Here is a 121,896-nt window from a genome sequence, read left to right on the forward strand (position 1 = left end):
TACCGTTCTCCTGGCAACCGCCAAACCCAGACTCGTCCATCAGATTGCCAGATGGAGAAGCGCGATTCGTCACTCCAGAGAACGCGTCTCCACTGCTCTAGAGTCCAGTGGCGGCGTGCTTTACACCACTGCATCCGACGCTTTGCATTGCACTTGGTGATGTATGGCTTGGATGCAGCTGCTCGGCCATGGAAACCCATTCCATGAAGCTCTCTGCGCACTGTTCTTGAGCTAATCTGAAGGCCACATGAAGTTTGGAGGTCTGTAGCGATTGACTCTGCAGAAAGTTGGCGACCTCTTCGCACTATGCGCCTCAGCATCCGCTGACCCCGCTCCGTCAGTTTACGTGGCCTACCACTTCGTGGCTGAGTTGCTGTCGTTCCCAAACACTTCCACGTTCTTATAATACAGCTGACAGTTGACTGTGGAATATTTAGGAGCGAGGAAATTTCACGACTGGATTTGTTGCACAGGTGGCATCCTATCACAGTTCCACGCTGGAATTCACTGAGCTCCTGAGAGCGACCCATTCTTTCACAAATGTTTGTAAAAACAGTCTGCATGCCTAGGTGCTTGATTTTATACACCTGTGGCCATGGAAGTGATTGGAACACCTGATTCTGATTATTTGGATGGGTGAGCGAATACTTTTGGCAATATAGTGTATTACTTCCACCTTTTACCAACAATCTACCTAATTTAACTCGTATACCTGAATTAAACATAACCTTATACAACAGAGATGTGAATTAATGATTTTAATTTCCTAAAAAAAATTTTTTAATGCCATCTGCAAAAAATAAAAATGTAATTAATTCCACAGGCATTGTATTTATATTAGAACAAATATAATAAACCAAACAGAAACTGATGGTGTCCATACTGATTTACCCTGCATGTAACCTAGGGGGACAAATCAGCTGTCCTTTTCTTCTCAAGTTTCTAAGCTGACCCGCTCATATCCATTTCCGCTTCACAATATCAGATGAATTCATCCATTTCTAACCACACAGGACACTCAGGTGCTTGTTTAGTCCCTTTTCATTTCAAGACCTGACTACTGCAACTCTGCAGTCTGCTTCTGAGCACCATTCAGCTCTACAACTGATCCAGAATACAGCGGGTTTTTAAGTTCACCAACACCACCCCATTGCTACACTCCCTCCACTGACTTCCTGTAGCTGACCACATCAAATTAAAAAATACTGAAGCTTGCCTACAAAGCCAAAAATGGAGCAGCACCCACCTACCTTCAAGCACTGATTACACTTCACTTCACTGTGTACTGCATCAGCTATATATGGTTGAAGTGACAATAAAGCTTCTTTGACTTTGACTTGACTTTGACACCCTGCACTGCACCATGCTCTCTCTCCAATCCTCCAGCACATGGATATATGATTTGAATAGTCTGGTAAATTCTTTATCAACAACATATCTCATTTCTAAATGTTTTTGTAAGGTCATAGAATTTGTTTTCGATGTCAGTTTTCAACATTGCTACTACAGAGTCCTAAGATGTCGTATGCATCTGGAAGTTAAACACCTCTCTTTATTGAACTTTAAAACAAAAAGGATTTACAGTAGTACAGTGATAATATTCTAATTACAACTGCTATAACTTGTCACAGTACAACTATTTTATGCCAAGCAGCCTTTGCAAACAGCACTATTGGCTACTTCTTACCAAGTTGCATAGAACACTACAGCAACCATAGATGAGCATACGTTTTATGATGGTAGCTCATGGTGCTAACACTGTGAAGTGCACACTGAGAGCTGAGTTGACATTCTTCTTGAGGCTTTTTGTTTGGGAGAAGGAACCAGGTTTATGACAAGATGGTGAAGAAGAAGATGTGAACAACAAGAACATAATAATAATAATAATAATAATCATCATCATCATCATCATCATAATATTTTTTTTTTTTAAAGAAAATGACCTCTGTGTTTCGGGGAGTTTAATTATCCACAGACACAGCAGTTACTTTGGTGGAATAAACAAACACAGAGCAGGCAATACAAGAGTTAGTAAATAATACATGATGTGGAAAAACTGAAGTCTACTGTATTTTCAATGATATGTGTCAACTTTAATTAATGTTAATATTCATAATATCCACAGGCAAACATGATTGCAGTGGCAGATAAAGATGTTCAGTCTAAGAGTTAAACGACAGGGATGCCAGTACTAGTTTCTGTTGTATATATTATGTACTTTCTTGACCTAGATTTACAGGTAGATTTATAGCTGGATCTAATATACACTATGTTGCCAGAAGTTTTGGGACACCCCTCCAAATCATTGAATTCAGGTGTTTCAATCACTTCCATGGCCACAGGTATATAACATCAAGCACCTAGTCATGCAGACTGCTTCTACAAACATTTGGGAAAGAATGGGTCGCTCTCAGGAGCTCAGTGAATTCAAGTATCACCTGCCTTTTACACAATCATTCTTGTGATTTGAGTTCAAGTCTTTACTGTACATCATTTGTATTCTGAAAGCACGAATCCAGCACCTCACATCCACCAAGCCATGTCCACCTTCCTGGACAGGAAGATAGAGTGCTGCTACACGAATCCAGTGCTCTCCACTCCAAAAGAAGTTCAGGATTGTCCTTCATCCTGGTTCTATGCCACAGGGTAGAAGCAGCAGAACTCACCCTCTGTATGACAAATGCGGTAATAGCCATTTCCACTTAGACGATCGGGCAGACATTTTTTCCAGCATTCCCTCACAGTTTTTTCTGAAACTCTTTGTCCCCTAAAAAAATACCTAAAACTGACCCTTTTGGGGGTCCTGTTCTCTTCATCTGACCAATAATAAACCCTTCCCCTTTTTTCCCAGTGCACATTTGCTGATGATGCCTTCTCATACTGTTCAAAAGCTTTTGTTAAGGCTGTTACATCGTTTTGTCCTGTTATAAAGGTTGTGATGTCATCTGCATAGGCTGCTAAAAACACTGTAATCCTAGTATCTATGCCTGAAATAAGAGTTCCAATAAGGTCCCTCCTTACCCTACACAGCAGTGGGTCAATAGCAAGACTGTATAATTGCCTAGAGAGTGGACAACCTTGTCTTAACACAGGCATTGGTGCACTTAATCCACCACCAGCTTTAACAATCACAAAAACTTTACAGTACAGCAATTGAATGTAAGAAACAAAGTGGTCACCAAACCCAAACTTCTTTAAAACATTAAAAAGATAAATGCGATCAAATGCTTTCTCTTGGTCCAATAAAAGAATACCAAGATTGGAATTATTTATTTGATTAAGATCAGTTACATCCCTTATTAAAAAGAGATTTCATAATGAAATAATTTTTGACAATACCACACTCGACTCATCATTCCTGTCTACTGTAAAATTAGTGATGCAGTTCCAGATCATCAAATTTCTAAATAGAATGTTTCAGCTTCATAAAGATTTCTACCCTCAGACCCACTGTTTGGTTCATAAACAATGGCAAGTACAAAATCAATTCCTCCAAATTCTATTTTAGTTAATAATATTCTTCCTTTCACAATTTCCTCTGTTAGTAAGATGTTCACATTCTTGTTTCAGAGAATAAAATGGCTACACCTGCACTAGTATTTGTCCCATGGCTTAGAACAGATTCCTTCCCACCCTGTACCCCATTCAGTTTCATTATCACTACTAGTGTGTGTCTCTTGCAGAAAAACTATGTTAAGCCTTACTATTAATTCTAAATAGCTCTGACACCATTGCCATCTTATTTCTGTTCCTACCCCCTACATTTAAGTACACTAACAATTAAACGCTCCATAAAACGATAGAAATGTAAAGAGGAAAGAAACTGTAAAAGACAAGGTAAAGAAGACACCCTGTCTGGTTTAACCATTTGATTTTTGTAAAACATTTACTTTGTCCCTTCTTAACATCGTTAACATTTTCTTCAACTAAAACCTTTTCTTTTTACTTAGAACTTCATAACCAACTGTTTTTTGTAACACCAGGACAGAAGCTATGAATTTCTGTGTGTCTGGAAAAAAGCCCTTCACTTCTACAGTTTTACCGATGATTACATCTAAGAATTAATTTTTTTCTTGTAGTGTGGATACGTCCTCTATCATTTGTGATACAAGCACAGAGATGTCAGAGAGTGTATCAGTCTCTCATCTCTGTATCAGTACTCATTTCAGCACAATGTGACTCTCCGGGATGTTCCACACTGTCCACTTCTACATTAGCCCTTTTATTCATTTTATCATCATCATCATCAGTGGGCACTGGTGGCTCAGTGGTAGGTTTCTTGCCTATCATGCGGAAGGCCTGGGTTTGATCCCCAGCCACTAGATGTAGTGCTGGTCCCAAACCCAGATAAAATGGGAGGGTTGTGCCAAGAAGGGTGTCTGGTGTAAAACCTGTGCCAAGTTGATGTGTGGACCGGTTGGTCTTCTGTGGCGACCCCTCACACATGTAGGGAGTGGCTGAAAGATCAACTAATGTCATCACATTGTTTACCTTAATTTCTGTAACATTATTATTAACTGTTTCTTCCTCATCTTTGTTCTGAACACCATATGCTGAACACCATAGTTCAGCACTATGAGTGCCATTCTCTCCTGTGACCTGAAGTTCCTCAAAATTGACCTCAACAACAGCAGTAGAGCTAGGTCCGGCAGTATCAAGTATCAACAGGTCCAGCAGAAGAACTAGGTCCTGCATCACCAACAGCTTCGGCAGTCTCCTCTCTAACCTGGGCTGTATGTGGACACGCTAGCCTCTTATGTCCGAAGTCCCCTCACTTAATGCACTTGATACTAAAGGTGTTCTGAAGAATTCAGTTCCCCTATTTCCGCTTTAGCTCACATACGACAAATCATGACGTTTTTCTAGCGGCTAGTGCAATCATATCGCATACTTTGTACTTTTGATCAAAATAAGGTTAATTTGGGTTCTTTATTTGAGAGTTTGCAATTAAATCCATACCTTAAAGTCTCTAAAGACTTTAATGTCTTTAATGTGTTTTAATCTGTGTAACATCTAGAATTAAGGCATCAAATATAATTAACTAATATTTTCTTCAGAAATATTCTCCTGTTTGGACTTTTTTTTGTCAGATAATCTGAAGTTTTTTTTGCAGTCACAAATAAACTATATTTCACAGCACAAAATATATCTGTGTTGTTATTTTAGGTTACTCATCTTAGTTAAGCACTAGACTTTACTGTGGAGAAGTTCTATAACATTGGTATGAATCAGCATGTTTCACCTATACTTTCTTTAGTTCTTCTGAACTAAAGTTTCTTTTATGTGCTTTTATAAAGAAAAAAAAATTAAATAAAGATACACAGATATGATAACAGATTTATAATGCACTGAAGTGATGCTGGTTATGTTTATAAGTGACATTCATTATGTATAAAGAACAGTCTCTATAGAAGAACTATGGAACAGTCTCTAAATCTGAAATCACAGAGGGAACAGTTTTTCCTGGAAGTCTGTGAAAAGTGTTCTCTATCTTTATATTACAGTGTGAGGATTTATAATGCACTACAGCCATGCTGGTGATGTGTTTACGTGACATTCATGCTGTATCATGAGTTTCATTTATAACAGGCTTTTACACTGACAACTTCACAAAAGTGTGTTTGCAGTCTCTTACTTGGACTGCTACTTATCGGTTAACTTGCACTTGCAAAAAGAATAAAATATATTGTAGCTTTGGCATCTGAATGCTGAGGTACGTTTTGCTATTGTTTTTTTTAGAGTTTTATGTAAATAAATTATATGATCTAATCATGTCATAATTAATTGCGCTTTACTGATAAAATATTACAGTAACATGTGATATTGATTGTGTCTAAATCATAGGCTACACACCGGCAACTTCTCTGATTGTATTGTTAACTGTTAAATCGTTATACATTACATGTCTAAACCTACGGTGACCGAGAAAAAAAACAAAAAAACAAAGGACAATTTAGACAAACCGGGTTATGCTTGGACTTGGTAACTCATACAGAATGACTAATGTGTGCCTGTGTCCTGGGAATCAGTTTTAAACAAATGATAAGCGAGAATCTAAGCAAATTGACTTTAACAGAAACTTGCTGCTCTACAGGTTCAGAGGGAAAAGGTTCAAATTCAGTCAGTATTGTATATATATATTAAAGAAAATTGCCATTGTGATTTTCACAGGACGTGCTCACCTCTATGTTTTCACAAATATGATGTTGAATTCTTGTAAGATGAAATGGTATGTTACTGAGACAGAGCAGGTATCTGAATATGAATTCTTCTGTTCTACAACTTAAAACAAATCCTGCAGGTCAGACCACGGACCATGAGTGGTCAGGTGGCGGGACGGGGTCAGGGTTTTCTTCCATTGTAGGCTACAGTATTTCAGGCTGTGACACTGCAGTGTTAATGCTCTACTGAAACGTTTGTACTCGCTGCATTTAATGAAACCAAATAGATACCTAGGTGCAAAAAGTATGCATGCGCTGTAGCTCGGTTTGCTGTGCTGTGATTGGCCAACTGCTTTTCTTTTTCTTCTTTCTTTTTTTTTTTTTAAATATAAATACAAGGCTCCTGGTTAAACACTTGACTTTATAGCATATAATTATTAAAATGAAATTATTACAATCACATTTAAGGGAGCAGAAATAAAAACAAAAATGTTCATTTCTATTCATTTAAATTCATATAAAGCTGCTTTGCGACAATGTCCACTGTTAAAAGCACTACATAAATGAAAAATTGAACTGAATTAATACTCCTGTGTCTTTTCAGTGGACAATGGAAAGGAGGATAGAAGGAATAAACCTACAGTTTTCAGGGGGAACCGTTAGAAGAAAGATGTAGAGTTTTTGTGAATACGTTTTATCGTAAAATACGACTGTATAAATTCTGTGTCTCAAACATGAAATAGAGGAGAATAAACCAGATAGAGACTTTCTGGTGCTGTTAATTTATAGTTTCTCAGATGTTTTATCATAGAAGAGTTACAAACCAGAACCTGAGAACCACTATGAGCAGGATGAACTATGTTTAGGATAGTTAGAGGTGTTGTGTTTTTTGTTTATTTATTTATTTGAAAGAGCATGAAATATCTGTTTCAGTCTATAATTTGAAAGTCAAGTTATTATTACGGATCTGTTCTTCAGTACATGAGTGAAAAAGATTAAAAACTTCCAGATGAATTTCTTTCTATCTGAGGGTTGAGAAGGGAGTGAAAATGTTGAGGCCAGTGATTTTGTACATTGGTCAGATGTCTTTACAAATCCAGACTGGAAACCAAAAAAATGCTGAAATGAGTGTAGAACAGATTATTAATACACTACTACACTACTGAAATGTCTACTTAGTAAACTCTTGCTTGTGGAGGCAGGCCATAGAGTAGAATTAAAAGAAAAAGAAGGTTGTGCAGTGGACTGTGTAATGGATTGCGTAGCAGAACGGATTTCAGAACGTTCTGATGACGTTGACAGTTGTTATAGCTACGGATAGCAGCGGATCACTTCATAGCGCAATAAAACACCGACGAGGATCGCAGCAAAAAAGGACGGCGAGAGAAAAGTGCAGCATTTCTGCTTTTTTAAAGACAAAACGACGGAAAGACTCACGGATCATCTTTATACCACCTTAATGACAACCACTGAAATGACGAGCAGCCAGAAAATGAGTAAGTAAATGAACAAAAAAGTGAAAAAGACAAAAATGTTCTTAATGTTAAAACGGCAGCTGAAGAAGCTCAACACAGACTTGTAAAACTTCCTAATGCTCCATATATATTACTCATTTACTGCTTTTTAACACGTTAAGGTTGAAAAAGTCCAATTCTAGACTTATTTGAATATGAAATGTGTTTATTTCAGGTGAAAACACCGGATACAGCATGACGGAGAAGGCTGAAGCTGATGCTAAGACACCGATGGAAAGTTTCGTCACGTCTCTCGACGGATTTCTGAGTGAGTAAAAAAGCTTGTAGTAACTCGTAGCAAAAAGTAACCAACTTTGCTTCAAGTCTTTTAGCCTAGTGACACCTAGTGGTCATTCCATATTATCAGCAGTAATCACAGAGTGACACCTAGTGGTCATTCCATATTATCAGCAGTAATCACACAGTGACACCTAGTGGTCATGCCATATTATCAGCAGTAATCACACAGTGACACCTAGTGGTCATTCCATATTATCAGCAGTAATCACACAGTGACACCTAGTGGTCATTCCAGGAAGCATTTTCCATTGCGATAATGATGTTTAGTTCAGGATACCACAAAACTGACATGGACAATGTTAATGAGATAAATGCTTGAAGGTACTGCAGACAGAAGATGAAAAATAAAATAAAATAAATTGTGTATCATGTAACTTTCCAGAAGAAGTTTGTAAAAGCGATCACTCACACTGATACAGCTCTTTAACTCTCAACTAAACTGCACACAATCCCTCCAAACATCAACTACTCAAAGAAATAAGTAACTAAACAAACGAGCATAAAAAATAAATACAAAAAAACCCCTAAATTCATCCTTTATTGATAAAAAAAAGTATTATTAATAATCAAAAATGTCAATAATGGTATTGTTTAAGACGTTTGTATATTATTTCCTAATTATGTAATAAATATCAATAATAATGAAGATTATCTGTGTCAATTAATGTAGTCAAAACTTTATATCAGATTTTAATTGTGAATCATGATTTCTTTTCTGAAGTAGATGAGGAAACCGAGACTCAGGCTGTTGCTGAGGAAAGCAGCGTCAAAGAAAAGGAGAGGAAGAAGAAGACCAGGAGAGGGAGACGAGCAGGAAGAAGAAGAAAGAATAAAAACCAGGTCAACAAAGCAGGTATGAATATTAATATCAGGTCATGATGTCAGTAATGTACCTGGAGATCTGCTGATATTAAATTAATGAGGAATTGATATGAAACATTTTAACTTTATCAATGAACACAATCTAAACATTACACCACATTTTAAATGCTAATTATTTTTTCAGAAGTAGATGAGGCTGGAAACTTGGTCCAGGCTGAAGCTGTTGAATCAGCGAACATCACATCTGCTGTGGAAAACGCCAGTGGTGAAAAGGAAAAGAAAAGGCGGATGAGAGGGTCACGAGGCGGAGTAAAAAAGAGGCTTCGGGCCAAGAAAGCAGGTATGAATATTAATCTCATGTCACGATGTCAGTAATGTACCTGGAGATCTGCTGATATTAAATTAATGAGGAATTGAAGTAAAACAGTTTGTCTGTGTCAATTAATACAATCTAAACATTACCTCATATTGAAAAAGAGAATAATGTTTTTTTTTTCTTTAAAGGTGATAAGGCAGAGGTTGAGGCTGAAGCTGAAGCTGTTGTTGAAGCTGAAGCTGAAGTGGAAGCCGAGACTGAAGCAGTCGATGCTGAGGCTGAGGTCGAGGGCGAGAAGGAAGCTGAGACTGAAACTGGTGCTGAGGCTGAAGTGACGGTTGAGGCTGTAGCTGAGGCTGAAGCTCAGACTCAAGTTGAGTTTGATGCTGATGCTGATGCTGAGGCCGACACTTTCGAAAGCAAGTCAGGAGATGCTGAAACAGAAAACATCACATCAGCTGAGGAAAGCACCAGCAGTAAAAAGCAGAAGAAGAAACGGACCAAAAAGGCAGGAGACGAGGCAGAAGAAAAAAGAAAGTCCGGGTCAACAAAGCAGGTATGAATATTAATATCATGTCATGATGTCAGTAATGTACCTGGAGATCTGCTGATATTAAATTAATGAGGAATTGAAGTGCAACATTTTATCTGTGTCAATTAATACAATCTAAACATTACATCATATTGAAAAAGCTAATAAAGATTGTTTTTTTGTTTTTTTTTAGAAATGGATGAGGATGAAAACATGGTTTAGGAAGAAGCTGGGGCTGAAGCTGTAAATAGCAAGCCAGGAGATGCTCAATAAGAGAGCAGAAAATAAAGATTATAGATTTAGATTTTATAGATAATAGATTTTACATTTTTAGGTAATAGATTTTACATTTTTAGGTAATAGATTTTACATTTTTAGATAATAGATTTTACATTTTTAGGTAATAGATTTTACATTTTTAGGTAATAGATTTTACATTTTTAGATAATAGATTTTACATTTTTAGATAATATATTTTACATTTTTAGATAATATATTTTACATTTTTAGGTAATAGATTTTACATTTTTAGATAATATATTTTACATTTTTAGGTAATAGATTTTACATTTTTAGATAATAGATTTTACATTTTTAGATAATATATTTTACATTTTTAGATAATAGATTTTACATTTTTAGGTAATAGATTTTACATTTTTAGATAATAGATTTTACATTTTTAGATAATATATTTTACATTTTTTCATAATAGATTTTATATTAAACATTGTATAAAAGATAAATTGTTAAAATGATTCTTTAATAACATAGAAAAATACTTTTGTTGTTGTTGTTGTTGTTGTTGTTGTTGTGACTGATAAATAAAAAACTGTTAAATTTCAATCGGCTCAATAATGGCTTTCCTTCCCACTGGAGTTACTGCACAGCTCTCCATATCTACTGCTCATAGATCACTTCTTAAGCAGTGAATTCCTAAAGATTAATAAGTAAAAACTGTCATTTTAATAAGAACAGCTTAACTAAAAAATGTGAAAATTGTGGTATTCACAGTGAATCTCCTTTATCTTAATCCATCCGACTTTCTCACACAATCATCTCATCAACCTCAGGATCAGAAATTACTGTCTTAGTACCATGGTCTGTGTTGAATTCTGTGAAAGAACACACACACACACACACACACACACACACACACACACACACACACACACTATAATAATTATTAAAAACTCTATTCAATAAACTTTCCATGAGGAGTGATTATTTCTCCACATGCACTGAGTAACATTAAATAACAGGAAGGTGGTCAGTTTTAAAGATTTTAAGGCAGCAGGACCAGACCCTAACCCTAGGCGTCTTGGCTCGGCTCCTTACGGCTCCTCCTGTACTCGGCAGTGGCACTGGTGTTCAGGAGGATATTCGACCACTACCTGGAACGGTCACTAATTTCCATGTGGATAAAAAACACTGCACTACTCTTCCTGTCCTGAAGAAGCTCGACAGTGTCTTTAACACCATAGACCATCCACAGACTTTCAACAGAACTGAAAATGACAAATGTATATAGCTCATGTACGTTGGAGCAAAATGTGGTTTCTTCCTTCAGGATCATGGTGTAACACATGACAGTACAAGATGTGACCTTTGTTTGTTTGTTTTTCTTTGATTGCAGTTGACATGAAAAATAGTAGTACAGCATTGCTTCATCCAGGCTGTGCCACATGAAAGAGCAACTTTTACTTCTAAACTTTAGGCTTTTCTTGAATTCTCTTTTTAGGAAGCACTTTCTCTTTAAGTAAATTTGAATTTCTTGAGACGATAGCTCCTCGAGGTGTAGCATCTTTTCAAGGTTGTCCTAAACACAAGTGGGCTACGAAATGATAAAACTTATACAAAGGAAGCATCAATGAATAGCAAATACACAAAGAACAAATACACAAAAACAAACAAACAGGCCACAGCCATCAGGGAATAGCGTTTCCATAAAAGGGTGTACATGGTCTGCACCAGTGCTTAGGTAGGTGGTACATGTCAAAGTAAAATCCACATGGATGGCAGGTGCCAAGGTTTCAAGTTCATATGATGTAAGGAATAACAGAATGGCCCAGAACATGACAGCATCAAACAAAAAATGACAATAAAGTATATGAGGAAATAATCCCTGTTCAAAAAGTTGCATACCTTTAGTTCTTAATATCGTGTATTGACCCCTTTAGCATCAATGATGACATGCAGTCTTTAACTGTATATTACCAGATAGGGTGAGTTTAAAGTGGAATTATTAAAAACATTCACAGTAAAATTGGTTCATCGTTATTAGGACCATAGACTAGATCATCCTGAAATGATCTGGAATGATTTGATCAACTAACAATTGTGATTGTCTATTTTATAATAGATTTTTAAAATAGCTATAATGGATATCGTTGGATTATAATGGATAGTGGGGTATTCATTAATGACATGCATGTGTAAGTTTCGCAGATATCATTACCATTCACAAGAGTAGTTGTTTACAGAGTTCCACCTTTTATTTCCCATTAACTGACAGAATGGGAATTGTGCAGGGAGCTAGTGGATTTAGGATGGTGACCCTGGTGTGTAAAGATGCACGGATAAAACGTTATCTCACTTAAGGGGCAAATCTTTATGTTTTTAGACTCTCCGAAACAGTCTCTTGAAGTATGCTTTACGTTTAAGTATGACGGAGGATATTACACTGTGTATGCTAGCTCAGGGAGCATGAAATGTTTTGAATGCCCGAATGTGGGACACAAGTGTTTTACTTGTCCGCATAGGGAACAAACTGAACATGCAGAGAGTACCATGATGGACAAGGGACCATTTCAGCATCTATCAGCAAGTCTCCTCCTCAGGGAGAATAAATGCACAGTGCTGTCAGTGAAATGAACAGAGATGTTGAACAAGTTGAGAGTTCTGTGGAGCAGTCAGCTATAGTTGACAAAGCAGTTGAAATTCCAAAAGAGGAGGAAGATACAGGAAATGAAACCGACATAAGTGAAGCCATGGGTGATGCTGAGCCTAATGGGCAGGAGGTCTCTTTGACAAGTAAAGAGAAAGACGTGAATACGCTTAGTGATAGAAACCTGGCAGTAAGTGATGCTGAAGACATGGAACAGGACGAGTCTGATGAAGACAGTTTAGATGGATCCAATAGGTTGAGAGCCCTGTACTCAGTATGTCAAAGTAGAGGTTTACTTCGCTGATACTGAAAAAATCATCAGGTCGGTAACAATTTTGCAAAAGATGGTCAGTTGTGAGTTGTTAGATGAAAGGAAACAATCCAGATTAAGGAAGCATGTTACTGCATTAAGAAAGGCCTCTAAGTTAAACAAATGGAAATGCAAAAAAAATCTTCGTAAAGTAGATGATGTCTGTCCTGACTTTGCCACACTTGCTGTTTCGTTTGCTTCTTTACTTATCTGTTTTTCTCCATTATCTTATAGTCAGTTTGAGGGTAGGCTATGTAAACATAAAAGGTGGGAGGGATAGACAAAAGAGATTTCTTTCTTTTTTTTTTTTTTTTACAAGAAACACTTAGTACTATTAATGATGAAGCTGACTGGGGTCTAGCATGGAGTGGTCAACTATTTTTAAATCATGGAAGTAATGTAAGTGGAGCGGTAGCTATACTTTTCTCCAGTAACTTAAAAGTAAAGATTTTAAAAGGTCGAGGAGCAATGGTTAACATAAATATAGAGGGCTCAGTTTATTGTTTTTATTAATGTTTATGCTCCTAATGTTGGGGCTGAAAGAATCATCTTTTTTAATTGCATTAAGACAGCTCTTGAATCAGATGACAGTGACTACATTATTGTAAAAGGGGATTGGAACTACACTGTTGATTTTAACCATGAAAGACTTAGTGAAGAACCACACTTAGCAAACACCTAAAGAGTCTTTTAATTCAGTTTGATTTAATAGATACATGGAGAATTATACACTCAAATGTAAATCAATATACATGGATAAAATTCTTGGAATGAAGAATAAGTGCAGCAAGAATCGATAGATTGTTGGTTTAGATCAAAGTTAGTTGACAGTGTTATTAGACCAGTTGGTTTTTCTGATCATCATCTTATTACTGTTACTTTTTTCTTGAAGCAGGGAGTGAACAGGTCTTACTGACATTTTAACAATAAATTGCTCCAAGATGAGGCTTTCTGTGGAAATTTTAAACATTTTTTGGGATAAGTGGAAAGAGAAGAAGGAATAGTTTGAGTCATTAAGTCAGTGGTGAGAAGTTGGGAAAGCTTAACTCTTAACTTTTTGCCAACAGTACATCTCTTACTCTTCGGTTATGTTAAAACGGGCCATAAAGCAAGACATAATACACCTAGAGAATAGCTTTTCAGAGGAGAAAAAAGGAGATCTGACCCAACTTAAGAACTGGAGACCTGTTTCTCTCTCATGTGCGGACTACAATGTGTTCTGTCCAACAGACTGAAACCTCATATAGGTTTACTTGTGCATATGGACCAGACTTATTGTATTTCAGATCAGACTATAATGGACAATCTATTTATAATAAGAGATGTTTTAGACATCTGCAAAGTGTACACTCAAAATGTTAGATTCTTATCCCTAGACCAAGAAAAGGCTTTCAGTAGAATAGTCCACAATTTTTGTTTTCTATTTTTAAAGCTTTTGGTTTTGGAGAGAGGTGAGAGAGGTATATAGCTTGGGTGAACCTTCTTTAAAGCAAAGCTTCATGCATGGTCAAACTGGGTGGTGGACTCAGTCGACTGATTCCAGTAGAGAGAGGTATAAGGAAGGGATGTCCCACTGTGGACATTTGTAGACCTCAGCGCTGGAGCATTTTCTATGTTTTTACAGAAAGCATGACTGTTTTCAGTTTACTTGGCTGCATAACTGACTCCCCTTTACTGGTCTGCACATATAAAGATGATGTTAACATATTCATTAAAAATATTGTGGACATATCCATAATAGTTAAGGCTCTGGAATATTATGAGAAGGCTTCTTATTCTAAAGTTAACTGGAATAATGTGAGGCTTTACAGGTGGGAAAGTAGACACAACAAAATTAAGAAAAGAATTGGGAGGGCTTAATGAAGAAAGTGTGAGCAAAAACATCAAAATGAAAATGGTCGTTACCCCAAATGTCATATAGAGGGCGTGTTTTAGTAATTAATAACCTGGTCGCCTCTATGCTTTGGCACAATTTTTTAGTTGTAAATCCACCAAATGAATTAATTGTAAGCCCACAAATTGTAATTACGGATTTCTTCTGGTCAGGTCATCACTGGATCAAAGCTGCAACACTCTCCCACTACATGAGGAAGAGCAGGGTCTTATTGATTTATCTTCCTGCAAAATGGCTTTTAGACTCAAAACTGCACACAGATTTTATATGGAACTGGCCTGAGATGGGATGAAACTGCTAAGGTGCTTCTTCAACAAGTAGAGAAGCTGTGCTACAGCAAACAGTCTTTTTGTTAAAACCAGGAGAAGTAGAAATCACAGGCTTAATATCCTTTTACAGGCATGGCAGAGACTAAACTTGTTACAGGCGTGGCAGAGACTAAACTTGTTACAGGCGTGGCAGAGACTAAAGTTGTTACAGGCGTGGCAGAGACTAAAGTTGTTATAGGCGTGGCAGACACTAAAGTTGTTACAGGCGTGGCAGACACTAAAGTTGTTACAGGCGTGGCAGAGACTAAAGTTGTTACAGGCGTGGCAGAGACTAAAGTTGTTACAGGCGTGGCAGAGACTAAAGTTGTTACAGGCGTGGCAGACACTAAAGTTGTTACAGGCGTGGCAGAGACTAAAGTTGTTACAGGCGTGGCAGAGACTAAAGTTGTTACAGGCGTGGCAGAGACTAAAGTTGTTACAGGCGTGGCAGACACTAAAGTTGTTACAGGCGTGGCAGAGACTAAAGTTGTTACAGGCGTGGCAGAGACTAAAGTTGTTACAGGCGTGGCAGACACTAAAGTTGTTACAGGCGTGGCAGACACTAAAGTTGTTACAGGCGTGGCAGACACTAAAGTTGTTACAGGCGTGGCAGAGACTAAAGTTGTTACAGGCGTGGCAGAGACTAAAGTTGTTACAGGCGTGGCAGAGACTAAAGTTGTTACAGGCGTGGCAGACACTAAAGTTGTTACAGGCGTGGCAGAGACTAAAGTTGTTACAGGCGTGGCAGAGACTAAAGTTGTTACAGGCGTGGCAGAGACTAAAGTTGTTACAGGCGTGGCAGACACTAAAGTTGTTACAGGCGTGGCAGAGACTAAAGTTGTTACAGGCGTGGCAGAGACTAAAGTTGTTACAGGCGTGGCAGAGACTAAAGTTGTTACAGGCGTGGCAGAGACTAAAGTTGTTACAGGCGTGGCAGAGACTAAAGTTGTTACAGGCGTGGCAGACACTAAAGTTGTTACAGGCATGGCAGAGACTAAACTTGTTACAGGCGTGGCAGAGACTAAAGTTGTTACAGGCGTGGCAGACACTAAAGTTGTTACAGGCGTGGCAGACACTAAAGTTGTTACAGGCGTGGCAGAGACTAAAGTTGTTACAGGCGTGGCAGAGACTAAAGTTGTTACAGGCGTGGCAGAGACTAAAGTTGTTACAGGCGTGGCAGAGACTAAAGTTGTTACAGGCGTGGCAGAGACTAAAGTTGTTACAGGCGTGGCAGAGACTAAAGTTGTTACAGGCGTGGCAGACACTAAAGTTGTTACAGGCGTGGCAGAGACTAAAGTTGTTACAGGCGTGGCAGACACTAAAGTTGTTACAGGCGTGGCAGACACTAAAGTTGTTACAGGCGTGGCAGAGACTAAAGTTGTTACAGGCATGGCAGAGACTAAAGTTGTTACAGGCGTGGCAGAGACTAAAGTTGTTACAGGCGTGGCAGAGACTAAAGTTGTTACAGGCGTGGCAGAGACTAAAGTTGTTACAGGCGTGGCAGACACTAAAGTTGTTACAGGCGTGGCAGAGACTAAAGTTGTTACAGGCGTGGCAGAGACTAAAGTTGTTACAGGCGTGGCAGAGACTAAAGTTGTTACAGGCGTGGCAGAGACTAAAGTTGTTACAGGCGTGGCAGAGACTAAAGTTGTTACAGGCGTGGCAGAGACTAAAGTTGTTACAGGCGTGGCAGAGACTAAAGTTGTTACAGGCGTGGCAGAGACTAAAGTTGTTACAGGCGTGGCAGACACTAAAGTTGTTACAGGCGTGGCAGAGACTAAAGTTGTTACAGGCGTGGCAGACACTAAAGTTGTTACAGGCATGGCAGAGACTAAAGTTGTTACAGGCATGGCAGAGACTAAAGTTGTTACAGGCATGGCAGAGACTAAAGTTGTTACAGGCGTGGCAGAGACTAAAGTTGTTACAGGCGTGGCAGAGACTAAAGTTGTTACAGGCGTGGCAGAGACTAAAGTTGTTACAGGCGTGGCAGACACTAAAGTTGTTACAGGCATGGCAGACACTAAAGTTGTTACAGGCATGGCAGAGACTAAAGTTATTACAGGCGTGGCAGACACTAAAGTTGTTACAGGCATGGCAGAGACTAAAGTTGTTACAGGCGTGGCAGACACTAAAGTTGTTACAGGCGTGGCAGACACTAAAGTTGTTACAGGCGTGGCAGACACTAAAGTTGTTACAGGCGTGGCAGAGACTAAAGTTGTTACAGGCGTGGCAGACACTAAAGTTGTTACAGGCATGGCAGAGACTAAAGTTGTTACAGGCGTGGCAGACACTAAAGTTGTTACAGGCATGGCAGAGACTAAAGTTGTTACAGGTATGGCAGACACTAAAGTTGTTACAGGCATGGCAGAGACTAAAGTTGTTACAGGCGTGGCAGAGACTAAAGTTGTTACAGGCATGGCAGAGACTAAAGTTGTTACAGGCGTGGCAGAGACTAAAGTTGTTACAGGCGTGGCAGAGACTAAAGTTGTTACAGGCATGGCAGAGACTAAAGTTGTTACAGGCGTGGCAGACACTAAAGTTGTTACAGGCGTGGCAGACACTAAAGTTGTTACAGGCGTGGCAGAGACTAAAGTTGTTACAGGCGTGGCAGACACTAAAGTTGTTACAGGCGTGGCAGAGACTAAAGTTGTTACAGGCGTGGCAGACACTAAAGTTGTTACAGGCGTGGCAGAGACTAAAGTTGTTACAGGCGTGGCAGACACTAAAGTTGTTACAGGCGCGGCAGAGACTAAAGTTGTTACAGGCGCGGCAGACACTAAAGTTGTTACAGGCGTGACAGAGACTAAAGTTGTTACAGGCGTGGCAGAGACTAAAGTTGTTACAGGCGTGGCAGAGACTAAAGTTGTTACAGGCGTGGCAGACACTAAAGTTGTTACAGGCGCGGCAGAGACTAAAGTTGTTACAGGCGTGGCAGAGACTAAAGTTGTTACAGGTATGGCAGACACTAAAGTTGTTACAGGCGTGGCAGAGACTAAAGTTGTTACAGGCGTGGCAGAGACTAAAGTTGTTACAGGCATGGCAGAGACTAAAGTTGTTACAGGCATGGCAGACACTAACGTTGTTACAGGCATGGCAGAGACTAAAGGTTTCCAGGGCCTCCAGTGCCCTACCTAGCATGTGTCTCTTTGAGGAACCACTTCTTAACAATGACTTTTTGAGTTTGAAGTCTTTAAACCCTGCCAGTCTGCGCTCAGTATTGAGAGAGGCAGGATGCACAAAATTAGGCCACCCTTTAAAAGCCAAACATGCTCTTCTAACTGAATTATGACAACAAGCAAACAAAGTCTGAAAGGCTAATGAAAAGAATAGCAAAAGAGATCTGTGAATCTACACCACAGTCATTAATAGAGTTTGCTGGAAACTCTGATGTGGTCAGTCAGTAGGTTGATGTGTGCTGGGATAAGCTCCAGCAGATCCCCATGACCCTAATTAGGAATAAAGTGGGTATAGAAAATGGATGGATGGATAGATGTATTGTATTGCATTGTTAATATTTATTTATTACATTTTTAAGATTATTTTTATGATATTTAATTTATACAAATGTAGTGTACTTCTATCCCTGAACCGCCGACCCTCCTCTCAACCCCTTCTAAACCCCCTAAACACCCCCAGGTTGTTAATCCATTTATACCACAGTGAATTGCCAATAATAGCCATGTTTCATTTATTAAACATTAATGTGAAATAAGCATTTCATATATATATATATATATATATATATATATATATATATATATATATATATATATATATATATATATATATAAATCACATCTACCTTTTTATGAATCAATTTTACAGTAACAATCACTTTTTAAGTGTGTTCATACTTTTGCTATGTTCATATTTTTATTATAGAAACAATAAATATTAATCTTAATGTACCATACATGCTACTAAAATAATACTAAAGTAATACTAAAATGTATTTAAAATGATTTAAAAAGTACTAAAATGGTTTAAAATGATGCACACCTTATTCCAGTTATATCCGAGCATTCATGTGTCTCAAGTGTCTCTTTCTTGCAACACATCATAAGCATTTCTGGTTTTTTTTTTTTTTTTTTTGTCCATATAATGACATAGAAATTCACCTTCAGCTGAAACCTTGGTGTTCAGAAGTAATTACACCTTTTTTGTGTCAGGAAAGGGCATCCGGCATAAAACCTGTGCCAAATCGAAACATGCATACCAAATGATCCACTGTGGCGACCCCAAACAGGGAGCAGCTGAGAGAACAACAACAACTGTAAATAGTATCAGTGTGAATTTTACTATGTTTTGAAAAAACAGCCGATGTAGCCTCTGGTGAGATTAGCACACTGAGCAACACCTGATGCACATAGAAATCTGGATTCTGGGTTATGGTATTATGGGGGTTGTGTTTAAGGCTTTGGGCTACTCTTTGAAAGGTGCTGCAGTTTCTGCTGTTTCATCCTTGAGGAAGACCCTTCATGCTCAGTTGTACAGTTGTACCCTATCCAGAGCTGTTTTGGGTAAAAAAAAAACCCCAAAACATCAGCTAAATGAACATAATGTAAATGACTTTATTTGTGTAATAAACTGCTGGGCAGGATTGTTAAAGGTGATTTGATATCCAAATAAGTACAAAGAAAAAGACACTGAAACACTGCTGTAGATAGAACTATAAAACACCTGCTTATTGACTGGAATGAACTAGATGTTGTTACATGAGGTATCAGAGACATTTTCTGTTTGTTGGATAACATTATGACCACCTACTTAATATTGTGTTGGTCCCCCTTTTGCTGCCAAAACAGCCCTGACCATTCGAGGCATAGGTATCTGGCAACAAGATGTTAGCAGCAGATCCTTAAGTCCTGTAAGTTGCATGGTTGTGCCTCCATGGATCGGATTGTTTGTCCTGCACATCCCACATATGTTTGATTGGATTGAGATCTGGGGAATTTGGAAGTCAAGTCAACACTTCAAACTTGTTGTTGTGCTCATCAAACCAATCCTGAACCATTTTTGCTTTGTGGCACGGTGCATTATCCTGCTGAAAGAGGCCACAGACATCAAGGAATACCGTTTCTATGAAAGGGGGTACATGGTCTGCAACAATGGTTAAGTAGGTGGTATGTGTCAAAATAACATCCACATGGATGGCAGGACCCAAGGTTTCCCAGCAGAACATTGCCCAAAGCATGATGGTGCCATGTGTTCCCCAGGTAAGCGAGCCTTCACTCCACATGTGCATCAGTGAGCCTTGGCTGCCCATGACCCTGTCGCTGGTTCACCACTGTTCCTTCCTTGGACCACTTTTGATAGACCCTGACCACTGCAGACCAGGAACACTCCACAAGAGCTGCAGTTTTGGAAATGCTCTGATCCAGTCGTCTAGCCATCACAATTTGGCCCTTGTCAAACTCGCTCAAGTCCTTACACATGCCCATTTTTCCTCCTTCTAACACATCAACTTTGAGGACAAAATGTTGACTTGCTGCCTAATATATCCCACCCACTAACAGGTGCCATGATGAAATAAATAACACTGATTATCTCCTCATCTGTCAGTGATCATAATATTATGGCTGATCTGTGTAAATATAGATACAGTATTTTACTTTAGTCAACAAGCTTGAATATTTAAAACAGGTAGTGGGTTTTATTTAATTCATTTTTTTTTACTTTTGCCTATTTTTTTTTTTCAAAAAAGTGCAGGATATATCTTCTCTCTTTGCATTTAACATTTGAGTCAAACAGTCAATACATTAAATAGATATTTTCAAATGAACAAACATCTGAAAATGACCATGTTTTAATATCAGACTTACCAGAGGGTCCAAAGAAAAATAATTTACAAGGTCCACATCAGCTTTATAAATATTTTTTGTGTTCAGAGCTGCTGTAGATACAAAGAAACTGTGCAAAGTCTGATGTTTACAGATGCAGAAATGTTCTTAGGTACACACACACAACAAAAAACTGGTCCAACAGTGAAGATGTTGATGAAGTTACAAACTCTAGTGATCAAGTGTCAAAGAAGCAAGGTTGATCAATCACAGTAATATAGATGATGGTGATTTCCATGATTAATAAACTAGCTGTTTTATTAAAATCAATGTCACTGTCTCCACAAGTGATTACAATGTTTATAGCTGCGCTATTAAAGCTGAGCCAGTAAATTAGACTTTAAATGAAAATCAATTTTGCATTTTGGTTTGAAAAGCTAGTAAAACATAGATACATACCACAACACAGAAATGTACATAAAGACTAAAAATAAATCAAAGCACAGCCCTTGGATGCTACTTTATTATGAGCCTGAAATACAATTAAATGTCATTCCAATGAACTTGGCATCTTTATATAATAATTAGCTTGTTCAGACTTGCTGCCCGGTGGAAAAAAGTATCATCTGCCAATTCCCAATCACTGGCAAGTTCTTGCTATGACACAACAGCTACAAAATGGGGAGGATGTAGGCTACCATGCATTTTTTCTGAGACATATGAAGCCAGATAAAAGCTAGCTTTTCCAGCTGCTGTGTCACAGGGCAGCGTAACACTCATTGGAAAGCACTATCTGCCCCCTTACGCATACACTGGATCACAGATGCCAATGAATGATAAGCATGGGAGAGAGAGAGGGAGAGAACATCCTTCCCACCGAGAACACATGGTCAATTTTGATCCCTTGCCTTCTGGCCACTGGTGGCTGAGGCATTGTCAGGATGCAAATGTACAGTGTCTTAAAGACAGGGCCAGGTTTTTTTCCTGCTGTGCTAGTTGGGACCCTAGAAAAAGTGAATTTCATCCAGACAACAGGAAATAGAAATATACAAGACATCAGTTTTGCCAGAGTCGTGTGTACCTTTTCCAAATGAAATCAAGCGTTGGAGAAAGTCTGCTCCCTTTCAGTGTGCAGTGTCTGATCTGGCTTTCTTCCAGAAACATGGAGTGCACTGTTGTCTATTCCCCAATGCATTCTGGGAAACCTTCCCTCAGTCTCAGGCAGTTTGGACTCAAATACTAGAGATTTGTATACAGGTAACATGGTCTAGTAATAAGAGTAAAGCATTCAACACTTCAAGAAGTTTCAGTTCAACAGAAGTGATTCGTTCAGTGCAAATTCTGTTTAGATGTAATGCAATCGCTGGGGTTATAAACCATTGCTATAATCATTGTAAAAGTAATTAGTTACAATAGATGAAGAAAGTAGAGAAAGGTCATTGTTTCAATTTTAGGAAATACTGACCTGATACACTGAGACCAGACTGAATATCATCAGATCTTTCACATCTCCATTGCTCTACACTGTTACACCACAGCATACAAGACAGAGTGAGCAACACAAATGATTTAGAATAAGATTTTGTAATGTGGGTGAGACAGATTTACATTTTTGTCATTTTTTCCCCCTCCTTATTTTCAGTATGCATGGACTCATACAGCAACCGATTACACGAACGTAGTCGCAAACAAAATAACATCTAGAACAGCCACTCAGGATGATCAATATATCTCTGCCCAGTTATTGCAAATCATCAGTCAAATGGGAATACATCTTTATCAGGATCACAGGTTCTTTTTATTGTAATATTCCAATAATACAATTTGTTTCTGTGTAAACAAGGCAAACATTTCCACTATTCCAATTCCCTTTATGGAGATCATCTGCAGAGTGTTGAAATCCGATTTTCAACAGTATAACGGGTAACTTCAGTGCACTCACACGTGGAATGTGAGAGCTAGAAGACAGCTAGTGTTGCAATTCAATTTAATTTCACAGCAGGGCCTGAAGCAAGCGTATGGGCTGACAAAGCCAGAGCACCACCAGCCGAGCATCCTATAAAGCTAAGGCCGGGACTTAGCGCTGGGGTCCTTACTGCAGTGCGACAGCATCATTACTTTCCAACCCACTCCCCATAGACCAAGGTAACGCTCTGCATTTACTATTCTATTTTTATATATATATATATATATATATATTTTCACACTCACGCACACAGACATACATTAGACTTCACACTCTGATCTTGTCACCTAAGATAGAAAACAAACCCCACATCATTTAAAACAATAGTCCTGTAGAATATAACACAATCAAATGCATGAATGTGTGATCTGGAAAGTTGTGTTTGAGAATACTGCCTCTTAACAAATGATCAAGTAACAAATGCTTATTTTGTAAACCTTGTTTAAAGCTTCAACAAACATCTTTTTAGTTGTGGATTTTAGAACAAGTGGAGGGAGGTCATTATTAAGTAACAGGAATTAAATCGCCTTAATTAATCAGGAGTATGAGATGAGATTGCAGCCATCATGCGTATGGTACATCGTGACTAAGTCTGCCGCCATGACAGTGCTGATCAATTCACACCAGCCCTACACTTTAAACACAACTGGTCCCCTCTGTAGTGGAGCCTCTTTACAAAGCCAGTGGCAGCAATAAGCTCTGTTCTCTGGCAAAGGGCCAAAGGTCTCAATCAGTGCAAATCTGAATAGAAAGGATAACAATAATGACCAATTAGAGCAAGCCACACGACACTCGTGTGCATCACTTGTGTTTATATGTTGCTCGGCTGTCTGACTCTGCAGGTGGTTAGGTGTGTCCTCTCCCCCTCGACTCACTCATGTTGGCAGCCATGATCTCACATCATTTTAATCAGTCATTTTGGCTCATCCACTTGCAATGATACACCTACAAGATTATAGCACACTTTATATATAAATTATTGGCATTTTTAAATGAAACTATGTCAGTACTAATATGCAAGGATACAAAAAAAAATAAATCAGAAAAACAGGAACAAACGCTGCATGAACAGCAAAAATGAATTTACTGGTCCATAACGTCCATTCCTATCATCATGGCATGAAGGGAAAAAGAAACCAGACACAATTAAAATGTAACACAGGTTTCCTTGAACTTGCCAAAACAGAGCATGGGTGATCATTAATGCAGGGTTCTGCATTGCATGGAGAAGTGGCAAACTTCACAAAGAACTAAATATGTGATGCGCGGGTGTCCTTCACTTGTCCCGAGAAAGTGATGGCTCTGTCTGTCCAGCCTGCCTCAGTGTACGCTCTGTCCTAGCTTAGGGAGTGCAGGCAGAGAATGTGCACAATATGCATGTGTAGAGCAATACTTCGGTTAGCCCCTCCCCTTCCCTCTCCACCCACCCAAATAAAGAAGAAAAAAAAGCAGGCATTTTATATTTCCATCTGTAAAACTATTAGGCTGCTGTCTGTTTTTCTTCCTATTTTCCTCAGATAAATAATCAGGTCCTCTGAAGTCTAAAAATCCTTAACAGAAATGTGAACTTGGTGCCATCGGAAAGCTGCTTTCCACCGGACAAGTTTGCATTTGTAGAGATGCCGTGTCTCTTCAACAGGGCTCATGTGAATAACAGGACTGTGGGACCTGCTTACTTGGATGACCTTGCAGCTTTACGATCCAGTCCGTCTCGCTGCTGCGTGTGATTAGGTGTGAATAAATCCAGATGAGGATGTGTGAGAATACAGGTGAGTGTAGGTGTGTGGAATGAAGACCACAAGGTCCTGTAGTTTAACCCATACAGGAACGTCCAACAACATGGCTGTTTGACAGCAGGAAGGACTGCACTACTTCGTCTGTGGCCTGTGGGCTGGTGTTGACGTCCTCTAGGGCATCGGCCACTGCGAACTGCCTGTCCCTCAAACGGTTCCAGTTGGAGAGGATGTTGTGGTACTCAAACACTTTCTCGTAATTCCCCACAGAGTTATAAAGCTTGATCAAGCCTCTGTAATCATACTCCAGTCCACTGTAGCCCTCTCCAAATAGCTTTTTACCTACAGAAATACACAGGACACATGCAGGAATTACAACAAATCAAAAGGTTTAAAACAAAAACAACAACAGCAAAACCCCCAGCATCTCTCAATACTGTATTTCTGAACATACACTGTAACAGATATCAGCTTTACACTAATTATGCAATGCATGTCATAGCACTAATCATGATTATATGGCCTGCTGATGACACGACAGTGTAGATATAGATCCCACTTTCACAGTCTCAACCAACATACCCTTATCAACCAGTGTATCCTATTTTCATAACCAACTCTGGGTCAATATTGAACTAGCAGGTGCATGGTTGCTAAGCATTAAAACCCCTTCGTGTAACTGGCTTGTTCTTCAAATACACTCCAGAGTAAAATGATTTAAATGGGGAGAGTCTATGAGTAGAGAGTAGCTTAGTAGATGTAAAATGGTTGACACTGCTCTTCTTCTAAGTTTCCCTCCATTTTCTCCCTAATTTGGACAATTGCCAATTTCCACCCACTACCCAGCTTCTCTCATACCATATGACAGATGAGGCTGAGATTACTCAGACACACAAAGCCAACCAACCAAATCTTTGCAAACTGCTGCTTGTACAGCGTCCTGTTTTGCATACTTGAGCTCACACACCCCCACAATTGGATAGTGTTGCTCTGATAAACAGGGAAGAAAGAGTCCACATGATCCCTTCCACCCAGACAGCACAGCCTCTCTTTATGGTTGTTGAACTGGGACTTAAGCTGGCTACACACTAGATGACTATGTCTGATTTTCGGCCTGATTTACCTCAAGTGATCTTGGGGGAATGGCCCGATTCGAGGCTTATCGCCAATTATTATTTGTCTAAATAATCCTCAAGTGTGTGGTGTCAATGATTATTTTACTGCTCCTGATCAAGTTGGAGCCTGTTGAGCTCACCGATGGCGATGGAGCGAAGGTAGAGCCTTTCAGCGTCATCGTACTGGTTCATGTCGTAGTTGTAAAGGGAAGCCAAGTGTCCCACAGACAGAGCCACTTCATAGTCCTCCTGTCCCAGTAATTGCTCTTTGATCTGGATGGCCTTGATGTGCATCTCCTCAGCCTCCTGCAATACAAACCATTCTTGAAGTCTGTACACACTATACCACTAAAAACAAAACCAACTGGGAGCTTTAGTCATTGATGTGCTTTGATCATTCTAGGTGATCATACTAAATACATGTCATGTGGCATCCTTTTTTAATTTATTAATTTGGATTAGCCGAATACATTGAAAGAAAAAAAAAATGTAACCTTGAATTTGCGCATAGACTGGTAGAGACGACCCAGGTTGCCATAATGTTTCGCCGTCTGGACATTAAACTCTCCAAAGGCTTTTTTGGCCAGCTGGAGGGAGGAGAGGTGCAGGTCATGAGCCTCCTGCAGAAGGCGCTCTTCTGTTTCTTTATTATGGCAGTCTATGGCAATTTCCTCCAGGATCAATGCTAGGGAGAGACAATCAACACACATGACCAATATGAATGAAACTGCTGAAGCCAAGTGCTCTATTCCAAAAGAACCACAAAAACAAAGCCAAGGACAAGGCTTCTTTTAGCTTTTCTCGTCTCATCCCACTTTTGAAGAGTGAGAACAGTTCACTATGGTGCTCACCTTTCACCCTCTTGGAGGAGGCCAGTAGTAGATGATCCTCAGGGAGAATGTGAGTTATGATGTCTATGGCCCGTTCGGCATGAAATCTAAACACAGCACAAGTCTTGAGTAAGACCTCTGAGAAACATTACTCATCAAATGGGCACTTTATCATATTGAATAAATGTTTCTGTAAATAAAAAATAAAGCGTTTCCCTTTCTGACAGAACAATTTAACCATGTTAAAGGGGAGAACAGCAAACAGAGGTCTGTCTTCACGTGGCTCTAAAACAACCCACTCCAAGCGCCATTGAACAATCCCAAAGGAATGGTATTGTTTATGACTAAAATTTGTGATTTCATTGCAAGTAGCGTGTGAACAGCTGTACTTGGAAACAAATTGGTGTTCCTTTCAAAGTAAAAATGAAATGTGCCTGCATGCCTTCTCTTTGTGCTGGGACATTCTTGTTCTTTTGCCTCTGACCTAACAAATATGTAAACACTTTCCTAGGAACAGAAAATATGAGAAACGTAGTAATAACCCTGACAATTTCCAAAGAAATCAGATTTATCAGTCAGTATCTGGTACCTCTGTCTAGCCAAATAACCAATTAGAAGTCCAGGAATAGAACGGTGTACTCACAGTGCATTGTCAAATTTTCCAGAGCTGTACTGGTGCACATAAGAGGAGTATGCTAGGTCCTCGTGCGCCGTGGCCACATGGATATTTTTGCCTCCAAACACAGACTGCCGAATATCCAGTGCAGTCTAACACCAACACACACACAAAGAAAGGTGATAAACAATAAAAAGGAGCTTTATCCGAATGTGTGACGATTCTCAAGAAAATGACACTGGACCCACCTGATATATGGCGACAGACTGGCAAATGTTATCCACATTTAGAAGATAAAATCCATAATCTAGCAGCGTATCAGAGTACTTTGGGTGCTTGTGTCCAAAATGTTCCCTGAAAAATGCATTCATACATCAGTAAAAGAATGAGGCCTGTGAGATTATAGTTGTGGAAATAAAAAAAAAGGTTAAAGCAGGAATTGGGAACATATGGGATGGAAAAGGGGCAAACTGCAGCGCTAGTGCTTACGAATGACAAGTAAAAATTTGTTTTGTATACTATTTGTTAAAAAGCACAAAAACACCAAGTGTAAAAGTATTTTATTTATTAAGGGCTGCGTACATGGTGTTAATAATGTCCATTCTGCACTGAATTTCTAATGTGCTTTCTGGAAAGCAAAAAAGCTATATCTTCAGAAGGGGAAGTATGGGTTTGATTCAATTTAAATGTTCATTACACCTCACATAATATTAATAGTATTTTATCACAAATGGTTTGCTTTACTGTGCAGCCTTTCGACTGTTGATAAGGATTGCCCCACTGAGAGCTGGTTATTCAAGATATTGATCGCTACAGAACTCTAATAAGGGACTTGGAGTCATCAGATAGGGCAGAGCATTTATTTGTGCAGGATTGCACCATATACACATAAATGTGTCTGAGGTGCCAGGAATAAACATGTGTGATTCATTGCAGCAATCTGTATTGTTAATCACATGAAGTCATGATACAAACTTGCTTTGTTGCAAACTTTCCTACACAAATGAATGCTGTGTGGGAAAGAAAACAGACACAGTGCCTGCTCCACTTACGTAACATACACACATATATACAACTCTAACACCATGCATGCTCTGAAACAGCAGTGTATGTTTGTTAGGCATCATAACTGAAAACACAGACATCATTAAAAAAACCTTAAAAGGTATTTTCTCGATACACAAATGTACTGGACCCAGAGAACACACTGTATTGTATCACCCCTTTTGTTTATGAGTACATGTATGAATGAGCAAGAAATTGTGTGTGTTGCTTGCTGATCTAGCTGGATGGAAATGTTTGTTGTGAAGAAAGTGTTGCAGAGAATACTAGTGTAGTTAGTATCATTGTAGCTATTAGTATAGAAAAGTCTAAAATAATGCTAAAAAATATAATGCTTTACCTGCCTAATAAATATATGTAAAATAATAACACATCATGGGACATAGAGGATGTCAACCCATTATTCAGAGATTGCTTACCGTGCTAGAAATACTGCATGTTTTATCAGTTGCTCAGCTTTCCTGAACTCCCTTTTAACAACACATGCCTGCAGGAGAAACATATGGAACAAACATGAGCAACTGCACAAGTTTAATAAGTTCATCTCAAGTCTGCTTGGGGATATTGCTGATCTAGTCTATATAGACTTCATTTATAAACCAAATGTCAGTTGATTGAAGAGAGCCTTTACCACTCCACTAAAGAAATTACCTTAGAGGCTTGTCTCAGGACATCAACCACCACTTTCACAGGCAGGCCTACAGTGATCTCCTTCATGGCCTCTATACACCAGCGGTATGCCTGAATCACCAAGGAAATGTATATTCATCATGTAGTATGGTGTAGGTTTTTTTTGTCTAAAAGATCAGACCTGGGGTGTTCAGCTCCTTACCTCATCATAGTGGCTTTTGGCAAAGAGCAGAGCACACAGTTCTCCATAAAGGGCAGCCTTGTTGGCATGGTGACTGTGTTTGGCTAGCTTGTCCATGTACGACTGGGCAAGTTTGAATGTCTCTTCTCCCAGGTGATATTTGCAGTTGCCATTACGCACGTGAAGCAACCTTACAATCCAAACAGGAAGAACCATTAAAAAAACAATGTGTGACGTGGCTTGGCAAGTTATGGAGGTATCACTGAGTAAAATCAGTCATTTAATATGAAGTTCCATGTTAAAATCGGACCTCCAGGAGAGCAGGAAGTGATAGACACCTTGAGCTATTACTACACAATAGTTCTGGCTCAAAATCACACGTAGATGGTTATATTTTCCCTACAGCAGATAGATTATTTCTTCTCACCTCACACAGCACTCCAGTGCACGATACCAGTGCAGAATCTCATCATGTAACATACACAACTGGAGACATGAGAGAAAAACCTTCTCTGCATCCCCATACCAACCAGCATCTGAGAGAAAGCCACCTGGCAGGAAAACAGAGACATTACTAACACTTTCAGTCAGCCATCAACATTTAAAAAACCATAGCACAGCTGCTGACCTAAAACAAAGCCGAACTGGATGGCTTTCTCTTTAACGTGAGCGTCTGACTCGGCAATGTAAGAGCATCGGCGGCTGAAGGAGTTGGCCAGGATTGATGCCACTTTCACGCCATGGTCCATTAGTGCTTGGAAACAGTGGTGTAGGAGGTGCCTGAGAAGACAGGTAAAGAAACCTCAGAGGCAATACAAGGCAAAAAAAAAAACCACAGGACGAAGAAAACCCCATGTTCTTAAAAGAACCTCAATTTTCATTTATCTACTAAAATAACCAAAAATCAATTCTGAATTAAATTAAATCTCAACTAGTATCTATAAGAAAAAAGTAAATAAAACACGAAAATTTCTACTTAATAAAATGTAACAACATACATTTAGTTTGGATAAGTAACAATGAAGCATCCAAATATCATAGTGTTGTCGTCATCATCATCATCATCATCATCATCATCATGTTCACACACTGAAATAAACCCCATTTCATTCCTACCCTACACTGCCAAACAAAAGAGATCTCTGTCCTACTGTCCAATACCTTTTGTCAGAAGCTCGGAGGACTTTAGCAAAGACCTCAAGCTCACAGAACTCCCCTCCCAGCTGGCAAAGCCGGCCTTGCTGGTAAAGCTGGAAAATACAGAGAAATGAGATTGACTAACATTTATTGTCAACATGGCACAATGCAGACAAGTGACCCTTTCCCTTGGGAAAGTAAGAGCGCTGGAAAATGGATGCAAAGAAACAAAAAAGGACATTCAGTAACAGATACGATCAGAACACACAGGTTTGCGCAACATCGGTTCTCCAACAAATCCTCTCTGAAAACTTACATGGTCTTGGTTTAAACTGTAAAGACAGTGACACACTGCAATGTAAAACGCAATACATAATACAGAACGTTCATACTTTCAACAAAAAAAAAACAGATTATAAAATTAACAACAGATTATAGAAAAGCACACACAACTAACAACAATCAGTACTCTGTTTTGAACTGAATCAGGATGTTAAAATTTTGTGATATCTCAGTAAGTTTAATTAAAGGCATTTCCAACACAGACACTGAGGGAAACTCCCACACTTCACAATATTTACCACACACACGGCAGGTCCTTGCCATAAGTGATGTAAATGAATCAATATGTGCATAACAGTGCGTAAAAGAGTGGTGATATTATGTATTGTGTTTATTAATACTTGTTTATAACAGCATAACAGCGTTATATATATATATGATCATTTTGCAGTGATCTCTTTTTCGAGAACTATCTAATATATATATATATATATATATATATATATATATGTATATTAGATAGTTCTCGAAAAAGAGATCACTGCAAAATACTCAGTTTCTTATGTTTTTTTTTTCTTACAGGTACATGTATTCGTGAGTTGAATAGTTTTGTTTCATTTTTTTGTGAACTGATGACAATATTTCTCCTAAATTCAAAATATAACTATTGTTATTTAGAGTGTATATTTAAAGCAAATGACAACACATCAAAATAACCCAAGATCATGCAGTATTTGCAGAGCTTTAATAACTTAAATAAAACAAAATGCAAATAATTTATAAACAAATTGTGTTAATGCTTTGGCTAAATAACATTAAGAAATCAGTATTTGGTGGAATAGCCCCGATTTGCATGTGTTTTGGCTCCATGATCTCAACCAGTTTCTCACATTGCTGTTGGGGAACTTTATACCACTCTTTCTTAAACTCATTCTTTATGCAAAAAAGCAAACAGCTCAGCTTTACTTGATGGTTTGTGATCATCCATCTTCCTCTTGATGACATTCCAGAGGTTTTCAATAGGGTTCAAATCTGGAGATTGGTCAGTGCGCTCTTTTTTTTTTTTCCAGACCTGTACATATATCCAGCATATACTATAACCACCCCCCACACACACATACACCAAGAGAAGTCATTACTTTAAATAATAACTTCTATAATAATCTGCTAATGAAACTGGCCATCTGCCGATGCAGGAATATAATAAAAAATATCATTTTCCCTGTTATTCAGAGTGGACACTGTTCACACTGAATATGTGTACACTGCTCACACTGACATGAACACTGAAGCAGGTCTTAGTGAAGTGTACTGTGAGAAACACGAACACTCCCAGAAATACAACTCGTCCACGTCAACATCATAAGACAGTTGAAAAGTTGATAACTTATCTTTATAAAATATACGAAGAGTGGTGTTGTATCAGATCTGCATAATAATCGATTAATCCGTCGAGGATTGAGGCACTGGCACGAGCCAGCTCAGTTCTCTCATCCAGCTCGCTCGCTAGCCTCCGCTCCTGAGATCTGCACTCCCTCTGTTCTATAACGTTCACACTTCCTCGGTGAAACTGTACTACAGAGCTCGTTTAATGAACTGACAGTCTTTCACTCGAAGCTATTCGTTGCCTATTTAATTAGCCACGCTAGCTTTTTCAAGCAAAGACCTATACAACTGCTTAAAACTTCCAGACTTGCTCGTTTGATGTTCGCTAATCTCTGGAGTCAACTAAACGAAAACAAGCTCCCACGCTAACCAACTCGCTAGTTAAAAGTCCTTGTGTGTGCAACTCGTTAAGGACTCTCGTTTACCTTGTAGTAGACATCAAATTGAATATTTTCAGGAAGTAAGCGTATGTCCCGTCGCGACCGACTGTAATTATCCACTACGGCTGATATAGCAGTGTTGTACAGGGTCTCGGGGATCCACTCCAGCTCCACAGCGGCCATGTTGTTTTCCTTCTCCAAATATCCAGCAACAGCCCCCTTTCTACTTTCCCTTCCCCCGCTACCTTATCAAGGTAAAACGCAGTTCTCCGTCACTCCACATACAACCCAGTCCACTGAAAAACCCAAAGCGATCGAAACGGACCGCTGTCGTCTGGGTTATAAACGAGACCCGGTCATAATCTCATATTTTAAATCTGGTCCTCCAGCCCCCTCTCTCTCTTTACAGACGCCGTTTAGCGAACGCGACGTAATGACGCAATGGCGTGCAAGCCGTCGACGTGAGGACGCGCACAGGTCACGCCCAACAAACAAACTGGCACGGTCTAATAAAACTGGCTAACCGATCATGGGACCATCACTAATTCTCTCTAATCCTAATGCAGCAGGCTGTAAATGTGCTAAATATTATGGGTGATATTTATTAGTGATATACAAGCTGCCTTTTCTCCCAGGTTCCTCTACTGGAGCTTATAAACTGTATTCCCATATTCCCACTGGATGCCTCTGATGCAGCAGCAGCAGCAGCACAATCACAGGATGCAGCACACAAACAGGACCAGCTGTTTTGTTTATGCCAAGGAAAATGACTGGTGCATGTTTCCATATTTTTATGCATGTTTAGAATATTTTAGACTGTAACTGAAATCTACACTGATCAGGCATAACATTATGACCACCTGCCTAATATTGTGTTGGTCCTCCTGTTGCTGCCAAAACAGCCCTGACCCACCGTGCACTGTGTATTCTGACACCTTTCTATCAGAACCAGCATTAACTTCTTCAGCAATTTGAGCAACAGTAGCTCGTCTGTTGGATCAGAACACACGGGCCAGCCTTCACTCCCCATGTGCATCAATGAGCCTTGGCCGCCCATGAACCTGTCTCCAGTACACCACTGTTCCTTCCTTGGACCACTTTTGATAGACCCTGACCACTGCAGACCGGGAATACCCCACAAGAGCTGCAGTTTTGGAGATGCTCTGATCCAGTCGTCTAGCCATCACAATTTGGCCCTTGTCAAACTCTCTCAAATCCTTACTCTTGCCCATTTTTCCTGCTTCTAACACATCAACTTTGAGGACAAAATGTTGACTTGCTGCCTAATATATCCCACCCACTAACAGTGCCATGATGAGGAGATAATCAGTGTTATTCACTTCACCTCTCAGTGCTCATAATGTTATGGCTGATCTGTGTAGGTGCTGAATAAATGGTAATCATGACTGATGGATGCTGAAAGGAAATGTGTAGTGCATCTTTGAAAGAGAGACTTGCAAAGAGAATGTTAAGTGAAAAGTCTGATATACGAGACCAACAGCAGTTTTTGAGCTGGTCTTTTTTCCTTTGGTTATTTTATTTATGCTGCCTTCCAGTATGTCTTCCTAAAGGAACATGTCAGTAAATGACAATTTTATTCAGCATTGCTATAGGTGATTATAAAGGCAATAAACAACAACAACAACAACAAATAACAACAAAGTTTGTATTAGGGGTGTACATAAATTAAATATGTAATAATAAATTTTATTAGGTCTTTTTACTTTATATTGGTGATATTTACTTGTATTATTTTATTTAACAAATAAAATAGTAACTAAACAATCTTTTTTTTCCTCCATTGTTATGGCTTTGTTGTAGTCACCACACTGACCTGTTATAGTAATAGCATGAACAAACAACAAACTTTATTTATCACTTAAATATGTATAGTACCAACCTTTATCTCATCACAATGCTAATTATTTATTTTATTATTATATTTCTGCCCACATTTCGGATTATTTGTATATATTTTATTTTAAGTATTTATTTTATTTGATGATGTATTTTAGTGAAATATTTACTATTATATATAGCATTCTAGTTACACTATATTGCCAAAAGTTTTGGGACATCTGCCTTTACATGCACAAGAATTTAATATAGAGTTGGCCCACCCTTTGCAGCTATAACAGCTTTAAATCTTCTGGCAAGGCTTTCCACAAGGTTTAGTATTTATTGTATTTATGGGAATTTTTGACCATTCCTCTAGAATCACATTTAGGGCATTGGTGGCTCAAAGGTAGGTTTCTCCCCGACCATGTGGAAGGCCCGGGTTCAATTCCCAGCCAATGCCCAAACCCCAGCCACTGGATGCAGTGCCGGTCCCAAACCCGGATAAAATGGGAGGGTTGCGTCAGGAAATGCATCCAGTGTAAAACCTGTGCCAAGTTGTTGTGCGGACCAGTTTGTCTGCTGAGGGAGCAGCTGAAAGATCAACAACAACCTCTAGAAGTGCATTTGTGAGGTCAGGCACTGATGTTTGATGAGCAGGTCTGGCTCGCAGTCTCCGCTCTAAAACACCACCATTGATGTTCTATCAGGTTGAGGTCAGGACTCTGTGAAGTTCCTTCACACCAAACCCACTCATCCATGTCTTTATGGACCTTGCTTTGTGCAGTCATGTTGGAACAGGAAGGGGTCATCCCCAAACTGTTCCCACAACGTTAGTCCAAAATGTCTTGGTATGCTGAAGCATTAAGGGGGGCAAGCCCTGAATTCAATGATTTGGAGGGGTATCCCAAAACGTTTGCCACCATAGTGTATTTCACAATGAAGTAGAACGTGCTCTTGTTGTAGTTTTATGATTTGACCAGCAGATGTCGCCACACCGATGTGTTATTGTAAGGAGCACTAACGGAGCCTCCGCCTTCATCTCATCACACATATCCAACAACAGCCGCCGTTTTCCAATGCAGTGCTGCGCCCTTCTGCGGATACACTCACTCACTCACTCACTCACACACACACACGCTCACACTCACACTCACACACACTCCTGCTCTCCGCGCACCTCGGATAACGGTGAGTCCTGCGCTCTTTCATTCGTTTTCTATGTAGTTTGGGTTCTAGCTCATGGGGATAAATAACGTGTGTTTATTACCAATGCCAGGAGTAGTGGTGTGTGTTTTAGGACACAACAGCTGGATATTGTTGTGGCAAAGAAAGGAGCCGCTGTTAGCCTGCTAGCTAACTCCAAAGGGAGATTAAATACAGGATTTTCCCCCCTACATAATTACTGCATATCAGTTCTGCACACATTACATAATACAGTGTAGGAAAATTCTCGACGCTGAGTTTTCACTCCACGGCTCTTGCTAGCCGAGTAACATGACTTAGCCTTAATTGTCAACTTCATTCTCCCAGTCCAAGACCATTCATATCCCCCCGAGCGCATCTACCAGCCAGCTCAATATCTATTCATTTATATGGCTTTCATTGGATAGAATTCGCTACTAAAACATTTATTCAGGCTAACAGAGTCGTGTTCAACAGTAAACCTGTGTGAGGAATAAAGCTGGAGTGTTAATTGGAGAGTGCTGTGTTGGTCAGGCCTGTGAAGACGTGTGTGTGTGTGTGTGATCTAGCAAGACCAGGCATGCTGTCAGTGAGGATGCTAAACTATCTGCTAATCATATATTTTACAGATATTCTAAGGATTACATGAGCTTTTTTTTCTGTAGCAAAATTAGACGCAGTTACAGTAACAATACCTGGCTGAAAAATACAGCTGAACAGGGTTGCCAGATCTGCGTGTAATTAATCAGCTCGGGGTTCGAAAAGAGCCCCTAAATGACCCTATCAAAACTCAATCTTAATGTACTGATTATCCGCTGTATTGTAAAAATCTAACGTTAAGCACAAAATAATATCTGAATGACTTCTTTACAATTAACTTGGTTTAACTGGGTGTGTCTATCAGCTCCCTAGGTCACAAATCAGCATATAGTGTACACTGATCAGGCATAACATTATGACCACCTGCCTAATATTGTGTTGGCCCCCCTTTTTGCTGCCAAGACACAACAAAATGTGATGCACTGTGTATTCTAACACTTTTCTATCAGAACCAGCATTAACTTCTTCAGCAATTTGAGCAATAGTAGCTCATCGGATCACACGGACCAGCCTTCGCTCCCCGTGTGCATCAGTGAGCCTTGGCTGCCCATGACCCTGTCGCCGGTTCACCACTGTTCCTTCCTTGGACCACTTTTGATAGATACTGACCACTGCAGACCGGGAACACCCCACAAGAGCTGCAGTTTTGGAGATGCTCTGATCCAGTCATCTAGCCATCACAATTTGGCCCTTGTCATACTCGCTCAAATCCTTACACTTGTCCATTTTACCTGCTTCAACTTTGAGGACAAAGTGTTCACTTGCTGCCTAATATATCCCACCCATTAACAGGTGCCATGATGAGGAAATAATCGGTGTTATTCACTTCACCTGTCAGTGTTCATAATGTTATGGCTGATCGGTGTGTATGAGTGACAAGGTACACACATTATAAAATGTCACAACTAGGGTGTTTAAAGTACAGTATGATACTGAATTAAAAGAAATCATTAAACAACCTGTATGTAGAACGTTAAATAAACAGGAAAATCTATTGTAAGTAATCATTCGAGATCTACAGCAATTAAAAAAACAATACATTTTATTACAGAACTGGCTGCAAGCTGAGAGGCTTCAGAAAATATGACAACAGTTCAGTAAGGGAAGAAGGTATCATTGGTGCTCCTTGTTTTCTTTTGGTGCATCGTGGGATTTTATTTTCAAGTGCACTAGAAGGATTTTGCGGTTGAGACAGCTCTTAAACTGGCTGACTTCCTGATCAGTGCCCTGACTACTGATTAGGATGCACATGTTTCCTCAATTACCCACAATGCTGTTGGAGTGCCTGCTGATAGTGGTGCCAGTGGGATTCAGTCCTTGCTTCATCTCTGCTTAAAGAGAGTGCTGCAGCAGAGCTTTACTCCTTTAGTCAGCCCTGCTGTCTCCCGTCCTCATCTACTCAAAAAGATAAAGTTCAAAAGATTCATCACACTTGTCATCCTTGTAAAGCTCCTAGTCTCTGCTCTAAATCAGAGCAACTGCCTTGCATTGCTATTGAATTCTTGAACAACTGTCTCCACTACTTGTGGACTACACTGGATGTCTTATTAATATGATTAATATGAAAGTGAGAAACGAAACTCTTGTTATTTAGTTTTTTAAGGAGCTAACAGCCAAACCTCACTCTTATCGCTTATTATATTTCTTATTAAAAACACCACAACTGCACAAGCAACATCCTCCTGTGATACCAGCACAGCAGACAATAGTGACACAGTGACAGTAACATCTGTATACCTTAATGTGGTGTTAATTAAAATACCATATTTCTATATTACACGCTAAATCTTCATTGTTTTATAAATCTAATGTATACAATATGTAAGCAAATAAAATGAATGTACAATAGAAATGTATAGGTAGGATGGGTAAATCTGGCAACTCTGTTATCTACTGAGTTACATCTCTATGGGTTCGAAATATAAGCTTGTGTGTATAATGGAGTGAACGTAATTAACACACCTGATTATAGTAATAACGTAAAGCATGCTACATCGGACACATGCTTCTTTGTGCCCCTGGTCTGAGTTTCAGTACTGGTCAGTGTTTAGTAGCTCCAGAACTAGCACACGAGCTAAAGCAGAAACGCCTATAGTGTTGTTCCTGGTTTAATAGGATTATCATTTTTAGGTGCTGTAAATGAGGGGATTTTGTTGAAGTTAGTTGCACAGGAACACCGCTTCATATTAAAAAATGGCCTCATTTTCCGTTTGCATTTGGACAGGAATGACTTCCTGTCTGTGGAGGAGGAATTTTTCCCCTCTTGTTTAATGGGCCTTGTTTGGACATTGGGGTCTCCTGCTGGTGGGAAACCGAGAATGTTAAAGCTGTTTTTTCGAGCCCTGTGGATTTCATAAGTCCCCCTTAAGCCGTTAGACGTGAACTCCCGATGTTATTATTAGCCTGTTAATCTTGTTGTTATAGATGTAGCATGTTTATTACATTAAGCTCGTGGAGTGAAGTTCTCAGTCACTGTGATAGATTTCTGTCATATTTGGAGGTCATTATTGAGACATTTGCACCGTTTGTGGGTTTAGAGTTAAATATTTTCAAGTAATTTGTGGAACATTCACAGCTGCAGTTCCAAACACATCTCTGGGTAGGGTCAATGAAAGTTCAAATGTTTTTAACGTTTGTGTGCCATTCTAAAAACAAATGTGTCCACTAGGAGAACAGGAGCTGTGTGTGTGTGTTTGCGAGTTTGTATGTTATCATAAGCTAAATCCCACTGTACAGTTTTAGTGTTGCGTAGAACCCAAGCTGCTATTTGATCTGCTCGGGGTGTCTGATCTGATTGACTCCCACGGAGCTTGGGTTATAAGGACAGCGATGAGAAAATGTCATATAGGTAGTTGTGTCGTTGCCATACTTTTCCATGAGAAAATACACTCTTTGTTCTAGGCTGTTGATGGTGGTGCTGTTGTTGACGCAGACACGTGACTTTCATTGAAAACTTCCCTCTGCATCACAGCTCATTGTAGTACAGCTAACCAGTATTTCTGACATGAAGCATTCTAAGGATGACTGTAACCACCTTCTTTTTAAACTACTCAGATATGTTCTCTTACTGTGTTGTTTTTTGTTTCTTCAGGTTACATGAATTCAGGCATTCTGGACTTTCATTAGCCACCCTGCTGCTGTATGGAAAAAAGGCTCCTGTGTGAAGGTGTAAGGGCCACAGGTGTGGGACTTGTCGTCATAAGAGGTGAATCATGTTCAACCTGATCAAAAAGGACAAAGAGAGGGATGCGGGGCGGAAGAAGGACAAGAAAGACAAGCGCGAGCGGATGTCCGCCGCGGAGCTGCGCAGCCTGGACGAGATGAGTATGAGAAGGGGTTTCTTCAACCTGAACCGCAGCTCAAAGCGGGACTCGCGCAACAAGCTAGAAATCTCCAACCCCATCCCGATCAAGGTGGCCAGCAGCATGGAGCTCAGTCTCAATGACATCGAGTCGGATGGACTCAGTAACCGCAGCAGCATGGTGCTAGACTCGGAGCAGCTCAGCGCCGCGAGCTCAAGCGACGATCTGAAGGGCGACTACGGGAGTTCTGTGAGAGAGCGAGCGGCCAGGTTCGGCCCTCTGGCTTCACACAGCTCGCAGATGAGCCAAATTATGAAGCGCTTCTCCTTCTCGCAACGGAGCAAAGAGGAGAGCGCTTCTGAAGGTTCCACTCCATCTGGCCAAAACTCTGCCGCACCATCACCCCAGGTGGAGAACAAGCTGCTGGTCATTGAGCGCAAGCAGAGCCTCCAGCAGCAGACCGCAGAAGTAAGGAAAGTTCGCATCCCAGAGATGGTGGAGAAAACGTTCGCTGCCGGTCTTCGTCTTCCGGCTGTAGTCCCTCCACCGACACCTGAGATTCGTGAGCTGGAGCTTCAGCGGCGTAACACGGGTGACTTCGGCTTTTCCCTTCGTCGCACCACCATGCTGGACCGGGCAGCTGATGGGAGTGTGTACCGGCGAGTGGTGCATTTTGCCGAGCCTGGAGCTGGGACTAAGGACCTGGCGCTGGGGCTGGTACCGGGAGACCGGCTGGTGGAGATTAATGGCCGAAATGTGGAGAGCAAGACCAGGGATGAGATTGTGGAGATGATCAGGCAGTCGGGTGATTCTGTACGACTGAAGGTGCAGCCGATTCTGGAGCTGAGTGAATTGAGCCGCTGTTGGCTCAGGAACACAGATGGGTTGCGCCGCGACGCCTTAGACGTAAGCCCTTAGTTTTCTCTCTCTCTCTCCAGCCCTCCCTCTCTCTCTCTCTGTCTCTCTCTCTCTCTCTCTCCCTCCCTCCCTTCTCTCTCACTCTCTCTCTCTCTGTGTACGCTCTCTCGTACGCTCTCTCACCTGATGTCATATTTGCATTTATTTCTTTTCAGGGTGAGTGATTTTACCATAGCACTGGTGTCCTGCAATCCACTGAGTACTCAGCTCACTTTCACATCGCCATCGGAGTACTAGTTTACAATGACTTAAGCTTCAAAATTTATGTTCCTTCATCACCTGGTCTTTCCACAAACCCACAGTTTAACTAAGTGGTGTGTTTAGGGAGGTGTTTCCTCTGGTCTAACAGCCATTCCACACCTGGAGGCATCTTGTGCAGATCTCAATGTTGACGTTTTCGTTCTCTGTGCAAAATGAATGTGTGAGAGTGAGAGTAGGTCATAGTATGCTAAATGGATTTTAACACAAGTTTTTTTCCCCTGTTTGTTTCAGTTGCAAAATGCTTGGCGTTAAAATCACGCATTTATTTAGATTCACAAGTGGTATTTCTCCTGTTATATACACTCAGGATAGATGAAAATAATTTGATTTCACTTGAAGAGTCTCTGTGCCAGTGTGAATTTTGGGTACAATCAGAAAGTAGGCACAGACGATAAAGGATATAAAATACCTTTTCACAATACATATTCAGTCAGTCAGTAGCTGGTTGCTTTTTGTCCCCGTAACCTTCTGTGTAATCTGGCACCGACAACCATTCCATGCTCAAAGTCACCTTTCTCTTGTGCACATTAATGGTTGCAGTTGACTCGTATGTGCATGATTTTATGCACTGAGCCGCTGCAGTATGATTGGCAGATGGATAATTGCATCAATGAGCAGGTGTTCCTATTAAAGTTCCAGATGAGTGGAAAAAATACCGGTGACCGTTTCAGTTTAAATTGTGTACTGGGATATAATTTGACATTGATATTATATCGTTATGTAACCCAGAGCTAGACTGAGGCTCCATCAGTGAGCATGGTTTACGGATATACAGCTAGCAATTGTTTTAGCATTTATTTATGTATGTATTTGTTCAGATATGAATAGATATTTCTCTCTCTCCTTTTTTTGTGAAATGTGGAACAGCACAGATGGGGCAGCTGCACTTATGCAAACAGAGCGTGTCCCCCAGACTGCTGACAGCACAGACAGAGCGACGTCACACCCCCTCATCCTAACGTATGCTTGACAGTAAATAAAATTGACGTCCTAATGTACGGAAAGCAGCCTCCCATCTGTGGGTGTGATTCATATGAACTTAAGGCTAATGATGCTGTAAAGGAAGCAGCCGGGGACATAATGAAACTCGGAGCCTGAAAGCTCTGAGCCGCTTTATGTCTTCGATTGTATCGTATGTCTGCGTCCATGAATGTTTTTGCAAGTGGGTGATGTATTTGCCACTGAGTGACACAGCACTCTCACAGGCTTGCCGTGTAACGAGGATTGAGGTTTGTGAAGAATCCGCCCTGGCCGCGTTACTCTTACTCCAGGCCCAGTCTGGGAATCACTGAAATTCCACTCAAAGCAGTTACAGTCATGGAAAACTCTGACATGTTAACATAGCATTCACACAGACCTGTATTCGTAGAAATGGAATTGCTGAAGGTTTGAGACACAAACTAGAATATGGGATTTTAAAACACAATAGACAAACCGTAACTGAGAATGTGCTTTTCTTGCAAATTGCATAAGCGAGCACCAGCTACCCCCTTTCATACCAGAGCTGCTTCATTGTTCTATTTTGGGTTTTACCAACAAACAAAGAGGTACTTGACTCGACAGCTTTAAGCCAACCTCCTTTTCGACTTATTTCTGCTCATTAGTTTGCTTTGGAGTGATGGGAGAGTTGAGATTCTCTTGCCCTATGAAACTGTTGTAGACTTTGTTTAAAATACACATTTCCCAATGTCAATATTATTAGTCCCACTGACGAACCCCTTTCTCTTCACTTTCCCAAGGTTAAAGCAAATCCCCAGTTCTGTCACACTTCTCCCGGCAGCACTTTTTTTCCTTCATTCGTTGTTTTCTTACTAGTTTATTAGGATCTTTAGAATAAAAATAAACAGTGTGTATAATTGTTCCTAACTCTGTGACATGGATGGTGCATTGGAAAAAATAAATATAAATTCTTTTGTTTCTCGCACTCTGACCTTCAGTCTGTCCTCAGGTCTGTTGCTTCAGGTCTCCCGTGTGCTATTAAGAATCTGAGACAATACAGCAGCGTCAGAGTATGTACACGTGCAGCGTTCTACACAACCCCATGTTGTTCTCTAGAATTTGGGAAGGAATAACCGTAGGTTTAAGGCCACAGTTCATGAGTGGGTTTCCTGGAATTTACTTGGAATGTCCCTGTGAGTAAGAATATATCAGGATCACAAACAAGAACTATAGAGCCGAGTCTTTGTTCTGGTGTGTGTGTCAGACTGGTGATACAGGGCCACCACAAGCCTGTTGGGAGGCGGTGTTTGCCCGTGTGACACAGACGGCACGGGTGTGATCCGAGGCCCTGATTAAGCAGCAGGAGATTTTCGCAGCTCCTTTTATCCTGGAAGACAAATAGCAAGGTTATAAATTAAGAAAAGGAGGAGCTGTAGCACAGTCATCTATCTCCACTTTCAGAAGCTGGCCAGATAGGAGTGGCTGGCAGGCTTAATTAAAACTTTCAATGTGACTTTTTTGGCACGTTTATCATTGTCATTATAGCAGGGTGTATGAAACAAATGATACCTTCTCTTATTACTCTGTTTCTCAGCCCAGGCTGACTTCTCCACCTCTGACCGACTTTACACTCTGTCTTATAGTTTTATGTTTAATTAGACAGGAAGTATCATTGGGTGTACTTAAAATATTCTTTTTCTTCATAATCACGATCTCTGAAGGATGTTTTGAAAAGAACAGAGACAAAAAATGTTTTTAGGGCTCAGGTCTGTTTCTTCAGGACTCATTGCTCACATTCCCCAGCAACCATCAGGAAGTGAGTGTTGGATTAATTCTTCACTGGAAACTAGAAGACTTGAAATGTGTTTTGGGGGTGAGATTTAGGGGTATGGATGCACTAGTTTTGGCTATTCAGAGCAAATTTTGGAAGAGTGATTGCTTTTGGCAGGAAGCGGTGTTCAGGAATCTCCCTCCTCCATAGAATAGCTGAGGAATGCCTCCGAGGAGGAGGGAGTAAAGAACAGGCCGTAGGTCTATCTACTTTCTCGCTTCTTTCTTCCACGAATCCATGAACGTCTCCAGGATGTCCTGACTTAAAAAAAACAGGTAAATAAGTCTCAGCTCAGTCTGACTAAGATCATTTTATTGACACTAAGTTTATTTGTTTGTCCATGCCTCTTAAAAACCAACTTGTAAACCATATCTCGAGGTCCAAATTCTCTATTTGATAAGCATTTACTCAAATTAGTCAATGAAGTCTGAAGTTCATGATAAAGAATATGCTTAATGGTGTTATTGCTAATTTAGAGAATGACTGAATTCAGTGTCTGAGAGTAAATGTGTACATACTTCTATACAATATGTTAAACAACATGTTGCCGGGCTTCTCTGGCTTGTCTTTCCCCCCTGTGATGCAGACAAGAAGTAGTTGCCCACAGCTGTATGCCAGATGCAGACATGCTTGCACACGCAGTCTTCACTAACAGGGACGCTTGCTCATATTTAGCTCCAAAGGCTGAGCATTCTGATAAAACAAAACAAAACAACAACATTGAAACCATAACCCAAATGTTGATAAAATACCGGTTTTGCAACTCATCTCGCATGCCTCTGACATGCACGCCTTCTCCCGTGTGCTTTATGGAGAGCTGTTTACTTCCACTGACATGCTCAGGTCAGAACAGTAAACAGGCTGCACACATTTTGTCGTTCTGAAATGTTAGTGTTATGAAGGCAAATAGCATGTAGATAATGGTTTTATTGGAAGCATGCTTGGAATGGTGTGTGATGCTGTAGATAAGATCACAAGCCTCATCAGTGCTTTGACATATTTCTCTGTGGTACTGGGATTTTCTGATTCGATTATGCAGGAATAGCTAAGCTGTGAACATTTTTCCACAGCATTATACTAAAGAAGACATACAGCTAGGGTACGATGAACTGACTTTGTTTGGAAAGTGCCTTGTTTAAAATAATTTGACATTATTATTGTTGCAATCTTTACAATCTGTGATGTGTTAAGAGAATTTTCCTTCTCCTTCATCCAGTTTGACTGTTAATAAAAACAGCTCTATCTCTGCATCACTCACAGTGGCAAGTGCCTTGTTTGCTTTGCCAGTGTGGGAGCAGGATCGGCCAAATTCAGTTTTATCTGTGCATCTGTTTTTATAAAGCCTTTGTCACGGAAATGTCCAGGCCAAACCTTTATGCTTGCTTATTGTAGCGTCCTGACCGTTACGAGGGTTATGAGAATCGATGGGCTTTAGACCCTGTGTGTTTAACACAGTACTTAACAGTACTCAAGCTGGTTCTTCTTTGGCTCATTACACAGATTAACGGTGTCAGAATCCAAAGTCATGTTCTGCTCAGGTCTGGAGTCATACTGATTAGTGTTATTCCTATCTATCATGTGGTATCATGTGAATTTGCATTGCTCTAAGTAAATGCACACAAACACATATACATCACTATCCCTAGACCTTTTTCCTTCATACAGTTACAGCTGCTGTTGCATTTGGCCCAGGCAGTATTATTTTACTCCCCAAGACCAAGAGCTCCATACAGGAAGTTCTCCTAATTTGATTGGCTCTCATTTTATCAAAACCGTCTCAACTGATTTCTAAACTTAAACATACCCTTTTCTAAGCTCAGCAACTTTTTTCCCCTTTTCCCTTTTTCCCAGCACTAAAACCACACTCCAGGAAGCGTACTCTTGCAAAACTATAGGTGACAGCAGTGTTTTTCATTGGCACTTAAAGATTGCCTCGCTGCTTCAGCCCGATGATTATATAAATCATTTTCCCCATGATGCATAAACAGCCGTATTACCTACAGCCTGCGGAAAGTTTGACCAATTCTTCCTGCTACAGCAGAAATTTTGACCAATCTTGCCTGCCTCTGACCAGTCTGTCTCACACCTTTATAAAGGTAAACTACTTCCACCCACTCCCACAGAAAGCCTGACCAATGAAAACTTGACCAATCGTACCTTCTCTAGCAGGAGGTTTGACTCGAGATGTTCTCTAGTAATAAACACAAAAATAAAGATTTGTAAATTAAGTAGTCTACAGTATTAATGTAGTGACCTCAATCACAGCATGACCCTTTCTGGCATAAAAGTAAACATTTACTGTTTGCATATATTTTACGCATATTTATATATATATATGTATATTTATTATGCTATATTAATGGCACACCGGCCTCATGCACAATGTCCAGGGCTTTTGTGAGTAGTGTGACTTTTTTATTTTGTTTTTTTGGAGGGAAATAAAGCTTTGATGGGTGTGCCAGCCTAGAGTGTGATATGTAGGAAGTAATTGAGCGTTCTCAGGAAGTCCTGCATGGCAATCAGATAAAGGCAATTGCTCATGCTGTACTTGGGCTCAGCTGATTTACAATGGCATTCGTGTTCGGTTCTGATGCAGCCTTTGTAGACGCACATTCAGAAATGTTTTCTTTGGCTAGTAATTGGAATCCTCTGTAATAGGGAAATATTTTGTTTTGTGGGTCTACAGAGAATGTTTAAAGGTTCCCCCAGAGGAACAAACTGCAGAACCCTTGTTTTACTTTGTCCCTGCGAGTTTTCCAGGCCTTGTTCTTGACACGTGTCCCTGAGCGGTGTTGAGCAATGTTGATTAGTCCTTGTTTGTGTGTTTATGATTAATGTTAATGTGTGGGCCAGCTCTGTGACTGATGGGGGAAACATTTCCTCCCTTAACTTCTATTCTGGCATTTGTGGAATTTGCTTTGGAACAAACATGACACTTCCTGACCGGGTCTTTGGAGAAAGCAGTGCAGAGGTGGGGTTTGAGACTCGAATGAGAGCAAAGTTTAGAAGAGAACAGTATTTTATATTCTCGTCACTGTTTAACTTAAAGCTGAAACACTGTACTATAGAAACTTAAGGTTAATTAGCTATAATTTAATTGTATTACTCTTTTGATTACGTACACTGTGTGGAGTGTATTGATCATTGAAATATGCAAAGACTGTGGGTTTATGATGGAAATCATAAACTCAGTATGTATTCTATCTCCTCGTTTATGTTCAGAAAGAAGTATGCTAAATCATCTTTACTGCCATTTTGTCAGTCTTCTGAGCTTCTTGTCTATCCAGACATAATGAAGATCTATATCGGTGCATATGGCTTTCCAAACAGAAACCATGTTTGTGCCCTAACAAAATGTCACTATTTCCGTGAATTCTTTCTCGCTAGTGAACTTGCTGTCTGACACCTGCTTTCTCAATCATCGACTGTTTCAATTAGTCGGGAAGTCTCCAGAGGAAGCATACGAGAAGGCTGACTAGAAGTCTGTTAGTGCTGAGATGCTTCCCGTCAGGAAGGCACTTTCAGCACTGCCATGAGAAAATAGCACGGCTCTCCGCGGTGGCCTGCTGCGCTAGACCCTGCCCATCCGGGAACCATGTCCTTTTCCTCCATTATGTCTCCAGCATCTCTGCCTTTTGTCATTTGGAGCCTGCATGTTGTTCTCAACAGGGAATGAACAAAACCCTCCATTGAGCATGTACTTGGAAGATGTTAACATTTCGCATAGGTTTGCATAGCCTTCACTATGAAGCAATAAAGGCCATGGTGAGGTGGCGGCGGCTGACCACTACTCTCCGGAGGAGTGAAGGGTCCTTCTGTTTGCCTGCACTTAGAGAATTTCCCTCTGGCTTCCTCCACCCCCTCATATACCCACAGCTTCTGGCTAAGATTGATCTGTGTTTGATTGTCGACTGGACATGGTACAGAGCATGCTGCTGTTCTAGATTTAATGTTAAACACACAGGCAGGGCAGTTTCCTGTTAAAGCCTGATCAGCTGCGTATCAACATGTTTTCTACCTACGCAACGTTTATTCAGACGCTTCTCTCTGAAACTGTGGAATTCCATTGGCTTTGTTAGCTGATTATGAAAAAGAATAGAGAGCCATGTGGTGTAACAATAATCTGCACACAGCATTTCACATGAAATACAGAACTGGATGAATAGGGTCTTTTTTTTCCACGTCAAATGTGAGTCAGACGGTCTGGATTAAAAGCTGGTTAAAGTGTAGGGTGCTTTCCAAAACTCTGATGCCTCCTCGTTTCATCAGTTTTATCTACTTGAGCTTGTAAATATTTATTGAACTCTCATCTTTAAGGATGTACTAAGTGCACTCAAAGGATTTAAGGACATGGGATTGGACATTGGAGGCTTCTAGTATAAGCATACTCTGGCTAGGTTAACTTACTTTTAAGTCCTTAGCTCCATGGTCCTGGAGGAACATTGTTTATCTACATACTTTGTCAACTATACATAGTCGAAATGACAATAAAGCTTCTTGACTTGACTTAAATGCTCCCCCTTTCCCAAAACAACACAACACATACAAGAATGATGATCACAAATATGAAGAAGGATAAAAATGCCACCAATATATATGTCTAATGTGCGCCCGAAGTAATGGTCTAATTAACAATGTATTTATTGTTGCTTATAGACAGATTCGTTACATAGCTGGGAAACATCCTCAGTAAGCGAATTCACTAAAGTCTCTTTAAAGTGATGCTTCAGTCAAGAACATTTCAATCGGTGAATACAATTGTTCTTTATTTTGCCCTTTCTTGCATCCTTGGAAGGGAGGTTCTAAGAAGCAAGAAAGGAAAGGGAAAAAAAGGCGCAGTTATAGAAATGAGAAGCACCCGGTATTTGTTCGGAGAGAAAGGCGGCTTAAATGTTCCCGAAAACCTTCCAGTGCCTTTACAATACGATTTACAGTCGCTGTCCGTGACATCATGGTTTAATCTGTTTATTGGCTGTAAGAATCTTCCTTCTTACGGGTACAGGAAGTAGTGTAATTTTTGACGCACTCCCCCCCTGGAAACATTAGAAGTGTGTAGTGGGATGTGGAAAGGAATGCTCCTTTTGTCTCCAGACTTGTTCCTTTCTCTGCAGTCCAGTAAGGTTGTGGTTTGTGTAGAAATACCACCGATTCCTGATGGCTCATAGTTTATTGTTCCCCCCTGGCTACAAGCTTCTAAAGCGAGTGCTTGTACACTTATATCCTGATGAGCGCCTGTCTTTTGATGACTCCTTAGGATGATTTATTGGTGTCATATTGACTGTTAATCACTCTATTGCAGGCAAAACCGGAGCAGTCTGCATGCCTCCAAGGAGAAAGATATGACGTGCATCGCATGTCTGCACAAGCATTTTACTTTAAACGTGATCTATTTAATCCCAGCGGAAATAGTAATGGCGCTATCTGCGTAGGTCATCCCTGGAAGCCGGCCCATCAATTACCGTTAAACAGCTTGTGGTTTCAGCTTCAGGAAGATATCACGCCTGGGTTTAACATTTGTTTGTGGATATTATGTATCTCTGGCATGTGATCTGGCATTACAGTGAGTGCACCCGAGCACCTGAGTAAGCAGTGAATGCGTTTTAGTGAGTTTATACATACACACTTGTCTGGATTTTCCACACCATATGCATTCAGCGAGATTCTGCATGTCGGGTGAAGGAAGTAGTATAAATCTCTGCTGCATGTCACAGGTTGTATAAGAGAGGAGAAGGAGAAATAGATCTGTGAATTAATGACTATAGGTGAATTAATTAATAGGTGGCTACCCCAGCATTTTATCATCAAGGAGACGGATGTCCTGACCAACCCAGCATAATAACTTCTATAGATTCTATCACATTACACTAAATTACAATACAACCTTCAGATGCTCCCCGACCACATTATTAGAAACACATGCACATCTGTTCACTCATGCAATTATCCAATGCATATCCAGTACATACAATTTTATAGATAAAGATCAAGAACTCCAGTTTTATCTGAAGTTAGTTACACTCCAGGAATATAGCTGAGCTATTGTGGTTTTAGGATTTTGCCAAAAAAATTTGGCAATTTTGTCAATTTTGGGGTTTTAAATCTCATATTGTTTTGATCACCAGTGCAGAGGTTCAACCACTGCACCACATCTGCTGTCTTCAGGTCTTAGAGATTTTATGTATTTTGTGATGGCTGTTTTCCCTAACTGATTGACAGTAATTTAATTCATTCGTATTTTTGTTGGTCTTACTGAAAATGATTTTATGATTTATTGATAATGGGAATGGAATGAATCAAATTTTTGGTTTAAATTATGAATATTAGTTTTAGATCTAATATTTTGTTCCCTACCACAGAATGTTTTTATGTCAAGTTTTTATTTATTTATTTATTTTATTTTTAAGATTTATTTATTTATTTGTTTATTTTTTATATTTTTAAAAACCGAAACAAAAAAACGTCATACAAATATTCCAACCAGGCAGGCCAACGTCGATGTGACGGTTAACATTTTTGCTTTTCATTTTCATTTTTTATTTTCTTAGTTTCTTCTGATTTGTAGGAATGTACTGTTATCAAACATATGACCTTAAATGATTAAAACATCTGAAATGAGGTAAAACTGTAAGCTTGAAAGTCATAGTTCCTAAAGGCATAGATAGGATGCCTTAAATGTCTGGTCAACCAGAACACACTGATCTGGCAGTGAAACAGTCTGCTGAAGTTATGTTGCACCAGCGTGTTCAGATTTGCCACAAATGACATGCTTACGTCTTGTACCGTGACCCAAGCTTCACGGGTTCTCAGTCACTGTTTAACTCGTGTGCATTTTCCACATTCTGGTGTTAGTTGGAACTTGACTGGGTGATAATTTATGCCAGTTCCATATATGTGAAACTGGCAGTCCCACATGCCAATATTGGAAACATGCTATTAAATCATGAGAAGGAGAATCAAAGAAAAATAGTGTGCCGCAACGGTGTGGTCTGAGGTTTGGATGGAGTGAGTGAGTGCAGTTAGCTTACAGCAGTAATCATACTCCCTTTCACCCCCTCCCACACACACACACACACATTAGGTCCTCAGTGGTGTTCTGGCTCACCAACGTGAACCCAGTCCTCCCCTTTGGTGAGCCAGTTATAGGCGTGCCTCGTTCTCTGGTGGTTTCCTGAGGCTTCAAAACTCTAGCTAATCTTCTACACTTTCTGCTTTGGTCAGGATGGTGGGATCATCTGAACAGACATGGAATGTACTTAATTGAGCCTTGGTGTTTGAAGCTGCTGCTGTGCATGCGTGTGTGTGTGTGTGTGTCTGCATGTGTGTGTTATAAAGTATAGAAGTTGAACAAATGCCATTAAACTCTTGTTTTTTATCGCATCTTTTAAGTATCAAATGTAATCAGATCCTGAAATGACCGTGTCCTTCGATTGGACACAGGGACACTGCAGATCTCCCACAGTGCAGCTAAAGTCATGTTTGTTAATTATTTAAAGAGAGCTGTGCAGACTCGGTGCATAATAAAACGTGGAGTTGCGCATTCTAAGAGCTTTGCTTGTGATCGATCTTGCTCCAGCAGTTATCCTTGCTTTTACCCATTTGAAGCATTAGGTACTTCATAGTTCAGCACTTCAGTACTCATGACAGGCTGATGTGAGTTAGGAGTCACATAGCCATACCAGCTTCTCCTCTCAGCAAATACATGACACAGCATGTTGGTAAAAGGTGTGGTATCAACTCATGTGGATTAGCTGCTTAGACCTGAACTGATGCTTCACATTCATGCTTTAAGAATCTGCTTTCTGACATTGCTGATTTTGGAAATGGCTTGAGGGGCACGATTTTAAACGTACACAGGAGTCCATCCTGATGTGATCTGCTGTTGTAGCTCATTCTCCTCAAAGTTTGATGTGTTGTGCTTTTTAAGATGCTTTTCTGCTCATCACTGTTGTAAAGAGTGCTTATTTGAGTTGCTGTAGACTTCCTGTCAGCTGGAACCGGTCTGGCCATTGTCCTGTGATCTCTCTCATCTACAAAGCAATTTTGCATGCAGAACTGCAGTTGTTTGATATTTTTGCTCTATTCTGTGTAAACCCCTGAAAATCCCTGGAGATCAGGACTCTCTGAAATACTCAAACCAGGCCATCTGGCACCAGCAACTATGCCACGGTCACTGAGATCACATTTTTCCCATTCTTCTGAAATGTATGTCTTGTATGTATATATATATTTCCAAGGAAACGCACATGAAATTAGTCTGAATAGAAAATATAGCAAAAGAACAGGACATGCTGACATGTCAGAGTTAGAAATAATGATTTTGATGGAAATTATGAACGTTTTCGTCAAACTTTGCCTCCATAAAAAACACCTTTTGCAGCAATTACAGCCTGGGCATTCTAGCTGTCGATTTTTCAAGATAATCTGATGAGATTTCACCCCATGCTTCCTAGAGCATCTCCCACAAGAGTGTGGGATTGGCTGATGGAAATTTTCTCCGAAGCTGAAATCAAGCTGAAATATGCAGGTGATCCCAAACTTTTGAGAGATAGTGTGTGTGTGTGTGTGTGTGTGTGTGTGTGTGTGTGTATATATAAAAGCATCCAGTGTTTCAAAGTGACTTACAACTGAGACAGTATATAATATAATGGTAGAGTCATTGTGGCTTAAGGGTCTTGCACAGTGGCCACATGGTGGTTCTGTCAGATTTAAACACAGCGCTAAACCAGAACCTTAACCACGCTGTCTCACCACGGCCGTCTTCAGATCTTCCTGCACAGGATGTTGTCTAGGTTTTTTTTTTTGTAGCCAGTGTTTTGAATATGTCCTGATCGACATTGAGTACAGCCATGGCTACTGTGCGATTACGTATGCCTGAGCGAGGTGGCATGCTGTGATCAGCTCTGTTCTAACTCATTCTGGAGGCTTAGGCACTCTACTGCAAATTGAAACACTTGTCATTAACTCCTCAGACACAGGAAAGAGCTTTTCCTATAAACACAGTTTAGTGTCACATTGGAGGACCCAAATATGTTCTGCATTATCCACAATGTCAGAGTCCTAACACAGGGCACAGTGTGTTGTCTTTGGAGAGAATCGCTGGCAAATGTGATGTTATCAAAGTCAGGATCAAGGCTGTAAGTAGTTACAAATTCAGCTTCCTGTTATATTGTCTCATGTTCAATGCTGGATTCACAACACTGCCAACCAATCACAGGGCACCATCACACACACACACACACACACACTATGGACAGTTTAGAGATGCCAATCAGTCTACAGGGCATGGAAGGGGATTGGGGGAGGAAACCCCTGAAGCACAGAGAGAAGCCAGGAATCAACCCCCAACCCCATAGGTGCGAGGCAGACGTGCTAACCACTAAGCCACCATGCCCTCTTGATACTTTATTGATTGTTATTTGTAACCTTTAAACAGTGTTTAAAATTTTTTTAGAATTAATAAACATTGTAGAAGAACATAGAGATCTGCAAAGTAAACATGTTCAGCAGTAATGTTTAAATGATAATCTTTACAATATGGATCTTATTAACATTTTAACCTGGTGATGGCCCTGGTCAGGAGTTTCGGATGGCTGGATCTGAACGTAAATTATCTGGACCAAATGCAAATAAACACCGAAGTGTGTTTGGGATGCCTCTTTATTCATAGAGAGCTCCAGATCTCATTGCTGTTTACTAACAGATATGTGTTTGCCTCAAGGTAGAGGCAGGGCAATCAATTGACAGAAAGCCTGTGAAGGACAGAGCACCCTTTACACTACAGTGGGGCTGAGACGGCCCCAGCGCTAACTAGTTTATGGTGTTCCCTGTTTAAAACCCGCTGATTCGGCCTAGCCGGCTTGCTGCAGGGTGATGGAGAACAATCCAGCATGTTTGTGGATGAGTGAATGGTTGTACTTAACAAAGCTGTACTGAGGCACAGTGCCATTAGATCAGCAAAGAACAACACATGCTCTATAAATGAATCAGCCAGTAAATACTCCCGCTGAGTGAGATGCACCTTTATCACACTGCAGGATTAGGGTAGGGCATGTCTGTAGATGCAGAGGAAGATCTCTGTTCAAGCATATTTCATTAGAATGGGCTAATGAGGAGCTGCAAACCTTGACAGCTCAGGTCTTTGCCAGAGGAAAGATACAACATGAATAGTTGTGCCTTTGTTATGTTTATGTGCCATTACTGTATATACACATGTCCTAAAGGACCATGGTACTTTACAAACTGAGATATTAAACAGTATAATGTTTAGGGTTTATCTGATTGCATTATGAGATGCATTCTGGGATACTTCTGAATCCTATTGTTGTCTTGTCTTTGTCGAGGCAAATAATAGAACTGATTGGAAGCCCTCTTCAAAGCTTTCGTTTAGCTTCTGAATAAGCACTACAGCAAAAAATACAAGCAGGAAGTGCTCAGCCTGCTGGCTTACATTTCTCTTAAATAATTTATTGCTTGTGTGTTAGGCCAGACAGTAATGGAAAGGCTTTACATGCACTTCCCTCACACCGAACTCAGCTTACACTAAAACCAAGATGTCAAATAATTTATGCCAGACAGGTTAATATCTCCTAAAAGTATGCTTTTGGCTCTGTACAACCAAACACACACATGCAAGTTAGAACGAACTGCAGAACAGTCATCTTCCCCTCATACATTAGGATCCATGCCAGTGCTTAGTTTAAGCAAGCATTATCTGTCAAAGGTGTATGTGTGTGTTAGAGGTTGACCTGTAATAAAGGGCTGTGTTTAGTCTTTCTGTAGAACCTGAGCTATGTGTAAGAGTTATGTCCAGGATGTTTTGTGTGTGTGTGTGTCTGCACTTACTCTGACCACACTAAACTGCCTCACTGAAACAGTTCCAGCTCAGCGGCCTGGTATTTCAGCACCAGTCAGATCGCTTCAAATGCTGATTGTTCATCTGGTGTAGACGTCTAATGCAGCGCTGCAAGTGATAACAATGGAAACTGCTGTGGGTGTATTTGCTCATTCAGTAATGATATGTATAAACAATTGGGCTGGATTATTCTTTGTCAATACTACTTCATTAAAAAGGTTGGTTTGTTCTGGGCTGTACTCTCTGTACTATGTGGCTAAACTGAGCTCTTATACTCCAACTCCCATGTTCAGACCTGATGATTTTTTATATATGATGTTGTTGTTGTTGTTGTTGTTGTTGTTGTTGTTGTTGTTGTTGTTGTTGTTGTTTCGGCTGCTCCGTGTTCGGGGTTGCCACAGCGGATCATTTGGTCTGCATGTTTCGATTTGGCACAGGTTTTTCACCGGATGCCCTTCCTGACACAACCCTCTCATTTAACCCGGGCTTGGGACCGGCACTGAGAGTTCAGTGGCTGGGTTAGAGCCCTGCTCGGGAATGGAACCGTGCCGTGGCAGTGAGAGCTGGACCACCAGGAGGCACATTGATGTTTTATATAGATATAGTGTAAATTCAAGCATATTTTGCATTCCACATTGATTAGCACAGACAGAAGTTGGCTGGTTCCCAGTTGAGGTCCTATTATAATTGTGGGCTGGTGTGTGGGAGCAGGCTGCAGTTAAACTGTCATTTATTTACACCATTTGGGTTAGACATCAGATAACTCGAGAATCATTCTGTGGTTTATCCGAGCCGGGTCATGTGACCTGCTTGCATTATGATTACCTTTTTTGGCGTGTCTTGAAATAGAAAATGATTGTTAATATTGTATTTTGTTTTAGGCTGTCTGTAGATGATTAATGTTTGGGGCTTCAATCACAGCAAGAGAAGGCGCGCCATACAGACGTTACACGTTTATGACGGGGCTGAAACAGTAGCCGAAGACACATTTGAGATGAAATCATAGCCCATTATGCGATGTTTCTAAATCCAGCATGTATTTAGAGACGTATTCGTATTTAAAGAAGACAGGACAAAACAAGGAGGTTAAGAAAATCAGTTCAGTTGAGACTCAGTTGAATAAGAGCTCATCTGAGAGCTACAGTGCCATGATTTCTGTGCACTTTCTGTCTACAGAATTGATGTGGCTCTGTTGAATGTGACACTGCTGTTTTGCCAACATATTTGTGGGTTTCAGAATATTCCAAGCAAATCTCCTTTTGGACCATGTTAAATAATCTGCTTTCTATCAAGTATTGAGATGGTGTGTCTGTGTGTGTTTGGTTGGGGGTGGGGGTTTGGGGGGTTCTTTCTGTGACAGTGACCCAGCTCTACCCCAGCTCCTGCCCCTCTGACCCCTCAAGCATGACCAGGCCCATTCAGCCGTGACTGACCATGAAGTACTTTCATGATGAGACATGCAGTCCTACAGCCCTCAGCATGCTCACACATCAGCCATGTGTCTTTGTGAATCACTATCTCAATACAGACAGGCATGTCTACCTGACTTTTGCCATTTTGCCCTTGAGCATCTAACGCATTAATGACTCAGAAGCTTCTAAGCAATGCAAAGTCATTGCATTAATACACAACATTTGACCAGTCACTGACCAGCTTATTTGCTTCCACAGTTGCTTCATAACATTGGCTCTAATGCATGAATGTTGGGTTTCTGAGAAGCTGCATTGTCTTATGAGCTGCTAATGTTAGTGACTTGTCTAATGTTTGGTCTGTGATTAGCCTGGACCCTGTGTGTGTGTGTGTGTGTGTCAGAGCAAGATGCTATCACACAACCTTGTAGGATAATTGAGTCAGAACTTGAGTCACTTTTTTTTTTTACTCCAGAGCACTAAGTTGGTCACTTCTGCTTGACAGTAACAGATATGAGAAAGGCGTACCCTTTGTATGTCTGTGCGTGAGAGATAGATGGTGAGTCGTATGTCTTATTGCTTAGCTGGATGTCTACTGGCTATACTCACTTCCTGACCATTATTTGTTTTAGATTTGACACATTTTTTTGTTACATATTTAATCTTTATACATCAAAAATGTAAACTTTCTAAACTTTCGAACAGAAATCTGGCAAATTTATCTAATAAATATCGCTATATTGTTAAATATATGCTAATAGGAGCTAAGTTGAACATATAATGATTTCACATTATTGACCTCCAATTTTGCAGTTACTAGGACGGGAAGTGAGAGAGACATTGTGTGTCCAGTTCAAAGCATGTGAGATGAAGCGGATGGGGCGGGGCTTCCAGGGAGTGTCCGTTAATATGACACGGTTAGGAAAACTCTCACAAATCAGATCAGATTCACAGATAGAGATCGCAGGAGATGAGCAGCACAAGAGTGATTACTCGTATTAGTGTTATCAGGTCTGATTAAAATCTCTGGGTATCATGGCAGAGTAAATTCTCTACATCAGTGCCATACAATAAGGCCTAAGTCCTGGTGTGAGTGTGTGCTGTGAATTGGACCAGTTTCCCGGATTCTCTGGTGCAGAAGCATGATGTCACACTGCTGACCTCTGCACAGCTGCCTCTGTGCCTTTTTCATCTTTGTCTTGGGAATGGAGTCATGTGCCCGTGAGGATGTCTGGTGCCCTATAGGGGTTGTGTCTGGGAGGGGGATGTTTATCTGTGGCCTTTATCTCTATTTCAGGAGACTGGGCTGCAGTTTAGTCTGGGTGTGGTGGCGAGCTGAACAGTAGCACTGTGGTTAGTGTGGGCTTAACGTGGCACAGCGGGTTTACTTCCCATGACTTGTTAAGTCCGCAGGAACAACACATCTCACCCAGTGTACTGTTTTGTGCGCAACTGAAAGATTTGGGCAAACGCTACTTCAAAGTTGAACGCAGTGCCAGAAGACAGACTGCATGGGTTGACAAATTATAAATTTATGTGCTACCAACCAAGCAAGCTGAAGCTCCAGTGCACTGGCCACTTCCAGTTCGTCCTAGCTAATGTAATGATCAGTTTGCTAGTTATGAGCATTTTATACTTTTTTAATGGGAACATTTTATATAATCATTGTCCTAACAAAACTTCTAAAGCACATTGTGTTCACACCTTTAATAAAGTCAGCACATCGTTGGTCACGTGTGTGCGCGCACGTGTGTGAGCAAGCGCGTGTGCGCACGTGTGTGAGCAAGTGTGTGTGAGCGAGCGTGTGTGTGCGTGTCCTGTTTTGCCATTCCACTTAGAAAAGCAGCTGATGATTGTGTAGTGTGGTTTTGGCCGTTCTTGCTTTCTTACATAACAAAATGATGAGCAAGCAAGTCTAAGCTTCAGGTACGCCCGGGTGCAAATGACGTACTGTGTGTTAATATGTGGTTAGCAGCCACAGTATTCCAGATAATGCCAGACTGTTTCCTTGGACACATGCCACATCTCTATTTATACTGTTTGCCTTTTCTTTAAGTTTTGCAAGCAACAGGTCCACAATGCTAATCAGCTGATTTCTGTAAAAATGTGCTGTGTCTGTAGTGAGAGGTGAGAGGAATACCTGAGGCCTGGTTGCTGGTTGGTTGAGTGTTTATGTAATTTGAGGCTGCTGGGAAATGAGGCATGGTGAGGTGCAACATGGGCAGAGGTGTGGTGACGCATGAGGATGGCTCAGATAGTTTATTGGTTGCTCCAGGCTGCTCCAGGATGCATACTCTTTTCATTATCCCTGGCTGATGGGCTCATAGCTCACATTCCACCCCAAAGTAATGTCTCCCTGTCATCTGGCCATCCGGACAAGCAGATGTAAGCTTTACTGATGTTCCCTACACACCTTTAAACACTGCACTATTTGTTCATGTACATTAGCCCATGGTTTCACACTATCAGCCACATGGTATTGAGTCACACTAATTATCAGTGTTTGAACAGGACCTAAAGGCAAACAAACAGCTCTTTGAGAAATTGATCCTCTGTGAGAAGCATACGGACAGTCTAGGTCACAGTTTTATTAAGGCTTAGAGCGCCCTCGTGTGACCGGATCACTGAACTGATAGTGTCTGCTCAGTTGCGCCATCTGATGGCAGGATGATGAATTGCAGTTGCTTGGGGAGGTCCGTTATTGTCATGTGCTATAGGTGCATCCCAAATTGCATACTTATGCTGAACTTATGCAGGTACCAGAATGATGCACAGAAAAAAGGCAGTTAAAGCTTTGCTTATGTAAAAGAGGACGGGCTGAGCTAGCCCAAGACATCCTACAAATATGTTTAAGTTAGTCCATGTGGTGTGATTTTTATTTTTTAACATTTAAAACATTTGGCATACTCTTCTGAATCTAGTGGTATGGCATTATGTGCATTCGACATCACTGACTGAGAAACAGTGAATGCTTAGTAAAAAACAAACACAAAACACCAAAAAGATAGTGTTCCCATATAAATACTTAATGCTAAATACTTAATGCTTAATACTACTTTTCTAAAGTCCATACACTAGATGGTAGAGTTTGGGAAGCATATGTTTTTGGCAAATATTTAGCGCACCCAAAGTAACTGGTCATAACACATGAATTCATTTAAATGAAATTGTGTTTAAATGAATTCCTTTGTTAATTTATTTGTAGAAATTTGCATAAATAAAAATGTAGAAGTAACAGTATGAATGTTGGGTATTGATATTTAATATTGGGGCAGTGGTGGCTCAAGTGGTTGAGGCTCTGGGTTGTTGATTGGAGGATCAAGCCCCAGTACCAGCAACCTCCACTGTTGGGCAATTGAGCAAGGAGTTGCTCCTTAACCCTCTCTGCTCCAGGGGCGCTATATCATAACTGCCCTTGTGCTCGGACCCCAACTTCCTGTCGCATATCCCACTAGCTGGGATATGCGAAGAAACTGTGCTGTAATGTATGTGTGGCGATAATAAAGGCTTCATGCCCCCATAAGTAAGTAATATTGCAGGATTGTACATACTGTTGGTATCAAAGTCAAAATTCTTGTACTGGGCAACCTCAGTGGGCGTGGCCTTGCAAAGGACACTAAAGGTGTTTGTGTGAATAATAATTTGGTGACATTCTTGTTGCCTGTTGTTGACTACTCATGAAGGATGACTTGCATTATATAACAAAATGTCCATTCTTTGTCTCCGTCTTTCCTCTTATTGAGAGTGATGAATTGTAGGTGAGCTGTTTTTTTTTTTTTTTCCCAGTGTGCACTGCAGTTTTGAAACGGCTCATAGGAAGTGCCAGGCCCTTGCATCATTTCCTCTGCCTGCATCTCGCAACACTTTTGCACTTTTTTTTCCCCCTCTGTCTTCGGTTTGCTGCACTCTGACACAGTCCAACCTGCAAGCACCGAGGGCAAACGTATTCGCTCGGCCACGCGAACTAACCGAGGATTTACTCGAAAAGCAGAAGCAAACGTTTGTATCGATGAGCAGCTGAGAAGAAGGAGCAGCTGTTGCCGACAGAGTGTAGTGGAGTAGAGCCAGAGCAGAGCGTCATCATTCTGCATTTTGCATTCTTGGGGGTGGGGGAATAAGAGAGAGGACAGTTAGAGCAGTGATGGTGGTAGGGATCTATATTTAGCCAGTCGTGACCCCCTCACATCACGACAGCTGTCCCTCCTCTTCGTCTCGCCATACAGTGTCAGGAATAGAGAAGTTCAGTTAACGTGGGATCTCGCTTCTCTCTCTGTGCCGGCTTTTTTTTTTTTGAGCTTGTATTCTGGACTGTACTAAAATACAGAAGGTAGGAGAGTCACACTGTCACAGAGGAAGCAGCACAGAGGAGCCGAGGTAAGGCAGTGAGTAGACTGTCAAAACTGTCAGACTTTTAGGGGTTTTAGTGATTGAGATGCAATCAGAGCTGTTTGGTGAGACTGCGGGCTCGGTGTGAAGGCTCAGGCCGAGGCCTGTCGAGCTCCACTGCACTATTTTTAGGCTTGAGAACGGCAGGCCAGCACAGTATCTAACTTAGGATACTGCAGCAATTTAATCGAGCCAAGAAGTGTCAATGAGGTGGCTTTAGTTTGCCATGTTTAGACACTGCATGCTTTGGTCTGGATTCTTGCTGCCTTGTAAGGTCCATCTTTATAAGTTTTTTAACTTAAAAACTAATTTCTTTGGATTGGACTTTTTAATATTTAATTATCAATAATGCCCCAGATTTAATGTTCTGGTCAAAAAACTCTATCCGTGACTAACTCTCTCTCCATTAAAGACCTATTTTACTGTTCTGTAAGCTTAGGAAACTTGACTTAAAACTGCACAATCTCCCAAAGGTTTCCTGTTTCCTGTGATGGAAAGACCAATCTGTCTGTCAGTGAGTTCCATGATCACATTCTGTGCTTTGTGTTAAGGAGCAAGGTGGAGTTTTAGTAAAGAAAGGGCTTGTGGTGCAGTGGGGGAGATTTTGTCTGCGGTTTAAATTTACAACAGATGTCCTGGAAGTGTGAGCAGGTAACACAACTCTGATTACGGCCTTTTCTTATTGCTCTAGTTGTCTAGTTTGAGGTGTTTTTCCCCCCTTTTGGGCATATCCTAAACGCTAAAACTTTACTTGTGATGAAGAAACCTATATTTTCCGGACCTGTATAGAGTAAAGTGTTTTCCCAGGCCATCACCCGTGTGGTTTTGGTGGGTTTGTGTTTGTTCAGTTGTATGTAAATGTCCTGGATTTGATCATTTGTCAGCATCTTTTAGTTTTTAACTTTCATTAGAAGGTGGTGCACTAGTATACTGTACAGCAGTACTGGAGATGCAGCTCCCAAAAAAGCTTGTTCTCTCACTTTACTTTACATAGATAAGCACACCAACAACTCTTTATTTAGCAGAGATGTGTGTGTGTGAGAGAGAGAGGGAGAGAGAAGCTGGTGAGCCTTGAGACACGTAATTAACTTGATTTTAACAATCAAACGATGCTCGTAGCAGATATTCTAGATGTGTGTTATTGTTAGAAGACTCGCAGCATTCACATAATATACAAAGCAGAAATGCCTGTAATCCAATGTGTTTATAACATGCGTATAGTTGTATAATAGAGAACTGTTGGTCAACCCATCACAGGGACAGTTGAAAATAAATGCTCTTTTGGTCCAGCAGACAGGCCTGGAGCTGCAGCCTCACATTTTTGCCCAAGCTTTTAAACCTTACAGCTTTCTCAGTATTACAGATGCTACACAGTGCATTCAAAGAATGTGTCCCCTATTAATAATGCTAGTGGACTAGTGATTGGTGCTTTTATACCAAAATTGTACACACCAGGGTGGTGTGACATGGATGGCTGTTACCGCTTCAAAGTGTATTATATTCATGTTACGGTACGTTCTAAAATGTCTTATTATGCCATTACCACAGGAACTTGCAAATGATTGCCATATTTAATTTTTTTATTTTTTTTTTGTGAGTGACCTGTCGCACGTTTTGAGGGTTTATTCGTGGATTTGTTTTTATGAAACGTCTATGAGTTCCTATTCCAGTCAGGTGCATAAATATTTGGAAATTGTCAAAGTTATTATTTTAGCTGTCTACACAAGTATATTGGAGTTAGTTGAAATAATGAACACAAGCTCAGACTTTCAGCTCTAGGTGAACAGTGTAGGAATTGCAGCACTTTCTATATGTGGTCCCAAAAACACTGTTGCCTTCGCAACAAGTCTTTCTCAGTCAATGTCTGTTTAATGTCTGGAATCTATAGACATCATCAGATGCTAGGTTTCTTTGCTGGTGATGCCATGCCAGGCCTTTACCTCAGCTGTCTTCAGTTCCCGCTTCTTGTGAAGTTTTGCCGTCAGTTTTGTCTTCAGCAAATGAAATGCATATTCAGTGGACGTCAGGTCAGATGATTGAATTGGCCATTGTAGTTTCGAAGCATTTGGCTCAATCTGAGCAAATATGATAGTCCAATTCATCCTACTGCTTTTATTAGTTGTCCCAATAAATACAAGGAAACCAAGCCTATTAGCAGCCATGCATGCCTGAAACATGAGATGAAGTAGTAAGCTTTAGGTCACAAGCAGTACATTCCCTTCTCTATCATTATATCATTATTCCAGGACTATACGGGCTTGTCCTCAAACTCTCATCTTGTCTTCCTGTTGTAGAGGCTGATAAATGGTTTACATCTTATGATAAGCCCTTTGTATTTACTCGGGTGAAGTCTTCTTCTTATTGTTGACTTTGCCACAGATGTGCCTTCTGGATGGTGTTCTTGATCTGCCCAGCTGTGGTAAAGGAGTTTTTCTTCATCTGAGAAAGAATTCTTTGGTCATAGTATTAATAGTGGTGTTTTGTAATAATTTGTGTAAGCTCATTATCAATAACTTGGCCCAATAGCCAAATATTTCTGGACCTGACTGTTCATTATAGTAATGTTAATCTGTTGTCCCCTCACCCTTTGTTTCTCCTTGTTACTGAAAGAAAAACCCACACCGTTTTACATTTAGCAAAGAAACGAGTGTCTCTGGTGCTGGCAAACTTTCCAATGTAGTGTGACTGTTACAAAGCGTCTCCTGCTGCAATGCTATAGGATTCGTGAAAACAGATTCACATTCTGTAACAGCAGCTCTGAATGTAGCGTCAACTACAAGGTAAATCCTGTGTTTCTATTAATGTTGCTGTTTGAAGATTCTATGTTTCTTTGTTTGCAAATTGCTGTGGTATAAGAGGAATAAAACTCTTCCGTTAAAGGAAAATAATCAGTTTTGAGGTGGTAACAGCATTACATCACCCTGCCGATGATCATTTTTCTATACCAGCACAGCCTGTCATGTGTTATTCCTTAACTAGTGTCATGTTTCCCTTTGACCCTTGTCATCTCCTAAACCTCGCTTTACACCACAGGTTGAGTATCTCGTCTTTCCTCCGGTGCTGCGCGGAGGTTCTTACTTGAAGCTCGGTCCAAGGTTGACGCCTGCAATACCAGAATCTGTTCAGATTCTTTCACATATCAGCTCTCCCTGCCATTCATCCCCTGCTCCTCCTTAGCCGGCCCAGCCCATGAACGCAGCGTCACCACCATGGCTTTCTCATCACGCTTTTCCTTCTGGGAGCAAAAGGAAAGTGGGGTTCTATTCAAAATTCTTCATTCACTGCACTGTGTGAGCCAAGCTGTAGATTTTCTGCATGCGTCACGGCTACAATAAAACACCAAGAGGGTGCTACTTCTCATATTAGTCATTGTGTATAATCAAATGCATGGTTGAGTTGGTTTGTGATGTGTGTACTTTAGGGAGCACGGTTCACTGTGTGAAAATAACCATTGCACTGTAACACAGATCATATTCTAGGACATCCTGCAAGTCTACCGGTGCTTTGCCAAAGTATTTCGGTTATAAAAACCTGCTGCTTGCCTACAACCACGTCAGTAAAATGATGCTGCTGGTTTAAATATAACATGATGTATTTCGAACATGGGTCAAACCAGTTTACACTGATCATTTTAGTTGGTCATGCATGAGAGTGTGGTGTGTGTATGTAATCTGCAGCATGACCTGGTTCAGACACGTTTTAATTGGTTTAAAATGCACATCATAATTACTTTCTCCCATAAACCTCTTCAGGTTAAAGAAGAGACCAAGCCAGCACCCAAGAGTTTGAGTGTAAGTGCTATGCAAAACATCACTACTTACTGACAGGAAGCAGATTTTACTGGTTGGGGTGGTTCTAGAGGAAACGTACTTGTACATTTTGTAATGCGTTATGTTACTACTTGTTGCACTTTACTTAGACTCTTTATTATTGATACAGGATTTTAATTACATATTGTGTTCACTGAGTTGAATGACTGAAATGACCTGCTTCTGAGAGCCAGGAATGATGCTCTTGTCTTAGTGTAGCACAATCAGCACAACAAGGAGATGATTTACTGAGACTTTCCTAGTCCTGCAGGCTGTTTACATCTCTTTTGGTTAAGTCTATCAACATGTAGGCTTTAGCCTGCATGATCTACATGCAGAGTCATAGAGTAAATGAATGAGCTGCAGGAGGATTAGATCTGTTCATCGCAGATTCCACAAGGTCCTCAGGGAGACAAGTAAACCATGCTAAATAGTGCTTGTAATTGCACTTGTTGGCTAGTAATTGTTGTTCTAAAAATATGTCTCGGTCCTGATTTATTTAACTGAATTTAGTCTAGCTTGTGAGGTCTACTGGACTGCTGAATGAGTGTCAAATGAGTCGAACATGACAGGTATGGAAATGGAAGCCCTAGGCTTAGATCTGTATGGCTTTCTAGGCTGGATGTCTCAGTATTATGACTTAAGACCCTGTTTCAGTATAGGGCAGTGTATCATTATCACTCAGTGACCTGCTTTCCTTTGACCTACTTTGTTGATTGTTTTTCATTGTGTCCATGACCCTAGGGGTAACACAGCAAATGAGGCAGTTCAGTAATGCATGAGTCTCTTGGTATTATTTTGGATTATGCACTTTTCAAGGACTAAGGCAAGAATACATATGCAGACATAGTGAATTAGTGAATCAATTCTCTTGAACTTATTATTAATATGTGTCCTTTAACACCCCTGATCCCCATCCACTGCCATCTGGCTGAGTAGTCAGATAGTAATGGCAGTCTCAGTAGTCGATCCCAGTCAGTACCCAGTCTGGAGCCTGCTAAAGTCCTGCTGCGTACCAAGAGCCCCCAGCCGGCTCGAGATCCTCCAGGAAATGCCCAGCCCCAGCTTCGGGAACGTTTCAAGAGTCCTTCACCCACAAGGAACAGGTTTTCTATCATCAAGAAAGCAGAACCATCCAAAGTCCATGAGCGCTTCAAAAGCCCTGAGCCCCGTCCGGATTTACAGAGTTATGGGCCTATCCTGAATGGAGATAGCAAGACCAGTGGTCCTTTAGCAAGCAACACCACAACCCCAGTTAGTGTCAGTCAGCCAGAGATGACAGAGGACCCTGATGGTGTAACTCACAAGAAGGTTGTGAAGGTGGTGAAGAGATTTGTGAGGAAGGTAGAACCTGCGGATGAGAACACTGCTTCTTCTTTTTACAAAACTCCTGCTGAGCCTCCAAAATCTGCCTCTGAGCCACCCAAACCCTCACCAGCACCCGTGATACCCCAATCTGCCCCTGAGCCACCCAAATCTATGCCAGCATCTGTGCCCAAGGTCATGAAGGTGCCCATGTTCTCCTTTAAACATGACACCATAAAGAAGGAGGAGAAAGATGACATATCCTCAGGACTAGCCAGCCTGATGAGCCGAGGCAGGACCAGGGATCTGCGACCTCGTCCCTGTAAGGAGATGTCTACAGAAAAACAAGAGCACAAGAAGGAGGAGAACACTGAGAACAAAGGAAGCTCAGCAACAGGGAAGAGTGAGCAGAAACCAGAAGCTAGTCAGAGTGAGCTGAAACCAGAAGCCAGAGAGAATACGCATTCAAAGCCAGAGGAAAAGACTTTAGCACCTTCTCCTCCTACATCTCCTGCTACTTCCTCTCCAGTTAAGTCCCCTGTCTCCTCACCACCTGGATTCAATCCAGCTCCAAAGGGAGTACCTATGCCAAAGCCTTCCCCCATGGTTCCTCTGGCTGGTTTTATTCCCAAAACTACTGAATTCCTTAAAACCACAAAAGTTTCTGCACAACCAGCATCCATTCCAGATCCTAAAACTGCACCAGTTGTGCCCAAGCCAGCACCTGCAACTTCCAAAGCACCTCCAGTTCATACTCCTGTCAAATCCACCATTAACTCGTGTCCTGAACCATTAGCCACATCGCCTGGATTCACCCCAACTCCCAAACAACCGACTACAAAGAGCCTTAAGGTACTGCTTGCATTTGAGCTGCATGAAGGACTTTAACAGCGTTGGACTGTGTGTGATTCTAGGGAACTAAACTAGCATGTTTGTACAAAGTCTTGAAGATTGAACTTCTTTGCATTAACATGTGATTTGTGATTTTTAGTGGTTCTAACATCACGTTTTTATACAACAAACTGCTTTCTTGATGTCTGCGAGGCCATCTGAAGTTCTTGCTAGAGCAATATCTGGTTGAATGTTTGTAAGATTTATATGGAATCATTATAACCAGCAGGTGAACTGGTTACATATTGTAACTAATTCAATTCAAGTCAAGATCACAGTAAGGTCAAATAGACTTTTAAAGTAGAAACGTTCATTTTATGTTAATGTTCAGGGACACGAGGCTTGTTTTTGGGCCAGAGGTGTCCATATTGACCCTGTCTGTATTGAATTCTCCTACTTGAGTTATGACTAGAGTCCATAGCTTAGTGATAACATGATTGAGTGATGAAAGGATTTAGCTATCTATATGTGGACATATACATTTCTGGGTCCCCAGAAGAGTTGTGTGATGTAGGACCTTTCAGTAGTGCAAGGCTTTGTGGCTCTGTTGTCATGTACAAGCCTCTGAGTTTAGCAGTATAAGGCAGTTAACAGTGCTTACCTACTTTGTACATGAGGGAGGAAACGGAAAGGAAGTGTACCCAGTTCACACAGTTGATGAGTTGGGTGTGGCCTGTATGAAGCTTTTTATGTTTTCTGTAGTGAATTATTTAGCTTGGAGTGGTGCATTGCATGATGAAATCTGGCTGTTTATCACAGGCTCATGTATTGGAATGTGAATGCCGTTGAATATAGAAAGACTGACCTGATGCACATACTTTGTGTGTGAGTGTATTTTTATTAATGTACTATGTGTGTTCAAATGAGAAGACGATATCACGTCTGTCCTCAATCCAAACTGGAAACTCTCGTGGTGGCATCATATCTAAAGTCTCTCATTCACCTATGATCCTGAAGGTGTGTGTGTGTGTGTATGCATGCTGTAGCAGCTTGGTGTGCACTTGATGCGCATTGCAGGAATTAAAAGCATTAGTATAGACACAACTAACACGTCTGCCAGTTGTGTGTGTAGGCTCTGTTTACACTAAGAGCTCTAACAAACCATGTGCTCACACAACTGTAGCCAGCATTGAACATACAGTATTCAACAGCTACACTTCCTTTCGGTGGTCTGACTTGTAGGAGAGCCCTCCACTAAGCCCAACTGAAGCAGCTCAAAGACGATTGGAGCAGATCTTCTTTGCATTTGTAATTATTGTCGTCTTTTTTTTCCTCCTTTAGTGCTATTTCTTATTTCCCCTTTTTTTCCAGTCTAATAATGTTCCTCTGCTCTGACTCCCTGTAAAGTGTTTCTGTTTTTTACACTCCTAAAATGAAAATATTTGACCCTTTTCACTCGTACATTTACGACGGTGACAAAACAAAAATATTACAAAAATGTCATATCATGATACTTTATAGGACTATTATACATAAAGGGTATTACAGTATACTGTTTAGGATTGCTGACAAAAAAAGAACTTAAATAAATTAAATAATAAATGCTTAGTTTTTTCAAATTTTCTGAATTAAATTGCATCAGCTGTTATTTTCTAAATGATTTGTTTTAAAAAGAAAACATACAGTGATAGCCGAGATATCTCATAAGTGTATCGTCACGTAATTTATCATGATGTTGATATTTTTTCCCCCTATCTACAGTTAACCTATTAGTCCTCCACCTCTAAAGATGATATCAGTTCAACGTCCTGGAACACCTGAACCGATCTGAATGACAGATTTTTACACTACTTGTGAATTTACACAAATGACCCTTTGATTCCCTTTGTCCATTTTGCTCCACTCACTCGCAGACCTCACGTACAGATTGTTTTGCACTGGAGCTGTCTGCATGCTTCTGTGTCTCACTCCTTTGCATTTCTGGCATATCATCATGCTCATCTCCATTTCTCTGTCTGTTGTACTCTCCTTACCTGTTCTTGTTTTCTCATCTGCCCTTCTGCCGTGCTTGATGCCGCTGATTGGCCGGCTACTTTAGCTGGAGCCAGCGCAAAGTGCGCCTGTGTCTACATCCACTCAGGTCCAGGGCCAGCCTGAGAAATCAGCCTCATCTCTCAGCCTCGCTGCAGTGTGTTCTCGCGCGGTCTGCTTCAGTGTAAGCCTCCGTTCCATGCTCTCTCTCTCTCTTTCCATTTTCCCCATGCTTATAACTGCTTCTTTTTCTTCATTCGTCAATTGTATTGATCTTGTTTATTTTAATAAGCAGACCTCAGGTTAATTCTTTTTTTATGATACAGCTCCTATATGGCTTTATTTACACCCTTAATGCTTGCTGTATCCATTCTTGTGTTGGTCAGCCTAGCTCTTGCATGGTGGCTGAAGATGGGCTTCGACAGCATAAATCTAGCAGCATTTAGCTGCATGTTTTAGTAAACCGGCGGGATATTATATAGTTGGCGTTTGTGAATGATTTGCGCAGTGTTGCTATTTTTGAATACCACCTTCTGTTGTCATATTGCACAGTCATGTTTACAATGATCATCATGTATTACTTCATCTCACTAGCATAGCGTCTTAGTCTGGTAAACCATTAAATCAGTTAGATAAGCCGTAGACAGCAAAAGATATTAACAACAATGCAGAGCGATAATTGTTTCCATAGACAATGCTGTTTGAAATCAAACTGATTTTTTTTTAATACAAAACTAATGAAGTGGAATGCAACCTAATTAGGTCTTTCCTCCTTACAGTTTACTGTGTGCTTTGGCATATTTCCTCCCATTGTTTCTCATTTCCCAGCAATCACAGCTGTGCAAGATATACAATATGTAATATCTAGATGTAACAGAGTATCACAGACGATTGTGATTGTAGAGTGTGTAACAGTGTATGTTGCCTCCTTCTGGTCGGCTGCCGCGTCACAGGGACAGGTGGAAGACGATCCCGTGGCTATCCTGCAGGCGGCCCACGCTGCTGCGGCACAGCCTAAGGTCTGCAGTCTGCTGTGTGTGTGTGTGTGTGTGTGTGATTCAGCAACACATGTGCTCTTGCCCCTTGACTTTTCATGTCAAGTGTGCCACGTGTTCCCTTTTTTTTGGAGTGCCGTGCTCTCTCTCTCACACCTACCCTAAACAACAACATTACCCCAGCAGCATCAGCGACTCAAATGTTAATTCTGAAAGGTGGCAAGCAATAAAAAACGAATAATTCGTGAATATTTTGACACCTTGCTAGGTTGATTTGGGCCTTCTGTTGCTGTCTATCTGGGTGTGTTGTTGTGCCTGTTTGCTTTTTTTTAACCACAAGTGAGAAATGCAGGATTTTAGTCACAGATCAGTTTCATTAATATAAATATTTATCTAAGGATTTAAAGTTAATTTAAAGTTTAAGTTAATCGTGAATAAAAACTTTTTTTTTTTTTTTAACCATTCCTTCTTGTGATGTGGTGTTATAATGTGATGTGACAATTATTCCTTCTCAGCTAGATATATATTGTTCGTTATTTTATCTCTTAATAAAAAAGCCAATCAACATTTACTGGAGCAGTGACTAATATTGTAGTCGTGTCCAAGCAGTCAGCACCTTAACACCCTGCTTTCTTATGTAAAATTACCTTGCTGATCTTTATTTGAAAGCACCTCTGGTTACCCATCATACACCCCTACAGTGTAGAAGTTGGCCTTTCATGCTGAACAGCACAAAAAGGCAACTTCTATCATCACCCTCGTGGTAGTCATTCTCCAATGCATGCACCATGCATGGAGTGCTTTCTGAGTGGGTTTGGTCGTGAGTCTTTATAAAGTATTGCGACTGAGTGTGATCTGTGTATTTTCCTGTACAGGTGAAGACCGAGGAGCAGATAGCTGCAGAGCAGGCATGGTATGGCTCGGAGAAAGTGTGGCTGGTCCACAAGGATGGCTTCTCATTGGGTGAGTTCCACTGCTGCACACCAGCCCTGTGTTGCAAAATGCTCTTAAGTGTTTCATATCCAGAAAGAGCATTCACAATATGCTCCCAAGTGGTGCAACAGATGATTGTTAGGAGATATCAAGTTCAGGTGTCAAGGGAGCAAAATTGGCCATGCTCGCTAGTTGGGAGGGATGGGATACATTCCTCTGTCAATCACAGTGACATTAGCCGTGGCTGTGAGCTCACATGTGTGGAAGAAGATGCATTGCACTTTCCTATGACCTGTGGTCCATGATACCACCTTGATATTAACGTGGTACTATGTTAAACTCTTAATACTACAATCATTTCACTCTGGTGCATTGTGAGATCTACACTACCAGTCAAAAGTTTGGACACACCTTTTAATTCAATGTTTTTTGTTTAGGGATTTATTTTCTACATTCTAGAACAATACTGGAGATTTCAAAACTATGAAATAACACACATGGACTTAAGTAATCCATATGTAATGACAACAAACAACAGTCAGTTGTTATTTTAAGACACGAAGGTCAGGTGTTCTGGAATAGTTCTTGCAAGAACAGTATTGTCAAGTGCATTTGCAAAACCCATCAAGCACCATGATGAAACTGGCTCACATGAAGACCATCCCAGTAAAGCAAGACCAAAACTTACCTCTGCTGCAGAGGAGAAGTTCATTTAGAGTTACCAGCCTCAGAAATCACCAATTAACAGCACCTCAGATTAGAGCCGTTATGAAGGCTTTACAGAGCATCAGTAGCAGACATGTCTCAATATCAACTGTTCAAACGAGATTATTGTGTATTTCGGCCGCCTTCAGTATTGTTTTACAATGTAGAAAGAAATAAAGACCATGAAAGACCATGGGATTAGAAGGTGTGTCCAAACTTTTGACAAATAGTGTATGTGAATGTTAATAATTAGGCAATAATTACAGTCTTATTTTAATATTTCAAGGTTACTTTGGTGACCCATTTCTTTCTTCTGGGCCAAAAACTTTTTAAGACTATATATCATTTAATTAACAAGAGCTTTTTTTTTTTTCAGTTAAATGGTAAATCTGCCCTTTGCTTGCTTTTACTTTCAGTGCCTTTACTTTTTTGCACTGGTTTAATTGCAAGCTGTTAGGGCTAAGCACATTTATAGTGGGTCTTTTTCCCCGCATCACTGTAGCCACTTTGCTGAAGACGGAGGCGGGCAGCATGCCAGAGGGGAAGGTGAAGATCAAACTGGAGCATGACGGGACAGTACTGGACGTGGATGAGGATGATGTGGAGAAGGTCAGGCTATGAGCAGTCTTTTTCTGTTTTTGTGTCACTGTGTGGCAGTAATGTGTGTTTGAATAGAGGAAGGTTTTGAAGAGGGCAGGTTTATTTGTGTCTTGTACAAGAAGCACAGGACGTGGTCAACAGAATTTTCAAGAATTTATCTGCTTTCTAAACTCAAGTAAGATGGACACACACACACACACGGAATGTTGTTTTGAACACTGACTGTAATTGTCTGAGAGCTCATTAATCCGTAACGGTAGAACATGTGCAATGAGAGTTTAATTTCACATTCATCCTGGCAGAGTTATTTATAAAATGCTTTTTATAATCTGAAAGTAGATTTTCAATTCGGTGTCTGAAGCATCTGTTTGATTAGATTGGATCCAGATCAATGGCTTGAATTAGTGCAGCTTTGACACCTTTAATTCCATTAAAAGTGTGTGTGTGTCAATCAGAAAGCAGCTGCATTGGGATGCTTTACTGCCGATACTGTTTATTAGTTCACTGTCTTATAAGGCAAAATTTAAAAAGCTATGAAGGCACCTTCAGGAAAACTGAGACAGAGGCAGCACATGTCAGCAGGTTGCCAGGTTGCTCTCTCTCCCTAAATTTCATTAAGTGAATTCATTGAGATTTCACTCCAGCCTCTAACACTGTTCATTGTCGACCTTTTCTCTCTCAGTCCAACCCTCCATCTTTTGACCGCTCTGAGGACTTGGCGACTCTGCTCTACCTGAACGAGTCGAGTGTGATGCACTGTCTGCGGCAGCGCTACGGAGGAAACCTCATCCACACTTACACTGGGCCCAGCATGGTGGTCATCAACCCCATCAGCGCTCCTTCCATGTACTCTGAGAAGGTAAAAACAACACAATGCTGTCTTCCTACTCAGATTTTTCTACTATCAAATGGCTCAACATTCTGCATTATTAATATACATAGTAGTGCATGTTTTAGACAGTCAACGTTGGCAGAATAGACCAGCAGCTCGAAGTGGCTAATCGGATCAATATTCTACTAAATCTAATGAAGGATCTTCTGAGTTTTATTATAAAATGTTAAGTTTAGGCTGTAGTATTTCTGTTGCTCATCAAACCTCATTCATACCCTGCTTTACAGATCAGGCTGTGTAGAAAGTTTAAAGACTTTTGCATTAATGTGGTATAAGGTATGTTAAAGGCAGACTTGATGCCAACATACTTTTCAGATTGCTAGCTGCTTTGCTTCCAAAGAGAAATCCGAAGTTATGTGCATACCTTTTAGTGTTGGCATTTTATAACCAGCCAGCCTGTGGGAAAATAATAAAAAGTTACTGCAATGTGGTCTACATTTATATGATGATTGGCTTTTGTTGGTGTATCTTTGTAGCTTTGGGGTTTTTGTCTTATTTCTAGACACCAATTGCATTGCCTTTAGACATTTTATTTTTTTTAAAAAATGCCTACTTTTGCTCACTGGGGGCTATAAAATGGTGGCACCACTTAATTGAGAACTGTCATTAATTAAATGCATAAGAATACACAAGTTTCCATGTTCCAACTGTTTTTGCTTTTGTTGATGCAGCTTATGTAACACACATTACTGAGTCGCCATTGTGAGCTCAGTGTGTATCTCATGACTCAGTTCAGAGCTACAAAAAATTGTTTTGGAAGCAAACTGCGACAATTTTGATCAGACAATCTTGGACTGGCTTTTCATTTCCTGTTGCTGTGTTGTAACCTGCATAAATGAAACCGACTGAGACCATAAAAACACGCCAGGGTTCAATTTACACAGACCAAATGCTGCATTCGTTAAAGCACCTTTTATACACCTTAGTTCATAACAGCTGACAAAACTGTCAGGTTTCTCCATGAGTCATTTTGATTTTAGTTGTTGGCGTGAATAAGGAAATTCCTCTTTTAGGAAGTTTTACTTTTTTTCAAATTTAGTTTCTCCTTTGTGTGAGAGTTTGTTTATAATGATTTTTAAAGAAAATAAATCTTACCCCATCCCTAATTTTTCAGGTGATGCACATGTTTAAAGGCTGCAGGCGTGAGGACACGGCACCTCATATCTATGCTGTGGCTCAGTCAGCCTACCGGAACCTTCTGACCACACGGCAGGACCAATCCATCGTTCTGCTTGGCAGAAGTGGCAGTGGCAAGACCACCAACTGCCAGCACCTGGTGCAGTACCTGCTCTCCATCGCTGGCAGCACCGGCAAGATCTTTTCAGGTAAGAGATGCTGAAAATATTAATGATCGATATAACAATAATAAATGATACATGGCTAAGCAGAGTGTAAAAATAGTAAGATTTTAATAATAAAGGAAGCACATATAGAGTATAGTGTTGTATAGTACTGTGTGGCAGACATATTGAGAAAAGTTACAGGTGGCAGTAAACCGCTGGCATTTGGTGGTGATTGATGGATGGAGGCTTTGCTAATGATGCACACCAGGCAAACTCTGATAATTAGCCTTGCTTATCAAAGGCACTATTAGGCCTCTTAATGATCCACTGAAGATTACATTGCTCAACTGAAGCTTTAAAGAGTCCAAGATGCTATCTGTATATGTTCACCTCTCACTGCTACACCTGGAAACACCACTTATGGGTCAATCGGGCAACGGCTCAAGTTAATTAGTGTGTGAGTAACTGGCTGTGTGTGTGTGGTGGGGGGGTTCCTTTATAGCGGAGAAATGGCAGGCAGTCTACACCATCCTGGAGGCTTTTGGGAACTGTGCTACCTCCATGAATTCAAATGCAAGCCGCTTCTCACAGATTGTCTCTCTGGACTTTGACCAAGCCGGCCAGGTGGCCTCTGCCTCCATCCAGGTACCACTTTACTTTTGAGTCATAAAAATGTACATACAGCTGGTCTTTATTTAAGCAGTGCTTCAATTCTACTCTGTAAAAAAAAAAAAAAAAAAAAATCTGCTTTGGCACGCCTGTGTAGACTATGCTGCTGGAGAAACTGAGGGTGGCCAAGAGGCCGGAGGCTGAGTCCGCTTATAATGTCTTTTATTACATGATGGCTGGGGCAGACAACACTCTCAGGTAAGTGTGTGTGTGTGTATTCATGACTTTACCCTGAAACAAGGCTCTGGAAATTACTCATTTCAGTAGCTGGAAAAAGTTACATTTCCTATAACCTTTTCATCGAGCAGTTCTATATCCAGTCTGTTTCGTTGGAGAAACACTGGCCAAAATGAATTTGGTCCCTGAGTGAAATTCACCCATGCATTTGTTTTCTTTTTTTTCTTTTTTTTTCTTCCCCTCACAGGACCGAGCTTCATTTTAACCACTTTGCTGAGAACAACACCTTTGGAATTATGCCTCAGTCAAAGGTAGAGCTCTTGCATGAACTCAAAGTATCTATCACACTGCTTTAAAGATGCTTTAACAAAGCCTTTAGCACACACTACACACAGACTTTCTGCTTAAAGATACCTGCTTCAAATTCATGTTCAAATTTCCAGGTTTAGTAGATGTTTGTGTACAGATGTGTTAATTGATGTGTGTGTGTGTGTGTAGTCTGAAGACAAGCAGAAGGCAGCACAACAGTTTATTAAGCTGCAGGCAGCTATGAAGGTGCTCGGTATCTCTGCTGATGAGCAGAAAGCTCTTTGGCTCATACTGGGGGCCATCTACCACCTGGGAGCTGCTGGAGCAACAAAAGGTGTGTGTGTGTGTGTGTGTGAGAGTGAATGAGTTGAAGTCTGTATTTGAATTCAGTCCAGATATTGTGCATCTTCAGACATATTATCAAACTAACACACACACTGGGTTATCTAATAATGACTGACAGTACCAATATCGTTCTAACATGCTCTAAGCCAATCAGTGCACAGATCGTGCTAGCACACACACACACACACACACACACACAAGCACACACAGTGAAAGCTGTTTTTTGAAAGCTGTGTGTGAGCATCAGATTCCCAGAACCTGAAACCTGGTTTATTAAGAGAGTGTTTATAAGAAGCAGGTGCTGTCAATATTAATAAAAAGCAATCATAAGGCTAAGAAAGGAACATGAGGAGATGATGCAGAAGACTGTAGGCTTGTGAGAGAGATGTGTTAGTGTGCTGTTTGTTTGAAACCCTGTTGGAAATAAATTGCTCTGTGTAATGGCTTCTTCGCCAGAAGCCCAGGATTGATGCACTAATAATAATCATCAGATTGCTCGGTCTCTACATGTGGCCCAACTGTTTGTTTTACTGCATTGCTGAAGGTTTGAAGGTTTGTCTGGCTACCATGTTGTTTTGTGTTGTATATAGTGAAGCAGTATGCAGTCCGGTCATAGAGACCGTAAAGGAGCTGATGGAGACGCAAGTTCTGTAGAATTACATTTTTACAGACTAACTGGAATCAAGTGCATTTTATTCATTTGAAGGATTGGTGAGAAATTCTCAGGGTGCTAAGACTGCTCATTGTTCGTAAAACAAATGAGAATTTCACATCACAGGTCCCTGAAAATGAACAACTAGTCATTCTGAATGCTAGATCTGAAAAGTTAAATCATATTAGCACATTTCCATGTTAAAATACAACCTATACAATGCCAGTGAAAACCACACTGACATCAAGCTCCTATGAAATATTCAACACAGATGTAATATTGCAGTGGACTGAGCATTTGTGACATTAAACCTATTAATTAACAATTAAACAATATTTCATTGTGTGTTGATTAATGCTGAATGTGGGCTATTTAACCGTCAAAAAATAAAACAGAGAACAACCATTAGAGGGCAGTATTACCCTTCCTTAAAGAGTCCCTAAAACCCAGGGCTGTCCACTATCAGCATTTTTGTGAGCCCTCGAGGGACCGTAATCTAAAGCCGTCCATTTTAAAACATATTATTGTCTACTTTATCAATTAACACCGTTTACCTAGAGGCTAAAATTACAGAAGAGCACTTAGTTAGCGTCTTAGATTTAAAAAGAACTCGCACAGGATTATCTCCCATCTAAATTTATCTATATGTCCTTAGTCTCTCATCCCCTTGAGACTCTTGTCTTCATGCTCCATCAATTTTTAAACTTTTAGCACTCTACACTGGGTGATACAGTTTGGGATTTGGAGTCAGTCTAAAGGAGGAGCACACTAAAGGTTAACACTCTGTGCTTTTTTTAGACGCAGGTCTGTCTGGCATCAGTGCAGCAGATCGGCATCCAATTAAACCAGTGTTTCATCTCTGGGTCTGGTGTAAATTCCAGATAGTGTGAAAATGTTGAATACGTGGTCCTACGGGCAAGTTCACACGGCCGAATAGAATGAGGCGGCAGGCTGTGTTTAGTGTGTGGGCCTTGAATTTAACCTTTCAGACAGAACAGGTGCAACACACAAACACACACACACACACACACACAAACATTTCGCACTGAGCGCCTGTGGCTGTGTTAGTTCCACAGACTTATCAGCCTTGGTGCAAATCACAGTGATAAAGCACTAATTATGTCTCGCTGAATGTTAGATAGTAAAACCACACTCATGAGTTCTGATCAGCCACAAAGCATGCGATTATAAATACACTTGATCATCATTGTTATTATTATTTAAACGTCATTTGTGTTGTATTTCCTTTAATACCTTTTCTATAATAATATTTATTTCATATTAAGGTCAGAGCCCCATCTGATTTTCTCTGTAAGATGAAGCTGAATCCACACAAAGCCTTTTTAATGACCATTTTATCCACTTTTGCAAAGGGTGCCAATAATTCTAGACACTTTTGATAGAATTTCAGCCCCGTGTCGACCAGTGTGTGCTTTCTGTTGTTGCACAATAATTATTTGCAGTATGTGTGTGTGTGAGTGAGCGAGAGAGTTATGTCTGTGTGTGTGTGTTAGTGATTTGTTTGTGTGTTAAAATGCTGGTGTTCTAACCTCCCCTTTTCCAATTGCATGTTGCATGCGACTGAATGCAGAGACTGAAGAAGGTAAAGAAAATAAAAAGCCCATAACCTCAATCAAACTTTTCTTTAACTCCATGTTTGAGTGGTATTTCTTAACGCCTTTATCGCTGCTGCCAGACATTTTCATTTGCATTTTTATTGTCTCCCGTCCTCTTTCTTCTTTGCCTCACTGTTGCTTTCTCTCTCTCTCTCTCTCTCTCTCTCTCTCTCTCTCTCTATCACTCGGTAGCCACGTCTCTGACTGTCTCAAAGCCAAGCTAAAACTTGGTGAAGGCAGAGTGTGGCATCAGAACTTTGTTGTCTTTTTAAGCTCCACTGCTCTCATGTTACCCCTCCAATCTCAACCCCCCTGCCCCCCCGTTCTCGCCCTCGTCTTGTAGACTTTTCAGTTCTGCAGTGCTTTTCTGTTGTTACCATCCAAAAAAGCAAGCTTGTCTGTTGTCTGGACTCGTTTGTGTTCAGCGTGTTGTTTTTTTCTGATAGAGGTTTTTCGTCTTCTGCATGAGCTGCTTTGGGTGCTGCCTTTACCATCTGCCAGCACTGCTTTATACACACTTTACTCTGGATTTTGTCATTTAAAAATTCGCAAACACTTTTTTTTTTTTTTTATAATTTAGTATTACAGATGCCATTATTTTAAAAGCAGATGCATTTTCTGTGATGAGGTTGGCTATTAAACCTCTCTAAAGAAAAACAATCTTTTTTATTACAGCCCTACTCTGGCTGTTTAATTCTATTTGTTAACATTAATTTGCTAAGACAATGATCAGAGACTAAAATTAAATGGAATGATGTCTGTGGTTTTTCCGAGCATCTTTCTGAAATGTAGTTCAGCCACAGAAAATACATCAGAAATGGCATTAAGCTCTCGAGTTCTCCAGCAAGACATCCCTCTAACACGTGCATATTTCTAACAGCCGGTCGAAAACAGTTTGCACGTCACGAGTGGGCGCAGAAGGCGGCCTACCTCCTGGGCTGCACCCTTGAAGAACTTTCCTCATCTATCTTCAAACATCATCCGAAAGGAACCCTGCAGAGATCTACCTCCTTCCGCCAGGGTCCGGATGACATCGGCGCTGGAGAAAGCCCAGGTGCACACCTTTCTGTTGCTAGCCCAGACACGCTAAACATAGCAAATAGCAAATAAAAAAAACCCACATAGACTACAAATGCCAAATTTTTTTATTTTATCACTGTAGCAGAAATGTACTTGCACACTAATTTTATGAATATAGATCATTCTTCACTGTTCTGATAGCAAGTGTTTTTAATGAGCTTTTCGTCTTTTGTGATTTGCCATGTGCACCTGAAGCTTATTTTCCTTGCTGTTGGTCTGAGCTAATGCTCTGTTGATGATTCAGGTACAAAGATCACAGCTCTGGAGTGTCTGGAGGCCATGGCTGCTGGGCTCTACACAGAACTCTTTACTCTCGTCATCTCCCTCATCAACCGGTCAGCTCCTTCTCTCATTTCCTCAATACTCAGCATGCCACTGCAGCCCTCACCCACAGAGGAACTTAATGGAGTGTGGCTGAGAGCTTTCACTTTGCGTGCATCTCCAAAGCGAGAAAGCATTTTCTTTTAGAAGCCCTTAGAAAACTTACTTTTATTTTCTTTTACAAATAAAATAAAAATAAGCGAGATGTCTAGAAGTATAACCTGATGGAACATATGTAAAACTTTAACTGTTTATGCAAAGATTATTTAAAAACATATCCTGATTCAATTTTAGGTTTCACACATTAATTTCACTTTCTCAAAATGTCACCTAATTACAAAAGCGAGTGGTTTGTCCCTGTGTGCCTAAAAGCAAAAATGCTAACAGTTAACATTCTCCTTTGAAAAAAAGAAAATTCATGTTAATGGTAAAAGTGATTATTTAATTATATTAAATGATTATTTTATTATATTACATATTTAATAAAAATTAAATAAAAATTTGTCAGAAAATATCTATCTATCTATCTATATATATATATATAATATAATTTTTTTTTTATTTGGGATTTCATGTTGACATTGTTATACTGGACATGCTAAATCAAGAAAGGCAAATTGTCTAGAGATCAACAAAATTAAAATGATAGTAATGCTCTCAAATGATGTAAGGGTGGTTTGTGATGTAAAAACAGCCTGAAGCCCTGCCTAAAAGTGTGTACAGTATTCATTAAAGCATTCAGGGCTACAGGATCGAACCAACACACTGCAGATATTTGGCTAATTAAAGCTTGTTTATAAATGTTGGCACAAATGCACGGGATTATTGCAAGAGATGGACCTCACTGAGATTGAGATTGATAAAAAAAAAAATCTTACAGATGTGCAGTGAATTGCAAGTTAGCATGTATATTGTGTCTATGTGTATATTTTAGAGCGCTGAAGTCCAGCCAGCACTCTCTCTGCTCTCTTCTAATTGTGGACACTCCGGGTTTTCAAAACCCTCGGCTGGCTAAGCGAGGTGCCACTTTTGAGGAGCTGTGCCATAACTATGCCCAGGAGCGCCTGCAGGCCCTGTTCCAAGAGCGCACGTTTGTACAGGAGCTGGAGCGATACAAGGAGGTACAACTGTATAGATGCACTCATGATCACTGTTGCTCCGCCCCCTTTAAAGATCAGAAAATATAATAATCCCTGTGCTTTACTGATTCATTCTGTCTTTAATTATCAAATGCTATAGAATTGATTGATTTGACAAATTATGTATATTGATTCAGAATTGATTTATATAACGTTTATTCTAATAAAATTTTGATACCGGTTTTTCACTTGCCTTGTGACCAGATGAAATAAAGTCTAGGATGAAAGTGAGATTAACTGCTTGCATAAATCAGGTCAATACTAACTTCTATCTCTCTAGAATACTGTGTCTCTTGTATCTGATAACATTTCGAATAGTGAGACAGTTTTAGCAGAAACTATAGAGATGATGAAGACTGAAGATGTTATAAATGTTGTATGAGATTGACTCATCTTTCTTGCTTTAATTGTGTTCAGTAAGACATTCCAGTTTAGTCATTGGTCACAGGGTAAGAAAATAAACTACTCACAAACCTGCAAAATCAAAATCAATCATGTCCTAATCAGTAGTGAACTAATGACCCCTCTGTTCCCATTTAGGAAAACATAGAGCTTGCATTAGATGACATAGAGCCCAGTACATCCTTATCTGTAGCAGCTATAGACCAGGCTTCAACCCAAGCGCTGGTAAGCACCATCTCCTTCCCAGGTGTGCCTTGCTGTCTGTCCATCAATGCAGATTAGCATGGCGATCTTTCTCCCTCCATGCTCTGGGCTCTTCTTGAACCAGTGAGACGCACAAACGTAGCAGTTGCCATTTGCATGATGCGCCTATTTATTTATTTTCTTTGCCTTTTCCCACTTTGTGGATGCCTGCTCCATCTCATTTAAAGTGATTGTTGTAATGATTGTTAATGCATAATGTAGGTTTGTTTATACCTCCTCCTGTGTCCAACATAATAATGACAATAACGACAGTGGAGTATCTCTGTGTGGATTTTCTCTCTCTACAACACATGCATATTTTCTTATTTCTCTTGAACAGACAGCCACAAATTGATTTGAATACCTACTCAAATAAAATGCGTTTACAATTGCACCTTTTAATACGTTCACATAGCAGTGAGGCTGTAAATCTATCCTTCCTTTGACAGAACAGCCATTAGGAGCTTTCTTCATATCTTCTCTATATCGCAGGAACCGTCAAAACTGTCATAAAATCATGAAGAAATGGGTATTACAGCTAAATGGCTTTAGAGCACTGACTTTCTTTTTATATTCAGTTACAAAATTGGTATATAGGTTTTAGATATTTTCTTAAAAAAAAAAAAAAGAATGCCATTAATCCATTAGTAAGATCTGTATTTCTGCATTAAGTCATTTTAAGTACAATGTAATGTTTTCTTTTAATGTTAGCTTTCTTTCTTTATTGAATTGAATTGAATTGAATTTATTTTTATTTTATTTTATTTAACGTTTTTTAATTATGTCCCCCCTTTTAATATTATAAGAAGCATGAGATTTATACTTTTATTTTAACATATATTGTGGACCAAGAGTAAGTATTCTTGCAGTAATCATTTAAAAAATTATGAAAAGTTTACATACATTCAGTTAATGGAATTTCTTCAGTTCACACAAGTTTTTAAATATAAATGTAAAGAACTGGGCTCATTGAAATTTATTTATTGATTGATTGATTTACTTTTTTTTTTTTTTATAAACATTCCACCGAAATGTTATGAAATCGACTAATAAAATTTTGTGCTCATTCCCAACACTGGAGTAAACCATAAACGAGGAGAAGAAAAAATGGCAAGCCATTACTGGCTCTAATTGCTTAAGTGGACAGCCAGAGTGCAAAGTTTAAAATTGCCTGCCTGACTGCCCTGGAGCGTTTCTTTAATGCGAGGCTTTTAATGAGGAATCTCAGGCTAATGGCTCATCTTTTGCTTGTGTGGAGTTAAGATGATTAGGCTTTTGTGGCTCATGCTTTTCCTTTTGTGCTTTCCAATGAGTGCTCAGCAGTGCCGTCTTTCTGAACCATGAACGGTATGTTTGTGTGTGTGTGTGTCAGGTGAGGACGCTGGCGAGGACTGATGAGGCACGTGGATTGCTGTGGCTGATGGAGGAAGAGGCTTTGCAGCCTGGGGGCTCTGAAGAAACTCTACTGGAACGCCTTTTCAGCTATTATGGCCCCACAGAGGGAGAAGTCAAAGGTCAGCATCATCTCTTGGCACATGCCCTCACCATTAGCAGCACAGCTCCTCCAGAATCCCTTACAGATACAGGATATGGGATTGTGCATGCACATGTTTTTTGATTCCATGCTTTTTTCCCCCCTCATGCAGGTCATAACCTGCTGCTGAAGAGTGAGAAACCACATCACTTTCTGCTGGGGCATAGTCATGGCACAGACTGGGTGGAGTATGATGTTCTGGGCTGGTTGAGCCATGCCAAGCAGAACCCAGCTTCCCAGAATGCTGTCACTCTGTTGCAGGACTCGCAGAAGTAAGACACAGTTCTTAATGATCAGCAGCAAAGTTCATTTTAATACGTTCTTTTATACTGAGATAAGTCTCTCATGATATTTTAGTATCTAATGGACTGTTTTAGAGTAAATTCTGGTACATAAAAAAATGTGTCGCTTGAATTATTACACCGAGACCTCGAACGAGCACCAGGAGTCTCGCTAAAAAAAAGAACTGGTGAGGGCAAACAATCAGCAACTATTTCTTTTAACACTCATCTGTCACTGAGCATTAGGACTATATAACAGAGGACTGTGTTCCTGCTGGCCATTGTGTACTTGGCAAAAGGTTTTCTGTCTCGCTGTTTAATTTGTTAGACATGACATTAACCTTTTTCTACTTTTTGATTTTACTGCTCAGGAAGAACATCAGTGGACTGTTCATGGGGCGTTCAGGAGGTGCCACAGTGCTTTCAGGCTCCATTGCCGGCCTTGAAGGAGTCTCTCAGCTGGCCCTGCGTCGAGCCACCAGCATAAGGAAGACTTTCACCACTGGCATGGCTGCCGTCAAAAAGAAGTCCTTGTGCATCCAGATCAAGCTACAAGTGGTCTGTACAAACCTTTGGAGAATGTGTATAGTGTAGTCAGTAATGTTTAACTGTATTATGAGACAACCTGAAAAAAAAAAACATCAATGGTGGAGGTAAATCTATTGTCTGATCTGTGCTTGCTCCACCAGGATGCTCTGATAGACACAGTAAGGCGTTCCCGGGTGCATTTTGTGCACTGCCTGCTGCCCAAAGCGGAGGCCCTAAGTGGAGAGCCTCGTGTTCATGGAGAAAGCTGTGACACAGGGCTCATGCAGCTAGATGTGGTGCTGCTGCGTGCTCAACTACGAGGTTCCAAATTGCTTGATGCTCTGCGCATATATCGCCAAGGTAGGACAGATGAGTATGATGATACACATCCACCTGGATGCTAATGTCTCTAATGTCATGCCAGTAGATTGTATATAAAATGAGGTGTTCTTCAAATACTTCAGAATCCACACTGACTTGTTTTGTTTCTGATTTATATTTAGTCTACTAATACTTCTCCTAGCACTACACATTTCTGAGACCTGATTTTCAGTGATTTGGTAATGGTGTGGGATTGATGAGTGTGGTTGAGTCAGTTTCGAGTGTACGAGTTTCATTTTTCATGAAAGCTGGATTTGCTCTTTAAAGGTAGATTGATGCTGTAAGCAGTAAAGTTAAGTGAGCTTGTATTCAAGAACACCTGTGGAGTTATGTTGTTTAGTTAGATATAATTTCCATAAATTCTGCAGCAAAATCAGCAAAGCGTGTCATTGTAAAGCTGCTTGTTCCCAAAGCCAAGCTTAGAATCAGCAGAAATCTGTGGAGATTTGCCCATGAAATATACCTTGTACTTTGGCCATGTCCTTGTGTTGAACTGGCACAGGGAAGTCTCTCATAAAGCTTATAAACCTCACTCAGTCAGCTCAGCCTCTGGCTCTCCTCTCTCTTCAAGGTTACCCTGATCACATGGTGTTCTCCGAGTTCCGCCGGCGCTTCGATGTTCTAGCACCCCACCTGACTAAAAAGCACGGACGCAACTATATTGTGACAGATGAGAAAAGGGTGAGTCACTGTGTGTGTGTGTGTGTGTGTGTGTGTGTTCGCTCCACTCTGCTTTTCCTCCATTAGCTGCCCTACTGTGTAATTGATTATGACAACGCCGGTGGCCCTGAGCTGAGTAATGGCCAGCTCTGCTCCTCGTCCTTCTTTCCGTCTCTGCTGTCTCAGCAGCAGGACAATAAAACAACTTTAATCAAAGACCTCAGTGAAACCTATATGAGAACCATCTCATCCTCCTTGTTAAATTTGCCTCAGGGATATAGAAAATCTCAGGGCCAAGACTAGAGTGGTTATTATATATTATGAAGAATATTGTGAACTATAGAACTAAGCCCAATGCTGCTTCCTCCATATGCAACAGAGGCTTAATGGGATTCAAGATACACATCCCTGTTTTTAATAATCCTCATCAAATTTGATTTAGCATTTAAAAACTTGTGCAAGAGATATTTGGATGAATATTCATTTGCAAGCTATATTTTGTCTAGCTTGTCTGTAGTTCCTAAACAGTTATTACTAACAAGATTTGTTTTATGTTTTTCTACACTGAGATTATATTCCCAACTCTCTTATTATAGAAGTGTAAGAGCAATTTCTTTGGAAATTAAGCTTCAAGTCTGAGTAATTCATCCTTCAAGGAAGAGGCAATACAATTCTGGCTCTGCAGGTTAATCCTCAGTTAAAGCATTAAGTTACTGGAATTAATCAGTACTGTATTGCTCTCTTGTTGGTGTTCATATCTGTCCTATCATAAGACATTATTATTATTATTATCATTATTATTATACTGTAACAGTTCTAGTTTTGAACTTGTGTTATCGGATGTTTTAAAGCTACTTGTTGATGGATTTTACTAGCTGAATTTGCATTTTTTCCCCCTAATTCTTTCTTAGTAGAAATTATTTAGTTAGTCTGTGTGTTAATAGCACATGCAGAGACAACTACAGAAATTAGATATAAAAACACTGGAGTATTTCTTTAACCCAGCTTCTCTGAGCTTTTCTGACTGAATTGAAATAGTCAGAAGTTTTCTTCGAAAGCCTCAGAGAAGTCTCAGTGTCTCTGAGAAATAAATGGAAACTAGGACTGTTTTTATAACAGGAAAATGAGTAGCAGATATTGCAGCTAATTGTTTATGATGTTGTAATATTATTGTATTGTAATATGTTTTATAATATAGCTTAGTTGCTTTTTAGTTACTCTATAAGTATTTAAACATGTGTTTTCTTTAAAAATAAATCTTGTCATCCCAAGCAGTATAGATGTGTCACAACAACCTGATCTCTTTGTGATCAGTAAAAATATGCTGTTGCTCTGGATGTGATTTTCGCAGTGGAGCTCACTTTGAAGCAATCTGTAAAAGTGCATTCTTATTGGCTTGGTAATGGCATATGAAGAAACAGTGACTTGGGAACACTGCTAGAGAAACACCATCTGACTTGAGTGCGCACTTCAGCTACACCGTAATGCAAGAGGGGAGTTGGAATAGGGAGGTAGTTTTTAACGTTCCTGTGAAGTGCCTTGAAACATGCAGTATGTTGATGCACAATCCACTGAAACAGGAAGCACTCCAGTGGCTCCTCCCCCTTTTTAAACAGCCTCTAACGTTGAGCTTAGCTCACAGTCCGGGCTAAACCGTACTTGAAGGTCTACAGATCATGGAGGTGAGCCTGAGCAATAAGGATACATTGGATTCACTTGTGGAGGATTTCTCTCACAAAGCCATGAGCTGGCACAAATACCGCCTACTTCAATGTGATTAAATTTAAGCCATTTCCTTCTTAAACAACTAAGAACTGGAAAATGTTTATGTTCAAAGGCACCATGTGTGAACCATGTTTGGTGGTATGATTTCTTTCGCTCAAGAATGGTCAACTTTTGCAAAGTGATCTTTATAATGTTTATAAAGGGTAGACGCTTGAGATTCTAGAGATTATTTGATTGGACAGTGAATCTGCTGTGAAGCTGAAGTACAGAATGATACCATCAATATTGTTGATTAGCTTATATATATAGATCTAATTCAGTTAAGACTAATTCATACTGAAAGAAACTTTTTAATTTCACGAGGATGAGTGCATGTAAATAAACATATAGGGTCCCAGTGTCAACACATGGAGCAATGCAGAGTAATGATAAGGGTATAAGATGCACTGTGTACTGAACTTTCTGCACCTGATGCCATGCGTATGTTTGTGTTTCAGGCTGTGGAAGAGCTCCTGGAGTTTCTGGAGCTGGAGAAGAGCAGCTATCACATGGGTTTGAGCAGGGTAAGTAGCAACACATTGACACTCTGATCACAGGCTTTGTTTAATTTCATACTTTGAAGTCTCTTATCCAGTGATAACCTTCAGGTGAGATGCTCTCATGTGTATTCAGCAAACCTCTATTATGGATCAGTGCATAGTGTAAGCATGTAGCATACAGAATCAGGGCAGGGATCAGTTCTGAACAGATGGTATGATTTCCATTTAGATTACCAAATCATTTGGTTTCCCTCTACACCACTCAGACATACTGCCTCTAATCCATGCTGCCATCCTTCTCACAGCTGGAAAAAAAAACAGTGCAGCAGCCAGTAGGGAGATGAGCCAAAAGGTTGTTCCTGCTCTAACTTTCATTGAGGTGATGCGACTTTTGTAACTATTATTTGCTGGAGCCTTGGAGCATGAAAAACAATTAAGAAACATTTGCTTCTCTCATTGACCAGTCATGACTAGGGCCTGGAAGCTTCTGCTGCTCTCAGTCATCCTCCATGACTTGTGCAATTAAAGTTGAATTTGTCTCCTTTCCTCCTGAAAGACAACTCTCCAATCGGGGCACTCTCTATACCAGTAACCCACAATCAACATCCATTAGCTCAGTGAGATCAAGAAGAAAAAGCCTGCATAGCAGTAGGCTCATAAATGGCTGATGGGATGGGGGGGATAAAAGTGCACATGGGTTAAACCTTTACAGAGGTTTACAATTCCATAAGATAGGAGAAAAGAGAGCAAAATTGGCTGTGCTTTCTGGAGGGACGGTGTGCTCTCTGTTCCCTGTTAATCACACTAATTGTGGGCTATAAGCTTATGTATGTGGAAGAGGGCAGAGTGCTTTCCTCCTATGTTATGTTACAATGTGATGCAGCAGTTTTTTAAAGCTGGCTTTACATCAGAGGAAGCCATATGTCCACCTTTCACTCTCCCTGGTTGCTGTCATATGATATATAATGGGGAAGAGAAGTTTAGTTTTTGCACTATAGTATTAGGATCATTGTTAGTCCCTGCTCTAGAATTAGTATTTTTATGAAGCAGAACATCAGCTTGTCATACTGAAATGAACAGCGTGTGCTTTCACCAGTAAATGGTGAAAAAAGGTTTGAAGTGCAAAATTGTACTTTCAATGCAAAACTGGATTAAAAAGCTACAATCATATTAATAATACATTTGTTCTTCAAAGCAAAAGAACAAAAATACTGCAGCATGAGTATTTCATTGCAGTTGGCAGTTTAATAAGAGATGTACCTATTATCTCTAAAAACAGAGGTTTTGTGGTGCAGTTTGTCTGGGATGATAATGCCTTCCCACAAGTAAGCCCAGAATCATTCATGGCTACAGACATATATTTGGGCCAAGTGTGGAAAAACAGCTTGAGGGCATCAGCATGAATGAATTGATGATGTTCAGTGAACATTGGATTATTATGTGGAGTCCTTGCAGATGGAGGTAAGAAATGAAACACACAATGTGGGTGTCGGCATTGTTTAGCCCTACAGGACTGTAGCTGAGAGTGTAGCTGTTTGGGATTTACTTTGATATACGACCTCTGAATAAGATTTCTCCCACTTCCACCATAAGTCAAAATGCTCTCTTTCGAGTTTTTTTTTTTCCCTCCGTCTCGTTATTTTCTCGGAAAGTATGACGAGATGAGCTTCATGACCCATCTGACAAAGTCGTTCTGCTCAGATAACCATGCTGACCTTCAGCTGTCAGTATCGGAGCAGCCATGCAATGTAGCAGATGAAGGATTCGGGGCTGCTTGCTGACCCAAATGGCAACCCTTGGTGTTGCTTAGTGGTTTCATCAGCATTTTTCATCATGGGTGTCAACACGCACTGTTGCAGCTAACTAGAGTGTCCTAAAAATGCGCTGCAATGATGGGATGTAAAAATAGATGCAAAAAGGGTGGTGTCCTAGTAAATGAATTATGAAGGCTCGGAAGATCATATGGTATTGTTCCAAAACCCTCCACTCATCTCCAGGATGCTGTGTGTCTTAATAGAAAAACAGCAAATCCGTGGCACAGAAACGCTGCCTGGTTTTGATCTGTAGTAGAAAATTGTGCTGTGGCGCAAGTGCAGATAAAAGCTCAATCAAGAGACATTTGCTGCCATCATTACTGATGTGGTGTAATTTAATCAGCCGATACTCAGAACCTCTGCTCTGTGCTCTCGGCGTACTTACTGGCTGTTAAATTCTTTGTACAGCGAGGGCAGTAAACAAGCCTGCAGCTTTAACGCTGCCTTTAATGCTGTTAACATGTTAAAGCTGTTAGAATCTGCAGGGATTGCTGAATGAAAATGCAGAAAACCAAGAATATATTGTGCTTCTATCCCCCCCACACACACACTTGTGTTGCTTTATCAAGATGGACACATGATGCAAGAACATCATGGTTTTCCCTGCCTATTTTTTTGTCGTAGAGAAGAGATGAAAAAAGAAAGGAAACCAATTTTTGGCCACTATCTATGTGCATCGTTGCTCTTTATTTGCATGTCACCTTGAAGTATTTTTTATTTCGTACAAATAGAACATGTTCAGAATGAGAGAGATGCTCGTTGTAGTGGATGTGCTTTAGAGAAAGCACTCTGTGACTATTCCAATAAAGTACGAGTCAAATATCGGTGTTTTTAAGAGCTGTAGATCTTACAGATGTGCTCTGCATGCAGGTCTTCTTCAGGGCAGGTGTTCTGGCTAAGCTGGAGGAACAGAGGGATCTTCAGACCAGACGCAACATCACTCTCTTCCAGGCCACATGCAGGGGATACCTTGCCCGGCAAGCCTTCAAAAAGAGGAAGGTGAGTGCCCATAGAACTTTAATAGCGTCCCCTATTAAATAATTTATTAGAATAAAATTAAAGCAATCAAAATGAGAGTCTGAATTATATTTTGTTCCTGGGCACGCTTTTGAAGAGAGAGCCCTCCATGGTGAGTGCATGTCCATCTGCCGTAGGATTTGCCCATCAGGACTAAATCAGGATTTCATCAGAGCAGCCCATAATAAATCCCACAGGCTGTGCCCTCAGCTGGCAGATAACATTCAATCTGACTGTCTTCTGGGACACGCTGCCTCTCACTCAGCCCTCCATCATGGCTGGATCGATCCTAGCTTGCTTGTGTCCCCTTTCACCCCCACCCTCACCCTCTGGTACCCTGTGTACATTTATGCCTCTGTTCACTCTCTGTTTCAGTCTAAAATCGATATGAATGTATTTCTATGGAGACATGTGGGCAAATGAAAAAGTAGTCTAATACTACAGCAGAAAGGATGAAGACCTGTTTTATCATTTCACCTCACGAAAAAATGGTTTCATCAAAACGGATACCTGTCTGATGAGTCGGACTTATTTGGTTAGCTAAGATTTTTCAGAAATATTTATGGTCTGAATTGACATTTGAATATGAAGACATATTCTCCCACACACACACTCACTACTTCGTTTTCATTCTTTCTTGCTTCCCTCTTCCCTTTCTCTGATTGAGAAAATAAAGTCCAGCACATAGCTGTTGTATAACCCTCCCACTATCATTACTCTGTGGTGCATGAAAGATATTCAATTTAACTGTTAAATGACTTTCTATTTACAGTCAAAGAGGTATATGATGGCTTTGTGATGTGGTATTTTCATCAATATTTTTACACACCTGATGTGAGTAGCACAGTAGAGCAGTGGTGGCTCAAGTGGTTAAGGCTCTGGGCCTTTGAATGGAAGGTCTGGGTTCAAGCCCCAGCTTGGCTGACCATGCGCTCTTACACCAACCTCCAAATTTGGAACATACGAAGAAAGAATTTTTACTGTGCTGTAATGGAGATGTGACAAATAAAGGCTTCTTCTTTCAAATGAATATTTTTCTTGGTTAAAGTGAGGAAAGGGACAAGACGTTACCTTGTTGATGATTCCGGCTCTTCTCTATAGAGTTTACCTGGACCCTGTGGTTTAATAGAGCTTTTTGTTTGTGTGAACATTTTTGCTGAAGTTGTTTTGTAGGTATAAAATGTATCTATAAAAGGTTTACACAATATCATTGTTTTTCAATTCACTTATGCGTAAAGGAGGCAGAATGTATTTTAGATTTCTGGGTTAAATCCATCCTAGATTGTGACATTTACTGGGGAGCAGAAGTACTCTGAAATTGCCCTCTGTACCTGTTATTTTACCCACAAATCCTATTGATGGAACAGATTTGCTTCACAAGGCTTTTTCAGAGAAGGAGGTGTGTGAAAAGCCTGGTTGTGGCGAGGTTTTTTTTTTTTCTGCAGCCTTCAGCTAATTAAACAGTTTGTGTTTAGATGTAGGCAGGATGAGGAACACTGCACAAGAACTGAAATAGTTAGTTTTTCATTAACTCTGTACGAGACTGTTGAATTGAAGTAGTCTTACTTCATCTTGGGGGGAAAAAAACGAACATACTGCCACGATTAACATTTGATTTTCTTGTTCTCTCTACTGTTTTGGAGCTGGATTGCAGTTCTTGAAATAGAGATGTTTCCGAAAGAGCTTGGAGCTTGGAGCGATAATGGAGCTCTGATAAACGTATCATGAACTGAATTCTTAGCTGAGAGTTGTGTTGATTGGGAAATCTAAATGGCAGTGACGAAAAAATATGCAATCACTGAATAAATCGCTTACATTTCAAACCTTGTTTAGAATTCTTGGATAGTTAACACTGTTGATCTGTAAATTGTCTCCGTATTTCTTCACCCATCCATGCAGCCTTTTCAGAACTTCCTTTTTATCACCTTACTTCATGCAGGAAGAAGGATTTAAATCAACGGAACATAACGACAGCCAATTTACTCCCATGTCTAGATTCCTGCATTTAGGTAGACAGTTTATTCGCCTCAACCCAGCTGACAGAAACACGACGACATCATGGTGTCTGTTGTTACAAATATGTGACTGTGGATTCTAATGATATGTATGTACTGTAGGTGCCTGTCAGAAATGTGCATGCAAATAAAAGCCACCTGCTGCTTCACATTAGAGTTCAAACGAGCTCAGGCCCCTGTGTGTGTAGGGCTGCGCGAGAGCGAACAGATACAATTTTGTTGCGTGTTAAGACTCTTGCTGTGTGACAGATTACCCGAAGGCCATTACCAGCTCTCACGACCACAGGCTGAATTTTGCCACTCTAATTGGATTTCCATATAATCTGCTCTCATTGAAGATACGCGTGTTTCTGCAGCCAGGAAACCATATAGCAGTTTAAATTAGCTGCCGAGCGGTATTGATGTGCAATTTAATTATCCACAAGGGCTTTGGATCTGCTTCATAGTTCAGGGTTGAGGAACTCTCAGTAAGGAGAAAGGCTTTCTCTATAGACTGGAGGGTTCACAAGTCCCAACTCCAGAGATCTGGACCTTCCTCCGCTCGGCTGTTATCTTCATGTTCCCTCTGCAGTGGAGCTAGACAGAGCTGCTGCTCTTTTACTCATTCTTAACCAAAGCTTTACATAATGACAGATTCCAAACGAAGAGCAGAACAACTACACAAAAAGTATTTTTAATTGTGAAGAGATTTTGTGGTAGAAATGTGGCAGCAGTGTCAAAAAGAGGGAGAGGGAAGCATGTCTAATGATCTTTAATTCTTTTATTTTGCATTGTTTAAGGTGACACAGATCGTTTTCCTGAATAATCTGTAGTGCTTAACAAGTGTCTAGATACTTCTAGAAAACATTATTATTAAACATTCAATAAGATTCACTTCCTTATTTCCTCATTTCTGGGGAGGCTTTACACTAGATATTGGAGCGTGGGTTTGGACATTAATGTGCATTCAGCTACAATTCTGTGTTCCAGTTCATTCTACACATGTTCAGTGGTGTTGAGGTCAAGGCTTCCACACCAAACTTATAACAACAATGTCTTCATGGAACTTTCTTGGTGCTCAGGGTCAGTGTCATGCTGGAGCATGTTTGAGCCACATAGTTCCACCGAAGGGGAATTTTTAATGCTTAAGACATCCTGAACAATTGTACACTTCCAAATTTGTGGCAAAAGTTCCATACATGACTGTGATGGTCAGGTTTTAACAAACCCTTGGCCATGTAGTGTATGTTGTACCGGGTTAGTATTTGTCACCCTCGTAGTTGGACCTGCTGATTTGGGAGTACAAAGTTCCACATTTGGGAGCTGCCTTTTTTTTTTTTTAACTGCATGATGTGTTGGTTTATTATATTAACAAAATAGGAAGAGTATTGAAAGACATTTCAGTGTCTGGTGTGCTGGTAATTCACATACCACTACTGTGAGGTTATATCAGCTGGATGTTCAGCGTTTTTGAATGTTGCAAATCTGTTCCATCCCACATACTTCTCTTTTGCAGATCCAAGACCTGGCTATCCGCTGCATCCAAAAGAACATCAAGAAGAACCGGGGCGTGAAGGACTGGCCCTGGTGGAAGGTCTTCACTACTGTGCGGCCTCTCATCCAAGTGCAGCTCAGCGAGGAGCAGATCCGTGGCAAAGATGTAAGTTACTGCTTATTTATCAGTCCATTTTCACTGTTTGAAATAATTGGTGCTATCCATCTATTTAAACTGTCCCAGTGGAGAATTGGGAAATGCTTCATACACAGCTGAGAAGCTATCAAATTGTATTTGTATCTTTATCTTTTTCTCTCCATGGATTTGTCTTTGTTTTGTTTAAGTTTTGTCTCAATTTCTTTCTCTCTGCTTGCACCTGCTCCACCTTTTGAATAGTGCCCTCTCCAGACACTTCAAAAGCACTAAATCTTTGTGCCATGTCTAGGTTTTGGCATTTGACAGTGGCAGAGCTGCACATAAAGCCCATGTGGATGGTTCCTCTTAGTTGCTCTTCCCTGTCAGAGTCCCTCCTGAATTCTAGCCTCTCAGAATTCGTTAAGGCCCAGCTAAAGCACTCGGACGCTTTGATTCCTGCCTTTGCAGTTTAGGCCCGGCGTGACTGTTTGTAAAAGAAAATGTGTGAATATATTACCTGTGTACTTTCTGCCTCCTAGCTCTTTTGGGATGCATAGTGACATAGAGATGCTGCTTGGATCAAATTCATGTTCTTGTGAGAGACTGCAGTGAGCCTGCAAGTCAGCAGGGGTGTACATGTTTATACACGGTACATCCATTTGGCTGCGTCTTGCTGAATGTTGTGTGCAAGTAGTGAGGTGTGCTGAGAGAGAGAGAGAGAGAGAGAGAGAGAGAGAGAGATATCTGGGTGCTGACTCTAGCTCAGGGAAGGCTAATTTAAAAAGAACAGAACTGCTAACTCCTTTAGCCAGATGGTATGCAGAGCCACCCCTGGTCACCTTCAGCATTCAGGTGAGAGAAGAAAAGACTGAAGGAAATGGTGCAGAGAGGTTTTTTGGGTTTTTTTTTTTTTTGTAATATTTATGCTTCTGAATGAATTGTCTCTCTCTGACTGTCCTTTTTTTTACTGTCCATCAGTTCAGTGTCTCTGATGGCGAATGTTCACTCTGACTGTCTCCTTTTGTTTGACTGATTTTTCTCAGGAGGAAATTCAGCAGCTGAAACTGAAGCTGGAGAAAGTGGAGAAGGAGAGAAATGAACTGCGACTCAACACTGATCGTTTAGAGAGCAGGGTGAAGTTCACATGCATTTCACTGGGTTCCAAAAAAGACTGGATTAATGCAATGCTGATAATAGTATTCTTGTTATTACTGATATAATGTGTTATTATAATAATAATTATAATAACATTGAAAATAATAATAATAATAATGATGATAATGATGATAATGACTGATGATTATAATAAAAAAATAATAATTATAATTATTATTATAGCATTGATGATAATAATAATAATTTTTAATAATTAAATAATTTGGCAAACAAAAATAAGTCATATTTAAATCAAAATATGATTGAAAGGGATATTTTACATGAATATTATTTAATGATTTTAACATTTAAAAAGGCTTTTGAAAGAGAGATTTAATGCACAAGACAAAAAACATCCAATATTCAATATCTAGGTCTAGCTGCATTGCTGTGAATAATTTTTAATTAAAGAAGCCATGATCATTGAAACATAATTAATTACACAGCCTTAGTAGAATGTGAAGGTTTATATGTTTTTTTTTTAATCATGGGATTGCATGCAGTCTAACACGCACACACACACACTCGCGCGCACACACACACTCGCGCACACACACTAACACACATGCACTGACCACCTCCTATGACATAGCTAAAACAGCTATGTCAAAGCTAACAGCTTTGTGTCACATAACTAGGGCATGATGTTAAGGAGCAGCATCGGGACTGATTCACTACAATCTGAGTTCATTTAAGGCACGAATGATAGCAAGCTCCTGCATTTCTGTGTGTTTTAGATCACAGAGCTGTCATCAGAGCTCGCTGATGAAAGGAACACGGGCGAGTCTGCCTCTCAGCTGCTCGAGTCCGAGACCTCCGAGAGACTACGATTGGAGAAGGACATGAAAGACCTTCAGGTACCTACAGAACTGCTGTGACGCACTCACTTTGCAGTATAGTTGAAACTTGACAGAATAATTTGCAGGGCAACTCCATGTCTTTGAGTGTTTTGAATACCCTGGGATAATAAAGAATAGTAATGTCAATAATAAAATGATACTGTGTGTACTTTACCGTGTTCCCAAGTGACTGCCATGTGGGGGCGCAAGCGACAGCTATTGTTATTTCTTGTGGTTGTGCACTGTCTGGATTTTAAATCTTCAGTTTAGAGGCAAATCGTATGCAGTAATGTGTTGAATAATGTAAAACTTTACTGACAGTAAATACGCTGAACTAAATGTTGCTTATCGCCCTGCAGCAGTGCCGCCTCTGTCGCCGGTGTCACAAACTTAAAACATAAGACATGAATCGTTGCACATCACTTGCTAGTGTGATCGCAGGGGTAGACAGATGGTGTGTTTGTTTATGTGTGTGTGTAAGAGAAAGAGAGAGAGAGAGAAAGAGGAGGGAGGTTCTGTACTTGTCTCTGCTGTTCTGTATGCACAGTACATATGTGTTTTTATTTGTTTGGCTGCATTGGCCTATGAGGTACAGAGCTCTCCTTTTCGAGCAGATGGTATTTACCAGCAAATCTAAGTGTGTGTGTGTGTTCGCTCATGTCAGGCCAAGTATGACTCTATGAAGAAGCAGATGGAGTCTATGGAGATGGAGGTGATGGAGACTCGGCTCATACACGCCTCCGAGCTTAACGGAGAGATGGACGATGATGACACAGGCAAGTAACAGTACTTCCTGCTCAAAGCACTCAAGCATATATAGAAAACGCGCCACTGTCATTTCACTGTAACTCCAGAGACGGAGGATGAGGTATATTACCAACTCTTCAGCTATTAGCACGCTACGTAAGGAGCAGAAATTTAAGGGTATTTTTAAAGCCGTGAGTGTTTACGTTTAAACTTGTCAGCATCCCAACAATTTCTCCCCATTATCCTCCATTTAGTATATTTCAAGCTTCTTTATATTAATATTGTTTGGCCATGTGGATTGCCCTTCAGATCACAGGTTTTCAAATAGGCTTTTAAGTCTAGTGACTGGCCTTTGCTAAACATTGATTTTGTGTCCCTGTACCAATTACAATGTAGATTTGGATGTTGTCTAGAGTCATTATCTCCAGAGGCGAAGTATATCTCAGCAAAAATAACCTGGTATTTCGAAGAAATCACAATGCCAATAATTTAAACCTTGGACCACTAGTCAGAGAACAGCCTCAGTGATCCAGCAGCATATTTTCATTTCGTTTCATTTATTTGCGGTTTCCATCTGTCGTGTGACTGTGTTTAGCACTCAGCCCGAGGGATTTTAAGAGACTTTGGGAGTCCGTGGCTCACTGGGCCTTCAGATTGGCTGCTTTAGAGCTCGGATTCAGCTGGGCTGCCTGGCCTCGGTTTGTGACCCACCGACAAATGAGAAAATAATCTGCCGGATCAGGTGCAGCTCTACACCAGCCACCGTTAGACAATTTCTGTAGAAATGCTGCACTGCTATCTAGAGCAAAGACATCACTCTGTCTGTTCCTTTCTCTTTTCCTGTATCTGAATGAAACGGTTTTATGTAAAGTAGCCTTCTTGCACGATCTGCCTTTCTCTTTGGAAAGTACCATTACGAAAGTAGTAGCTGACCTCCAAAAAGTTTGCAACCTTCATTCACTGTAATCTAAAGTCTGGTTCTGAGCTGAATTAGAATGAATAAGACTGATGACTCTCTGTGTAAGATGGACTCCATTGTGCTGAATTATTTCCAGTTTCAGTATGATTGATTCCTGAATGTTCAAGCTAAGCCATGTATATCCAATTTCTGCTGATCCCCTGCATATCCCCTCTATCTACTGATTATCCCACTGCACTCTTCATGGTACTGTTAGGATGTTAAGGTTCCTATAGGATGTGAGCAATAAAAACCTGTTATATATGATGGTAAAGGTAGCAATAACCTAGCATATATACACTGACCAGGCATAACATTATGACCACCTGCCTAATATTGTGTTGGTCCCCCTTTTGATGCCAAAACAGCCCTGACCCGTCATGCACAGTGTATTCTGACACCTTTCTATCAGAACCAGCATTAACTTCTTCAGAAATTTTTAGCAACAGTAGCTCGTCTGTTGGATCGGATCACACGGGCCAGCCTTCACCCCCCACGTGCATCAATGAGACTTGATCACCCATGACCCTGTCACCGGTTCTCCACTGTTCCTTCCTTGGAGCACTTTTGATAGATTCTGACCACTGCAGACCGGGAACACCCCACAAGAGCTGCAGTTTTGGAGATGCTCTGATCCAGTCATCTAGACATCACAATTTAGCCCTTCGTCAAACTCGCTCAAATCCTTACTCTTGCCCATTTTTCCTGCTTCTAACACATCAACTCTGAGGACAAAATGTTCACTTGCTATATAATATATCCCACCCACTAACAGGTACCATGATGAGGAGATCATCAGTGTTATTCACTTCACCTCTCACTGCTCATAATGTTATGCCTGATCGGTGTATATTTTGTGGATAGTTAAATTGGCATTTATAAGCTCAGACAATGTTTTCTTTAATCATTTTAGATTTAATCACTTATAAATTCCAATGAAATTCAATAGTGAACAAAGTGCTGCACAACAAAATAATCAGACAGAGGTGAGAAAGTATCTTAATGTTATTCTTTTCATTATTAGTATTTATTAAAAGTTCAAATTAATACATTTCATAGCAGAAATCTTTCATTTTACCATGTGCCAAGTGAATGCAATGCTTAATTTATGCTTGGCTCTGACACTGGAAATAACCGCAATCATGGACATCTTAGCTCAACGTACCTTTTAATCACCACAGGATGTGCAATCTTTGAGCGTGGAGACTGCATCCATTCCTTAGACGCTTCGGCAGCCCTAAAAACACACAAACCAGCATTAAAAGCTGTGTGAACACTCCTTTTCTGCGATGCCTGGACAGCTACAGATGTTTTTTTTTGTGCGTGCAGCTGTTTTGCAACAAGTAATACTTCAAGGCAAATCATCTGTTGTCTTTGTATTTTTTTTTTTTTCCCCTCGACCATGGTGTTAATGGCTGACGAACATCTCGTCCAACTTTAGCCTCGTTTGACCTGTCACTGTGTTTGGCATAACTTTTATGAAAATGGAGAACACAAGGTCATTCGTAGCTGTGATCCTGTCTGTTAAAGATTTTATTACCTTCTCAGGCTGTACATGTGATCTACTATGCAGCTTCATTCTCTCGCAACAGAGAGGACGAAAGCGAGGTGTGCGGTTGTTCACCAAGCATCTAGGTACACTTCCAGCTTCCCAGAACAATGCCTGAAGCATTGTTGTTGTTGTTTTTTTTTTGTTTTTTTTTTAACAGTATCTAAGCAATCTTTTTGCATCTTATTTCTAAAACCCAAGCAATTTGTGTCACTCATTTTCCTCCACACAGGAAAACAGGAAAATGATAGTCTGATATTTTCCAATTGCCATTATAACGCCGAGTTTGAAAAAATGATCTGCTACTTGATCACAACTGGTTGATTATATAGTTTTGTGAGCAACGAAACAGGAGACATGCTGATTGCAAAAAAATGTGTCTTATTCCTCGCATGCTGCATATTTTTAACCATTTACAGTTACAAGCATTTTTTAAAGTTAGGGAACATCCATGAGTTCCTTATCTATTTCTTCTGGCTTGAATTTAAGCAGACATATAAAATGGAGCATGTCATGTTACTTAGCAACCACAACTTTCTCTGCCCTGAGATTTACTCGTGATCAAAAATTTAAACTCCAAGCTTTACCTCTGACTGTTAATAAACCCTGGATTCATCTTCCAAAAATTCAGAAAACATCTTGCTATCCCTGTTCCCATGGCCCAGTGATGGACACAAGTCCCCGTGGAAGCTATAGTAAATGAATCACTTTCTACCCAACTGAATGTTATATTTCAACAGTATGAGTTACCTTAATGCCTTATAAATGCATCATGATACTTTGGTGTTTGTTTTTTGTTGTTGAACCAAATAAAAATATAAATGTGTGTGGACTGTATAGGAGGAGAGTGGAGACTGAAATATGAGCGAGCGGTCCGGGAGATCGAGTTCACCAAAAAGAGGCTGCAGCAAGAGTTTGACGACAAGCTTGAGGTGGAGCAGCAGAACAAGCGGCAGATCGAAAGACGGGTAAGGCTGCGTTCTGCTGAAAGCTGATTGTGTGTAATCTGTTAGCTGTTAAAGCACTGTTACTCGTCATGTCTTGGTGGTCACGATGCTGTGGTTTGTACATTATACGTCATAAATAACTAGCAGGCAGAAATGACACCTGTCTTCACACACACACTTCAAGGGCAGTCGCCTCATACACCTTTTTAACACTGCAGCTTGTACTGCTGACAATAATAAAAAGCGCTAGAAAGGCACATCACACTCGGTTTACGATGGATCATGGAGTCGCAGTGCTCTCCGCTCTGAGTGACGCAAGGCAGGGTGCCTGCAGACTCACCGCCAGCTGTGTTCACAATTATCAAAGCCGAATAAACCACTGTCTACAGAAGCTGCTTGGGTTTTTTTCCTTAACCAAACAGAAAGAGGAGACTGATGACAAGCTGTCTGTAAAGACTCTAAACTTTCTCGGTGTGTTAGCTGACAGACATGCAGGCAGACAATGAGGAGGTGCAGCGGGTGGCACAGCAACTGAAGAAGAAATGCCAGAAGCTGACAGCTGAGCTCCAGGACACCAAACTCCACCTGGAAGGCCAGCAGAGTCGCAACCATGAGCTGGAGAAGAAACAAAGGAAGTAAGACTGGCAGCATTAAAAGTCTCTCAAATTCTTCCTGAAGTTAAACATAACCTGAGCTAAGGGCTGAAAGTAAGTCTTAATAACAGGTTAGAGAGGGGAGGCCAGCGGTGATCATGTTTGCCTAACGAGGCAGCACTGATGGCCAGTATATCTAATACATAGTCTTTTAATTATTGTAGTATTCTGCATAAGTAATACAAAAAAAAATGCACTGTGCAAATGCAGATTTGCAAAAATGCATCAATCTGTGTCTTTAAAATACAGAAAAGCTTTGTATAGAAAATCAGTAGCGCTACTTCAGTTCATATGGCTAATCTGAGCATTCTTGCTTTATAGTATTCGACTAATCATGAAGAGTGAGTCAATTTCTTTACTTTGTACTTCAATTCACACAAATTCACATAATTGTTGGATCATAGAAGCTTTATCTGTTAGCTATAATGATTAAAAAATAAATAAATAAAAATCATGTAAATCTTTTAATTATTTGGCAATCATCCAGTAGCAGCCCTTATGGTTTTAGCGATATTAGTGACATTATGACTGCTAGTCACTGAGAAACCAGAATGTTGCGTACTGTAGGCAGTGTTGAAGTAGATGGCACGATGCCGCTTGCTTTCTCACAGGAAAAGGACAAATCCCAAAGCACTTTCAAGCTTAGTGCAACCTTGTGATCCCCAAAATGACAAAAATGCATAGTAGCTGATAGACAGAAAAAGCAAAGTCTCTCATCTGCAGAAAGTGTATGTGAGCACTGAGTGGGTGAGTTTGAGTTGGTATATGCTTTACTGCTAGGTTTTCTGGCTCTTGAATTAACAAGTGTAGTCACCTCAACGGGGGGGATGTATGAGATCCAGCACAGTCTTCATAACCCATGTTGAGCTGCCGATGTATTACAGGGTTTTTTTTTGAATCTGTCAAAATCTGCACAAAGCCTATCCATGTCAAATCAAGTAAAAAAAACAAAAACATAACCAAATAAAGATTCAAAATTATAAATGGCTGTTAGTTGGAGTACAAAAATGATGGTTAATGATTACTGATATTGTACTGAAGCACTAGATAAGTTTTGGATTAAATTTGACATTTTTCATGTCTGAGATAAAACAGTATTACTGATAAAACATGGACGATGCACAAGAACATAAATGATCTTAAACCTCTTGAGATGTTTCCGGGATGATTTTTGTTTTTTTGGGCAAGACAGTGGGCCAGTTTTATAGAGAAAATGAAAAAGTGATCAGTGTACGCTTATTTAAAAGACATCATAACTTTATTAAAAGGAACATTGTTCCATGCCAAAAGGGAGAGAACATTTTTATTCCATAAATGAGTGTTGCCGTGTGTAGTGCTATGTTAGCTGTGTGACTCATGGCTTAAATCCTTGCCTTGATTTATTTTGATCTTTTCCACTGATTGCTTTAAATGATGGACAAACTTTATCTCTTATATAAAGGAAGAAAAAGTGACATGAGTGTGTGCATGTGTTTGTGCACAGGTTTGACTCTGAGCAGAGTCAGGCCCAGGAGGAGGTGCAGAAAGAGAGAAGTCAGCGAGAGAAGCTGAGTCGGGAGAAAGACATGCTGACTGGAGAAGTGTTCAGCCTTCGACAGCAACTGGAGGTCAGCAGACTCTCGCTTACTATGTCTCATCCTCTGCTTTCACATCTCTTAAGATGCAATAAATATTTACTATCTGGCATTACCTTAGACCTCCCTTATCTAATGATATTTACTGCATTATTTAACATTAAATATGATATGCTTTCACATTAATATACTATAAGTATTGCAAGTTAACACATGCATAAAGTGAAGTCTGTTTAAATGTTAATGAAACACACCAGTGTTAACTTGTTTATTCAGTGCTTGCTTAAAAAGTTCAGTTGAGGACAGCTTGTGAAGAACTTACTGAACTTACTGAATGTGTGAATATTGCAACTTGCTTTTCAGCCTCACTTCTGAATTTTTAACAACTGCAGACATGTTAAGCAAGCTGTTAAGCATCATGGCCTTAAGTATTATGCCTCTGCTACAAGTGTTGTTTTTGCTGTTCTGAGTAGAAATGTAAGATTATATAACATAGAATTATATATGTAGCATTGATTCAGTTTTATTTATATATATATATATATATATATATATATATATATATATATATATATATATATATATATATATATATATATACATACCGATCAGGCCAAACATTATGACCACCTGCCTAATATTGTGTTGGTCCCCCTTGTGCTGCCAAAACAGCCCTGACCCGTCATGCACTGTGTATTCTGACACCTTTCTATCAGAACCAGACACAAGGTCCCGCATTGGCCACACAAAACTCACCCATGGCCACCTGCTCAAAGGGCAAGAACCACCACTATGTCAAGCCTGCAAAATACCTACATCAATAAAACATATTCTATTCCACTGCCCTGCCCTGAGCACTATAATACAGAAATTTTCTTCAGAAGACACTTTAGAAAATATCTTCAAGACAGCTCCTCCCTACAAGATTCTGAGCTTCTTAACAAGCATAAACCTCAAAAAACTTATATAAACTCTTCTTGCTATCTGACATATCAATGTAACCCTATCTATTGAATAGCTTTGTTTTAATGTTTTAACTACATTCAAACTTTCGCCATAATATAGCCATTGAAGCTAACATGGCATTAAAAAAAATCAATCAAAAAAAATAAAGATAAATCAGATCAATGAGCCTTGGCCGTCCATGACCCTGTTGCTGGTTCACCACTGTTCCTTCCTTGGACCACTTTTAATAGATACTGACCACTGCAGACTGGGAACACCCCACAAGAGCTGCAGTTTTGGAGATGCTCCGATCCAGTCGTCTAGCCATCACAATTTGGCCCTTGTCAAACTCGCTCAAATCCTTACACTTGCCCATTTTTTCCTGCTTCTAACACATCAACTTTGAGGAGAAAATGTTCACTTGCTGCCTAATATATCCCACCCACTAACAGGTGGCATGTCTTATTCACTTCACCTCTGTGCTCATAATGTTATGGCTGATTGGTGTATATTATATATATTTTTATATAGGTTTTTGTGGCATACATGTTTTGAAGGGTTTTAAGGATTTGTGGCACACAAGAAGGACTAGACTTGTTGGAGGCAGAGTTCTACTTGTATTAGTTGATAGTAATAACATTGCTTAATGCACATGCTGATTATTTGGCTAATTTGGTTAATTATTTAAAAAAAAAAAAAAAACTTAAATAGATGTGTCAGCTACTGCATTAATATTGTCCAGTGTGTTTTAATAGTGAATTCCATGGGTAACTAAGAGCTTACAAATGTCAAATAAGGGATCCATAATGTACAGCATTACACACATCAGCACTGAGGTGTGTGTGGGTGGGGGTGAGTGCAGATCACACCTAATATTGGTTATATTTTCACTCAGGACAAAGATCTGGAAATGTGTGCTCTCAATCTGAAGCTGGAGCAGATGGAGGCTGAGTTGCAGGATCTGAACTCTCAGGAATCAAAGGATGAAGCCTCACTAGCCAAGGTCAAAAAACAGCTTCGTGACTTGGAGGCGAAAGTCAAAGATCAGGAGGAGGAGCTTGATGAGCAAGCAGGCACTATTCAAATGTTGGAGCAGGTACACACACACACACAAAATCGGTGCAGCTTCCTGACGGGAGTATTTTCCTTTATATGGCACTCACTTTTAAAATGTAACTCATGTTTAATGTATTAATTTCTTGAATAATGCAAAGTCCCACATGAAATTTGTTGATATATTTATGTTTAGAAATATTCACCCAGGAAGAGGACAGTCAGCATTTCTATAAAAAAAAAAAAACCCTGAAAACTAATGGCTGCTTAATTCATTTTGTTGTTTGACATAAACACATGCTACAGGAGTGTGTGAATTTGCATGCAGTGATTTGCTGTGGTGTGCTCATGCAGGCCAAGCTACGTCTGGAGATGGAGATGGAGAGGCTGAGACAAACACACTCTAAAGAGATCGAGAGCAAAGATGATGAGGTGGAGGAAATCAGACAGTCATGTACTAAGAAGGTAAGGCAGTTTGCTTTTACTATGAGGTATCTCTGCTTATATTCCCATTTCATTATAATAAGTGTAAAAAAAAATGGTATCAGATCAGTGGAAGAAGATCAGTTTTTGCACGCAATGACTCAATTATGCATACATTATGGGACGTGTCTAGGTTTCCTGTTAAATGCAAATGTAGTTTAACGCTCAATAAAAGAAAAACACCCAGTAGTTCTCTCATGCAAAGTGAGTAAAACAAGGTATAGTCTGTAATGTAATGTTTAATAAGGAAATGCTTCATGCTAATAGTCAGGTTATCTTCAGTCATGTCCCATTTTCATATCTCTTCTGAAAAAGAGTCTGTGTCAGTGCCAGCCACTGTATATTTTTATTTCTTGTATTGTAGTCTTAACGGTTCTATGTGGGGAAAACTCAGTTTAAGTAAATGGAATTAAACATCAGATCCAGAAAAGCTTTATATGTGTATCCTCAGATTATCACTGCTGAGTTATCGCATGTTGGACAAGTACAATGCGTTCTGATTGTTCCTGTTCTGTTTTTGCCATGTGCTTGTGTGTCCATGTTTGTGTGTATAGCTGAAGCAGATGGAGGTCCAGTTGGAGGAGGAATATGAAGATAAACAGAAGGTCCTTAGGGAGAGGAGAGAGCTAGAGGCCAAGCTGCTGACCGCTCAAGAGCAGGTATATAACAACACATACAAACACTTCTTTCTTTATCTTCCTTCATTCTTTCTTTATCTTCATTCCTCTCTCTATTTCCTGTAGAATACAAATACTGTATATACCTCGCAGATCCGCGTCTCACGATCCACGACTTCACTGGACCGCGAAATTTTCATTGGAACCTAACTAATTTGCATCCCGCGAAATCCTGCAAAAGTGTTTACGCCTAATTTCGTGGTCATTTATACATTTTCATGGTTTTTAATGCGAAATTATTAAGGAAAAATTTAGTTTATTAATTTAGTAATATAAATATAAAAGTAAAATCAACAAAATATCAATATAAATAAAATCTAAATGTTATTTTAATGATATCGAACGTCGCCGATATCACGTACGTACAGTACAGCCATTACCACACGCTATTGGCTGGAAGGGTTGGAAGTAGCCAATCACAGAGCATCAACAGTTTTACTTAGCGGCTGAGTGGCTGGTTGCTACGATGCTTTGTATGCGTGACGTCACGGTTCATCTCCCCGCCCCTTGTACTTGGTTCAACACGTGCATGTATTTCGGATGTGTGAGGTTTTACTGTATATACACACATATATTTTTGGTCTTGTTCCTACTCTTTATTTTGCTTGTCTCAGTCTTTATGTAAGTGCTGTGTGAGGCAGAATAACTGGCATGCCTGTTGTTGGTGTTTGTTGTGTTCTCCATCCCAGGTTAGTCACAGAGATGTAGAAACAGAAAAGCGCCTCAGGAAAGACCTGAAGCGCACCAAAGCCCTTCTGGCCGATGCCCAGATCATGTTGGACCATCTGAAGAACAATGCACCTAGCAAGAGGGAGATTGCCCAGCTGAAAAACCAGGTGTGAGCACTGTCCCATTATCAGCTCAAGGTAGTAGGCAGCACCCATTGCTGTGTGTCCCGGGACTGACCCTGTGTTGTTTGTGTGTGTGTGTGTGTGTGTGTTTGTGTGTGTGTGTGTGTTCCAGCTGGAGGAGTCTGAGTTCACGTGTGCTGCTGCTGTCAAAGCCCGCAAGGGCATGGAGGTGGAAATCGAGGACCTTCATGTTCAGATGGATGATATCTCCAAAGCCAAGCAGGCTGTGAGTTTAGCCATATCAATAAAGAGGAACATGAAAAGTTTAAATGTTTTTAGGGTTTTACAAGAAGTGCCAAGGAAGAATACATTATTGTAATTGTGGTTGTGAAAGCATGTACCAGCCCTTTTCAAATAAGCCAAATCAAAAGCAACCTAACAGGGAACGTAAAGAAGAGTACAGGAACAAACATATCACAACATTGGCAGTACTTGGAAGCAGGAGAGAAAATTCTAGCACATACAGAAAATCGTCAGCGAACGTCAAGATATCAGTCCGATAATTTACAGCAGGGAAATAATTCCTGCCCATAATCACATGTTTCAGATTCTTTCTCTAATTTGAACAAGACATATCACCCTGAAAAATATTATGCTTTAATAACGCTGTCATGAGCTGCTTTCTCCGCACACTGCAAGGAGGATTTATAATTGAGTTCACACGGCAGCAGGTTGGAAAGAGATATTGGAAGAGAGATGAATGGTTGTGATTTTACACACGTCGATTTGGGCCCTATCTTTATTATTCTGTTTTCCGTTTACAGCTCCTGTGGAGCGAAAAAACGGTCTGATTGGGTGTCAAATTGAGTCGTTTTATCTGTGAAAACTGCACAGTCGAATGTGGTACCATAGAGTGTTACACTGTGGTATATGTGCGGTAACGTTTACTGTTTTGAAGCAGTGTATACATGCTGTCCTTGCAGACTGAGATGTATTCGAGGCTTTGGAGGAATTTCAAAGTAAATACTGGACTGAAATGATGACGTTTAAAGGCTCGTTTAAAACAGCATTTTAAATTGAATTCCCACCGTATTCATTTCTACTTATATTGGCTTATAGAAATAAAATAGACCTAGAAGACGTGCTGAGATGAAGTGGTCAGCTGGACATATAGACATCCTGAGCTAAAACTCTGTGAGCCATTGAGGTGTATCCATGAACCAATCTGTTATTGTCTTCACTTACCTTTAAATTTCAATGTTGTCACATGGTGATAACAAGCCTGTCTGATACTTATGAGTGCGATCCATTCTGCAGTACAAACTCCCATCTTTCATGGACCAGCAGAGATTGGTTTTGTCACAACTGAGGAATTACACATTGTCCTGATATATTTGGGAATCCGCAGAGTTTCTCAGGCTGTGTGTACTGGAGGTGAGAATTGAATGAGGAAGAAACCCATATGCTGACTCGTGACTGTCAGATCAGGCAGAGAAATAATGGCTGGAAAGCTTAAGACATCCTCAATTGTTGGTTCTGCATTTTGTCTCGGCATTGAAAATGTATGTTAAAGAGCGTTTTGTTCGTCGTTAACTTATCTTGTTTTCCATCCATTTCCATTTGACAGGAGGATTATATGTGAGAAGCAGATACAGGAGGAATCTAGAAATGACAGGCAGCTTGAATAGCTCCCCACTGATGTGTTCACATTCTTTAAAAAGCTGTGATTTATGATTCATTCTCCTGCATGCTCACAAGCTCTTTTGTACTTTTATGAATGTTTACTGTTGTTAGATTTTTTTTGAGTGTCATTGTAGAATTCTGCTGAAATTCCAGATGTCTTGACTGTTTGAAATGCAATTTACCAGCCTCAAGTTACTGTCCATTCTCCTGTGTGTGACTGTCACAGTTAGCATTACATTTAGCACAATAAACTGTAATGGAAAAGTTTCATATTATCAGGCTGTTTGAAAGGCAAATGATTCAGGCCATTAGCTATCGTTGTCCGTTTTCGTAACGTGTGAGTAAGATGGAAAGCTCTACAGCCACGCTGGGTTCTAAACTCCATTTCATTTCCCACTTCTCTGTTAATGAATTCATTTTATTCGCTTTCTCTGATATCCACATTTTCATGCCCTATTAATAAACCCAGCTCTTAGTCTTCAGAGATTGCCTTACTGTATTGTAGAAGTAATTATTATTGAATGAAATTAAGCCTTTGACACTCCCAGGGAAAGCAGGTTGAGAAGTGGCAGCTTTAGCTACTAACAGTAAAAGACGAAAAAAAAATTAGAATTATGATTGGATTTTGCGTGAGGGAAAGCAAGTGCACACAAAACATTACAGAAACCCAATCAAAGCCTTGGGGCACCTGCTTGAAAGATGAATTTTCTCTCTGAGTGGCTCTCCCTTGTTTTAATATTTTTTTATGCAAAGCAAAATGTGAACACATCTTCCGAATACCGATTTGCTGTGCTGTTTCCTGCTTGTTTTCTCTCCCAGTTGGAGGAGCAGCTGAGCCGTGTGCAGCGGGAGAAGAATGACCTGCAGTCGCGCATGGAGGAAGACCAGGAGGACATGAACGAGCTCATGAAGAAACACAAAGCGGCTGTTGCCCAGGTAACACTGAACCCCCCACCCCCGCGCGATTTCTGTCTGGACCTGTGGCACCACTGCTTCCTGATCATCTGCATCAATACACTGACAGCAGGACAGTGTTATATACAGCCTGAAACTTTTCCTCCAGTGTTCTTGGAAGCAGCACCAACTAATGGCACTAGTCCCTAGCTGTACAGATTTATTTTTAGGTTTGTTATTTCGTGAAAGCTTGTCATGACGAAGACGCTCTTCAGAAAATTAGACTTCAGTCTGTTCACTGCTGTGTTTCTAAGAAAGAAGAGTTCCTGGGGAAAAGCAATCTGAGTTGCAAAATGTTTTGCAGCAGTTGTGATCTATTTGAAGCCGCTTCTGAATATCTGCACAGCTCACATCATCATCATTTTCCCAGTGTAGTGTCATTTACTGCTGTGTTTTTTTTTGGTCAAGCCAGCTTACCAACATAACAATGCCATTACAGATGTGCAGGTGGAGGTGAAGATGGTTTGCACTTCTGTCTTATTTATTTATAGATATTTGAAGATAATTATTCTATAATTGTCAGTGCAGTCAGTGGAATGTTTACCAAAAAATCCTCTTATGAGTATTTTGGGTATTTTTGATTTAGTTTGAAATCAGAGGTAGAGTATATTTTTATGGTTAAGAGTAAAGAGTCTGGGTCACAGGTAGAACATATGAGCAGTACCGTAAAATTCTGCTTGAAGGACCTCATTTCTTTTAAAGATACAGCAAAAATAACAAACCCAAAAATAAGGTAAATGATATTAAATATTATTTGATAGATATTGTTGGGACCTAAATTTAATAGTTCCCTTATTTGGTAAAGTTAAGATGGTTCCCTAGCTCTGTTAGTCACATAGACAGACGCTTGCCAGAAATGTAGCTAAGGATCTGGAGAACAGAATAAATTGAATCAATAAAGACAAATAAATTGCTTGAACAATTGTTACAGGTTAGTTTCATACAGGACTATTTTTCGTTGTTTAGATAAAAACACAGTCTGCTGTTAAAAACTCTAAAAATCAAATTGCTTTTTCCTGTGAAGCTAGGCAGACCACCCAGACGTGTGTCTAATGCTTTTATAGGACTTTCCACACTGACTTAGGCATTGTATTGTGAATGACTAACTCTACTTTTTTTTGTTCTTCGTTGTTGTACAGTCCTCTCAGAGCCTGGCACAGGTCAGTGAGCTCCAGACTCAGCTAGAAGAAGCCATGAAGGAGAAACAGGAAGTCCAGGAGAGGGTAAGTCCACAGACAAATAGAATTTAGGTGGCTATTGTACTATGAGGGAATTGTTTTTGTTTTAAGTACGCAACACGTAAAGCTAAATGGTGAATGAGCCTGCCTCAATTAGGGATAAACTTTTTTTTTTTTTTTAACTTAAGGTCTCTCTTTAAGCCGTTGACTTACACGTGTAACATGTAAGCTTTCTCTATTCTCAAAAGCTCCTGTGGCAATAAGGTCAGGACACGAGAGATCAGTGTCTCACTCTGCTCCAAAAGCAACAAGCCATAGATAAGGATCAGATCATGTCGCTCAGCAATTATCCATGCTGTTTCACTCGGCTAATCTGGTGCGGATAAACAGGCTAAAGCAGCTGAACCACAGGCTGCACTAATTCATTCCACTGGCTTTGTGAAAAAAATATTTAATGCCTCAAACACATAGGAGAGGTCAGGCAACTCAAGGGCATGCAAAGCCACTTTTGTTTTCATCTTCGCATTCATCTGAAGTTCAGTTTAAAAAAAACAAAAAAAAAACAAAACAACGGCTCTAAGCCTGGCTCAAAAGTCAATATCTGAGCAGTCATTATTCTCAGCTGCAAAATTCTTCACCTCTTTGAAAATAAATGAGAGCACGCTCAGAGATGGAAAACAGAGGTGCCGAGGGCTTTTGAATAATGGATTCGAGAGGCTGGCAATTAAGAATCCAATGCAGTATGCTGGGCTAGCTCAATGGAAAGTGGCGGAGCACTTTTAAAGAAGGCCACCATGAAGACACCCGGTGGCAATTCTCTATAGACAGGTTTTGACTCATTTCAGACAGGAAAACAATATGCAGCTCTGAAAGTATCGGAATTCAGTATAAATCCTACAGCAGGATGCAAATGAATTGTGTAGTTCACATTTGATCTCGGGGATGTGTCTGTGTGTCGTCATGTCTCTTGATCTCACTTTGTGCACGCTCTGACAGCTTACAGCACTGCAGAGTCAGCTGGAATTTCAGGAACAGTCCATGGTGGACAAATCCCTGGTCAGCAGGCAAGAGGGTAAGATCCGCGAGTTAGAGACCAAGCTCGAGTTTGAGAAGACGCAGGTGAAACGTCTGGAGGTAAGTGGGCAGGACAAGCGCTCTGTTTGTGTGATGTTATTTTGTGAAAAGGTTACTTTGCAAACAATCAGGAAAAAAAAATCAGACACTTAAGTTTTATCGTTGTATCTGCGGAAAACATGTCAGTGTGTGAATATACGGTTACGTACACATGAAATTAGGTTATTCTTTAGTTTCTTTTGAGTCGGTAATTTCCAACTAGAATAAATACTTGTTCACAAATCATATGTTTTAATGTTTCTGCTGATTGCATTGTTCTGTAGAGTCTGGTGTCGAGGTTGAAGGAGAATGTGGAAAAACTGACAGAGGAACGTGATCATCGTAGCACCAGTGAGAACCGTGAGAAGGAGCAAAACAAACGGGTGCAGCGTCAAATCCGGGACCTCAAGGAGGAGATGGCCGAGCTTGCCAAAAAGGAAAACGAAGCCAGCCGGAAAAAGCATGAATTGGTGAGATTTTTTACATTTTTGTATATTTATTTATACAGTAGGAGTAGTCCTATTCCCAGCACATTGTTTGTGTCATGCACAGTTTAGTCCTTATCATGCTTGTCCTGTGTTATACCTGTCTTAAGCTCTAAGTGATCCTGTTCCTGTAGGAAATGGACATTGAGAGTTTAGAGGCTGCAAATCAGAGTCTTCAGGCAGATCTCAAACTGGCCTTTAAAAGGATCGGTGACCTGCAGGCAGCTATCGAAGATGAGATGGAGAGTGATGACAACGAGGATCTTATCAACAGGTAAACTGTTCTGCTGCCCCATCTCTCTCACTCTCTCTCTCTCTCTCTCTCTCTCTCTCTCTCTCTCTCTCTCTCTCTCTCCCTCTCTCTTTGCTTTAAAGTAGAGGACAGCAAATCCCTGCTCACTGCAACGACTCTCTGAAACTACTGGACAGAAGTTTCTTGCTGTCAGTTATTCATACTGCTGAAAAGATTGTAGAGAATTACATAATTTAGAGAGTTGCTTTCAGAATCGATACATTAGTAGTCGTGTGAGTAACTGGATGGCGATTAACTTTACACACATTTTGTAAGCGGTTAAATGAAATGTTTGCGAATGTTAATGGGTTTCACTTTTAGTGATAAAAATGCTTTACATAATTATGTGAAAAGCTGCTGTATGATTAACCTTGGTTTGTCAAGTTAGAAAAAGCAGTTTTCCTTTTATGAATGTATAGCGTAAATCATATACACATTTTCCTTTGTTTGGCTTCCCTGACATTTTCATCGCCGGCTGATAAATGTGACAAAAACATAATCAACTGAACACACAGGCAACTGATTAATACTGGATGGTTTCCTATCTTTCCTATAGCTCGGTATTTTTCTATTAATTCTGAGAGGTGCTTGCATTTATCCGAGGGAATTTATTACATATTGACGTTACATTATTTTTTAAAACGTAAACCAGTAATGTTTTTTTTTTTTTCAGTACAATTTTTTTCACAATACCTTTTTCTCTACAGAGGGATATGATATGAATAAAGTATTGGGATAAATAATCTAGTCACATCACATGACACTGAATTTGTAATTGCATTATTTTCCTGTTTTCACTATGATGTGAACAAGGAATTTTTAAGTTGAAAGGGATAAAAGGATAAAAAGCAGATAAAATCTGATGAAATGTTAGTGACCTTTTTTCTTTTGCTCATTGACTTAATGACTCTCGCTCTGATTTACTGACCGATTTACTGACCGATTTAAAGACTGACTGAACCACTGATTTAAAGACTTGACTGGCTTACTTATTCAAAGACTGACTGACTCACTCACTCCCTCACGTATTTACTGACTGACTAACTGATTGACTCACTCTCTCCCTCGCGTATTTACTGACTGACTCACTGATTCAAAGACTGATTGACTCACTCTCTCCCTCGCGTATTTACTGACTGACTCACTGATTCAAAGACTGTCTGACTCACTCACTCTCTCCCTCGCGTATTTACTGACTGACTCACTGATTCAAAGACTGTCTGACTCACTCACTCTCTCCCTCGCGTATTTACTGACTGACTCACTGATTCAAAGACTGTCTGACCCACTCACTCTCTCCCTCGCGTATTTACTGACTGACTCACTGATTCAAAGACTGTCTGACTCACTCTCTCCCTCACTTATTTACTGACTGACTCACTGATTCAAAGACTGACTGACTCACTGATTTACTGAGTGATTAACTGACTCGTTGACTGACAGATTCACAGACTGGCTTGCTAGTCTTCAGAAAATGACATTGTAAAAAATGTTCATTTACATTTACCAAAGTAAAACAGAGGACCTAGTCAAGGCCAGACTATAATCAGAAACAAAGTACGATTGCCTTAGCAAGGATAAAAACATCTTCATGCCAACTTTTTCTGAATCCGCAACAACTTTTCCTTAGAATTGGACCTTCTGTTTACATTTGTTACCTTCCATTTCAGGTTCATCTATCTATCTATCTATCTATCTATCTATCTATCTATCTATCTATCTATCTATCTATCTATCTATCTATCTATCTATCTATCTATCTATCTATCTATCTATCTATCTATCTATCTATCTATCTATCTATCTATCTATCTATCTATCTATCTATCATTTTTTGGTTTGTGATGTATGCCTGTCTCACTTTTCTTATTTTCTTTTTCTTTTTGTTTTGTTTCTTATACATCTTCCATTTCCAGTTTACAAGACATGGTGACTAAGTATCAGAAACGAAAGAACCGAACGTGAGGAGCCTGAGCAATTGTTTGCGCTCATTTTAACCCTTTTTGGTTTTCTCTTTGGATAATATTGCAGTATCCAAGTTATAACATGACATACACCTGCTATTGTTATTGTACTGAGGGTCTAGATGATTGGGCCGCAGGCCAGTGATACTGCAATACACTCCATAGACTTGACAATTAACATCACCCATTGATATCTGATTATTTCCACTATTTGTTTTGCATGGGATCACATGCTATAATCCATGCATGCCACTGACCATATGAGCTAAGCATGATCCCTCTTTGATTTTCTTTGCTATTTGTAAATTATTCTTAACCATATGCTTGTGGATGGCTATAGGCACTATATTTTGACAGGTAAGTGTATTAGAGCGTGTGTATGTGTGTTTGGGTGTGTATGTACTGCCTCTGGGCTCAACATGTCAGTTGAACTTGTGCTGTTCTCAAGACCCCTCAGCCCCCGTGCTCAGTTCTGTATCACACTTGCAGAGTCATGTAGACACTATAGAGCCACCTCCTCTCTTTCTCTCTGTGTCTCTACTATAGCATATATATTGTGCGTCTGTCTGTGTGTGCTGAATATTTTACAGCCCTACTCCTGGGATCCAACTGCGTTTGACAGAGAAAGAGGAGGGCGTGTTTCTCATCAATCTTTTAACCATGCAAGTTAAATAATTCATAACCCGCAAATGACCTGGTAAAAAGTCTCTCCAGACCTGTACCAGCACTGAACCAGTATCTGGCACCAAGCTACTTTATTCTCATGGCAGTATTTCTCATGTTTTACCGACCAGCACATTTAGCATTTTTTTTCATGTGAAAATGAGTATTTATGTGTGTGTGTGTGTGTGTAAATAATTTATTGCTGAGGTAGGCCTGGAGCCTCAACATCAACTTCCACAGTTGAATGGATTATCCATTTTCACACATGTATGGATAGACATAGCTTCAGCTATACTGTGTAGCATGAGGTGGTCACTGCATATGATGAATTCTATGCATGATTCTATACAGATAATGAGCTGTATTGGAAGTAGAATTAATTGGGGGTTAAACGAAGTCGATTCAAATGATGTGTATATATAGTGTACAGTCATTGGTTGGATGAAAGAAAAGACCTTCATGATTTGTAAGGAGTATGTTAAAGGTCTAAAAAAAAAAAAATGTCAGGTATAAAAGTACAGCTTTTTTCTTACAGATGTAACTCAATTAATTAATTTTAATAATAGGGAAGTAAAGAATAAATATGACGAAAATAATTCTTAAGTATTGTAACAAACTACAATTACTCAAGTGTCCATTCTTGGTTGTTGTGCAACTTTGTCATCACAATTCAAAACATTTAGCTACAAAACAATTCATATGAAGAGTAGTGAAGTGAAAAATGCCACCATTATGTGAGTAAACATCAAAGCACAATATGTATTAGTATTGTCGTGTGTATTATATGCCTCGAACCATATCCCGAGGGAAGTCTGTTGGTGCAAAAGTGCTTACCCTCCAAGATAGTTGCATTTTTTACATAATGCTGTGCAGCAAATTGTGTGATACACTGACATAATTATGTGTAAGTTGATTGCAAAATACCTTGTGTCCTGCCCTGCTCCAGAATTCCACATACACAGAGAGTCTTCCCTCTGTATGTGCCCGAGACGTTTAGAGTCCAGTTCGGATCAAAGTCGGCGCACATACAGAAACACTCCGAGCCAACCTCTCATCTTTTTTGTTAAGGGCATGAGGGCTTGAGGCATGCTCCAAAATCGCTTATCCCACTGTACAACTCCTTATCCTACTGCAGTGGAATTGATTCAGTTTTTGCTTACCCATTGTGTTTGTGCTAGATAAATGTATAACGCTCTCAGATGAGTAATGTTACGGATCTAGTGAGTGAGGCCAGGGTGTGGGAAAAGCAGGTGTAACTCTATTGTCTGTAGCAGCATTATTCTCTGTAATTTATTCTGTAGAGGACTGACTGCAGTGGCCCCAGTAGACAGATATATAAGCATATTATCAAAATCCCAATTAAAATTAGAACTGGTAGCTGTGACCTCATTAGAGGTTTTGTGTACATCAACTTTGAATGAAGCTGCTTCTGCCTTCTGAATTCGCTGATGCTTTTTTTTCCCCCCATACAAAGTGCTGCACCATTAGTGAGTCATAAGACTACTCTGAAGAGACAGGGGAAAATTGACTTGAAGATCTAGCTAAACATAAATCCTGGAGCTTTATCTTAGCCTGAGAAATGGGCAGACAGACCTTGGATTCAGCTGCTCAGTGTGTGGACCATTAATGTTTCTTCTCCTGGGGACCTCCTTTGTAAGTTTCCCCCCCAATTATTGACCATCCCTGATCCTCTGCTGGTACTGGGTTGGAATCTGTTCGCAGAACGGTGCGCTCACTGAGGAAAGTTAAATAAAATTCATTCACTAGTGCTCATATTCTTACCCTTTTTATAAAACTAGTTCTTTTCGCATACGATCTGAGAACCTTGTAAGAGCTCCCTTTTCCTGAATGTATTGGGTTTATCTGATCTTTTACATGCTTCTGCCAGTTCATAACTCCTCTCTTAAATGGCCAACTGCTGTAATTTTGCTGTCATTTAGAAATGCAGCAATTACATCTCGAAGGCTTAATTGTTTTAATACCCCAGAGTTAAAAGCTCTTTGGGGAATAGTATATATAAAAAAATCAGGAAGACGCTCAACTTTTCATCAGGCTCATTTAAGTACCTTGAAGAAAAGAAGAGTCTGCTCAGATAGGATGTCCAGTGCCTGCAAGGACACGAGTGTGAGAGCTGACTAACACAAAGAATGGCGTTGAGGCTTTTATGCCTCTGCTGATTGAGCGCATGTCTCAGTGCTATTGTAGCTGCGCTATAAAGCCGTTTGTTTCACCCCTACTGCCAAACTAACAGCCCATGTCGAATCTGCTTTTAGCTGGGTGCTGACACTCCATTTCCTCCTTTTCTTCTTTACAGTGAAGGTGACTCAGATTCCTGCTCTGAAGTGGAGGACAGAGTTGATGGTGTGAAGTCCTGGCTCTCCAAAAACAAAGGCTCAGCCAAGAATCTGTCAGATGACAACCTGAAGAGCCCAAGGTCAGTAGTTTTGGGTACCTTTTAGCTCAAACAAAACAAAACAAAACAAAGTTCACCATGCCCATAAAGCAGGCTAGGAAAGTGCATTCGTTTGCTTGAAGGGAGATTTTTCTTACCCACTCACTTATTCTCCTCATTGCCACAAGGTTTGATGACAGAGACTTCTTTAGAAGCAGCGGCCTGCCTGGCAGATTTATCGACACGCCTGTTGGCCAGCTGGCATGCCTACACCTGCTCCCCTCTTCCAGAGATTAATAGATTGAGCCTGCTGGCTGACAGCTTCGATTGCCCTGCATTTGTCTCTTTTCCAGAAGATTTAAGCCTCCCTCTTGAGCCCCTCACAACTTTTAAAAAACTTTGGAGCTTTAAATTCCTTTTCATCATGTTCCCAATTGTGCACTTGCCCTCGGAGTGGGCTTTGAGGCAGTATTTCTCAGCACTTCTAATTAACTTTTAGAAGCACAAACAATTATGTAAAGACATTAAAAGTTTTATGTTGCAAAATTAAAGAAAGGACATTTGTATGCAACAGATCTTTATTCAATTAAGGAGCTTAAAATTTCCAATTTTTCAGCCTAGGTTGCTGTCCTGTCTTCTGCTATTTCTATCATGCTTTAAAGAAGGATTCACCCCACATACATATTTTAGTATGTGTTTTTTTTTCTGTGAAGACAGTGTAAAGGAACCAGTTATCATCCACACTGTTTACCTAGAAAATGAGCTAGCGGTTACACAGCAGCAGTGTGTTTCTTTGCAGGTAAGAAACAGAGAGAGAGAGAGAGAGAGAGAGAGAGAGAGAGAGAGTAAGAAACTGTAAGAAACGTAACACAATAGTGAGGTGGTGTTAACTATGTTTAGTCGATGTCTTCACTTCAACAATGTGCACTTTAAATGCTTTGTGAAAATCTCTTTCCTAATGTCACTCATGTCTTATTACCTTTTTCTTTTTCATTTCGTAAATCATTTTTAATTTCTATCTCTGTATCCTCCTTTCCATTTCTTACCATTTCTTTGTTTTGCTGTTCTGGCCTCCTTCCCTTTGACTGCCCCCTTCATCTAGATATGCTGCAAACAGTGATGCCAAAGAGGGGAAAGAATGGCAAGAGAATGGCAAAGAAGGTAAAGGTTTAGACCAGAGTAGGCCTGTGTCCGTGATGAGTTCACTCAGTTATAGGAAACGCTCCAACCTTAAGGGTTCCCTTGATGGCAAAGGAGATGAGGACTCACTCTTTAGCACCCTTAAGGAGCAGGATGACTCTCAGGAGCTCTCATCCTTCCGCAGAAGCAAACCCAAACAGCCCGATGCCAGGGACTCCTACTCTGTAAACTCTTGGATTAAGGATGATCTGAATGGCAGGGGCTCAGTTATGTCCCAGGCTTACTCAGATGCAGCCAGCAGGGCCAGGACAGGCATGGACAGCCGCTGGTCCGAGATAGACAAGGGATCGGTTGTGTCATCCGTAGGCCCAAGCCGAGCTTCTTGGTTGGATGACGATGTTAAATCCAGCGTGAGTACTGCGAGCATGCTGAGCCGTCGCCGCAGCATGTCTCGGCTCGATGAGCGCCAGAGTGAGCGTGGGTCAGCAGTCAGTCCATCCCTGAGCTGTAGAAGTCCAGGAAGTGTGAGCTGTAGAAGTCCAGGAAGTGTGAGCCAGAGAAGCCCTGGCAGTGTGAGCCGTGCCGATTCCCGTATGTCCTTAGCTCGCAGCTGCCGGCTCAGTGAGTTTGATATCGATGATGATGCCATGAGTGTGGCTTACAGTGAATTGCACTCCAACTCCTTCAGTCCCCACCACTCCTCCAGTGGCCGCAGCATGTCCATGCCCCCAAGAGCAAGAACCACCGAATCAGATCTGCCTGATGCCTCTGACCTTAAGCCAGTCAGTCACCGCAACTACCTCGACCCAGCTCTGGAGGCTGCCATCAATGAGGTGCTGAACTTCAAGCCCATCAAGTTCAAGCGGAGCAGCCTGGAAGACTCTGAAGCCGAGACCAGCAAGCCGGACAAGCGTACGCAGGAGGAAGATGATGAGGTGAAGAGTGTGAGGTCTGGCAGGGACAGCCGCAGCTCCTCCAGCATGAGACGCTCTGCTTCAGCCGTCGACTTCCATCGCTCCAGTAGCAGCCTGAGCACCCGCAGCAGGAAGAAGAGCAAGAGCAGGAACAGGAAACGGAGGAGCCATAGCTCTGATTCCTCTGAGAATGAGCGTAGAAGGAGGTCCAAGAAGAAGGGCAAAAAAAAGAAGTCAAAGAAGGAGTCATCCTCATCGTCCTCTTCTTCCTCTTCCTCTTCTGAGTCTAGCTCAGAGTCAGATTCTAGCTCGGGAGCCTCCACTATCTCATACAGAAGTGCGAACAGCGTCAAGAGAGGTCCTGGTAGGCAGGCATCAGCTTCTGAAGATGAGAGAGAGCCTGGAGGCTGTTCAGAAGCAGCTCCGCCACTTAGCAAGAAAGAGGAGAAGAAAAGGAAGAAGAACGTGGATAGTGTGATGATGAAGTATCTGTACAAGCCAGACAGTGACTGAAGATGGCAGTAGGTGATGCCTGGTTTGGAGTGAAGTGTGCTGTACGCATGCTGTTGAGCTAACCCTGATTATTTTTCCCCAGACCATCTCACCTTTTTAAACTCATCACACTGTCTTGTAGCATGAATAATGAGGAGCTTTTTCTGTTTACGTATATTATGTTCTCGTTCATTCTGAACACACTCCTAGTTACAGGTTTGTTGTCTGCATGAATCTATCTAAAACTAACAGTTTAAGGTACTGTTTTGTAAAGACGTGACCCATACGGGACTCAGCAACTGCTTTCTGGGTGAAAAACAAATTTTTTGTTTTTGTCTAAATTGTTGAAATGTCCTTGTGATTAATTGCTCCAAACAAAAATAGCCAATGGAATAACTGAAGTCAATTCAGAGGTAACTATAGATTTCCCCTCTGGTATTTTAATTCAGGTGTAATTAAAACAGACCATTGATTTGCACACCAAGCATCTTAAAGTGCAGCAAAAGTTAACCTAAAGCATAGTGAGTTTTTAGTTCAGTTGAATATCAGCTGTAAGTTTCTTGTTTAGGGAGAGGTTGTGAGTATACTACCATGTATTTGCTCCTGATATGATATTCTATATTAATATAGTGTGTATGTGTGTGTATATAGGTGGTACATTATTTTGGGGTTTGCTTGTCTGGACTTACATCCTGTTAATGCACCAATCTCTTATCGAAGGGTTGCATGTCTGACATCATGTCACCTTCACAAAATCTGCCACGCATTGGTTCTGATTCTAATCAAACCTTCCTTACTCCTCAGCCCCCCCACCGGCCGAAGACGCTTCCGCCTCAGCAGATCCGACGAGGAAGAAGAGGAGGAGGAGAAGGAAGAAAGGCGCACAGCCCGAAGCTCCTACCGCTGCTGATGCACTTGGAGCAGCTACCTGAATGTCCTGGGCAAGCAGAAGATGTGTTCCACTTCTATACACTCACAAACATGCAAATACACAATCTCTCTCTCTCTGTCTTTCTCTCTCTCTCCCTCTCCCTCTCCCCCACACACACACATACACATATACACATTCTATATTCTCACATCTTACAACTCAGTATTGGCATCTTGGAGTCCTGATGCAAGTGAGAGGATCTATATGTAGGAGAAGTACTCTGGAGCACCATCATCCATCTTTTTTCTGCACCTGCAAACACGTACACAAACACAGCTCTCACTTTTGGTGATGTTACTTTCGTGCATTGTGTTATGGGTACTTATGCTATTGAGTATCGAAGACGCACTACACTGGAAGTTTTTCCTTTCTTTTTTTAACGTTTTGTTGAACCTGCTTTGTCTCGTTCCCCCAAGTGCTTTCCCAGAGTGTACTGCAGCATCGGGTTCTAGCCTGTTCAGCTGGTGGTGCTGCCAGCTGCTGAGCTGAGCTAAAGAAACCCTGGATTACCTTGCTAAGGTAAAATGGGGAGATTTGTCCTGTTTGCACTTCATTAAAAAATAGTAAAATGGAAAGAAACACCGTTCTACCAAAAAAAGCCTTTGTTGCAAGTGTGTAGATAGGTTTTAGGGGAAGTGTTTTTTTTTCTCTTTTCATGACTTTGAGTCAGTGGAGAGAGGGAGTCGAGGAAGTAGTGTCATCAATTTAAGCTCAGCTTCCTGCAGGTATGAGCAAACTCTCTCTCTCTCTCACACACACTTGCTGCGTCCTGAGACCCTGAGCTGTCTTCCCTCAGCGATCTTGCAGTGCAGTGAATTCATTTTTTCATGCTGAAGAAGGCCCTCGTTTCTCCCTCTCCGTCCTCACTGTGATTTTAATGTGTTTTGGGATATCACACATCATTCGCCTGACAGTGCAGTGCTCATGGTGGAAATTTTTTTGGCTCAGCTGTCATCTTCCTTTTTCACCATTGTTCTTATGCTTATTTTATTTCTTGCTCCTAGGATACAATCTAGCTTTCCAAAGGGAATGTACTTGATCCTAAGTTTGGTGCAGTTTCATGATCACCTTGCCTATTTTCTTTATTGACACACCGGTCAAATACTGGAAAATGCATCCTCCTTAACAGCTGTGAATGGCTTTCACTTTGGTATTATACAGCTAAACAACACATAAGTGGCGTAAGCACATGAACTGATGCTGTGAACCCATCTTTCTTTCCTTGCTTCCTTACATCCTCGCTTACTTACTTACTTACTACCTTTCTTCCTTATTTCCTCCCTTCCATTGTTCCTCAAGTATGTATCCAAAGTTGGATTCTGCAGTATTTTCAGCCTTACTTTTTCCCCTTTTTTTTTTTTTTTTTAGGTAGAGCTGCACTCAACAAATCTTTCTCTTCTGTCGTTGCTATTATCTTTTGCTTTCATTATAGTATTTATGGACTAGCAGTAATGAATTGAGCAAAGTTGCCAAATGCACACCGTTTTACAAAAAAAAGCATGGCGTGGGAAAGACTCGCTGCTTTTATTTTATTTTTTTTGAAGGGAGCCAGCATGGTTTTTTATGAACTCTCACACGGTCAGTGATTTCATCTTCGTTTCCACATAGTCATTAATTAATTTTATTATAAAGAGTGTGTGTTTTATCATGTTTCTAGCTCAATACAAACACAAGGCAAAAAGATACATAACACTGCTGGCTGTACACATTAAAAATGAATATATAAGTCTGTATGATTCATCATAGCTTTTAAAATAACTCATGTTTATTTTCCTTATTGAATAAATGACCACTTGTTATAAGTAATAATTTTTCCATTATGGTTTAATATGTTGTAAATAAATGATGGTGATTGTTAGAATTGCTTCAGTGTTTTTGTTTTCCTCATTTCTTTCTCTTCAGTTTCTTCCATGAAAGCTTGTCTTTATAAAAATCATTTTTTCCCCCTCCATTTTGTTTGGTTTTCCATTTTGTTTGGTTTGAGGAGCTGCGAAGCAATGCCATGGTAGAGCAATGCCCTCTTTTTATACAAAAAAAAAAAAGTCTATGTTGCTTCTGGCCATGTGTCAGATGAAGGCCTACATATCCCATGCTACAGAAAACTGCACAGATTCTCTCTCTCTCTCTCTCTCTCTCAATGAAAATCAAAGCATCCCAGAAGTCATGTTAAACCAGATCATCTTTAAAGATCATAAGTGAATTAATAATCACCAGAAAGAGAGAATGTTGAAATTAAGTGCCAAATGGAAAGTCGCTGAAAAGATTGACACCAATCTAAAGACTAGGTGCAATGCATTTCTAAGCTCCAAGAACGTCTGCATTGGCATGTCCGCCCCCTGTTCCCCTGCCTCATTTAGATCAATAATGCTTTGCTCTATTAGGTGTAGCAAATGATGATAATTAGAAAACCGCTGCACGCCAGGTTACGATATGATAATGATTATAGGTAATGACTGTAATTATTTATGTGTAATCAAACTTTAATCCGAATTAAAAATTCAGCAATGAAATAAGTAATGAGGTTACTAGAGCATGTTTAACATTCTTAATATAACAGATAAAGAGGTAATATTTTGATATATTTAATCTCATCATTCAAATCCATGCCGAAATTCAGTAGTGTACAAAAATACCGAGGCGTAATCTGCATAATCGAGGCATTTCCTTCAAGGAGAGGGAAAATATATAATGCTTTTTTTTCCTTTCCATATTTGCTCATTCATTTTGTATTCATATTTGCTTGGCTCACAGATAATTATTTGTGCTCCGTTCCTCCATTACTTTTGGATTGTGTTTTTCTTGCAGAGTAACTACATTGTGCATCTTGCCGCCGTCACAAAGCTGAAGTCAGCGTGTATTAACACTAAACTGGCTCATGAAACACATGACATACACACTGCAAAGCACAAGCTGCTTGAAGGAACAATTTCCTTTTGTTCCCACAAAATCAGCCACATAATATTTATATGTAAAATAACAGGACAGATCAGGAAATTTTCCAGTACATTATGTTGCCATAAGTTTTGGGACACCCCTCCAAATCATTAAATTCAGGGGTTGGGCTTGGCCCCTTAGTTCCAATGAAAGGAACTCTTAATGCTTCAGCATACCAAGACATTTTGGACACTTTCATGCTCCCAATTTTGTGGGAACAGTTAGAGAATGACCCCTTCCTGTTCCAACATGACTACACACCAGTGCACAAAGCAAGGTCCATAAAGAC

At 40.3% G+C, this 121,896-nt stretch overlaps 2 protein-coding genes across 12 annotated transcripts; one reads left to right on the forward strand and one right to left on the reverse strand.

Moving 5' to 3' along the window:
- Window positions 1-22,599: 22,599 nt before the first annotated feature.
- On the reverse strand, window positions 22,600-32,566 carry appbp2 (amyloid beta precursor protein (cytoplasmic tail) binding protein 2). Its single transcript, XM_058413722.1, has 13 exons — window positions 32,188-32,566; window positions 30,119-30,207; window positions 29,586-29,737; window positions 29,385-29,508; window positions 28,979-29,147; window positions 28,798-28,887; window positions 28,566-28,633; window positions 27,333-27,438; window positions 27,112-27,236; window positions 26,490-26,575; window positions 26,133-26,323; window positions 25,779-25,944; window positions 22,600-24,865 (listed from the first exon to the last, which is right to left on the reverse strand). Exons 1-13 carry the CDS (start codon window positions 32,323-32,325, stop codon window positions 24,603-24,605), a joined length of 1,767 nt encoding a protein of 588 aa, XP_058269705.1. The 5' UTR covers window positions 32,326-32,566; the 3' UTR covers window positions 22,600-24,602.
- Window positions 32,567-35,035: 2,469 nt separating this feature from the next.
- On the forward strand, window positions 35,036-120,392 carry myo18ab (myosin XVIIIA b). 11 transcript variants are annotated; one of them, XM_058413866.1, is made up of 47 exons: window positions 59,146-59,649; window positions 62,695-62,907; window positions 63,412-63,452; window positions 64,410-65,627; window positions 66,849-66,914; window positions 67,705-67,821; window positions 68,591-68,656; window positions 69,508-69,595; window positions 70,773-70,879; window positions 71,553-71,729; window positions 72,877-73,087; window positions 73,548-73,690; window positions 73,812-73,912; window positions 74,139-74,202; window positions 74,390-74,534; window positions 77,694-77,867; window positions 78,138-78,228; window positions 79,149-79,335; window positions 79,894-79,980; window positions 81,371-81,512; window positions 81,645-81,804; window positions 82,185-82,371; window positions 82,503-82,701; window positions 83,294-83,403; window positions 85,605-85,670; window positions 88,331-88,459; window positions 91,988-92,131; window positions 93,145-93,234; window positions 93,994-94,113; window positions 94,760-94,871; window positions 98,190-98,317; window positions 98,777-98,931; window positions 100,433-100,556; window positions 102,364-102,564; window positions 102,876-102,986; window positions 103,559-103,663; window positions 104,371-104,517; window positions 104,645-104,758; window positions 106,975-107,091; window positions 108,249-108,332; window positions 109,284-109,421; window positions 109,685-109,870; window positions 110,020-110,159; window positions 112,094-112,138; window positions 115,119-115,238; window positions 116,299-117,771; window positions 118,547-118,685. In XM_058413866.1, the coding sequence occupies exons 2-46, from the start codon at window positions 62,871-62,873 to the stop codon at window positions 117,761-117,763; spliced, it is 7,959 nt and encodes a 2,652-aa protein (XP_058269849.1). In that variant the 5' UTR covers window positions 59,146-59,649; window positions 62,695-62,870; the 3' UTR covers window positions 117,764-117,771; window positions 118,547-118,685. The 11 variants fall into 11 exon arrangements, with proteins under 11 accessions (XP_058269852.1, XP_058269853.1, XP_058269858.1 ...); XM_058413871.1 differs by lacking the exons at window positions 59,146-59,649; window positions 62,695-62,907; window positions 116,299-117,771 and having other exon boundaries at window positions 63,360-63,452; window positions 118,547-120,392; XM_058413864.1 differs by lacking the exons at window positions 59,146-59,649; window positions 62,695-62,907; window positions 112,094-112,138 and having other exon boundaries at window positions 63,360-63,452.
- Window positions 120,393-121,896: the final 1,504 nt, after the last annotated feature.

This window comes from Hemibagrus wyckioides, linkage group LG17 (assembly GCF_019097595.1).
Source record: "Hemibagrus wyckioides isolate EC202008001 linkage group LG17, SWU_Hwy_1.0, whole genome shotgun sequence".
NCBI lineage: Eukaryota > Metazoa > Chordata > Actinopteri > Siluriformes > Bagridae > Hemibagrus > Hemibagrus wyckioides.

Coding starts and splice junctions, on each gene's coding strand:
- appbp2 (XM_058413722.1), bottom strand. CDS start 32,325: ATGGCCGCTGTGGAGCTGGAGTGGATCCCCGAGACCCTGTACAACACT. Junction 29,509..29,585: donor CCAGTTCGGCTTTGTTTTAG/GTCAGCAGCTGT, acceptor TTTTCCTGCCAG/GTGGCTTTCTCTCAGATGCT. Junction 27,237..27,332: donor AGTCTGTCGCCATATATCAG/GTGGGTCCAGTG, acceptor TGTTGGTGTTAG/ACTGCACTGGATATTCGGCA.
- myo18ab (XM_058413866.1), top strand. CDS start 62,871: ATGGCTTTCTCATCACGCTTTTCCTTCTGGGAGCAAA. Junction 63,453..64,409: donor CAGCACCCAAGAGTTTGAGT/GTAAGTGCTATG, acceptor CTGGCTGAGTAG/TCAGATAGTAATGGCAGTCT. Junction 69,596..70,772: donor CAAGGATGGCTTCTCATTGG/GTGAGTTCCACT, acceptor GCATCACTGTAG/CCACTTTGCTGAAGACGGAG.